Raw genomic sequence first — 144,179 nt, forward strand, 5'->3', positions numbered from 1 at the left:
GGATTTACCATTCAGATGCAGACTTGAGATTTAATTTACTCTCACTGTGTTCACAAAAATAGTTTTAGCTATACTATATATAAAAAGAGGGATTTTGATACTTTTTTTTGTTTGCAGCTCTAATTGTAACAATTTTAAAATGTATGTTTCTGTTTATTTGTTTTTCCTGGCCAACTTTCTTTTCTTGATCAATTTTCACAATGTTGTGATGTGATAAGGATGACTTCCTTGGGAATATATGTCAGTTAAAATTATTTGTTTCTAGTGGGATTCATCTGAGGCGTTTAGAGTAATATTTTTCCAGCTGAATGAAATATCCCAGAAAATAGTAATTTAGATATTTTTCTAGTTTCAACACAGAATTTCAAAATCATGTTCCATCACTTATTTTTCTTCCTTTAAATTTGCAGTAACACTTTTTTTTCCCCCTAAGATACATACTGAAAAACTTGTCATTGCTAGCAGTTTCTGTTGGTTTGTAGGTTGTTTTTTTGATTTTTTTTTTACTTGTATTCATTTCTAAATTGTATTGGATCATTTATTTACTCATAATGCAGTATCCTTTCAGAACTTTTTTAATTCACATAATAACTTTCCAACTTTTTCACAAGTACATGTTTTTTGTTTAAGTAAATGCCAGACAAACCTGTTACATTTCAAGGAATTTAAGTTGCATAATTCTGAAACAGATTTTCCAGGTTTGTTTTTTTTTTTCTTTTAATATCTTGGAGCCAGGCTCTTCTAGACGGAAGCAGCTGTGCTCTTGAATTTTGACCTAAAATGGTCAAGACATCACATGGGGACTGTATTATTTTGAGGTATACTTTTTATGATGCCAAAAATTCAAGTAGTAGTTGTAACATAGTGAACCTGCTATCTGAGGAGTAGTACAGCTTAGTGGGGATTGCTGTTTTGTTGACTTTTCGTCAAACCAGACTGTCAAATCTTGTGAATTGAATTCTCCCTTATGGAGGAATATGTCTACAGGAAAAATTCTACAGTGAATTTCTATACATAAATCTATAGAGAAAATAAGTTTATAGGCAAGAACTTTGAGTGACTTTGAGATTGTAATTTAGATACTAATACTAATTTCTACAGCATACATTTACTGAAATTTGCTTAAGAAAACAAAAAGTGACCTGTGTTCTTGAGGAAATATGAGATTCTGCATTGCTTCCTGAAAGACTGCTGCAGATCTTACAGATGCAGGTAAAATCAGAGTTACAGAATGGTTTCTTATTAGTGACAAGGAACGGACCCATAGTTTCTATTCCCAAAGGAATTATTAGGGACCTTAAGAACTCGGGAAAGAGCAAAACAACATGAGTGTTATGGGTTCCATTATATGCTTTGACAAGCTAATATTTGAGTCACACAATTCCTTTCTGCTATCTGGTGTAATAAAAGAAAATACCTCTTTCTTAAAAGTTAGATATAGAAAAAGAAGCTTGGTTCTGAAGAGCCAACATTTCATGCAGCCAGCAGCTCTGAAATTATACTTTGATTAGTTATGTTCCTATTATTAATCTACAAAGCAGGATCTTTTTTCGCTATATATATATGAAATAGACTGTACATTAGCAGTTACCTAAAAGAAAGGCAATTTCAGTTGCTGGTATTGTCAGCAAAGCTTGTAAACAGACACAAAGTAGCAGGTCAGAACAGGATGTCTGCAGCTCTGATGAGTTGAGTGAGATACAAGAATGCAACTGCCGGAGTTCCAATGTCCATGTTGGTAATAGCTATAATTATAAAGCTGCCATGGGCTATTTAATAGTTAAGATCTTGGATAGACATCTAATGTGGAAGGTTTTTTTGAAACAGGTGTGGGCTTCTCAACACCATGTTGGAGTACCACAGAAATGTAGAGGAAAGAAAGTCCCTGCATTCCTTGCACTAGATCCAAGGAAAAACTCTCAGCTCTTCTGGAAGACCAGTTTTGTTATTGATTTCAGCTGGAGCAGGATTTCAGTGCAGCAGAAAATAGCATAACTTAATCAAGTTTTGTAATGATTACAATACAGTGCATATGATGGCACTGCAATTTTTCCTGAAAAAAAAAAGCATGATGTTTAAAAACAACTTATTTCTTAACAACCGATTTTTATAGGATTAAGGCAGCTAAACAAACAATAATGTATTGAATCTAACCCACTATCTCCTACAACTATTTAATTTTGCAATATTTTTTAATCCAACATTGCTTTCCTTTGGATTCATAATAATTGGTTTGAGTTTATAGAATTGCAGTGGGAATCAAGGTGTTGTGGATGTGTTTGGATGGTTTTATAAAGCTAGGCAAAGGACAGGAATTAGAAATGAGAGACCCATGACAATTCATAAAGGAAAAGAAAACATGAATAAATGAGCTTTCTTACTTGAAAAATATTGGTTAGCTCTCCAAGTATCTGAGCTTTCTGACTCAACATGCTGTTGATTAAAACTTGAAAAAAAAGGAGAAAAAGACCCCTAAAACGCCCTTCAATTTCCCTGTAATGCCAAAGCCCTACCTAGCTTTGGACAACAAATGCTAATGAAAGGAAGTATGCAAACTTTTTTTGTATGAATTCAGCAGTCAATTTCACCAAACTTTTCATAGCAGTAAATCCTTTATTTACAAGAAAGGCTAAGGCTGATCTGACACTTCATATTCTATACTTCACAGACAAATTGGATTCCTGAAGAAGTTTTTTGAAAATCCCTTATGGCAAATACTATTATCACAGAGATATAAGAATAATAAATATAAGTGGTTTTCTAGTCTGCCCTATGAAGGAAAGCAGGTAGGCAGTTGTCTAATAGAGAACTATTCTGTCATTGAATGTTCAGAGCTGCTTCCCACTTTGTAATATCTGCAAACACTCATACAATTCCGTAAACCACTAAGCTAAAAATAACGTGCATGTGCACTACATGAAAATGTCTTATCATTTTTATTTTAATCATAGATGCATTAGATTCTTTTCCTAATCACTGTCAATAGTAATGGTACCAAGCATAAATACAGTAATGCTTTTTAAAAGAAACTGCATGTTACCACCAAGACAGCTGCGCTTATTAATCAGCTTCCCACCAACCCACCCCAGAAACACCCGATACAAGCAAGTTAAATTCCAATCAGACTCTCTGAAAACAGTCACTATAAATAATCCCTTCAAATTAATCCCTTTTTAAACTATAACACATGTCCCTGCTAAAAACATTTTGATGAGTGTACCAGTATTTCTCATTTCTCAACCTTTGACACTTTAATAGGCTTACTTTGCCATGAATAAATCACAGGACTTCTTTTTCAGAAAGGGTATTAAGCAAAAATAGAACTAATTATGCCAGTACAAAACTCTGAGCCCCAAGAAATGGCCAAACTAAGTGCTTTGGAGGGGTTGGATATGGATAATGTAAGTTTTTACTTCTGAACATACAATAACATCAGGAGTAATTTGATTAAGGGCATAATTTTATTTCAACTTCTTGAAAATGTCTGGAGTTATTTTAAAGACAATTAATTGTATATTTTAACAACTGAGTTTCCACTGTCTGCGGTGGAGCACATCTATGCTTCAAGTAAATGGAAAGGTGGGTAGCATAGGTACCTAAAACAGCCCAGCTGCTGCAGAATGACACCTGGTGTAGGCTGATTTATTTTGCTTCTCAGAATAATGACACATAATCACAGAAAAGTCACTTTCTTCAGTGCTGACTATGGAACTTTACTGCTGTGAGGAAAAAAAAAATATTCCCAGTGCCACACTGTTATGCTTTTTTTTATATCCTTATATCGCCCAGCTGCTTACTGTGAAGTACTACTCCACTGTAAATCAAACCAAAATATATAATCATCCTGCATAATTTAGCAACTTTGTTACTTATCCATGTCTTTTGTCTTGTTTTCGAGAGTTATTTATCTGACCTATCACATTTATGAAGCTTTTACTAATCTTTAAGACCATCCTCCCAAAATATTAGTTACAATGTTGGTCTAAGGCTGTATATTGAAATTCAGCTAGTCTCTGGGATAAATCGGCTTGTTTCTTTTGCACAAGCAAACTTTTGCTGGTGTCAAGTATGTAGGCTGTCTGTGCAGAAAAAGGCTCTGTTGCAACATCTGTTCTCTCATATTTCTTTCATTTTTTCACTGTTGTTTTATTTTCTGAGATTGAATCTGGAGAATTGTCAGGTATTATTCAAAAAGTGAAAAAAGTTGAGGGTTACATCTGTCCAGTTGTCAGTTCAAGGGGAGTACTTAAGCTTGGTCACAATATTCTTCCAGCAGTACACCTAGCCTTCTGAACTGGACTTAACCCAAACATGTATTACTAGTTTTTCTCATGCATAGAGTCCTTTCATTAAAAGTTTTTCTCAGTGATTTCTTTTGGTCTCCCAGCCAGTCCTTTTCATTGTGGATGTGAAATGTTGGAAGTAATGTGTATGAAATTACATCACATCATGAAAACAACAAAAGCAGCCAAATGTAACTTGCTGTTACATTTATTCTGAAATGCCTAATGAAAAAATAAAGGTCTTTTTAACTTTTTGATATTTTAATGACCTCTTGACTTGAAGTTCCAAAGAGAAGGAAAAATTTTACAGAACTACAAAGTAGTCTGCAGTAACTAAAAAAGGCACATTTCTTTTTCCTTATGAAAGTCAGAGGCTATTCTTTATCACTGTTTGTCAAAAAATGTTTTGAGAATGTGAGACTCTTTGGGTCACTTTTGGAATTTATGTGCTCCTATCCTGTGTTTTCCTCCCATTGCTTCCTGAGCTGTGCTCCAAGACTGTGAATTGCCAGTTTCTCCCAGTTTCAATATGTCTTGTGAGGATCATAACAAGGTTGTTTCCTCAGCACGATGGGATGAAGCTTTTCTAAAGGGTTTAAATTGTCTGTAATATTTATATTTGGATGAAGCTGCAACAGTAACTCATGAATAAATATTCTTATAGTTTGTTCTCATTTAAACTTAGCAGCAAAATAGTATCAAGATATTTTTCTCTGATGTCAGTACAGTAAAACAATACTGGATTACTGCAATTAATTCTAAAGCTTCTCACACAAATATAATTTCTCAGTGTTGCATGTCCCTGACTCAAGCTGTAAACCTTGGAACAATAATCTGTGAACTTCAGTTCATTATCACTTTACTGTAAGTAGCAGTTCAGTGAGAGTAAAACTGCTGGTAATTGTTGAAATGCCTGTGGACTTCAAAACATCATAGCACTCTGGGTAAGCTGCTGAACAATTTCATCAAGCAAGCAAGGGAAATAGAACTCCAACAGTAATTTTAAGGCTCCTTCCTTAGGGCTGTTTTATTATCCACAAAGTCATCACAGAACAGAAGCAAATGAACTGAGAAACACTAAGCAACATATTTTATGGAGGTATCCTTGAAACCACTCAGGAAAGACAGAATTCACTCTTCCTCTTCTTTCTACTTTGACCTAAATTCCACTTTCTTATATTCTCAGGCAGATGGGAATGTGTAACTCTCTTCAGGATGCTCTGTTACTGCTTTATGATATAGTAACATAGAAGATAAAAGCAGAGTGGATTGTTTAGAGCTAATCATGATCTCTGAAATTCAGAGCATAAAATAGAATGCAAGCCTGTTCCTTTCACGAAAGTGTACTGGTGGGACTGCAGGATCTTAAAGAAACTGGGAATAGAAACAGTCAGAGACAGATAAAAAATTATTTACCTTCATCTCTGCAGAATCATAGAATAGAATAGAATCATAGAATAGGTTGGAAAGGACCTTGAGATCATCTAGTTCTTATCCCCATGACATGGGCAGGGACACCTCACCCTAGACCATGTTGTCTAAGGCTCTGTCAGAGCTGACAGATCTTGAACACTGCCAGGGATGGAGCATTTACCACATCTTTGGGCCACTTCACTGTACCAGTGCCTCACCACCCTCACAGTAAAGAACTTCTTCCTTACATCTAACCTGAATTTCCTCTGTTGAAGTTTAAACCCATTTCCCCTTGTCCTATTGCTACAGTCACTGATGAAGAGTCCCTCCCCAGCATCTCTCTAAGCCCCCTTCAGTTGTTGGAAGGCTGCTATGAGGTCTCCATGCAGCCTTCTCTTCTCCAGGGTGAGCAGCCCCAACTTTCTTAGCCTGTCTTATACAGGAGGTGCTCCAGCCCCATGGTCATCACATTAATAGTGGTATTTTTTAAGTTTAGTTTGTGGTTTTGGTGCTTGGGTTGTTTTTGTGGTGTGGGTTTTTTTTTTTGTTTGTTTGTTTTTTTTTTTTGTTTGGTTGGTTTTGTGGGTTCTGTGTTTTTTTTGTGTTTTTTTTCTTGTTTTTGTTGAGTTTTTCTTTTGTTTTGTTTAGTTCTTTTTAAAATGAGCATATAAATTCAATTTGCCACAGGGGTCTGTGAAAAGGTCTGCAGAAAGTCATATCAGGTAGTCTTTCCTTATCCTTTGACTGCTGAGTGGTTTGAATATCAGCATGTGTCAAAATATAGCCTCGCAAGGCTTGAAAACTCAGCAATCTTGAGATAGAACACATCATCCCTGACTTGCAAATACTATTACTGGGTTTTCACCATTGTTATTTCTGTTATTATTGTTATTACTGTTCTTTCCCCTTCCTATAGTTTCTTATTTCCTCTACCTCCTGCTGAGAAGGTGATGGATTGTCTGCCTCTGAAGACAACAGCAATGCTACGCAAAACAATTTAGCCTCTGGGAGGCTGTCAGGGTTCTATCAGGTACTTCATATTCTACAGTCATGATATTCTGTTCCCAAGATGCTGTTTTCACAAATTTCTCCTATTATACATTTCAGAAATAATTGAACATTTGAAATACATTTATATAAGATCTGAGTTCAATCTCATTACTTGCTTATGGGAGAAAAATCTGGTCTGGTTGTCCTTGTGAGGAAAGGCGATTTTAACTTTGTCACTGCAAAACACTGACCCAGCTAAAAAATGAAGCAAAATTGCTAGTAACTGTAGTAACTCTGCCAAGTAACTACCGAAATTCACTTGATTGTGTTTTTTTCCACTTTAACCTTCTTAAATTAAAAACTAAGATTAAATGCACTGAAAGACATTGTGTTTCTTTGATTACTATTGCTAGTATCAAATGTCAGATGGTAGAAAGAACTGTTTCCAGGGTGACACACTTACGAGAGCTACCATCTGCAGCAAGTCTGGAAATCTTCCAAGGAAGTTATTGGGTTAGTTTTCCACTACCAGGAAGACAGTACTGAATACTACCACACCAACCAAAATTCTGTAACTGCCTGTAATAGAAGTCTAGATTAGAATGGTGTGCAGAATACAGACAAAATTCACCTTCTGCAATTAATTTATGACATGTAGGAAAAGATCAAAATTCATAACCCTAATGCACTGTAGGAAGGAGAGATAAAAAATACCATGGTGTTGCCAATATCCTGAGTTCTTGTAATGATAGGACATTTCCCAAATAAAACTCCTAGATGATCTCAAAAAGTGGAACAAGTGCTATGACACAGAGAATAAAAATGTATCATGACTTTTACCTGCTGGAAGTTAGAAATTAAATGAAATTTGATCATTATTAGTGCATGTTCCTGTATACTATTACAGGATCTGTCTAGTTGTATACTTGAGCCATTTTTTAACTTCTACTTCAATAAGGTTTTCTCAGCTTTCATTTCACTAGGCTAAACAAACCTGGTCTTTCTATGCTTCTTTATGAGTCAGCTAAATCATTTCCCTGGTTAACTTTGGGAACCATCACCCTCTGAAATAACTGTTTAATGAACACCTTGTATGTATTTTCCTATACTTACCAATAAATAATATGTAATTCATTGCATCCTTGGATAACACTGAGCTGCACAACACTGGTGACCAGTTGATCAAAACCAAAACACTCACAACCTGCAATGCAATATAAGTGATATTCCATTGTTAGGACTATTGCTGAAGTAGACAAGATTCAGTTTCAAGATCTGTACAGTCAGTTTCAAGATCTGTACAGCCTTATACAGTACATGAAATATCAATTCCTCTCTGCATCAGTTTTCCACCTAAAAGTAATGACAGGAATCCCTTCTGGTTATGGTTTCAGGATAATATAGAGGACATTTTTGAGACTCAGTCTCTAACATCCTTTGCACTGCAGAAACATGCAGCATTTGACTGGCTAACACAGTGCCCCATGGAAACCATTGTATGTGTGTTTCAGACTGTCATTCAGTTCTGTAGCCAAGGCTCTCTGGCCTTTTTTATTAAAAACTTAACTTTTCATACAGGAAGACAGTAGTCTTCCTGGCTGCTGTCTATCAAAAAAAAAAGTTTTGATGGAAAATATCTAGGACTGCAGCTGTCAATTCAAAACCTTTTTAAGATTCATCTTTCTTTTAGTCTTAATACCAAAATTAACTCAATTTCAGTAAAGCAGATCTTCTATGTAGCATACCACAGTTCAATTAATTTTGTGCAAGTTCATCAGCATTTTTACCAATTCCCATCATGAGAGAGAGAAAGTACTAATTAACTCTTTCTTGCCAGCCTCTAAATGGGAAGTTATAATTAATTTCTCTGAAATTTTCATTATTACCTAAGCTTTAGCGATCATGTCAATACCAGTATTATGTACAGGTATTTCAAGGTGAAGGGTGATGTATGCTTCAGATCAAGCCTTGTCATTCTAATCCTCTATTTGATAATATTTAATTAGTTAAATAATTATGTCAAACTAAGAAATCAACTTGGTCATTGTTTAGCCAGAAGAATAAATTCACATTTACTAATTTCACATTTTGTTTCTCAGAGGAATAAATGACAGCAAATGTTAAAGAAAAAGATATATTTGACAGCCTGCTAGTCTTTAATCTGTGCTTTTATTTTTCCCAAGTGAATTAGCATAAAATTACTTAAGCAAGTATATCTGTAAATTTCCTGATGTAGAAAGACAGTATATTGCATACCCTGCAATTTTGATTTATTAGGTGACTTACTAATGCAAAACTATTGATTTCATTTTGTCAATCATAGTGACTGCTCTCAAGGAATAACAAAGAATTTTGTTGTTACTACTCTGTTTCATGGAAACACGTGCTAAACTCATAGTCAAAGTTAAATTAGTTCTGTAGCATTTATTCAGTTAAAATGAAGCTTTAATCTCCTTTGTGAAGTTTAAAATAAACATTGATCATAAGGTTTTGAGGGAATTATTAGCTCAAGACCAGTGCATCCCTATGAGTTAGAAATCAAGCAAAGACGGCAGGAGATCCGAATGGATGATCAAGGAGCTTCTGGAAAAAAATCAGAGAGAAGACGGAAGTTAACAGAATGTGGAAAAGGGGACAGGCTACTTGGGAGAAATATCAGAACATTGTCAGAGTATGTGAGTGTGTGATAAGGAAGGCTAAAGTCCATTTGGAATTAAATCTGGCAAGCAATGTCAAAGACAACAAGAAGGGCTTTTTCAAGTGCATCCCTACCAAAAGGAAGGCTAGGGAAGATGTAGGCCCACTGCTGAATGAGGTAGGTGTCCTGGTGGTGAAGGATACAGTTGGGGAAGGCGGAGTTACTGAATGCCTTCTTTGTTTCAGTCTTTACTGCTAAAGGCCCTCAGGAATCCCAAACCCTAAAGGCAAGAGAGAAAGTCTGGAGAAAAGACTTTGCCTTGGTCAAGGAGGATTGGGTTAGAGATCAATTAGGCAAACTTGACATCCACAAAGCCACGGGTCCTGATGGGATACACTCATAAATGCTGAGGGAGCTGTTACTGCTAAACCACTCTCCATCATCTTTGAAAGGTCATGGAGAGAAGAAGAGGTGCCTGAGGAATGCAGGAGAGACAATGTCACTCCAGTCTTCAAAAGGGCAAGAAGAGGGACCCATGAAACTACAGGCCAGTCAGCCTCCTCTCCATCCCTGGAAAGGTGGCGGCACAGCTCATCCTGAATGTCGTTTCTAAGCATGTAGAAGAAAGTAAGTTTATCAGTAGTACTCCACATGGATTCACCAAGGGGAAAGCATGCTTGGCCAATTTGATAGACTTCTGTGGTGGAATGACTGTCTGAGTAGATGAGGGGAGAGCAGTGGAAGTTGTCTGCCTTGGCATTGGCAAGGCTTTTGACACTATCTGCTGTAACATCCTCTTAGTAAGCTGAGGAAGTGTAGGCTAGATGAGTGGACAATGAGTTGTATTGAGAACTGGCTGAATGGCAGGTCTCAGCGTGTTGTGATTAGCAGTGCAGATTCTAGTTCAGGCCTTCAGCTAGTGGTGTTCCCCAGGGGTCAGTACTGGGTCCAGTCATGTTCAATTTATTCACCAATGACCTGGATGAAGGCACAGAGAGTACCCTCAGCAGCAAGTTTGTTGATGGTACAAAACTGAGAGGAATAGCTGACACACCAGAAGGCTGTGCTGCCATGTAGTGAGACCTGGACAGTCTAGAGAGCTGGGTGGAGAGGAACATAATGAAGTTCAACAAAGGCACATGGAGGGTGCTGCACATAGTGGTGATTAACCCTGTGCACCAGTACATGTTAGGGGTTGACCTGCTGGAAAGCAGCTCTGTGGAGAAGAACCTGGGAGTCCTGGCAGCAATATGTCATTGTGGCCAGGAAAGCTAATGGTATTCTGGGATGCATTAGGAAGAGTGTGGTCAGCAGGTCAAGGGAAGTTATTCTCCCATGCTGAGGCTATAACTAGAGTACTGTGTCCAGTTCTGGGTTCCCCAGTTCAAGAAAGGCAAGAAACTACTGGAGACAACAATTAAGTTTTATCTCTTACTAAATTCTTCAGATATTAAATGATTCACAAGACACATAATTTATAAATGGCCTAATTTTAATATTTCAAATGTAAGTAGTTTAAATCTACAAAGTTAAGAGAAAGATCCTCTTTATAGTGATGTCATGTCATCTGCCTGCTAATCCCCATATTTTACAAAAGACTGCTCTTATCTCAAAAGGTATAATGGAGGTCATATACATTAAGCAATACTTCTTTATTTATTACAAATGTTGACATGAAAACTAGTAAGATTAATTTTCAGATTAGAGGGGCAAAAAGAAGTTAAAGCTGTGATTTCATTTCCTAACACTTATTAGCTGCTATTCATGTAACACTTACTAGTAATGAGAAATAATAACTTTTACAATAGTTATTTTAATGTATGTAAAATTTGTTAAGGTGAATTCAGATGCAGGACTGTCTATCCCTTATCTATGCTTAAAACAATATATTTTGTGATGAATGGAATACAGAGCTATAGCCTCCATCACCTCATGTGATTCTGAGTGCACACACAACAGTGTAGCCACAACAGTGACTACAGGCTATCACCTTCTGATCCCTTCTTCCTGTGGTAAATTTGCACATGACTTTAACTGTGCTCTGTCATAACCCATATATGATAATTTTTGTTAGCAAGTGGTTGTTTTTTTTTCTTTTTCTCTTTATCCTTAGAAAGTGATCTCTATTGTTCTATAAAAAAAAATGAACAAAAGGTCCTTTCCAACCCTAACTATTCTATGATTCTATAATGGCCATGATTCAGTTTAGAATATCTGATATTTCACAATTTAAACCCAATTGTTCATGGATAGATCTTGAGGTCTTTTGTGAAAAAAATCACATATTACTAGTTGAATTTCTACTAAGGCAATTTAAAACTCCCTGACATTAACTTTACACAAGAAAAAGGTATTTTTTAAACCACTGTTAACATTTACTTTCTTCATAGGTTTACTTTAAAAAAATCAAAATATGATATTATAGAAATATTTTTCTCTTTTGTCTTGTTTAGGTTATTTTCCTTACTATAGCGTGATAGAAAGAGAAGAAAAGATTACCGTTCATTTGCATTGTTTCTTGTAAAATAAAATTTAAAAGTAGTCTATATTTCATTTTTGATAGTGACATCATTTCACTGCAAAACCTAAACTGATGTAATAATAGCAGCAAGTTATTTCAAGAAGTAAATCATGACTCAGAAATACAAAATATCATGAGATCAAGGTCTCAGAAGGACCTAGGAAGCTCCTGGTTCATTTACCTAGAGGAAAAGTGATTCTCAGTGTCTCGTAGAAGTGCATGTCATAAATATAATTTATAGAGAGGAGAAAGATGTAGTAAAAGGAATGAATTGTTGATTTGTTGTTGCTTTGGTTGTTTTAGTTTGTTGTTTTTTTTCCTTTTAGCATCCCTGGTTGTCTACATAGATATAAAAGAGTTAAAAGGTTAGTCAGAAAAGACTCAAGATTTCACACCACTAATTTGAACGGTTGTCTAAAATATGCAGTTAAACAGTGACAATCTATATGTGAAATAAAAGGCCTGGAGTCACTTTGCTGAGAAGATTATGACATTTCTGCAATATTCACACTTTGTAGAGAATTTTTCTTCTACCCCTTTTGGTCCAGTATAGATTAACAGTATAGACCAGAGACTTCAGGACATATCTTGCATTTGAAAGGGGATTACTGTGGAACGCCAGCATGCTGGGCAGTGAGTTCTTCCATTGCTCATATTTCAGTTACCATTGCTTTCACATAAAAAAGGTATCTCAAAAGTCACAGCCCAGAGGATGGAAGAATGTGGTAGCACTGGTGAAATACAGTAGTGAAGCTGAAATGCTTTAAGGTAAGAGTTCTCATATAAATTTGGAGGATAAAACAAAACCTGACTTGGAATTTGGACTGTGACAGGATATTGTACAGAGATAAGTTGATTGATACTGTGTCAGAAGGGAATTTCAGTTGTCATTGGGGCAGTCCATGGAAATTATTCTTGATGGATAAGTACACTTTCTTGCATGCTTAATATCCCAGCCTAAGAATAACCCAGAAAAGTCTTGAGGTAGATGTGGATGTGGAGGAGAATTGAACGAATGTGAACCCCATGTGTTGAGATAAGAACAGTCTAACAATTAAGGTACCATACAAAACTACTACTACAACTACTACTAATAATAATGATAAGGGAAATAACAAGGGAGAGAATATAAAACTAAAAAGGGAAGGGGGAAAAAAACCCGTGGAATAAACCCAAATGATGCTCAATACAATTGCTCACCACTCACTGACTGATAGCCTGCCTGACTGAGGCAGCGATCTGGGCCTTCTGGGTGACTCCCCCAAGTTTATATACTGGGCATGACATGCTGTGGTATGGAATACCCCTTTGGCTAGTTTGGGTCAGGTGTCCTGTCTCTGCTTCCTCCCGGCTTCTTGCGCCCCTCCTCACCAGCACAGCATGAGAGACTAAGTCCCTGATTGGGGCAAGCATTACTTAGCAACAACTAAAACACTGGTGTGTTATCAGCATTGTTTTCAGACTAAAGCTGAAAACACAGCATTGCACCAGCTACTAGAAAGAAGCAAATAACTGTTACAGCTGATCCCAGGACAGTGCCACAGCCAAGGAAATTACTGGGGCTGAAAGAAAAGATGAAGAGAGAAAGGAGAAAATTAGAACAAGATATAAGCTCACTCACTGTTCTAAAAAGAAGAAGATCAAAGACTTGGAAAAATCCTGTGAAGAAAAAACAGTATCTGAAACAAACATCACAACACAGCTTTTCTCTTAGATTTTTTAAATTTCAGCATTTTTCTAATTTTAGGATTTTGCTTATGCTTTAACAGTATTGAAATGAATATCTAATGAAATCATGGTTTTAACTCAGTATTTTTAAGAAATTTTTACTCAAAATTTGGTAAGAATTCAGGGCCATCTTATAAAATGAGATTTCAGGATTTTCTTGAGGAAAAAAAATTCATTCTTTAGCCAACTCTTTTAAGAACATGAGATAATTAGTAGGCAAATATTTGCCACATCTTCTTTAAAAGATTAAAATTAAATCCATTTAGAAATAACTTAGCCATACAGTAAAATATCTGTAAGAAGGCTTCTTTAACCCTCCTCCCTCCTAAACATGCACTTAGAGAGAGAAAAGGCAAATTGTTACAGAAAATATTATACCTAGTTATAGGATAGAAATCACCAGATATGGATGAAAGATCATCAGGCTCAATCAAGAGGCCAGATTCAGAAATCTGTATTCTTGACACTTCATTTATCAATAGTTTTGGGGTGATTTTTTTTTTTTTTTTAGCTTTGTTTTGTTACTGTTTGGTTTTTTGGTTGGTTTTTATTTGTTTATGGGGTTGCGGTTTTGTTTTTTTGCTGTTGGTTGTGTTTTTTGTTTTTGTTTTTTTTTAAAGAAGAATCATATTTTTCATACTTCATACAGGTAAATGTATAGATTTTATTCAACATCTATAGTCCTCCTAAAAGGAACAGTATATCTTTGACTTCTAAGAAATATATTTCTATTAAAACTTTGTACTGACATTACTGCACGTGGACTTCAGTATAACAGAGAAAATAAACGTCCTATAATGTCATTAATTATTATGATTTATATTAATATTATTCCTCTCAATGGAATATATTTATATATTTTCTTCTACTGTATTTAGCTGCTAATTAGTGTTTCAAATAGCACAACCAAGCCTGAGTAATGTGAATAATAATTATTTAAAGAGTAAGAAGGTTCCTTTTTTTCACTAAAATATAACCTTGTATTTATGAGGTCAGGAACAAATATAGCTTGCCAACTTCCTAATCTTAAAATAAAAAAATACCAGAGGGTTTTAAAACATCATAAGATAATTGACCTTCAAAGATAATTGATAATTTATTCCAGTACACAAGTACTACCTTAAACAAGGAATAAGAATTATATGAAAACTCTCTTACTGGGTCTTTTTCACAGTGCACATGTTACTGCTGCACTTTTCTTCTTTTTTATGCCTCCAAGATTATTGTTTCTTCTGTACATAATAGAAGTTGACAGTAATGGGAAATGCATGTAAATTCTCTTGAGCTCTATCTGCAGAAGTGCAGTGGCTGCCTTATTTCTGGCTTTACCTGAAATTGGACAGAGGAGCTACTGTCGGCAAAATGTAGCAAGATAAAAATAGAATTTTAATTCAAAATGAAATACATAGAAATATGTCAATCAGTACTCAAAGACAAGGAGAATATCTCAGCTGCTACCTACTGTGTGTGCAGAGTCCACTGAAATGAACCAGAAAAAAGAAGGATCAACCCAACAATTAGTTGTAAGATTCTTACAAAAAAAAAACAACTGAACATGATTATGCCCCTGATTGCACATCCTGCTAGTGCCCAGTCTTTCAGTCACGTTACTGAACTTCTCCCTGTGGTCTGACCTTTCTGTCAGGACTCTGCTTCCACTGTTGATTTGGACATGCAGTAGATCTGGTGCCAGCTTTGCTGTTTCACAAGATCATCTGTGCTGTACCTACCTACAGCTAGTAGTCTGCTGGTCACCCAGCTGTATTTGTGAAGAGCCAGGAGCAGTCCCATGGGTGAACGAATTGATGTGATGATCTGCAAATTGGCCATTGCTTTAGGATAGGGAACAATAACACAAGTGAAAATTACAAATGAAAATATGAAGTTGCTCTTGTCTTAGCCATTTAAACACATCATATATGAACTATAATATATTATTACCATTGCAGTCATCTGAAAATAAATGTTACACTACTCTGGCTCATCTGCAAGAAACCTAAACTTTTCAGAGCACAAAATATACTGCTTTTTTGCTAAAAAGGATGCTAAAAGTAGTTTTAAGCATGTCTTTCAACAAGTTCATCAATTTATTTTGTATCTTTGGAGTAACATTTTCAAATGTTTTGTAATTTTGTTCTTCTCTGATAACTTATATAAAGGAAATAGTATTTTTTCTTCAATACAGTGCTTCAAATAAGTTCAAGCACCTGTCTTCAGAAGAGCACAATCAGAGCATTCCCATTTGAAAGAAGACTAGTAACTTTACCTTAATGACACTGGGGATACACACAGAACTAGAATATAAAGTACTTCAGTTGATTTTTCTTAAAACTCATGACATACTTCTGAATATTGTGCTTCATTCTTCCTTCCATTAAAATGGAAAAATGTATACCTTCATCACAACTATGTTGTGAGAGCGTTTGGTGAGCTACGTACAAATACATAACACTATAAATGATAAGTATCATTGCTATTATAAACATATGCCTAGATTTCTTTACAAAGCATTTGCTTTATTACACAGAAAATGAGTTATATTTTATCACAGATGTGATTTTAGCAAGAAGAACATACCTCATCTTCTCAACCTACATTTAGAAACCAATATTCTCCATTTAGTCATCTCCATGCTAATATACTTGGCTAATGTCTCTTCAAAAATCTGCAGATGAATATTTGACCATAATTTAGTTTAGGACTGATGTTAAGCTGCAAAATAGCAAGCCAAAATACTGAATCACAGGAAATTTCATCACATAAACAGTTACTGCTCAGATGGAGAGTGATCCTTTGTCAAAACCCAAAGCAGTCTACATATCTATTTAACCATAAACTTCAAAACAGACTTGCCAGACCTCTTGATAACAGATAAACCTTTCTCTACTCACTCTGTCATCTCAGCAAGTCTGGAAACAGACAGAGGCTCAATCATTTGATTCCAACTCTTTGAACAGAACTGAGAGTAGTACTTGACATAAGATAGTTCAAGAAATAATATATGATAACCTTTAGAGATATATGGCTGTGAGAAAATGATGAGGTGGGCTTTTCTGCACCTAAATTCAGAAGAAATAGCCTAGTTCCATAGCAGTGAATAGCCAGCATTTTAACCTTATTTAGATCAAGCTAAAAGATCACTATGTGGAGTAAACTTTTACAAACTAAAATAATTTTTATAATACAATGAAATAAGGGTCTGTACCTGAACCCCCTTCCTATACGAATGGATTTATATCTGTTCATATAGAGGACTTGTTTGGAGAGATTTCAAGCTTCATTTAAAGCATCATCCATGAATTTACACAAGAATTTCTGTTCTAATGGATTACTTCGCATTTGGTTTTGAACATCTACTCCATATCATTGTATGATATTAGTTTCCTTTTTCATATCTATATGGCATTGTTTTCTTTTTTATTCTGTGGATTCATTAGAGGTCTTAATGCCTTTTAGCTGATGAAGCTGTCTTGTCTGCCACCCACCCCGGAGAGCTACTGCCTGGTTTGGGATACTGCCCCCTGCAGCTGCTACCTCTTCTTCCAGTTTATACATCCAGGCTTGGTGTCCCCAAGGACACCTACTGGATCCCATATTCAAAGTAATGTTGTGTGGTGGGTTGATCCTGGCGGGATGCCAGGTGCCCACCAAAGTCAGTCTATCACTCCCCCTCCTCAACTGGCAGGAGAAGCAAAATATAATGAAAGGCTCATGGGTCAAGATAAGGACAGAAAGAGATCACTCCCTATTATTGTCACAGGCAAAACAGGCTTGACTTGGGGAAATTGGTTTAATTTATTGCAATCAAATCTGAGTAGGGTAATAAGAAAATACACCTAAATCTTAGAAACACCTTCCCCACGTACCTCACCTCTTCTGGGCTGAACTTCACTCCCATTTTCTCTACCTCCTCCCCCTCCAGCAACACAGAGAGATGTGAAATGGGCATTGTGGTCACTTCATCACACAGTTTCTGCCACTCCTTCCTCCTCAGGAATAAGAATCCTCACAGTCTTCCTTGCTCCAACATGGGGTCCCTCCCATGGGAGACAGTCCTCCATGAACTTCTCCAACATAATTTCTTCCTGCAGGCTGCATTCTTCACCAACTGCTCCAGAGTGGATCCCTTCCACAGGATGAAGTCCTTCAGGAGCAGACTGCTCCTGTGTGGGTCCCACGCAAGGTCACAAGTCCTGCCAGCAAACCAGCTCCAACATTGGCTTCCCTTTCCATAGGGCCATAGGTGCTGCCAGGAACCTGCTCCAGCACAAGCTTTGCATGGGGTCACAGGCTCCTTTAAGTATCCCACTGCTCCACCTTAGGGTTCTGCAGAGGCTGCAAGTGGATATCTGCTTCATCATGGACCTCCATGGACTGCAGGCGGACAGCCTGACTCACCAGAGTGCTCACTGTGGGCTGCAGATGAATCTCTGCTCTGGCACCCAGGTCACCCTCTCCCCCTCCTTCTTTGCTAACCTTTGTGTCTTCAGAGCTCTTCCATTCACATTCTCACTCCTCCCTCAAGCTGCAATTGCTCCTGAGCAATAACTTTTTCTCCTTCTTAAATATGTTACCCTAGAGGCACTACTACCATGACTGATGGGCTCAGCCTTAGCCAGCAGCAGGTCCATCTTGGAGCTGGCTGGCATTGGCTCTATCAAACACGGGGAAGATCCTAGCAGCTTCTTACAGAAGCCACCCCTTTAGCTCCCTCCACTACCAAAACTACCACACAAACCCAATACATGTTGTTTTCCTCTGTTGAAGACCTTGTGTCCAGTTTTCTTCAGCTCTGGTAGTTTCAGTTAAGATACGGGACTCAACATTATTTGGAAATAAAAATCAGATTTTTGGAAGAGTCACATTTTGATAAAATCTTCACCCTCTGTTTTGGGCTGGATGCTCTGTGCCTACCATTTATACCCCTCTTTCCCTGCTTCCTTGGCTCATTGCAGTAAGTTTTTATCTGAAAAAGCAGGTTGAAATGAGTGTGCATTTGCAAAAAGGAGTAATATCACACTGTTAGATAAACTCTAGTTTGATTGTGGGGGAAGTAAAATCAGTTTCATTGTATATACACAGTGTAATCAAAAGTTAAAACATTAGTCATCCTAAAATGTTTTATATATTTATTTGATTTGAAATATAAAGATTTGCCTGTGCAGACAAACCAGTGAAAATTAATGAATAAGAGCTAGAGCATAAATGTGCAGCATTCTCAATACTGACTGCCTGTCTGTCTGAAAAATTCTGCTACTTACTACAAGGGTTTTTTTATGAGGCCATTTACTCCACTTGTGAAGTATGACATAATAAACCATAGGTACAAACGACTGAGTGTTTGCAGATGAAGATAGTAAGTGGTGAGTGTGCTATAAATTTATACCCTAGATTGCTGCAAATGGTCTTCTGCATGTACCAAAATCCTTAGAGAGGCAGTATGATTGTCCACCATCATCCATAGTTTCAAAATCTGTTAAGGGCTGTCATTCAAGTATTATATATGCTAAGTTTAACTTATCTAGATACAAGGCAGAGAAAACGATGGCTTTGACAAAAAAAAAAAAAAAAAAAAGCATGATGCTTGACCTTTATAAGTGGAAACAAAAATATTTAATTGAATATTTCAATAAAAAAGTGGTGCTTTTTTTGTCCTGTCAAATCACTGGAGTTACAGAGCAGTTTCGGAAGGCCACACAATATGTGGATGAAACACAATTTCCTGAAATTTTCAAAATCTAAGTTTGTTTCAGTATTGCTGTAAACATCAGAGATGGGTGAGGTGTGTGTGTGTGATTTATTTATTTATATATTATTGGGGGGGGAGGTGTTGTTGGTGATGGCTTTCTGTTGGCTTTTTGGTTTTGGGTGGTTTTTTTTTAGTTATTTGGTTACATAATTTTACATTTGGTTCCAAAGGATCAGAAATATTTTAAAGATAGTCTGAATTACTTTAAATATAGGTAGAGAAATGCTTTAAGATAAAAACAGTCATTTGGTGAATCTGATTTTTTTCTTTGATTTTTCTTTTGTCCGTGCCTTATTCTGTGTCAGAGAGACAAATGTTTGTCCTTTACCAGCAGATAAAAGGGACAGAGACAAAACTGTTCCAGTTGTTCTATCTGTTCCAACTTTTGTATTTAGTGGTAGTCACAAAAATTATTTATATCCTATTTCCCAATTCAATTTCAGTCACAAAGTTGTGGTTCAACTGCATCATACATTGATTGCTCATTGCATTCTCCCTTCGCCACACAACAGGCTTTTGAATATATCCTGAAAATGTCTCTACACAGACAGATGAAACTAACTAAATCTTCACTAGCTACCTTCTATGTGCAGTGTAGGAGGCTGGACCCTGAGGCAGAGCCATGCACACAAAAAATTGGGAAACTTCTTGTAATATTGAATTCAATTCACCACCAACACTGTCTGTGCTGTGGGGAAAAGGGAAAGAAGAAGCAAAATAACAATCTTTCTGTCTACATATTGATTTTTTAATGTAATTCAGTATTAACAGTTGTCATAAATTGCAGGATTCTAACTTTAGAAAAAGTTTTCACTTTTTTTGCATTCAAACACTGAAAAACTTTACCAGTGTTTTCCACACAAGAACTTAAATTGCATCAACACTTCAAGTGTTTCATAATGAAGTTACAGAGCAGAACGGTCATGCATAGTCCTTCTGCTTTAACCTCATCCTAATTATTTTCTTTTTGTTAAACAATTAATGATTTTCCTTCTGTAGGTGTCTCAATATTATTTTATTATGACATTAGTTAGCTGGTGCACATAATAATCCATTTTTTTCTCCTATAGTGGGAACTGCTTACTTAACTCTTGGTTTTACTTTTTTCCCCTATATGCGGTTTTGTCAGCAAGTTTAAGCTTTTCAAAGTTGAATTGAATGCTCAGGTGATTTATGAAGATTACAAATACTGAAAGAAATTCCATCTGTGATATAACTCCTCCTAACAAGATTATAGTTCTTTTATCCACCTGACTAAACTGCTATATCTGCTTTAGTGCTAAAGTATGTATTTCTGAAGCTTATCTTGAACATGGTTCCCTGCATGAGGGAGAAACTGATCACTGAAATAACATTTTATATTATAATATGTTCCATCTGTGCAAAATATGCTTCTGTAGATCAACTGCTCTATGTGCAGGTGAATTTCCATTGAAGTGTGATAGTCTTCAGAGTCTCCCAGAAATGAAATCTTTTTTCACCCACTCTGTACTGCAAAGGCTGTATGGCAGACAGCATATAAAAAGGACTTGAATAAATAACTTAAAGCTACTGATCATTACCTGACTTGTTGTGTGAATAAAGTGTGTGGTCAGGCATTCATCTGGTATTGACAGGTTGAATTACAATGGCAGATCTTTAGGGAAAACAGTATTTCTTGATGCTAATTTGCTCACAAATAAACTCTTTTATGCATACCAGTAATCCTTTGCAACTCTCTGCTCTGAGAAACGTTTTTGCTGCCAAAATTATCACATTGTTGCTGTTTCCAAAAACTCCCTCTCCTTAAAAAAAAAAAAATAAAAAATAAATGAACAGAGAACAGGACGCTAACTGTGCTCACTGATCTGATCACTTCTAACTAGAAGTTTTCCTTCTGCTCATCTTGTGTTACATGATGAAATGGATGGGGAAACCCAAGTGCATGGATAAAGTCCTTGGAGGTCCAGAGGCAAGGACTTTCTGTAACTCATCAGTACAATTAATGTGATTTGCAACCTGCTTCTTGTTGGTTCTGCCATCACTTAAAAATGAGGGTCTTGGGAGCAGGTCGTGGGCTCAATGGGTATGGCAAATATAGTAGCCATTTGATTACAATCCTAGACTAAGGAGTAAGAATAGGGATAAGTAGGATTCAAATATCTCTCAAGTATGTAAATAAAATATAGCAGTAACAAGATACCTCCATTGGACTAACATGAACTTGCTTTGGTAGTGAAAGCAAGTTGGTATTCTGTGGCAATGACATCCTTTATGGAGCCCTTGATGTGCTGCTCTATCCAGTTTATGGCACTGTTTGCATAAATTAGCTTGGTTATCTGTGAGCTATGTGCAGGGTCAAAACTTTTTCTGGAGTGACTTTTCAGCAGTACAACACCTCAGTGTTGTATCAATCATTAAAATCTAACCTGCAGAAATAAAAGACAAAATATGTGAAATTATACGTAATTATATCACTGCCATTTACTTCCCCTAACTACTCTGTTTATCTTCATTCAAAACGTCAACAAGCTGAACTTAAAAGGAAAATAATTTGTGATATTTTACGTTACCAAAAAGATAAAGGACTGTAAAGTAATGCTAGGCAATAGGCTAAGAGGTGGTCATGCTCCTATATATTGTACTTGAGATAAAAAGCCAAAGGCTTTTGATCCATTCAAGGTGTTTCAATTTAACAAAACAAAACAAAAAAAACCAAAACCAACCCAACAACAAAACAGGAAAAATGATTAATTTGAGTAGCTTGTATAAAGGGTAGTACCGCTGAATACATATCACATTGAGAAAATTATTTTTATAAATCTTGATTATTGCTTAGGAAATAAAAGATGTATATTTTTGTTAAATCCATTTTTTTCTTGCTAGATATGTAACTCAGTAGCAAAGCAATACAATTGTATTGACCATCATAGTATAACAATAAATGTTAGTGCAATTTAGACTGAAGTAATTTTTATCATCAAGAAGAATTATTTCCTAAATTTTTAATTAAGGTAATTTGAGATCTAAGTGTGAATTAAAGTGGATGAAACAATTATAAATCATTAAGCATTACTTGGGCACTGTATCATCTTAACATAATCTAATAAATAGCTGTCTTTAAAAATAAACTCTATGAGAATTTATCTCCATAATTCTTAATAAAATTATTCTGATCTTCGTAAAATAGCTGTCACTTCATGTGATGCACTTCTGTACTTCCTTATTTAAGCACACAAGAACAAGATTTGTAGCCTAATCTTTCTGAGCTAAGAATTGAGATGTTTATCCGAACTGCGCATACCTTGTGAACTCCTGCCATTCCAATATGCTTTCCCGCAGCAGTTTTCTAAACTTTCTGCAGCTTATAGTGATAAAACTCTCAATACTCCGTTGAGATAACAAAGCTTCATGCACTACTTTTGATGCAGACTTCAGCTGTTCCCTGGGGTTTTGTGGGTTTATTTTAAAGAAAAAAGTTTGTGGAAATTAAAGTATGTGTGTTGGGTGTAGACATTATTGATATTATTAAACCCTGTTAGGAAATGGCCTTGGTAAAAGCATCATTTCCATGAAGGAAAGATTTGTGCATTTATCCGAAGTATTATAGTAGAATCAGTATCTTGTAGAATTGTTCCTGAATTTTCTTTAAAAGTCCTATTTTCTTCAGGTTAGAAAGCCTATTTGTTTGAAAGTAAATAAGCGTTTTGTTAAGAAAGAATTAAAAATTAGAAACAATCTATGCTTTCTTTTCCACCTAATGGGAATTTCAACAATTTACTATGAGATCTTCTGTATGAACTAATGTTCCCCAGAGCATATTCTGGGACTGGATGATCAGGGCACAAGGTGAATCACTGAATTTGGAACATGAGTAAGGAAGAGACATGTTTGTTTCTTCACTCAACACTTCCAAAATTCATGAACTTCCCCTCCTTCTTCTGTTTTGAATTTTGATCAGAAAGTTTTGAATTTTGTTCAAGTAGTTTCTGAATCAGTTGGGAGTCAGCAAAACATTAGCATTAATGAGTTCATTTCCACACAAATTGGTTCATTACCATGCTGACTTCCAGCGTTTTGTGACAGTCACGAACACAGTCCTTCTGCAAGGAATGCTCATTTGCTTGCCTCAGTCAAAATATGTGTGTGTGTGTAAATAAAAAAATAAAATAAATGGCAAACAGATATACCAGTTCATTGATGCAGTAAACCCTCTGTTTTTTTCATACTTAATGAACTCCAAGTACAGTATTTGTTTGTTTCATTTGTCAGAATGCACTTATTCTGCCTAGCAGCTGGTGAAAGCTAATACCCAGTATCTGACTCTGCAAATGACATAAAGGAGATCTAATTTCAATTTTGTAGCAAAATATCTGACCTTAATTATTATAATTTCATAAAAGTACACTCAAATGGAAATACATTATGGGAAAAATATTTTTGTAGTACTCAAATAGCCTTCCAAGAATTCTCTCATTATCTGATGCAGATTTGTTTTTTTACACAATGCCAAATAAATTTGTGCCACAGCTATCAGATTAATGATTCTGCTGATCATTCAGGTTTTCTCATAGCAAATACTGAATGTCAAGCTGTTGGTAATGTTTTTCAAGTGAGACTTTATGTTCATTTTGCTTCAGACCACTGATTTGGTCCTTAATCCATCTGTAACTCACTGTGATTATGCCCAGCAGGTTTATGAGCTATGTTACAATTCTACTCCTGCAGGCTTCTTTTGTCTTATAAAGCCTAATAGGATAAAATAGGTATGGTTTATTCTATCATCTTAATCAGAATCTTAATGCAGATGCAGGTTAGATAGCCTATGTTATTATATAATTTCTTCATGTCAGTTCTGAAATGGAGTAAATTCTTCCTGTGACCTGAGATTACAGTTGTCTCTTTACACCCTTTACCTTCACTATAGGTCAAGCCTGCGGGTATGAGTAGTTATTTTTTTCCCAGGGACAAAACTATCACAAGACTTCTGGCTAATAAGATTTGCATTAACTACCATCAGCTATGACCATGCCAATGCAACTTTGCATTAATAACTTGGAAAAATCTGTGTGTCCATAACACACATCACATGCTGATATAACATTCTTCAGCATTTCTGTCCTTCCAAAGTCTTCTATCTGTCACAAGGTAATAAATCTTTGTTCTTGAGTACTCATATCTCCAATATGCATTTTTCTCAGAGTGAAGGTCTGTGACCTCTGTTACACAGCATGTCAAACTGAATAAAACACAATAGTCTTTTCTGCTCCTTAAATCACTGATAACTATTTATCTGTCAGTTTTAGGCTCCAAATACAAGACGCAATGCTATACTCATTATTTGTTACCATATTTATTGCTGGTGAGCAGTAATGCCCCTCTTCCTGTAATGGGAGCCCCCAAAATGTGTATTTTCAGTCTGTTGCTGATTATTCTAAAAACTAATATATGTGCATGCATAAGTGAAAATAAACTAAATGTTTTTTTTTCAAATTCTGTCCTGTCACTTGAAAATAATGAACTCAAATTCCCAAGAAAAAATAATTCAATGTTAATTTTTTAAGTAGAGTTACAAGCTTAGGACTGGATATTTGGGTCAAGTGTTGCTGAAAAGATTTTGGAATATCTGTTTTTAAAAAATTGGCTGACATTGTGATATTGCCCAGTTCAGACTTTAAATACCTGCACTACTGCAATATGTGCTGTGAAAGGCTGTGTCATCAAACAATTAATTTCCTGTATGTTTCCACATATTCTGCTTCAGAAACCCATGAATTTTTCTACTTGGTTGAGTTGTTGAGGATTTTTTTTTTCTTTTCAGTAAAGATCCTGTGTGATTGGATATAAAGATTAGATTGGATATAAGGAAGAAATTCTTTACTGTTAGGGTGGTGAGGCACTGGAATGGGTTGCCCAGGGAAGTTGTGAATGCTCCATCCCTGGCGGTGTTCAAGACCAGGTTGGACAGAGCCTTGTGTGGCATGGTTTAGTATGAGGTGTCCCTGCCTGTGGCAGGGGGGTTGGAACTAGATGACCTTAAGGTCCTTTCCAACCCTAACTCTTCTATGTTTCTATGATTCTAAATTTTGGCTCTGATTTGTAATAACCGTTCTTATGTTTTTATGAACTGCTAAGGTTTTTTGTCCAAGGACATGTTTTTCTTTTTGTAATGGATAAACCTGAACAAAATTATATTTTTTTCTTTTGTCCTTTCAGTTCTTTCCCATTGCAGGCTGTTTTTCTCTGATACCTTAAAATTTTCCACTACTTCTGTAAATTTGGATGACATCCTTGAAGAAAGAGACAATGTCCCCCAATATTCTGGAACTAGAGCTCTCGATTTCATGAGCATGGGTGGTTTGGATGTGTTGACCTTTTCATCAACAAATGATTTTTCTATTTCATTGAGTTGAAGTGCAAGGTAGAATACATTTCTGATTAAAAGTAGAACCCACCACTTTCCTATAGCTGCTCTATAATGCATCCTTATGGTCTTTAGTAGGCATGGACTCTTGGACATTCACCTATAATTTGGGACTTGCATAGCTCAGCTAGAATCATGAAGTACATCTATTAAAAATGTTAGACCATGAAGAGATTTTCTACGATCTGACTGATATGCATTCCTGCAAAATTTGCATTCTTATCTCAGCATCTAACTCAGCAAACTTACAAAGGCATCCAGCTGTTTACTTCATTGATAGAGAACCTTACAACTTCCAGTAATTCTAGGGCTTGGTTCCATATCTAAACAGATATCAAATTTAAATTTGAATTTAATTTTTTTTTAATTTAAAATTTGAAACTCATGATCCTAATTTTTTAAGTTTTCTATGACAGTTTAAGGCTTATAGGTTGAGAAACACCTTTTTTCTATTCCAAAGATACCTACTCTTTGATGGAATCTGAGCTCCCATCCTTATTAAGAGTAAATCACATTAGCATATTATAATAATATCAGCCAGGAGGCATCCTTGTTTCTCTGGATTAATTAACGATTCAGAAGAATATTTTGTGAAATATGATTGTTATGTATGTTCTCTATGTACAAAATACATTATATGTTGAATAGACTGTAACAAGATACATCAGGTAAGCATGAATATCTGCACATACATAAATTGTTCCATTCTATATATAACTGATTGAGCATTATTGTAGTTATCCATTTATTAGTTTATTAGTGAATAAAGAAGATGAAATGTTATTCTTAATAATTGATTTAACATGTCCAAAGTACAAAATTATCAATTCTTCCTCTAAATGTGATTGTGTAATTTTTATAGTGAAGTTTTATGTTTGCAAAGATTTGCAGCTTGGAGGCAGGTGAAGTTTTATGTTTGCAAAGGTTTGTAATTTGGTGGCTAAGAACATTGTATTGATTTATTAGATAGAGATCTCTGAAGAATATTCTTCCAAAAATGTGACCTCAGATGATCATGTATGAAGTCATTCAGGAAAGATAATAGCAGTAACACAAAAATCAATCCTGGAGTTTTCTTTGGTCAGAAGAATCAATAATTTTAAATGAAACTCTTATTGTAAAAGGATGTTGAAAAATGTGAAAGATGTTACTAAAAATAAAATGGCTTTTATGTGGTAACAAACCATTATAAGTTACCTTTTTCCATTTTTGCCAGAAGCTCTTGTAAAAGTATATAACAAATGTCATTGTATAAATTTGTCAAATAATTAATATGACTGTCTCGTGAAAAAAAAAGGTGCTGTACAGTAGCTTAATTTAAACATAAAATTAGATTTTGCAATCAGTGATTATGTCTATATATAAGATTCTTCAAAATATCAGGAAACATTGTTTAATAAGTGCACTTCATGTAACAATAGTAGGGTCGGTCCAATCCTTATAGAGAGCTGATATTCTGTTTATACGCAAATTACAAAGCAGTGTATATCCATTTACAGCAGATCAAACATTACAGGGAAATCCATTTGGAATAGACTGCAGAAGTGCCAAGGCAGGAAACACTGATCAGCACACACTGTACAGTGGGATGTGCCTGCCATTCCACCCATTAATGTCGCACCATGGGATGCTATACTCAGAGGACGTTCCACACCAACCCTAGTCAGCAAAGAAGGTGCATTTTGTAGCATGCACTGCAGTCATGGCCTCTTCTGCAGGAGACAAGTTTAGTGCACTCTGCGGGATCCTTGTAGCAGCACTTACAATGTTACAGCCTGTAAGTGGGTAGTGTGTCCACTTGTTTTGAAATGCACACAGCTGAAATGAAAGCCGGCAAACTCTCTGGACAGACTTGCAATTTCAACATAGCCTAAACTGGAAAATGTTCAGACCTCAGTTGTACAAAGACTCTTACATATGCTCAGGCATATCATATACAGACAGATAAACTCCACCAAAATGGAAGACTAGATTCTATGTGGTTTATAGCATTTTTCGCTACACCTGGAACCACATATGCAACAATGTCAGTCTGTAGGATCCATTGAAAAATAAGTACCCCAAATATAAATATGGTGGTGAACTAACCTTCATGCTTGTAAAAGGAGTAAAAAAGCAGTTTTAAGGAAGACCCCCCCCCCCCCCCAACAAGCAAAACAACAAAACAAAATACTGGTGGTGCATTTTACTGTGCTACTGCTGCCTTTTCATCTCACCTATATTACATTTCTGAAGACACACTCCCCTGATTACTCTTTAACTAATTTTTGTGGATTGTGTAACCTGGGTCTTGCTTTTACAATTTATGATGGCTTGGCTTCAAGAACAAAGATTTGGGAAGGGCTTTACGCACGCTTACTAAAATTAGACTCAGTGCAAATATCCCATTTCCTGAAGACCTTCAAATGTATGGAATTAGAGAAATGTAGTGGAGAAATGAAGCTTCAATTGTGGTGTTAATGGACAGAGTTTTCTAAAGAATTCAGCCCCTGTATATTCAGAAAAACTATTTACTAAATTTTCTTCAGGAATTGTCATAGATAAGCATGGACATTTGAATTAAAATAAACCTGTACAGATTCTGAAACTTTGAGAAAAAAAAAATCTGACTCCTGACTTTTGTCAAACAGGAGTTCTCAGGTCTTGTACTTTGTTGCTTTGCAAGAAACAACAGGAGGTAAAATCAGCATGCACCACCCTTCAGAAATTCATAATACACATTGAGACAATTGAGCCCTGCAATGTCATAACACAAATTGAGCGAGCCAAAGAATCCCAAGTCTTGAAGAAAAAGTGCCATAACAAATAAGCTATTTTCCCCACAGGACGAAGCAGTAGTCAGAAAGTGGAAATAAGAATTTTACAAATGAAGAACACGAAAGCAGTGAAACAGTGGGAGACCAATTAATTTTAGAAGGCAACTGATGACATTTTAGGAATAATTAGAAAGAAAATTATGAGAAGGGCAGAATAAAATTGAAAAAGAGAAAAGAAAAAGAGCAAATAAATTAAAAGCAAACTCAAGCAGGAGAAAAAAATGCAGTGAAAACATGCTTTTAAATGGTGCTAAGGCCTTTTTCCTCCCAAATTGTGTAGGCTAAGGAGATAAAAAGCATTCATGCCACTATCAGCTTATGGATACTTGAAGTAGAAAAAACGAAAAAGCAAAGCCCCCACAGATAAGGCCATACATAATGCTTTCCAAGGAGAGTGAAGTACTGAGAAGAAACAAAAAATACTGAAGGAACTTTAATTAACTTTATAGCTTCATGGATGCATGAAGCATGCATAACCCATGAACTGTAAAACCACTCCAGCATTTGGAGTGACAGGAGCAAGCAGCGCAGGGGAAGTGTCTGTATATGTCTGTGTACATGCCTGGGGGGCAGAGATGCATATCAGAAAGTATCAGAGTTCTCACACCTCATCATGTTTGTTGTTTTTTTTCATGCAAAAGTCATTTTTTTCTCCCAACACCCACAAAGAGGTATCATCTGAGGATTTTGGATCTCAATTAACACCTTTACTTACAGATATTTTCTTCATAGGTCTGAAGTGCTGGTCTGTAGCCTATTCTAATAGCTATGGCAATGTGGCAATACCCAGGAGTCCCTCACTAAATGCACAAGCCCATCACAATTCTACTGAGGTACATTGAAGGATGATGATGGAAGTGCTCTGAGAGTGGGAGATGGTGTGGATGAGTCTTCACTCTCAGGCTTACTACAGCACTACCAACCTTTTTTTTTTTTTGTCAGTGGAAAGAAAGAAAAGGCTTCAGGAAGTTTCCAAGATTTTACTACATAGGTTTTCATTGATCTTTCCAATAGTGAACAAGCCACAGAATTATAACAATGATATAAAAAAATACAGAATAGAGATGTGTCTTATTCAAGGGTTAGGGTATGATGTTGATCTTTGCAGTCCTGTTGCAGCAGCCTTAATTTCATAGAATCATAGAATCATAGAATCACAGAATAGTTAGGGTTGGAAAGGACCTTAAGATCATCAAGTTGCAAACCCCCTGCCATGGGCAGGGACACCTCACACTAAGCCATATCATCCAAGGCCTCGTCCGACCTGGCCTTGAACACTGCCAGGGATGGAGCATTCATAACCTCCCTGGGCAACCCATTCCAGTGCCTCACCACCCTAACAGGGAAGAATTTCCTCCTTATATCCAATCTAAACTTCCCCTGTTTAAGTTTGAATTCATTACCCCTTGTCCTGTCACTACAGTCCCTAATGAAGAGTACCTCCCCAGCATCCATATAGGCTCCCTTCAGATACTGGAAGGCTGCTAGGAGGTCTCCACGCAGCCTTCTCTTCTCCAGGCTGAACAGACCCAACTTTCTCAGCCGATCTTCATATGGGAGGTGCTCCAGTCCCCTGATCATCACCGTGGCCCTTCTCTGGACTTGTTCCAACAGTTCCATGTCCTTTTTAGGTTGAGGACACCAGAACTGCACACAATACTCCAGGTGAGGTCTCACAAGAGCAGAGTAGAGGGGCAGGATCACCTCCTTCAACCTGCTAGTCACGCTGCTTTTGATGCAACCCAGGATACGGTTGGCTTTCTGACCTGCAAGCTCACACTGCCTGCTCACATTCTCACCAACCAACACCCCCAAGTCCTTCTCCACAGGGCTGCTCTGAATCTCTTCTTTGCCCAACCTGTAGCTCTGCCTGGGATAGCTCTGACCCAGGTGTAGGACCTTGCACTTGGCATGGTTAAACTTCATGAGGTTGGCATCAGCCCACCTCACAAGTGTGTCAAGGTCCCTCTGGATGGCATTCCTTCCCTCCAGGGTATCAACCGAACCACACAGCTTGGTGTCATCGGCAAACTTGCTGAGGGTGCACTCAATCCCACTGTCCATGTCAGCAACGAAGGTGTTAAACAAGACCGGTCCCAACACCGATCCCTGAGGGACGCCACTCATTACTGGTCTCCAGGCAGACATTGAGCCATTGACGACAACTCTTTGCTTGCAGCCATCCAGCCAGTTCTTTATCCACCGAGTGGTCCATCCATCAAATTGATGTCTCTCCAATTTAGAGACAAGGATGTCATGTGGGACAGTGTCGAACGCTTTACATAAGTCCAGGTAAATGACATCAACTGCTCTACCCCTGACCATCAGTTCTGCAGCCCTATCATAGAAGGCCACCAAATTGGTCAGGCAGGATTTCCCCTTAGGGAAGCCATGCTGGCTGTTGTTTTTCATATGCCTTAGCATGCCTTCCAGGAGAATCTGCTCCAAGATTTTGCCAGGCACAGAGGTGAGACTGACTGGTCTGTAATTCCCTGAGTCATCCATTTTCCCCTTCTTGAAAATGGGGGTTATATTTCCCTTTTTCCAGTAATTGGGAACTTCACCTGACTGCCATGATTTCTCAAATATGATGGCCAGTGGCTTCGCAACTTCATTTGCCAGCTCCTTCAGGACCCGTGGATGGATTTTATCAGGACCAATGGACATGTGCACATTCAGATTTTTAAGATGATCTCGAACCAGATCCTCTCCTACAGTGGGCCCAAGGTCTTCATTCTCACAGTCCCTGTGTCTGCCTTCCAAGACTTGGATGGTGCAGTCAGAGCCTTTGTCAGTGAAGACCGAGGCAAAGAAGTCATTCAGAACCACAGCCTTCTCCAAATCCCGTGTTGCCAGTTCTCCCAAGAGCTTCCTGAGGGAGCCTACATTCTCCCTAGTCTGTTTTTTATTTGCTATGTACCTGTAGTCAAAGCTTGTGTATGTTCATGTCATTTATTGCCCTAATTCATCCCCCTCTGTCTAGTCATATCCAAGTAGTTCTCTGATATTTTTTCCCATTTGGAAACATCACTTGTCCTGTTTCTTGCCCTATCACATACTGTGCATGTGTTGCCTTCTTATTGTCTTATTTCTTTGCCTGAGAAGAAGTGTCCTTTAGGCGTAGAACTGAATACTTTCTTACCAAATACATAATAAATTCTAATGAAGATATGGATGACAACGTTATGTGGAAGCAGGTCCAAACAGAGAACTTAAAGGAAATTCAATTACAAGTTCAGCCACAGTTCTTCGCTTGAATATCACAATGGAGATGACAGCATCTTTTGTGAATGTTTGTAAATGCTCCCTATCAACCAAGCCTCTTCCCCTCATCTTTCAGACCTGTGACTGACTTAAGAAGACTCTCTGATATTAGCAGAGAGGGTTATTTAGCTAGAGATAATTGATTTAATTTTCATAATGGAAGGTCTGTTCACAAGCCCTGGCAGCAGATAAAGTGTTTACACTCCATTCACAGAGAATGGGATTCAGAGATGCGGTGAGGAGGAAGAATAAATAACATTCTTCAGTCTAACTCACAGTGAAACAGAGAATGAAGGTGTTTGCTAAGGATCCAAGGTAGTCTTTATTTGTAACATATGAACAATTAAATCCCACCCTTTAGAGGATTCTTTCTGTGTAAAAAGTCAGGAAGAGAGTTCTGTTTGTTTTTTGTTTGTTTGTTTTATTTTGTTGTTGTCGTTTGGTTTTTTTTGCTTTTTTTTTTTTTTTTTGTATTGAGTTGTTTTGTTTTTGTTTTTTTACCCTGCCCACTTTTATTTATGCTTGGACAGATAATTTTCTTTTCTCACACATGAAATTTTGGCCACCTATGGAACTACTGGGTAGATGACACAAATGTATGATTGCTAGTTTTTTAGCTTTCTCTTGAAGCATCAAGCAGGGTTTTCAAACAGAAACCAAAATCTGGGCTTATATTAAGCATCTTGCCTCCACTGGAAGAGCATCAGACAACACTGGTATCACTCTCCTTCTTTCCATCCAGCTTTCTGTCTGTAGATGGCACTTTTTCTGTGAAGTCCACAGTGGTGAGTTTGGTCCATTAAAATGTTTTGGGAAGACAGATACACCAGTTGTTGTTCTTGTAAGACTCTAAGTTTGTGCAGACAAAGATGTGTAATGTGTATTAGAAGTAACTTCAGAGAATAAATGCAGTAATTTACAGCAAGAAGTGAGGGTTTGTTCAACCTTTCAATGAGCCAGAGGCAGGCTTAGCGGGCAAGCTCCCCCTGTGAGGTGAAATGGTTAAGCATGTGGTCTGCACAGTGATGATGGCAGGGGTCAAACATGGTTGGTCTTTCAGAGTACCTGGGGAATTGAGCCCTGCTGTCAAGGTGCAGACGAAGGAGGAGGATCATGTAGTTTTGCAGTGAGCCCTTGTCATGTGCCTCCCTAGAGAAACATTGTCTATTCCAAAGTGATGCATCTTGTTCCTGGGTGCATTTCCTGCTCTTCCTAAGGAAACAACACCAAGGTCATCAGGAGCCCAGCACATTACTAGGGAGCTCAGGAGACAGCTGGACGAGACAAGCAGAGAACAGTGTCCAACAAAGGATGACCTCTACCCAGCTGACCATGAAGAGGGGGCAGACTACAGCCATCCAAAGGTGAGAGCGGGATGATACTTGGGGTTGGAACTTTGTGTCTACATGCTCTGTTCCATGAAAGGACACCCAAAGAGAGCACAGGAATGCAACAGGACGGAGTGAAGATGGCCATGATCACTGTTAGGGCCTGCTAAACAAGGGTGGGACATCTGCAGGGATGAGTATGAGTTGGAAGATGCTGCAGTTCCCAGGGGATGTGACTTGGAGAAAGGGCCAGTCATTCCTTATCATAAAAGTTACTGCACAGAGTCCTGGTGAAAGCAACCACATGTATTAAAATTGCAGTATTTTAGTTATACCTAGATTACCTTTTTTCTTATACTCCCAAAGGATGGAGTCTGTTGTTTCTGTGGTCTCACCTTTCTTAGTCAATGATCTGAAGTCAAGCCAGGGTTCAACAATCACCCTAAGACTTTTTCACACTTTACTTTTTTCCTTACTCTGCTGTTTGTCCCTCTTTATCTAACAGAACTCCCAAAATGTGCCATTCAGATAATTTTGGACACCTTCCACATCCTGAACTTTCAAGTGCTCTGCAATGTATCAAAGGCTTCACAATTGTAGGAAAACTGAAAGTGCTCTGCCATACAGCATCTTCCAGCTCATACTCATGAGTCCAGAAGTAAAACACTGAATTCCAAGTCACTTGGTGCACACACTGAAATAAATTTTGCCACTCAATTAGCTGTTAAATATGACTGTAAATGAAATTAATCTATAGCTAAAAATGTAATTTAATAAAGTGAAATAAATTGAACCAAAATTAAGAGAGAATTAAAGAAAAGGCTTTTTCTTTTTCCTATTTCCTTCATTAAAATGAACCCTTTACCTTTCTACTGCAGTATTTTCAGACAACACTTTGTTCTGTCAAACCTGACTGGAATATGGACCTTTCTATTAACAGAATGTTTCTCTTTATGTTAATGGAGAGAAAAAAAAAATCAAAGATTTACCTGCAGGTTGAGGCAACAGATGACACAGCTATTAGATTTAAAGGACCTAACTCTGATTTGCTTGTGCAACAGCAACTTAGAAGATTATCAGAAGGTAGCTAATGATGGAGACTGTTCATTTTTTATGAACCTTTGTGTGACAGTTATTTCAAGACTTTTGCATCCCTTTTCTCTGTACCTTTTGGAAAAACAGCCTACTTTCTGGAGTCCCCAGTGTTTTTTAAGACAATCTAGGCAGTTTCTGAATTTCTCACTGTTCATATGAGGCAGTGTTTCCTGAAAGACCTCAGTCCTTATTGTTTTATGTTTGTGTTTGATAATTCACCCTCCTCATGCTTTGTATAAAGCTCCAGTTACCGCTGTTTTCCTGCATTACTGTGTTTCAGACTGGTGCTAAGAAATAGTTTGCAATCAGGGCTTTCAGACAGTGATATAAAAATTGCATGAGAGAAATCCCTTAGGAACAGTGACCCTCAGAAAGGGTTTGCCTCATCTGTTACCTAGAGTCAGTGCAGATTCTCTGTCCCCTTTTTCAGTTGCTGAATTTATAGTGACAGCTATGAATGCAAAGTCAGGCAGGCTATTCACAGCTGTGAAATGCTTTGACTACCTTGACTGAATGCCAGCTAAGGAAATATACGCTATAAAAGCAAATATTTCTCTGTTAGCAAAATCTCTGTATCCAAACAGGGTGTTATGAAGCTGATCTTTGTCAAAAGACTATTCCAGCAAGAGATTGAAAGGCAATTTCAATGTGGCAACCCTCTGGCCAACAAGTATCTCAGGGACATTCTGATTTGCCATGGATCTTCCAAATTCTCAGTTTTCTTCTTTTCTCCATAAAAGTGCTTGCAGCATGATCACATCCTACTTGATATCCTTAATGGAAGGGCATTATATAATTTTTTATCTCTTTTTCTAGAGAGCTAGATCTGCAGGGCTCAAATACATACGTATTTTGGACATCAAGTTCTGCACCTAATATTTTGTTCATGTTCAAACTGTACTTGTCTAACATACAGTTGTATCCAGGTATGCTAAACTAAAGTATTATTATTGTAAAATCATAAAAGAGTAAGCCAGAGGGGGAAGGAGGAGTCAGGGATCTCTTCAAGAAAAACTCATAGCAAAAAAATGATTTGGGACACTTTCTAATATAGTGGAGATTTTCAGTTTTCTTTAAGAATCTGTACTTATTTTAACCCACTTCTGTGTAAACTAACATTAGTTTTGAAATGGTACTGAAAGCAAGTAATTTCACTGTAAACATCTGAGACACAGAAAATCAGTGAGAAGACTTCTTTAGGAAGGGGGTCAGAATTTTTATCTTAGGATAAAAACAATTCCTGAGTTTTAGTGAAAATAAAAAAAAAGTGCAGGGTTTTGAAAGGTAAACAGGGAAAAGCCTTTCATTAGGAATGAAAAAATACTACTAAAATTATTAATCAGTCCATCACCGAAAATTGAAAATCTTACATTTATAATGAGACGAGATATAGCATTGTACATCTTTCTTAACTCTTGGGTGATATGATTTAGCGTAAGTTGTCCTTGCCCACGGTAGGGGGGTTGGAACTAGATGATCTTAAGGTCCTTTCCAACCCCAACGATTCTATGATTCTATGACATTAAGGCACTATTTCTCATCACTGATTTTCATTTGTGGGGGGTGGGTGGGGGGGGGAGAGGGGGAAGAAGAAATTTTTTTTAAATTTTTTAAATCCAGTTCAGATTTTCTTGGGTGGTCCCATTGCTGTGCCTTCTGAAGACAGAAGTTATTTCATATGCCAGTGATTCACCAAAATTGCAGAGATTTTTCTGTTATTGTAAGTGCATGAATATCAAAAAAGCTGTGCATGAACTATCCAAAAGCTTTCTGTCATGAAGTCAGACATAAGAATCTGCGTAGAAAAGTTGCAAAGAGTCATCTTCAAATTGTCGTGGTTTAAACCCAGTCAGGTAACATGTTCACTCACTCCCAGTGAGTGGTGCCGAGCTGACAACAATCGAGGTCCGTGTCCCCCCCCCCCCCCCGGGGTTCTCCCCCACTCCCGGAGGAACGGGGAGGAGGATCGAAAAAAAATGCAACTCCCACGGGTTGAGACAAGAACAGTCCAGCAACAAATCACCACCGCTACTATCAGTTAAAACAATGATAAGGGAAAATAACAAGGGAAGAGAATACGATACCACCAGCCAAGAAAACGAGTTCCACCCGGAAGCCCCTGTCCTTCCGGGTAACTCTCAGTCACCCCCCACCCCGGGCATGACTTGCTGTGGTATGGAATACCTCCCTGGCTAGCCCGGGTCAGGTGCCCCGTCTCTGCTTCCTCCCGGCTTCCCCTCCTCCCTGGCAGAGCATGAGCCTCACAGAGTCCTTGGTCAGGGTAAACATCACTTAGCAACAACTGAAAACATCGACTTCACCAACACTGTTCTCAGGCTGGAAGTCAAAACACAGCACTGTACCAGCTACCACAAAGGAAAAAAAAAAAACATGACTGCTACTGCTGAACCCAGGACATTATCCACCCCTTATTTCATACCATTCATGTCGTGCTCAGATCCCACATTTTCAATACACCATTGCTCTCCCACATATATACATCCATATACATACAGACCAAGAGGAAAAGATCATTTTCTTAGTGCATGGACCAATCCCTATAATGCTGCCGAGTCCATTTGGTCCATGATGTTCCAAGTTCATTCTCTGTTGGGATGATGGCTGGAGGGAAGTCAGGGCCAGTCGCTGGTGACCTGGAGACATCTAGTTGATGGGCTATAAAAGCATTACACAGCAGGCAACAGCATACAATTGAGTTCACTGGCTGTTTTCCCCTAAAATCAAATCCCCTTGAGGTATACATCGGACTTCCCCATCTTCCCGCATTACCCACCAAGTATATCCAGGTCCCTGAGCAAAAGCAATCCCACGAGTGGGTTTGCCTTTACCTGAAGCAGGAATTACCCAGACTGTCTTCCCCAGCAAATTCTTCATATGCACCACGGGAACTTTGTCCCCCTCTACAATATGTAAAAGTTCTGACTGGGCTGGGCCGGCCCTGTTGGCAGATCCTCTGGTGTTGACCAACCAGGTGGCCTTTGGTAAGTGTGTATCCCAATGCTTAAAAGTTCCCCCACCCATCGCTCTCAGTGTAGTTTTTAACAGCCCATTGTACCGTTCGATTTTCCCAGAGGCTGGTGCATGGTAGGGGATGTGATATACCCACTCAATGCCATGCTCTTTGGCCCAAATATCTATAAGGTTATTCCGGAAATGAGTCCCATTGTCTGACTCAGTTCTCTCTGGGGTGCCGTGTCGCCACAAAATCTGTTTCTCAAGGCCCAGGATGGTGTTCCGGGCAGTGGCATGGGGCACAGCGTATGTTTCCAGCCACCCGGTGGTTGCTTCCACCATGGTAAGCACATGGCGCTTGCCTTGGCGGGTTGGTGGCAGTGTGATATAGTCAATCTGCCAGGCCTCCCCATATTTATACTTCAACCATCGTCCTCCATACCAAAGAGGCTTTAACCGCTTGGCTTGTTTAATTGCAGCACGTTTCACACTCATGAATAACCTGGGCAATATTGTCCATTGTTAAGACCACCCCTCGGTCACGGGCCCATCTATATGTTGCATCTCTGCCCTGATGGCCTGAAGTGTCATGGGCCCACGGGGCCAAAAATAATTCACCTTTATGTTGCCAATCTAAGTCCATCTGAGCCACTTCAATCTTAGCCGCTTTATCCACTTGTTGGTTGTTCTGGTGAGTGAACTGAAGAGGGGAGCAAGGGCCAAGCGCAACCTTTGAAGAAGCAACTAGTATTTCATAATGCACAGTAGCATGTAACTAAAATATGTATCTTGGTTACACAACTATCATTTTTGGCTGAAATAAAATAAATTCTTTATTTTAGATTTGCTTCTACTTCAGGTTTCTCTGAAAACAGCACACAGCTACATCAATAACAAATCAAGGTGCAGTTAAAAATGTATGTGCTTTCTTCATATCTACAGACTGAATGCATCAGTAATTTTAAAAGTGCCCCCCAAATGTTTTTATTATCCCTGACTGTGAAGAAATTTTGCAGTAGATCTACTTATGGAAAGCTATTTACATTTATTGCTAGACTCAGACACACTAACAGAGTGAAGAAACTGCAGTGCTGAATTTCCAGCTCTATCTTTAATAATGCTCCAGTGCTCAGTTTTGTTAGGGACAGCTGTGAGTTTGGCAGAAGTAGCAAGGATGAAAACTTTATCTCACAAAAAGCCATGGCAAATATTCTGTAAATTTCACTGGTAAAAGACTTCACCTGTGGTTTTCAGTACACTGTGACTTGTGTTTTCAGTGGAAAGAAGTACCTATACCTCAGTGAAATTTTGTCCCAGCTGGGAAACTACCCTAATTGGACCATATGATGCCTAGCTTTTCTAAAGGACTGTGCTTGCAAACTGTGACATCACTTTGTTGGTTTTTATGACTCGCAAATTATAGTGGCTTGTATCCAGAAAGAGTTCCTGAAAGAGTTTTCTGAAATGCTAATAGGCACTACTCATCTCAGTGGGAAAACTGAAAGTGTTCTGCTCTGCGACCCCATGCACATGAACAGTAACTAAAGACATTAGGTTTGAGATTTTCAGTCACTGGCATCACAGAAATTAATTCTAAGGCAGTCACCTGCTAGAAACATTTGTGAATAGATTCCAGTTCTGCACTCGAGACTACTTAATGCAGTACATTAAATACATATTCAATGCTTACTTATATGAGAAAGCCAAACTCACAAAGCAGAATTCACAATGTAAAGCTTCTTTTTCTTTTTTCTTACTTCCAATAGCAATGGTGGTGAAAAACTGACATATTATGCAAAAATCGAGTAGAATAAAAAAGAAAGCTTCAGTGAAGAAGACAAAAAATGGATAACTGGATCAAAATACCATGCCTATTACAATCTATCAAAAATAAAAACATAGTGAGAATAGGAAATTCTTATTTAAAAGATCTGAAAAAATTGTCACGTTCTTGTTTGACTTGAAATGAGAATTCAAGCCAAACCATCATATTAAAATAAGTGCTTTTCAAGTGGAATCATTTTCATTGAGTAAATATATAATTTCATAAAAAAGGAAACTGTGCAGGCAAGACTGACACACAACGCTGACAAACACACAGTTTAAACAAATTGTATGAAAAATAGAGTGAACTGTAATTTTTAATAGTGATACATAGGGGAAAATGTTCAGAGGTAAACTGATTTTGATTGTTGATGTTTTTCTTTCCACTTCAATAGGAACTGCAGAATAATTTTCTCACTGAATTTATCTCAACTGTGTCAAATTTAAACAAATTCAGTCATTATCTTCCATATTTTCCCATATCCTATCCAGTAAATGTGACACAGTCTCCAAGTAATAACCAAACTGTCTGACCTCAAGTAATTTTGTTACTGTTTCCTATTCCATGAGCTACAGTAAGCATAATTAAAAAGAAGTATGAAATAACAATGAATTGCACTTACTTTGAGTGAAGGACTAGATAATAAGGAAAAACTGGGACGTTTCTTTGCCTCCAACTGTCTTCTATATGTTCTTTAAGCTGTGTAAGACAATCATCATTTCTCTTACTGGAAAGCACCATGAAATTATCTAAATCAATTGGATTCTCCCCCAGATCAGAAAAGATCCAAAGTGGAATGCTGAAATCATAAACACACTATGTATTTATTTAGTTTATGAGAATTTCAGAACTGGTTATCAGAAAATCAGTTTTGCTATCTAGTTGGTTAGTTGTGTAAAGAGACACATATTCACTCACAGCAGGAAAGGTAGATATTGTTCACAGTGTTCTTTTATTACTCCTTCTTCAAATGAAAAGGGATTTTATTGCTATTGTATATGTTTCCACACACACATATTATTATTATTAATAATTAATAATTATATTTCTCATGTGGGAAGAACTTTATAAATGTTACAAAATTTTGAAATCTTCCATTTTGAGAGAGGAAAAAGTTTCTTCCGTAATGCCTCTATATAAAGCACAGCTTTCGAAACTAGTTTTACATTGCCCCTAGTTTCAAATCAGTAGACTTCAGACTTTCATGTTTGTTCTGTGATTCTTATTCTGACATAGAAATTGATTTGTGTTTCATTTTAAGGGGTTCACAACTGTGCAACTACTGTTATGATGTGAGGGACAGAGCATGTTATGTCTGGCAGTGTTAACTAGGAAGCTTGTAATCAGTTCCTCTTTCTACACACACTCCATTATAGCACCTTTGCTAATTACTGATACTACTCTTTACACAGTAAGAAAATGAAAAACAGTCTGTGACATAATATCAACTCGGCTAATAAACAAAATGGAAATTATGTTAATAAGACCTGTCCGAAATTCCTGCTTTGTTGATAACATAAAGAAGATATTTCAAAGGCCAACATGGAACTTGTGCATACACTTTGTGTTGCCTAAGCCTTGCTTTGGGGTTTAATGGGATTCTTATAAAAGCATGGGCTGGAAAATGCTAATCAGAGGGATAGACTGAGGAAAGAAAAAAAAAAAAAAGAAGGGCAGTGAATGGAAAGATCTGATGAATGAGATGTGCCATCAAGAATTAATAAGAGCACAGTATCTAGAAAAGGGGAAATGAGTACAGTGAAAGTGACTTTCTAAAGAGAAAATATCATTAAAAAAAAAGGTATTGGCAGTTAAAATGAGAGTTTCTGCCTGTCATGACATCTGCACTATGCAACATACATTCCTATAATGTAAGGATTTGGTAATGAACAAACTATTTTTGTCAGTTTACCTGCAGACCTGTGAGTTGCTGATACAGACTATCTGAAATTGAGTTGTTGCAGATGGCTGCATGCAGAGAAAATACAGGTGACTTTGCACTGAGAAGTACACAGTCTAAATAGCACCCTCTCAATAAAGAAAACATGGTTACACTCTTCCAGCAAAATTTGCAAAAATATTGTTCAACCTTCAGCATTCCTTGTGGAGCTTTTTCTTTTCAGGATTATGTGCTACTAGAACAGACAGGTATGTGACATAATACAATCAAAGAGGCTGCAAAACTATACTTTCTTGATATCCTAATAAGAAATACTTGCTGCTTGTTGAGATACAAATTTGCATGTCCCCTTAGCATGTACTAAGCACAGATAGCTGACAGTTTTTTTGTCACCCAGGTATTTATCTTAATTTTTTTTTTCCCTAGGCTTTTTATTTACTCACTCAAGTGATTCAAAGAATCAGTTGAGGGTGGAGAAATTCAGGTAAAATCAGAATCATAGAATAGTTAGGGTTGGAAAGGACCTCAAGATCATCTGGTTCCAACCACCCTGCCATGGGCAGGGACACCTCACACTAAACCATGTCACCCAAGGCTTTGTCCAACCTGGCCTTGAACACCACCAGGGATGGAGCATTCACAACTTCCCTGGGCAACCCATTGCAGTGCCCCACCACCCTAACAGTAAAGAATTTCTTCCTTATATCCAGTCTAAACTTCCCCTGTTTAAGTCTGAACCTGTTACCCCTTGTCCTATCATTACAGTCCCTAATGAATAGTCCCTTCCCAGCATCCCTATAGCTCCCCTTCAGATACCGAAAGGCTGCTATCAGTCTAAAAAAAAAAAAATAATCAGTCTAACTTTGAACAAAGCAGACTCAGTTCTGTGAGACTCTGGACATAAAGAGATTGGGTAAATGCAGTAACAAATTTTACAAAAAAAACCAACTTCTTTCTCCAATACCATGCGGAGGATTGGACAGCAGCTGCGGCTAGAGCATTACATTTGCTTAAAATAATGTAAGTGACCTCTAGAGAGTTTACAACCACATTGCACACCCTTAGAAAGTAAAAATACAAACTCTTGTACTTTTTTTTAACACAGAATAATCTTTCTCCGTTGTTTGCCAATATTTTGAATCTGATTTATCTGTGAACTTTCAGTGAAAAAGAGGTCTCAACCCTTACTCCATATGCATATTCCTACTCCATCTTTGGCAGTTAATCTGGGATTTATGAAACGGTTGAGTGAACTGGCTTAGCAATAACAGCCAATGTTTCTTTCATTCCATGGGTTAGTTTTCCATTGCATGATTTGAAATGGCCTCCACTGAACCAACTTATTCTTCTGTCATATTCTTCAACAGAATGCAGAACAGAACAACGTCATGCTCCTGGAACAGCACAAGATCATTTCAGTGTCCCTCTACTGTTTGAACCAAACTGAATTGAATTAAATTAAAAGGACCCTCTCTCAGGACTAGGGGACCCTGTCCCATATGTTTATAAAAAAAAAAATAAATTGTTTCACATTCTTCCAAGTGCACTTTTAAGTCATTTTATTGTGCCATATACTTTTGCCTTTCTGGTAGTAGATGATGACCAGGCAGTGGCTGACTCCATGTCATACTGCCTTCCAGTTTCTGAATTTCTGAGACAGCATCTGCTATCTTCCACCATACCTTTTGGCGCATCTGGTAGGTGTGATCTCAGGTAGTCTCTCAGTACATTTCTTATACACCTGTTTTCAGGATTGCAGGCCAAAGTCCTCTCAAACTCAGTTAGCTTTCCATTGACCACACCAGAGTTTTGATAGACAAACTGCCACAGAATTTGCTCTGCAATGTGTTTTCTTTGTTTAATAGGTGTTCTGGGTACACCTGTATGAAATTCTAAGGTTCATCTTAGTTTGCTATAAAATCCCAATCCATAACACAAAACTGTTGACTATCACAGAAATCTTCTGCAATTTAACTTTCAACAGATCTTCTGCCCTTCATCTTTTTATTTATCTTCGGATTGAAAGAGCTAAAAATTTTGTTCTAGTGACTTTTTCCTATTCACATAGTTTTTCTGATGTCTTTCACTTTTGAAAAGAAAATCAACCCGATTCTAAATAGAAAAAGTTGAAGTAAAACAGAATGTTATTTTTCTTTTATTAATGTAAATTACTTTATTTTCTCAATTTGAAAATTAAACCCCAAACCATTTTCAGTTCCTTCTCTTTTTCTGAATTGATAGTAAACTGAGATTTCAATAACTCACACAACTTGAGGCTTAAGTAATTTCTTGTGAAGCTTTTATGTTCATTAGGAGACAGTAGTTCCCTACTGTACATAATCTCTCTCCTGTCATTTCTGTGAAAGAAAATCTCTCATCTTCAATCTTCCTACTACAGAATGCTAATCTGTCTATCATCAGCCCTACATACCACATGTTATACACTTGAAAATGCATTTCTGAGCTAGCTGCAGCTGTAGTTAAGACATATGCATTCCATCAGCAGGGGAAAGGCTTTCTTATCTAAATGCAGTCTTTTCAGTTGGAGCTTTTCTTGACCTATTTTACTTTGAGGGGTTTTTTTTTTCATTGTTAATATTAAAGTATAAAAGTTATATGTGTTTATTTCATTCTAGATAAATGACTTAAAAGTATAAATGAGTTTGAATGTTCACATACTTTGACAACTTACTGCTTTAAAAATACTAAAATGAACCAGCAGATGTTTGCAGAATTACAGTAATGTCATTCTGCAGCTTGGACATAAGTTAAGCAAAAGTACCCACTTGATAGCAGACTTCAGTTTACCCAATCCAATAAATCTCCTTAAGTGTTTTGGAGAAATAAAAATCTGAATAACTCCAAGTCAAGAGATTGGACATTAACAGAACAAGGGAGCTTGCAAACTATATGAGATGCAGGTGACAGACGACGCATGCAACATAAATCTGGGAACAAATCACAGAAAAAAGGATCACCAGACTTGTTTTCATTAAAGTCAAGAGACAGCAGAAGTACCTGAAAAACTGTTGGAAGAAGAAAGGATAGGACATCTGATTGTAGTTTATTCATAACTGAGGAAAAATGGAGTGAGCCATTTGGTCTTTTTTTTTTTATGCTTTTGTTTTGATAGATGGAGGAAAAAGACTCATTGTTTATATAAGCATTTTCATCAGTATCTTGACATCATGACCTCAACATTTTTATATTTTCCCCAGATATGTGAAGTCTGCAATTGATGCTTTCTATTACCATGCCATATATTTATTCAACCTAGAGAAATAAAAATTAATTTTTAGAGGCTTCCTACCTCTACTGGCCATTCCATGAAATCCATCTAACTATATTTCCTTGTCTGGTAGGTATTTTGAAGTGTTTCAGAGTTGCAGTGTGTTTTTAAAACAGCACTGTTTAGATGCTGTATTTCTCTTCCCTCCCTGCCATTCTCCCTGAAAAGAAAAAAATCAGAAAAAATCTAGAGTGGGCAGAATTCTCTCAAAAATTCAACCTGAACAGCCATAGTATTTCTACACAGCATAGATAAATTTTAGCTTCAAGGTAGATTGCTAATTTAAATGAAATCTTTTCCCTCAACTGTCATTCTGTAATTCATGTCTTTTTTTTTTTTGGCCTGTCCACATCTTTTACTTTTTATCAGAAGATACATATTTTTCTGAGAAAGTCACGTTTTTCAGATTTTGCTGACAAGCCAAGCCTCCAAACCTATTGTAAAGATTAGATAGAAGGCCATATTATTCTCTCTGCTTCAATAAAAAAAAGAATTTTAGTGAGATGGGTGAGGAAAAAAGCTTTTCTTTTTCTAATCACCTTAGCTATGGAACGTTTTTTAAGGCAACCAAGTGTCAATATAAGAAGCAAGGGCTGAGTTGTGTGGTTAATTTAAATTTTAAAATAGTCAGAAATCTCCATGACATAATCAGTGAATTTTGTTCATATGGAAAGGTCTGAACTGCTGCCCTCTTCCTTCCTCTGTCTCACAACTATATCTATCTACACCATTTCTCACTGCATAAATGGCTCTCTGAAATGATCTTTTCAAGGACTTTAAACCAAGTTCATTTCCTGTACAATATTCTCCTCAGTGGCAGTTCTTCAGTTGAAATGCAGGTTGTACTGGGTGCTCTGTGTTTGGCAAGCACCTTTGTGGCACGCAAAAGTGGTTTACTGCCTGAGATGATTGCTGTAATGTGTGCTTTGTTCAGTAAAGATTCAATTGTGATTGATCCCTGCTCAGTCTTAGAAATGAGGAAAGCTCGATCCCTTTATATCCACCTGAAGGCAGAACTGAGATGCATGTTAGAGAGCTGCTAAAGTTGCAGGAATATAAGGGAGCTCTTCCCAGTGCTCTCTTAGGAGAAGAAACTCTGTGAAGGACTGGTTCATTTTTCAAATCAGAGCTGGCAGAACACAGATAGATGGGTCTGCCACACCCCAGGAAGCTTAATCCAGTCATTTATCCATGGCATTTTATAAACCTTTGGATGTCAAATGACATGGTCTTACAAAAACGCAGATCTTCTGCTCGTCTCCTTGAACTCAATAGGATTTTTTCTACAGACTTCAACTAGGCCAAGATTACACCAGTGTTAATGTTTTGGTGTTACTTGAAGGGAAAAAAGTGGTGTTCTTAAGTTCTTTATGCTTTCTCCAGTTAGAAAAAGTAACATGCTGAAATGAATTGCAGCTCTTATAACATAAATGAGAAGCAAGCAAGAATGAACAACAGAAAAGAGAACTGCAGTTTTCAGTGTCCTTGTCTTTTCTAAGAAGCAAAATTCTCTTCATACAGTGCTGTCCTTGCTCACTGCAGATAGCGGTTGTTAGCTTTTGTAGTTGTGTATCTTAGAACTTTTTCATGGGGTATTCTATTTCACATACTTTGCTAGCAAAGCTAGAAATTTTATTCAAGTTTAGAACACCAGAGATAAATGGATTTTTAAATTAATTTATATATTAACAGTGTGAATATGAGTGGCATTTACAGATCTAATGTGTATAATACTTTGCTTTGGGTGGTAACCCATTATTTCTCTCTTCTAATTCTTTTGTCCTATTTTTCCATTGAAAATGATTGCTAGAGTCTGATAACTCAAAAGCAAAGAATTTTTCACTGTTCTTAGTATCCTGCAAAATACTTTGTCTTTGAAAAGCTTTATATTCTATGTTGTAAAGACTGTAATTCTTTTAAGTTTTCAGATGTGATTCATATTCCAGAATATCTTTATATGTTACCTTCTGCCTTTATCTTTTTTCTTTGCTTTTTGTTATCATGACTTTATAGTTATTAGAAACCTACAATCCCTTCTCATATTTTCTTGAAAATAATATCTATCTCAATAGCATAGTATAAATGTGTCTGTATACAGAAAACACCACCCATTTGTAATATAGCTATTAAAAGCATCATAAAAAGCCACTTTGAAGAATGAACTTTCTGCATTGTTTCTGAAGGATTTATTGGTAATTCTCTGGTATGTGGAATTGGGCTTCATATCCTGTAACTAGAAAACAGTATTTTAATATTAAGAGCAAAAAACTTACTTCAGAATCTGCAATTTGAACTTTCTTGCTGTATATACAGTATGCTACCCTCTCTTAGGTCCCAAAGTAATGTTCAGATTTCATACATGTAATGCCAGTATTTACTCTCAATTCTAAAATTATTTGACAAGTCTATACTGACCTTAATGGTTCTCTGGATACTGCTAACTGTAAAGCAATATTAAGTGACGTAAGGAGCCCTACAGGAACACCTTTTCTGCAAGCTAACTTCAGAGAATTGTGTATCTTGTTTGTGATCCTTCACACAGTCACTCACTTAGATTCTTTTCCTCTTTGCCAATCCTCTTTCCCAATGACTGAAGTGCAAACCAAATGGATGTTCAATGGCTGTGCTTCAGCACAACCAATGCAGAAATGAGTCTTAAAAGTGGTTTACTATTATTCAAAGGATCCATGAGCCCATACCAAGTAAATGGTTCATGCCTTGGTAATTATATGGAAAAGAATACATGGATGAAAATAGCGGATTTCATTAAACACCAAAGCAATTTCTTCTTTCCATTTTTTGAGTCCAACCCAGATTCTGAACAGGTAGGCTATGTTATATTTAATACACAGAAGTATTTTAATATTTTATATTCCATTTTGTAATACTAGTGAGGCCTTCTGTTGAGAGCTGCTTAAGTATAAATAAAGATACATTGTGACAGACTTCCTCTTCTCCCCTTTTAGAATAAAAGCAGTAAGCAAGGCTGGGGCAACTTAGAGGCAATTAAAGCTTACTTTTCAGATACAAATCTAGATGAATAAGAAACTTAGGTGTGGCCCTTAGGTTATGACAGTTTAACAGTACAGAACTATTGTACTTAAGGGTGGCTTATTAACAACACTCATTATTTGTCTTTTCTAACTTGACATCATGTATATGTAACTTTTTCTCTGTTGCATGGTTTTGACAATTCTTATGCTAATTATCCCATTATCTCAGATTCTGCTCTGAAGCAGTATTCACAGAAGGATTCAGAGATTTGTTTGTCAGGAACTCAACCAACTGAAGGAACTGGACCACATTGATCGCATGAACTTCAACACACATGAATACATAGACTTGTACCTCAGACAGAACAGCTCAGTGAGGTCTGAGGATCCAGATTGGAGGCAGCAGCTATGAGAAAGAGAATCTGAGAGTTTTGGTGGATGAATAGGACATGAATATACAATATTTCCTTGTGGCAGTGAATTTCAATCACACACTGGGCTGCAATAACAAGTAAATAGTCACATGGACAATTACTGTAATTTCTTCCCTTCATTTAGCACTCGTGAAGCTACACTTATTGTTTCTAGCTTTGCATGTATAGCAGGAAAAGAATGTTGAAAAACTGGAGCAGGCTCAGCAGAGTGTCACTATACCTCAGTATGGTCAGCAGGCGGTAGCATGTGACGTACAAGGAACTTCTATGGGAGCTATGTTTGTTTAGCCTGGAAAACAAAAGGCTATTAATATCCCATTATAGCTTTTCACTACCAAAAAGATGGCTGTAGAGGTGGAGCCAGACTCTCAGGTCCACAGAGCAAAAGGAAAAGAGGTCAAAATGCCAGAAGTTACAATGGAGGAAATTCCAACAGGACAATAGGAAAAAAATTTTTGCAATGAGAAGCCCTGGAAGAGAGTCCCAGCAAGTGTGTGGAACCATTATCCTTACAGATTTTCAGAATTCATCTGAACAAGGCCTTGAGCAACCACATCTAAGTTTGTACTTAGTGCTCTTTATGCAAGGGGTTCCACTATACAACAACCAGAGGTGTCTTCAACCTAAATTATACTGTGATCTTTACGAGGAGTTGGTGACCTGTGATGCCTACCTATAGACACTAAGATGTATTCCTTAATCACAAGACTTAGTATCATGCATGACTTTCAATGAAATTGTCTAATTTTTAGCCATGATATCCATAAAATCATGTGGAAAGAAGACTGGCTAATCAACTTGTAGGTTTGGGGACAACATCCATTTCCTATAGAAGTATTTTGTGTAGGGCAGAAAGTTGCAGGACGAGCCATGGTAGAATAAGGATGTACAGTTCAGAGATAGCAGTATAAATAGAGAAAACAAGAGTTTGTCAAGGTCTGACTGAATAAAACCCAGTGTCAGAAATATTTTGTTTGTGATCCCAGAGTAAAATTAAAATTCAAATAAGGTCAAGTACAGTAATCAATTGGTTAGTTTATTATAAAAAAAATAAATGTTATAAAAAAGGTAGCAATAAGACAGATCAGGAAAAAGGTAGAAATTAAGCAAGAGTTCAGAGTGCAAAGAGAGATAGTCACCACCACGGATCCAGGGCGTCCCAAGGGTCTGTAGTCATCTTCTTTGGTGGTGGGTGTCTCTCAGGGTCCATAGTCACCATCGGACATGAGTGGCCACAACAGTAATTACCTTTTTCCCCTTTTAGTATGTGCTGAGGTGAGTACCTCTGTTCTTAATGTCAGGTACTGCATGTTCCTGGTGGATCACTTGCATCCAGTTTTGCTGGTCTTGCAGCCAGCTCTTCAACTGCATGTCTGTCAGCAATCCTTGAGATAATGGACAACAATTCCTCACACCAATCCTTGAGATAGTGCACAGAAAGGTCTTATCTCAGCTCCTTCCACCCATCTCTCAGACAGTGGATGGTGAAGTCCTGTTTCAGGTCCTCACACCCATCTTGGAGAGAGTGGACCTCAGCTTTCCCAGCAGTCTTTGAGACAATGGATGGCAGAGTCTGATTTCTGTTCAGTCTCTCACTGAGGTGGAATAAGGATGGTATGGAAAGTGACCTGTGAACTACTGAACATCTGAATATCCTCAGAAATTAATTAATAGAAGCCCAGCACAGATATGTAGGCTTGGTGTTCCAGTTGGACACATCTACAGAGGAAGATAAATTTAGTCAGGAGGACTTGTAAGTGATTGAGATTTTATGAACATAAATAATTAGAGAGTAGAAGACAAAGATGTTCCTGGGAATGCTGAGGGTCTGAATTTCTCTGTCTGATTGTATTGAAAAGTAAAAAAAAAAAAAAATATCAATCAGGTTTGGAATGAAATGACATTCTTTAAATAAACATTTGTGAAGATACATCTAAAATAAATTTTCATTTGATACTGCGAAAGTGTTAGTTTGGGAAGTCATATGAAGTAAGAAAAAGCACTAATGTAAAAAGAACAGACATGGTTCCGTGTGATTACAAGCCTGACTAACACAATTAAAGATATAAACTGTTGTTTTATTAGAATATAAAACAAATACCATTACCCATTTGATCTCTGGTAGCTCTAAAGTCAATCTCTACAGTATTTGTTTCATGCATGTATGATCTGCCATGATACTGGAAGGCACTATAACACTGAATCATCAGCAAATAGCACTTAAGAGCCAGTTAATTACTAAAATACTACTTCAGCTACTTGAAGATATCATGTGAAACAAACTTTTTAGTGTTTCTTCAGTACTTAAAAATTTGCAAAGAGTACTTGTTGTGGTTTAACCCTGGTAGGTAGCTAAGCACCACATAACTGCTCACTCACTCACTATCAGCGAGACAGGGGAGAGAATCAGAAGGGTAAAAGCAAAAAAACTCATGTGTTGAGATAAAGACAGTAACCCTACCTCCTCACCACCACCATCACCTAAAAAAACCAAAAAAAAACAAAAACCCCAAACCATAGAAAAACCCAACACCAAACCCAAGAAGAACAGGTGATGAAAAAAACCCAAAACGGTTGCTCATCACCAGCTGACCAATGTACAGTCAGACCCAGCAAACTTAGCTCCCCAGCTTTACATGCTGAGCACTACATCATATGGTATGAAGTACCCCTTTGGTCAGTTGGGTCAGCTATCCCAGCTGTGTGCCCTCCAAACTTCTTGTGCACCCTCAGCCTATTCACTGGTAAGCCAGAGTGAGAAATAGAAAAGGGCTTAAGCCATGATAACTGTGTATGCACTGTTCAGTAATAACTAAACCACCAGTATGTTATCAACACTGTCTTCACCATAAAACACAACACCATATAAGGTACTAAGAATAAAATTAACTCTAACCCAGCCAAAACCAGTAATTAACTCATAAAAGCTTTAGAACAAAAAGTGTTTCTCGCAATAATAAGCAGATCGTGCATGATATAGTGAGAAAAAATCAGAGGCATAGCCATCTCAAAGTGCTGACTGCTTCATGGTCCAAGCAAATCTTGAATTAACAATTGCTCAGTTGAGTTGGGTACTTTATTTTTTCTGCTACTGCGATAATAAGAAATGATGTTTTCTATTCTCCTAAACATAACGGTTATTTTTCTTCAGAGCCTTGGGTGACATGGTTTATTGGGAGGTGTCCCTGCCCACTGCAGGGGGGGTTGGAACTAGATGATCTTAAGGTCCTTTCCAACCCTAACTATTCTATGATTTTATGATTCTATGAACTTGTCATTTTGTTCCAAGGTGTGCTGCATGCTAGTGCCTTCAGATAACATGTGAAGCAGGAGTATCAAAGGATGACAGCTTATCTATACTATAATGGTTATTTCTATTTTAAAGTTTTTACTTCAACTATACTCCTACCATTTCTTCTTTCTGTGCTTTGTGCAAGCTGAACTTCAGCACTAACTTTGATAGTTCATGTAGTTAAGTAGTGAACAGCTGATTGTAATGTAGGTCAAGGTTTATTAACTTCACTTGTTTTTTGACTTTAATCCCTTTACCAATTTTAATTACCAGAGGTGGTTATTAGCTACTTCATTAAAAAAAAAAAAAAAAAAAAAAGACACAAACCTCTGCAGAGAATGAAAAGTCTTATATTTAAACAGCAGGGTTACAGATCAAGGAACTCCAAGTCCGTTGTCAGCTCCACCACAGTATTATGCTAATGTGAAGTAGTTAACAAAACAAAATACACTGTATATACAAGCTTAGTGCCACATGTTCTTTCTGGAAGGAATGGTTGACTTACAGTAGCAAACCTTTTCTTCTGCCCTTTTATCTTGCATAGGGATTTTACTAAGGCAGTGAATTCTATCCTCAGCAGTAGTGAATACTACCAGCTGTGCAGATAACTCCTGACTTCAGAAGGGCTGAACTATCCATCATTCTTAATGCTTATTGGTGCATAGTATATATTTCTGCTCCCTAGCTACTGACTCTGATCTAATGCTTTCATCTGCTCCTATTTCATCCCATGCACATATCCTAAATAGTAGCTCTGCATAGTTCCAGTACCTGCCCACTCATTTTTGGTCTGGTTGGTCTCTAGGAAGTTTTAATAGATCTTGTTTGTGAAAGAACTGTGCCTCTGGGTCCTACTGACAGCATCACATAACCAAGTTCTCTTTTGTATAGCTGGTTGCAAGCTGTTTGGGAATTTTAGATGAATTCTGTGTTGGCTATAGACTTCTTCAGGAAAGGGACTTTTCTATGTGTTCAGCATCAAGTAAAAAATTAAACAGTAAATTTAGCTGTTTCCTCAGGTTGCCACGGTATTATAAAACCATGTTCACACAAATTTACTTCAAATCCACAATTTTATGCAATTTATAGTAGTGATGAGTCTGCTAGATGTACAAAATTCAGCAGATTGTAAGTAAGAGAACTTACACTATTGAACCAAAATACATTTAACAAGCCAACTTCCTTAGCATTTAAAAACAAACCAAGTGACAAAGTATAAATTGGTTGATCAGTTTCAATTAGCAAATTGCCACCAGGTGTCTTCAGCTAATCATCAGGAAAGAGTAGTTTTGCGCCTTCCTTTTTCTGTAAGTTAAAAAAAAAGAGAAAGTTCAAGTTTCTGTTCATAGTGTAAGAAAATTCAAACAATATAGTAGATTTGGTTTTGACTGTAATAGAAACTCTGCTTAAAAATATCCTGTTTAAAATATAGTATGGAAGGAAGGTCTGGCCTTCATGAAGTGAGTGAGCTGTAGTCAGGAACCAACAATCAGAAGTTTACTGCCAAAGATATTTGGGAAAGGCATCGTGCAGGTTTGCCCTAGGGCTTAACTTTCAATTTGGAGTATTATGTGGTGAATCTGACAGTCAATCTGTCATTTAAGAGTTCAGTGCATGGTGGATAAGATTCTGAACAAAGAATGAGAATTTTTAAGAGTGAATCAAAAAGGTTTTCTTGACGGTAGCAGTACTTAAGAAAACATGCAATAGAGTGGCTTTTGTTTTGTAGGTATATCTTCTAGCACTGAGCTGTTTTTTTTTTCCTGGTGTTCTGCTAGGCTGTGAAGAGAATTTTTAATTTGTATTTATTTATTTATTTTTTATTTGATGGTTCAGGGCTGAGAAAAAAAAAAAAATCTGATTTTCTCAGCATGAACTCTGTTTGAAGCTGAGGAGAAATCTGAAGTCAATAGTTATGAACTTCTAACTGCTGTTGTAGTTCTAAGACAATGCAAGAAATTTCATGGGTTTGTGCTTTTAGTTGTATACTTGGACAAAGAACTAAATTTGCTGATGTCTGTGGCTCTAAAACTGATGCAAATACTCAGCCTTACTAATTGACTACTTCTAGGTCTTCATAGAGAAGTTCTGTCTAGTGCAAGCTATATTTAAACTGCTCTTTTTTTGTATATTCATGTGCCCTGGTATCTAAAGTGATTCCCAACTGGCTGTAGCTGTTACACTATCAGTGTATTTGGAAACACATGATTTTAAACAGGAATCTAAAAATTATTCTTTACTAAATGGCTCTGTGGGCCTGAACAAATAGCTTGGTTCTTGATCTAGAAAACGACTTCTGCAACTGCATACTTGTTGTTTGGTCTCATGGAGGCTAAAGTCATAGTGCTTGATTGGATGAGTTTGGATATATTTGTTAGCACTTGAACTCTGTTATTTGTGACCTAACTGCCAACCATAAGGCCAATATGCTGAAGCCAGCCATAAAACCAATATCCTGCCACAGCAGGGTAGCTCCCACAGTTTGGTGCTCAATCCAGTATATAGCAGTTTGTCTTTAATACTGAGAGATGCATCCCTAAGGGAACTTGGTTTTAGGAAAATATGAATTTATGGATTATTTATTGGAGTTATGTTTTAAATCCAGCTGGTAACTAAATACCAAGCACTTCTTGCTCAACTCTCCCCTTTCCCCCACCCCAGGTGGGAAGGGGAGGAGAATCAAAAGAATGCAAACCTTGCTGGTTGAGATAAGAACAGGTTAATAACTAAAATAAAATGTAATGCTAATAGAAAGAATACCAACCATAACAATAATAATAATACTAGGAAACAACCAGGGAAGAAATGAAAGCTTGGAAAACAGTTATGCACAACACAGTTGCTCACCACCCACTGATCAATACCCTGCCCAACCAAGTAGCTATCAGTCCCTTCTGGCCAATTCCCCCCAATTTATATACTGGGCATGATGTGCTGTGGTATGGAATATCCCTTTGGCTAGTTTGGGTCAGGTGTCCTGTCTACTTCCTCACAGCTTCTTGTGCCCCTCCTCACTCGCAGAGCATGAGAGACCAAAAAGTCCTTGATTGGAGTGAGTGCTACTTAGCAACAACTAAAACATCAGTGTGCTATCAGCATTGCTCTTGGACTGAAGCCAAAACCCAGCACTGCACCAGGACTAGGAAGAAGAAATGTTACAGCTGAAACCAAGACAATTGGAAAATAAGGGAATTTCTTAAGCACTTTGACTAAGCTTCCTGCCATATCCACATATACTTGATGAAAAATTATTTAAATCAAAGACTAATTTTTACTAGACTGTGTGATAATAAACAAAATAATGCACCTTTTAAAAAACATAGTTGTGTGAATGTTCCTGGCATTGTAAATATATGGTCAATCTAGCTGGAGAACTGAGAGGGTTGGTAGAGGTGGATGAGTAGTTATCATTAGCCACAGCTGGTATTTCTTCTCTGCTTTGCCTACTCAACATGTAAAACATCATATGTCCACCTGAAACAGAAAAGACATTGGCAGTATTGGAGGATTAAGCTGTGTGGGAGATAGCCACTTTGAAGGGGTTACTGTTGTTTTTTTTAAAGCCATATTTTACTTTATTTTTTTAATCACAAGTTTAACTTCAGTTCATATTGTGATATATTTTACTCTTTAGTAAAAACTTAACTTCAGTCATTCTTGTTACACATCCTTTTAACACATTCTGATTTTCTACAAGCTCATTTTCCCTTTGCTGCTCTTCAGCAAGTTGGTTTAATTCATCTTCTTTTAACTCTAGGTGAATCCAAGTTCTTAAGTATCTGTCTCTAATTAATCAAACAGAACAGTTTGTGCAAAAATTAACACTTGAGCTTTTTTTTTCAGAGCTTTAAAACCTTTGAATTCATTGCTTTCAAACACCATTTTTTATATTATTAATTCTCAAATCCCATGCCACAAGAATGTATTCAAGGGCACCTTGCATGCTGAAGCTCTTGCAAAAATCCATGCATTGATGATTTGTGTGATTTGTCAATCACTTTAAATAAACACATCAAAGTTTGCTGTAAATAAATAATCCTAAATTTGCCAATTATTCCTTGGTCTAGCAGTTGCAAAAGTGAGGTAGTGTTTGGCAAAAAAACAACAAATAGAACATTTGGATGCAAAGTGCAAAGATGAGATAGATGTCTTGGTACATTAACTAGAACCAGTAAGGCTTTAAACATCAGTTTATTCACACAGCGACACTGCCCAGTATTGTAGCTAAAGCAGTCCATTAAGCAGTCTTTGTAACTTGGAAATTAAGCCAGGCTTTTGTGTCAGCTGCTACTGAACATGTAGGTGGTAAGCTTAAGCCCTTACCCACCCTTCAATCTTATAAATGGTAAACTAATACAGGACTATACTCAAAGTTACCAGCAGCATTGCTGCACAATGTTCAAGGCTGTGAAGACCATCCAGTTTTCATTTTGAAGTTTATATTTCTCAGTGACAACGGTTCTTCATGGTACATGTGTCCAAAAGTCCTGTTGCACTCATATTGAATATCTGTTGTCATCTGCAGCCTCTAACTCTATCTTTCAGATAAGATAAAGCCTTGAGACTGACACTTTCTGGCTGTGCTGTAAAAGCTGCTATGAAAAGACAGTCTCTCCTAATCACCCTTTTCATCCTTTACTGACTTGAAGATTCTTGTTTGTTGAAGTGCTATTATATTATTAATGTAGTTAAAACTAAACTTTCAATGCTTCTGCAAAATCAAAGTAGAACTTACTAGCACATGGTTCTACCTTCCATTTGCTATCCATGGTGAAGGTTTTGCTTTTTTTTCTTGAACAGCAAAAATCTCTTCCTGTCGTTGGTTGCATTCATAGATAAATCACTGTTTTGCACTGAAATCTTTCTCAGTGATTCCATACTTACTGCATTGATCTTATGCTAGATTCAGTCACATTATGACAAATGCAGGATCTAATGATGTTTCACTGTTCACAAGACCCTGCAGCATTATTAACTTTCTTTCTAATAATGGTTATGGCTTTTGTTAGTATTATCTGTTGGGGTTGACATACACTTCTCTTTTAATCATATATCTAGGGAGTTTTGAGTACTTTACACTGAGGTACTCCAAATCAATCCCTATCTCCTAGAATATGTGACACCAACTTGAACTCCAAGTTTGTATTTTACCTGATGAACATGTCTGTTTCTGTGTTATTGTGATGCTTTACTTTTTTACTCTCACTCTTTCTTTCTTTGTAATATTTTTCCCAAACAGCTCCTGTATTAATCTTTGTCAATACTTGAATTTGTTTTTTGTTTGGTTTGTTTGGTTTGGGCTTTGTTTGTTTGGTTGGTTTTTTCCCCCTGTGTATTAAAGGTATTTCTCAAGTGGTAAATTAGCAACCAGAACTGTTTTTTGGAAGGAACTTATGTATTTACGCAGGTTTAGGCCTAGTTGGTTTAGTCCAGAAGTCAAGTGGAATGAATTACAGAATCATACACTGCAGCAGCTGAATTTACACTTACGCAGTTCTGTGGTATCACTGCCCTAGGGAAAGGTGGTTTGGAAGGTGTTGGAAGACGCTTTAAACATCAAAATTACTTCAGTTTGCTGAGTCTGCATTAGCAAAATGTTGTGAGAGGTAAATTGAAAATTGAAAACTGAAGATCTTTCAGGTGGGTAAGGGCAGGAAAGGAGGTGTCAGTTGTTAATGTTACCTATGACTTAATCTATGCTTTAAGTAATAGTGGTGATCTGGTTTTGTCTCCTGATCTGTGAGGGATGGTACAAGAGTGATTCCTCTCTTATTTCTCTGTTATCATAACTGAAAGGTCACAACTGGAGTTGTACTTTCATATTTGTGCTATTTCCTACCAATATTTATGGATGTTGGATGCATGCTTCTTATTGTTCTTTAAATCTTTACCTGGTACTCAAGGTTACTTTCTTCTGGGGATCAATATCACCCTTTCATGGTTTTGCTTATGTTGGGGCTGGGGTGGACAGAGGGTGGCTTCTATTGCCTTCCTTGCTTTACATATTTTTGTGCATCCTACAATGTTATTATTACACATAAATATACATAGAGTGCAAAATTCAGCTTCATATAACTTATCTGGTTGCTCACAGTGTGTCTAAAAGTGTCACTCCTTTATGCAAGAGATTACTGGAGTGCTGGAGTCACTTTGGTGTGTACAAGTTAAGAAGACATTACCTGAAGAGCCAGATGTGTCACATCTGATGAGGGCTTAACCTTAGCAATTTTTTTCATAAATGAGTAGAATGAAAAAAAAAAAAGAATAATTCCTAGAAAATATAGCATAATCGCCAACCTAGCGACATGTGAGTCCTTTTGTTGCTCTGGCTTTTAGCATCCTTGTGCTTGTTTCTTATCTTTAAATAAAGATGATCATGATAATCTTGGTGTAAGCCACGTTGCAAAGAGAATAAATGTGTTGTGCAAAATGAGTAAACCCATCTGGGGCACTAAGATACTGTTGAGGGCTGTGTGGGAACTGAGGATAAGAGACCTGAATCCTAAAACTACAGTTTTCTATTAAAATACAATCTTCAACCTCTCTTACTCAAGGAATTCCCCCTGCCCAGGAGGGAAAATATGATTTTGGGGGGGGGGGGGGGAATAAAATGCTCAATATTATCAGTTTCAATAGGACACATTAAAATCTCACACTTGATCTTTGTGTCAAAGTTTGGAAAATACTGAGAGGTTTCTTGGTGAGCTATGTGTTATGAATTATAGGGTTTTTACCTCACTTTGAGTACCAATTTGCTAATGACTGTACAAACATTTCAGCCAGTGTTTGTATGATGTCTGTGATCCTGTTTCTTGATAGCAATCACAGTAAAAAGGAAACCTTACAGAGTTGTGAAATTCACATTATACTTGTAGTATGATATCCATGTGCATGGCTTTTGTTGACTGGTGTCACTAAAGGGACTTCAGTGTTTAAAGAAATGTGTCTAATAAGGTCACAGTCTGGCAGAAACAGTAGAGGAAGGGACCAGGCATGTTATAGAATCCTAGAAAGGTTTGGTTTGGAAGGAACCTTCAAACAGAGTTTAAAGTCAGAGTGTCCTGGGTTCAGCGACACTTGGTCAGAGTTACAACTAGGTCAATGAAAATTTTCTGATTTTTGCTTCATTCTATCTTTTTGATTGCTTCCTAAATAAGGATTTCATTCTGCTGACAACTTCATTCCGAAGACAATAAAATTGTTGGTGTTTGTCTCCAAAACTGAAAACAAAAATCCTTAATTTCTAATATTTAAAATTAAGAAACCCGACAACTTTGCGCTGTGGGGTCTAATCTCTGGTGGATTCTTAATAACTTGAAAGACCATTTTAAAGGTGCTGATGTCCAAAGACACTTAAATAATCCCTCTTCAAAATAAACTGCTTTCATAATAACATACTTAATTCCATTTAACTAAATCGAAAGAGGCACAAGTTTCCTAACTGCAAATTCAATGTAACTTTACGTCACAGGACTGCATTTCATATCCATTCATTTTTATCTGGCAGTATACTATGGGTTTACATAATTATAATCTTTCCTGACACTGTTTTCACGAATTCTTCTTTCAAAAAATTGCTTTCTATCTGAACAAAAGAAATAGTTTCTGATCATTATTCTCAAAGCAGATAATGCTCCAGACTAGCTAAATTCACCTGGAATTCATAAAAAAAAAAAAAAAAAAATTGGCAGAAATATCCTTTTAATAGTGATTTCAGTACAGTCTGGATATATAGGTTATGACTTGATTTTTGAAGGTTTTTTTTGAGTTGCATGAAATCCTCCAAAATATGCAGATATCACCCAGAGAATAAAGGGGCTTTTGTTAGCTAAATTCTTCAAGTTCACTGCAGATGGAGGGAGGATGGGTTTACAAACTTTTAACAAACCCTTGGATGAACTTTATTACTTTTTCAAGTGACAGTCCTTAGGAAACTGTTAAACTGGTTTAAGACCATTGAAATATTAAGTTCCATGGTTTTGTCTAGTTTGACTTCAACATACCTTTAGTAACATATCTGTACTTGAGTCAATCCTGATGAGTATAGCTGCAATGAGATCTGACAAGATACTGTATACCTTTGTCTGTTTTATATTATCATTTGACTTTTATCTGCCTCTTTTCCCCACAGAAATTATGTCCAAGCCTCTAGGGGTCTTTCAATGTCTATTTTCTTTCCCCAGCTTCTGGATTTTGGAACTGCTTAGTCTATATAAATTTTATAAAATCTTCTTGGATTGAATTATTCAGAATACAGATTGGTGATGTTTTCTTGTGTACTGAAGTTCGCATTTCAGTCCTCATCAAAGGTAGCCAGAGGTAGAGCCAAGAAAAACGGAACATCTCTTGTGCTTCTGAGAACTTAAAATAATGAACATTCCAAGATATCCTGACTTTAAAGTAGAGCCTCTTGTACTTTGATTTCAGCTGTAATGAAACTAGAAAGGTAAAGTAGAGCCTCTTGTACTTTGATTTCAGCTGTAATGAAACTAGAAAGGTAACTGCATACGTACAATGTAGTAAAAAGGCTAACTTTTATTGCTGATGTAAAGGGGAAAGACATCCACTCTCTGTTGCATATATAGCTTGCATGAAGTGTATAAAATGAATTCCAAGATAATTTTCACATTTTACTGTTCTCAGCAAACCATTACATAGAAAGCATTTTTAACAACCTCTCCATGTGCTTATGAAGGGGCATGTCTTGCTGTGAAGATTAGCTGAAATATTAATAGAAACATTTTCACTGAAGATACTACTAGTTATTATTTTTTATTTATTAAAAACATGGAACTACAAAAGATTTTTTTTTTCTTGGTTTTGGGGAAGTGAAGGAATAATCCATCCCTCAAAAGAAATAAATGAAAAGGTGCTTTTAATGAAAAAATGATAAATAAGAACAGCTTTGTACCCTAAAATGTTAATTAAAAAAAAAATCCTCTTTCTTTCAGTCACTATTCTCCTAAGAATTAGTCTTCTGAACAATTTCAAAATTCCCTAATGCAAGCAATATCATGACATTATAAACAAAGCAAAATAAAACAACAAAAACCCACAAAAACTCCACAAAAAAAAAACAAAAGCAACCAAACAAAAAAACCCAAACCTGAAAATATTCCTTCCAACTTCCTTCTTCCTATCTCATTGTTTACACTTGTTCACCAACAGAACATTCCTTTATATACTCTATGCACACACCCATTAAAAAACTGCAGCCTCTTGCCTTTACAAAGTAAAGCTTCTTCCCAGAAGAGCCCCAACTAGGGCACAGAGGGCAGGGAAGTACAACAGTGCAACCAGAAGATGCAGAAAGGCCTTAGTCTGCTCTGAACAAGGATCACCAGAAAACATACACGCTGAAGGAGCTCAATTAGCACTGCCGTCAGTCAGAATAGGACACTTACTCACACAGCAGCTGCTCAGGTCCACTACAAACCACTCTTTCTAGGACCAGTTAAAGAAATTAGATTTCCAGCAGACCTCCTGATGCATTTGCATATGGAAATGATCCTCAGGGACATGCTCCAGAAATTGCTTCAGGCAGCACCTTCATCCTCTATCCTCATACAAGATATGCCATGCAAAGTAACCAGAATTTTTGGTTATGTAGGGACTCTCCCTACCCTTATTCAATAACACTGTGGGATTAAAAGAATAAAAGCTTCCACCTGATCAAATCAGTAGTTTTATTTCCACCTGGTAAAAATAATGATTGCCTATCAGCAAAGCCCAACATGAATGGGACAGACAGACATGAATGCCATTAAATATAGGAAAAAATAAACTATATGCAACAAGAAGAGGTATATTTATATAATGAAGAAAATCTTTATATTCTGTGTCATTTCTTGCCTGTGTGAAACTTCACTGGAACTCCAATATATTCAATATATCTATCTCCTACATTACTTTGGCTGGTTTTTGCAATCATAAGTGTTATATACTGTTCAACAGCAAAGATAGGTGAAGACCCCCAGTTGTAGGAGATGGGCTTGTACTGGGCTGCATATGTAGTTTAGATAAAATCTTTTGATTCATGAGCAGCATAAAGACTGCAAGTTATTCAGAAGGAGAGGGAGTGCAAGAACTAACAGTGCCCCTTGTTCATGTTTAATGGACATAAAGGAAAACCAGGAAATGGGATGTCTGAGTGAACTTCGAGTATTTTGTGTAAAGCAGGACATGCTTTCTAAGACAGGCTTGAGAGGATAAGGCAGTGCATGTAAAACTTCAGGTCAAACTTGTGGAGGTGTGATCACTTAGTAGGATGGTCAGGATAATGCTTTGGAGTGATCTGCAGTGTGCAGTTTGGAGGTGGGCAGTTGTCATGAGAGAATTTCAAAATACTGGTTTTCAGGAGCAGAAGCTTTGGACACTCTTTCCTTAGCATTTCAGGTTGGTGGCTAGGATTAAAATGGGGAGAAGGAAAAAAAAGTGTTCATCACTGTCCTCAATCCTAGTTAATACAAAAGCAAGAATGCTTAACTATTTTCTGCTTACAAAACTGTATCTATCTCCTACGTTACGTTCAAATACTGGTTATCACTGTCTCTTTAAAACAAACAAACCAAACATTTTGCAGGCTGATGCAAATTACTGCATTATGATATACTTGTTTTCATTATTTTTTTTCAAGACTTTCTATTAAAGTTGGTTCTAGCTAATAGTCTCTCTTCCTCAGAATAGTTTTTTCCTCTGGTGTTTTTTACCTCTGGAGGGGGGCTGGTGGAATTCACATTACTGGCAGGGGATATAAAAATACTCCTTTTTCTAGGCAGAAATAGGTGAAAAAGCAGGCTGATTTAGAGATGCTGAGACATTTTGTGACTACTTGAATACATACAGAATAGTCTAAAGACTGAATACAGGCTACTCAGCTTAAGTCTAAAGTGTCAATGGTAACCATGGTAAGGTACAAACTGGTCAGACCTCTAGGGAACAGGTTCGTACTGCTTGGGGCTTTGATGGATGGTTTGTTTTAGTAAAATAACCTTTATAGAGAACTTGTGGTTATCTGGCCAAATTTTCATTATCTTTAAAAGCAGGAAGTGAACACAACTCTATCAGTCTGTACAGTGAGGCTTAGATCAGTGTGCAGATTCATTGTTTTAAAAGTTTGTATTAGTTGAGAAAAGACAATAAGAATCTTCAGTTCTTTTTAATAAGCAGAAATGTCACAGACACAACTTCATGGCAGAATGCACTCCATTGCAGATCATACTGAGATATTTGGATAAACTGCTAGGTTGCTAAAACTGGGGGTAATTTGGTTTTATATCAGACTGGAGGAAAAAATACTATAAAAAAAAAACTCAAAAACACCAAAACAAACCACCTTGCTGCCTTCCAAAAATGTATTGACATATACTTGTCATCTCAATCATTCTTCTGTGAAATAGTTGATGACAAGCAATTTTAGAACAATAGACTCATTAGCAAAAAACATATTAAGTGATTATAATTGCAGATACAGAGATTAGACTTCATGCATGTTTAACTCAAAATGTAAGGATTAAAAATTCTAATTAGAGATTAGGGAATACTCATGCAGTAATATCAGATTAGCTAAGAAATTTATTCAAATCAGATCAACATACAAGGAAAAGACAAATGGAATACACAAGGGGGGGGGGAGGGGGACACAAACAAAAAACCTGTTCTTTGCCATAAAATGAGTAAGCAATCCAAACAGGTTCATTTCAAACTTCATTAGACATCTATAATCCATTGGATTACTTTAAATTATATTTGTACTTTGAAGGGCTTCTTGGTAACCATATACAACTTTTCTAAAGGCGATTTATATTTGCAGGAAATTATTTTACATTTAAATATTCTTAAAGTGTGCTAGCACTCAAGCATTCTATATATAAGCACACTTTCTAACAGTTTGTTAGCTAAAAACTCCTTATATACAGATTTTTATTTTTTTTTCAAGAATACTCCCCTTAGGAAACTGCCTAAGGTGAAAAAGCACCTGCAGGTGAAAATAGTGCTTATGTAGAGAATACTCTCTTTGAGTTTAGATAGCCACAAGAACATGGGTGAGGTATTCATCACTTTCTCCTCAGGAAAGAGGTATATGAAATCACCTATATTTTATTGTATCAATCATTAGCCTAGTAATTTGGTTTGAAACCTGCTAAGTGGTTTTGTGCTTTTGTTTCTTTAAAACAACAGGAACTTTCCTATTGCTTGTGATGCAAGAAGAAACAGTCCCTTAAGACCTGCAACTTTACTTTTACACAAACACAATTAATATGTTATGCAAACATACGTTATGCCAGCAAAGAGCTGTGCAGGTCACCGTATCTAAGTGTGGAAGTATCTACTTGTCTCCTCCTTTGTGCTGAACCTGTTTTGAAGTTTTTTGAGTAGACACCTGGGTCTTCACACGTGTCCCTCAGATGCTTAGCAGCCCAATCTTTCTTGCTATGTTCTTGCATACTTCTACTATGACTTTTGTTGCAGATACCAGAAACTGTACATCACAGAGGAATTCAAAAGGCCATGCTGTGTTATGAAAAGCGCTAATAAGAAGACATATTGCATTATTTTAGCTCTCTTTTATCTGTAGCATGACCAAATTTTTATCTACATGTTAAGCTTGCTGGAAGGTAACCTTCTGAAACTGCAAATGGGTCTAAATATAAGAAAATTAAGGATAATGTATTCAGAAAGTGCCCTAAACATATTTAATGCTGCCCATAATCTTAGATCAGAATTGGCTAAAGACAGCTTCAAGCCTGATTGTACAAAGGACAAAATAACACTTTGTAAACACTGAAGGCTCAAGGTAACTCAGGTGCCTGTCTTACCCTTCATAAATAGACTGTTGTGACGTAGAGTGTCAAATGGTTCTGATGAGGTAGAAGAATTGGTTTTTAATGGTTATTTACTACAATATGTAGTATTGCTTATCAGAGTTCATCTAGCATCATCTAATTCACCTATGAACACAGGCTGTTGGCTGGAACCTTAAACACTTGAAGTCTTTGCTATGAAAACCAGTAAACTTTTTGCTTTTTCAATCCTGTTCCCAAGGGAGGGAAAAGATTAATCTACATCTTCGTCATGTACATCTACATCATTCATATTCTGACCTTAGATTCTGCTGTCAGAATTTCAAATGCCTGGCGGCAGGAGTGTGGTGTGTGGAACACTACTCTGACAACAAAGCAGTCACTAAATCAAAACTATTTGTTTTGGGAGTTTCAGTTTGTTTTTTTTTGTTTTGGTAGTTGGTTTGTTGTTTTTTTTTGTTTTTTTTTTCCCACTCCTGCAGTGTCACACTGAAGGATTAAAGTATTATACCTGCTTGTAGCTCAGCAGCATATTATTATAATTAGTATAGCTCTGTTAAAGCAAGATTTAATATACAAGCACAAAATATGTTAAGAACTATCACTGTTGTAAATAGTTATAACTGTATTTTGAAAATACTTTTTTTTCATGCAAGTTCAAGGTAGTTTAATTAGAGTTCAAATGTAGAATACAAGTAATGTTTGAAACACTTGGTAATTGAGTGTGATTCATTTTCTCAGTAGTGCTTTCTTAACAGGAAGGAGACTGGGATTTATGCTGTGTAAGATCTATTGTGAATACTGATGTCTGATTAGCATAATCATTCACTCAGTCACCATTGTTCCAAGCAAGTTCAGTAGAAAATGCTCCTTAATGTCAGCAGAGTGAATAAGAATACTTTGTTAAGAATATATGCAGGATAGGAAGCGGTCAGGCCAAGCATTTCTTCCTTCAGCTACTATTAAATTAAAATTCTGTTCTTGAACAGTCCATCCTTGTGTTAACTTTGCATTTCCTGGTGTTCTCCTACTGTGTGTAGCTCATGTGTAAGAAACATGAAGTGAGTTGTTGCAATGCAAAGTAAGGTTCTTATTCACCAGCGGTTCTGTGTCAGATACAAACACCTAATGGGAAGAACCTAATTGAATTACTCAAGCTCATGCATATTTCTGCACATTCTAACAATATTTGTAACAGTTTCTAGAGACCAAGTCTCTACACTGCAAAATGAATTCACTTGGATAGCTTGCAAACTAGCAAAAGTTTCAGTCACAGATTTCTAAAGGCTAAACCAGCCTGGAGAGACTGTGGTTACTCCCAGGTATAGGCTTGGTCTCGCTCAGAAGGTGATCTGCCTCCTCTATGAAGTTTTCTATCATCTCGGATGACAGTCATTATAAGTACTTCACAATAAAATGATATGAGTGCAAATGCTTTTGGGTTTTCCTGGATTAGAAGAAAAATAAAAATTTTTAACAGGTATCTAAAAGTCAGTGTAATTTTTCATGTGCTTTATGAGATTCTCTTTTCATTAAAAGTAGAGATGGCTTTGAATTCAGGATCCCAGCATCTGGAAATCAGTTACAGTTAAAAATACAAAAATCTGGGCTGGAGGTCAACAAATTAAAGTGACAATAGCCTACTGTCTTTATCTCTCCCTCGGATTTCACAGGTAACCCATGTATGTCTGTCCTGGGTTCAGCAGTAGCAGTCATGTTTTTTCCTTTGTGTTAGCTGGTGCAGTGCTGTGTTTTGACTTCTAGTTTTGAGAACAGCGTTGGTGAAGCCGATGTTTTCGGTTGTTGCTAAGTGATGTTTACCCTGACCAAGGACTCTGTGAGGCTCATGCTCTGCCGGGGAGGAGGGGAAGCTGTGAGGAAGCAGAGACGGGGCGCCTGACCCGGGCTGGCCGGGGAGGTATTCCATACCACAGCACGTCATGCCCGGGGTGGGGGGTAACTGGGAGTTACCCGGAAGGACAGGAGCTTCCGGGTGGAACTCGTTTTCTTGGCCGGTGGTATCGTATTCTCTTCCCTTGTTATTTTCCCTTATCATTGTTTTAGCTGATAGTAGCGGTGGTGATTTGTTGCTGGACTGTTCTTGTCTCAACCCGTAGGAGTTGCACTCTCTCGATCCTCCTCCCCGTTCCTCCGGGAGCGGGGAAGGGGAGAGCCCCGGTGCAGGGAGGGGGGGGGGAGACGAACACGGACCTTGATTGTTGTCAGCTTGGCACCACTCACTGGGAGTGAGTGAACAAGTTACCTGACTGGGTTTAAACCACGACAGTTCTTTTTGGCGCCCAACGTGGGGCACGAGGGGTTGAGATAAGAACAGATCTGACTGGATTGATAGTCACTCGTCACAATGCTGATTTATTGGCTCTCAAGGTTTTTCCTCTTGATCTCACAGTTTCAGTATACCATATCTTACGTCCATCCGGTATTGGCTGTATTAGTGTTTTTCAAGTGTGGGGCTTGGGCTAAGGTTTTTATCCCATTGTACTTTATGGTAATGACTTGTAATACAATAGAATCATTGATCATGAAACTGATCTGGCTTATGTTCCCAGTGTGGTCACCACCTTTATACTTTGGGAGGTATATGATGGAGGTGCTTAGCAATTACACATCTTTTTTCTCCTTCTCAGGTGCTCAACCTGTGAAGGAGACATCCTTTTACCCTCCTAGTCGTCCCCCCAGACCATTTACATTTGAGAGTTTCGAATTTTTTAAATGGCCTTTTAATGCTCTTGAGACTTGTTTGCTGATGGTGATGGGAATCACCATGCTAACACGCATACAGAGTGTGTTTTGCCCACTACTGATTTCAAGAGTTAAGCAGATTCAGGTTTGGGTCTTGTCTGGGGTCAAACGACGATGTAGGAGGACCGAGAGATTTTCCCAGAGGCTGGACAGCCATGAGTGGCAGGGTGTGTGGGATAGTATGGGCAAGTATCTAGGTCAGTGGGCCCCCCCAGTATTTTGGAATTTCACTACCGAACAACTGCAAAATCCAGAAGAATTAGTAAAACACTTAAATGAGGTGTGTGGTCATTCTGGCCATACCAGAGATGGACAAATCACGGCAACGTGCTGGGGCTTGGCCTATGCTTACAGGGCCTTGTTCAACACTATCCAGCACCTTCAAAAGGAAAAGAATGTCGGCGGATTTGAGGGCAAAGCGACAGTCGCTACTCAAACTTTGGCTACAATGAACTGCGCAGCTACCCCAGTGGCAAGTACAGCAGCTGCTCAAACTTCAACTGCAACAGACAGCGCGGTTACCCCAGCTCCAAGCACGGTAGCTACACCACCCCCAGCAACAAGTACAGTCGCTACTCAAACCACAGTGATAATCACTGCAGCCAAACCAGAGGACCAATTCGTACCAATATCGGTTGCCCCTGTACGCAAGAGAACAAGCAAAAAGGAGGCAAAAAGGGTGAAGCGAGATGAAGAACCAATGAATTCACCACCCGGTCCAGAATCTGATCAGGAGTCATCATCACATGACGAAGAAGAAGAAGAAGAGGTAACTTCTCGACCTCGGACCTCAACCGAGCTGCGGAATATGCGAAAAGATTTTACCCGTCAACCAGGGGAGCACATCATCACCTGGTTACTCCGATGCTGGGACAATGGGGCCGATGGTCACGAACTAGAAGGTACAGAAGCCAAGCAGCTGGGATCACTTGCTAGAGAAGGGGGAATTGACAAAGCAATTGCAAGAGAGAAAAAGTCCCTCAGCCTTTGGAGGAGGCTCTTGGCAGCTGTGAAAGAAAGGTTTCCGTACAAGGACGATGTTACGAGTCGTTCGGCCAAGTGGACTACTATAGACAAAGGCATCCAGTCTCTGAGGGAATCGGCCATCGTAGAGATGATCTATCACATCAAGCCGAATAACGGGGATACACCTATAGATCCAGATGAAGTTGAATGTACACGACCCATGTGGCGAAAACTTACACGGAATGCACCGTCATCATATGCCCATTCATTGGCAACAGTGACCTGGAATGACATAGTACCACTAACAGTGGATGAAATGGTTCATAAACTCCGAGAGTTCGAAGACAATCTCACTCCTTCCATCATCTCAGCTGTGAAAAAACTGTCCCAGGACCTCGACAAATTGAGGGACGATGTATCTGATTTATCCAGCTCCTCACGTGTACCAACACGCGTCTCAGCTATTAACAAAAGACGTCCTATTGTTCAAGAGAGGACATACAGAAGGTATACGCCACGGGGTACCCTATGGTTTTACCTGCTGGATCACGGAGAAGACATGACAAAGTGGGATGGAAAACCTACTTCAGCTTTGGAGGAACGGGTGAGTGAACTGAAGAGGGGAGCAAGGGCCAAGACTGATCGTCCCATGAGAGCTACGGCTTCAGTTTCTGGTGAGCAGTTTCCCAGATGGAGTGGAAGAGCTGATTTTACTCCAGCTCCTGTGATAACGAAGAATAATCCCTTTCAACACGACTTAAGTGTCCAATGCTGTGACGACCATTAGAGGGGCCCTGCCTCCAGCCAGGTGGAGGTAGGGGACAATCGGATTTACTGGACTGTGTGGATCAGATGGCCTGGCACATCAGTCCCACAGAAGTATAAGGCTCTAGTAGATACCGGTGCACAGTGTACCCTGATGCCATCAAGCTGTCAAGGGGTGGAACCCATCTATATTTCTGGAGTAACAGGAGGATCCCAAGAGTTGACTGTGCTGGAGGCTGAAATCAGCCTGACTGGGAGGGAGTGGCAAAAGCACCCTATTGTGACTGGTCCAGAGGCTCCATGCATCCTCGGCATAGACTACCTCAAGAGAGGGTACTTCAAAGACCCAAAAGGGTACCGGTGGGCTTTTGGTATTGCTGCTTTGGAGACTGAGGAAATTGAGCAGCTGTCCACCTTGCCTGGTCTCTCAGAAGATCCCTCTGCTGTGGGGTTGCTGAAAGTTGAAGAACAACAAGTGCCAATTGCGACCACAACAGTGCACCGGCGGCAATATCGCACCAACCGAGACTCCCTGATTCCCATCCATCAGCTGATCCGTAGACTGGAGTGTCAGGGGGTGATCAGCAGGACCCGCTCACCCTTCAATAGCCCCATATGGCCAGTGCGAAAGTCTAATGGAGAATGGAGACTAACAGTAGACTATCGTGGCCTGAATGAAGTCACACCACCATTGAGTGCTGCCGTACCGGACATGCTAGAACTTCAGTATGAGCTAGAGTCAAAAGCAGCCAAGTGGTATGCCACGATTGATATTGCCAATGCATTTTTCTCCATTCCTTTGGCAGCAGAGTGCAGGCCACAGTTTGCTTTTACTTGGAGGGGTGTCCAGTTCACTTGGAACCGACTGCCCCAGGGGTGGAAACACAGCCCTACCATTTGCCATGGACTGATCCAGACTGCACTGGAACAGGGGCAAGCTCCAGAACACCTGCAATACATTGATGACATTATTGTGTGGGGCGATACAGCGGAAGAAGTCTTTGAGAAAGGGAGGAAAATAATCCAAATCCTGCTGAAAGCCGGTTTTGCCATAAAACGGAGTAAGGTCAAGGGACCTGCACAGGAGATACAATTTTTGGGAATAAAATGGCAAGATGGACGTAGACAGATCCCCACAGATGTGATCAACAAGATAACAGCAATGTCTCCACCAACTAATAAGAAAGAAACGCAAGCTTTCTTGGGTGCAGTGGGGTTCTGGAGAATGCACATCCCAAATTACAGTTCGATTGTAAGCCCTCTCTATCATGTGACCCGGAAGAAGAATGATTTTAAATGGGGCCCTGAGCAGCAACAAGCCTTTGAGCAAATTAAACGCGAGATAGTTCATGCAGTAGCCCTTGGACCAGTCCGGACTGGACCAGATGTAAAAAATGTGCTGTACACTGCAGCTGGGGAGAACGGTCCTACCTGGAGCCTCTGGCAGAAAGCTCCAGGGGAGACTCGAGGTCGACCCCTCGGCTTTTGGAGTCGGGGATACAAAGGATCTGAGGCCAGCTATACCCCAACTGAGAAAGAGATACTGGCAGCCTATGAAGGGGTTCGAGCTGCTTCGGAAGTGATTGGCACTGAAGCACAGCTCCTCCTGGCACCCCGGCTGCCCGTGCTGGGCTGGATGTTCAAAGGCAGGGTCTCCTCTACACATCATGCAACTGATGCTACATGGAGTAAATGGGCTGCACTAATTACACAACGAACTCGAATAGGAAATCCCAGTCGTCCAGGCATTCTAGAAGTCATCATGGACTGGCCAGAGGGCAAAGATTTCGGAATGTCACCAGAGGAGGAGGTGGTGCGTGCTGAAGAGGCCCCACCATATAATAAACTGTCAGAAAGTGAAAAGCAGTATGCCTTGTTTACTGATGGCTCTTGCCGTATTGTGGGAAAGCATCGGAGATGGAAGGCAGCTGTATGGAGTCCTGGACGACAAGTTGCAGAAACTGCTGAAGGAGAGGGTGAATCGAGTCAATTTGCCGAGGTGAAAGCCATCCAGCTGGCCCTGGACATTGCTGAACGAGAAAAGTGGCCAGTACTTTATCTCTATACTGACTCATGGATGGTGGCAAATGCCCTGTGGGGGTGGTTGAAGCAATGGAAGCAGAGCAACTGGCAACGCAGAGGTAAACCCATCTGGGCTGCTGCACTGTGGAAAGATATTGCTGCCCGGGTGCAGAACCTGGTGGTGAAGGTACGTCATGTAGATGCCCATGTACCCAAGAGTCGGGCCACTGAGGAACACCAGAACAACCAACAAGTGGATAAAGCGGCTAAGATTGAAGTGGCTCAGATGGACTTAGATTGGCAACATAAAGGTGAATTATTTTTGGCCCGGTGGGCCCATGACACTTCAGGCCATCAAGGCAGAGATGCAACATATAGATGGGCCCGTGACCGAGGGGTGGACTTAACAATGGACACTATTGCCCAGGTTATTCATGAGTGTGAAACATGTGCTGCAATTAAACAAGCCAAGCGGTTAAAGCCTCTTTGGTATGGAGGACGATGGTTGAAGTATAAATATGGGGAGGCCTGGCAGATTGACTATATCACACTGCCACCAACCCGCCAAGGCAAGCGCCATGTGCTTACCATGGTGGAAGCAACCACCGGGTGGCTGGAAACATACGCTGTGCCCCATGCCACTGCCCGGAACACCATCCTGGGCCTTGAGAAACAGATTTTGTGGCGACACGGCACCCCAGAGAGAATTGAGTCAGACAATGGGACTCATTTCCGGAATAACCTTATAGATATTTGGGCCAAAGAGCATGGCATTGAGTGGGTATATCACATCCCCTACCATGCACCAGCCTCTGGGAAAATCGAACGGTACAATGGGCTGTTAAAAACTACACTGAGAGCGATGGGTGGGGGAACTTTCAAGCATTGGGATACACATTTACCAAAGGCCACCTGGTTGGTCAACACCAGAGGATCTGCCAACAGGGCCGGCCCAGCCCAGTCAGAACTTTTACATATTGTAGAGGGGGACAAAGTTCCCGTGGTGCATATGAAGAATTTGCTGGGGAAGACAGTCTGGGTTATTCCTGCTTCAGGTAAAGGCAAACCCACTCGTGGGATTGCTTTTGCTCAGGGACCTGGATATACTTGGTGGGTAATGCGGGAAGATGGGGAAGTCCGATGTATACCTCAAGGGGATTTGATTTTAGGGGAAAACAGCCAGTGAACTCAATTGTATGCTGTTGCCTGCTGTGTAATGCTTTTATAGCCCATCAACTAGATGTCTCCAGGTCACCAGCGACTGGCCCTGACTTCCCTCCAGCCATCATCCCAACAGAGAATGAACTTGGAACATCATGGACCGAATGGACTCGGCAGCATTATAGGGATTGGTCCATGCACTAAGAAAATGATTTTTTTCCTCTTGGTCTGTATGTATATGGATGTATATATGTGGGAGAGCGATGGTGTATTGAAAATGTGGGATCTGAGCACGACGTGAATGGTATGGAATAAGGGGTGGATAATGTCCTGGGTTCAGCAGTAGCAGTCATGTTTTTTCCTTTGTGTTAGCTGGTGCAGTGCTGTGTTTTGACTTCTAGTTTTGAGAACAGCGTTGGTGAAGCCGATGTTTTCGGTTGTTGCTAAGTGATGTTTACCCTGACCAAGGACTCTGTGAGGCTCATGCTCTGCCGGGGAGGAGGGGAAGCTGTGAGGAAGCAGAGACGGGGCGCCTGACCCGGGCTGGCCGGGGAGGTATTCCATACCACAGCACGTCATGCCCGGGGTGGGGGGTAACTGGGAGTTACCCGGAAGGACAGGAGCTTCCGGGTGGAACTCGTTTTCTTGGCCGGTGGTATCGTATTCTCTTCCCTTGTTATTTTCCCTTATCATTGTTTTAGCTGATAGTAGCGGTGGTGATTTGTTGCTGGACTGTTCTTGTCTCAACCCGTAGGAGTTGCACTCTCTCGATCCTCCTCCCCGTTCCTCCGGGAGCGGGGAAGGGGAGAGCCCCGGTGCAGGGAGGGGGGGGGAGACGAACACGGACCTTGATTGTTGTCAGCTTGGCACCACTCACTGGGAGTGAGTGAACAAGTTACCTGACTAGGTTTAAACCACGACAATGTCTCTGTCTGTACACAGCTTGATGCTTTGTAACTTTGGTGTCCTGACTTTCTGCAGTGAAGGTGTTAGATGATTGCTTTTTTTTTCTTTTGTGGCTTCAATAGGCTTGAGCGCATGGTTCTGTGATGCCTTGGCAGCGATGGACAATGTGCTGGCTCTTCCCTTCAGAGGGTGGGAATGTTGTAAATATACAACTGAATGTGAAAGCCCCTTTGAAGTTCAGAGCAGTAGTTAAACAATAGAAGTTATAGGAACATTTCTTTTTTTTCTTTTTTTTTTTTTTTTTACCTATCTAAGGCAGTCAATCAAGCATTACAGAAATTACTGAGGTGATACTGCCTTCCTGGAACCCAAAACAGAACGCTACCTCTGTGAGGTAAGGGATAGAAATGCAATTCTTAAGTTTAGAGTTTTGGTAGGGAAATTGTGTTTGTGTTTTGTTTATTTGTTTTTATTCTTCAGATTTGTATTAAGGAACTATTTGATGCTTGTGTAAATTCAAAATTGTCAGGATCCCTACCACCCTTCTAATGGCTGCTGTTAGGGCATTGGTCTGGCAAATATTTTGTAACTTTGGGGGCTGTGGGCCGAGGATTATTGAAGTGAAAATTTATGCTTTGACTAATTGCAAAATTGCCTCTGGACTTCCTAACAGTTTTCAGTGTCTCTTTCTCCATTGACTTTTTTACCAGTTCTTTATAGAATACCTGTATAGACCTCTCTATTATAAACTCCCCAAAAGAGACTGAAGGGTTTTCAAGATTAACAAAATTCAGCTTAAAAGTACTATAATACTTTGTAAATGAGGGCAACTCAGCTATTTGGTCAGAGAGAACAGATATTCAGAAGTCAAATAATCTTTTTCATCCACTCACTGTGCCTTTACAGGTGAGTCACTAATTTCAGGCTTGGTTTCCGGCTATGCATTAACTTCTTGATCTGCAGTTAAGTGAAGAATTTCCTTTTTAGTCCCTAGAAAATTATCAGTTGCCTCTGAGATAATAGCTGTTTATTTTCTAAGTGTTTCTATCTTGCTAGCTCCTTGTAAGTAACATACCCTGCCACCTAAATATCTCTCCCTGTGGATACTCATTAGTCCCCCAAGAACAGTCCTTCCTTCTTCCCAAGGGCTCCATTGGACTCATCTCTCATTGTAAAAGGAATGCAATACAAGCTGAGGTAAAATAAACCAGGCAGTACCTGTAGCACCAACCCAAATGTTACCAGTCAGTAATTTTGTTGTGTCAGGGGTGTCTATTTGCAGCATAGGTTTAATATATTCCGGTTCCTGTTGTCCCAGTGGGCAAAAGGTAGCTACAGATATTTACTGAAAGTTCTTAATGTCAAATACTTGCCACTCACCTTAGCAGCTGCACTATCCTTTAACAGAGTGGAAGGAGAGGAATGAGTTAACATGGCAGGTGTACAAGGATTAAGATGTAAACTGCATTTTTTATTACATACAAGTTCAGTCATCTGGGTAGGTTATGTGAATGATTGTTAGAACCTGTGATCATCAAGGCTGAATCTGGTTTGGTACTTCTTCTTACAGTAAAATGAAGCTTGATTTAAGCTAAATTGTTATTTTTAGGATAATAAAAGTTACCTTTTCTCAAACTGTCTTAATACTACATGACTTGTAAGAAAATGCTATTCACAGCTGATTATTTTCTAGACCTGAACAAAACCACCTTATTGTCTTTAAAGTGAAAAAAAGGCTGAATTTTTTATAAAGAACAATTTATTAGATTGACTTATACTATATATATGATCTCAGTAAACTGCTTTCATCTTCTATTTATTATTTTTACAGGACACAAGGAGTATTATATTAAAGTTACATAGTCAGTGCACTTAAAATTTTCCAGCACCAGCACGAGCAGCTTCAGATCTTGTTTTCTTGAAGTGTGGGTGACCATGTATGAAATGACATTTCCTGGGTCTGTGCTCTTCAGTAAGAATTTTTGGAAATTATATTAATTGCTATTCTGCTGAAAGAGTGCATAAAAACAGAATTACAGAATTCCTTGAAGTACAGTTTAAGCTTCCATTGTAAGGTTTAGCGGAGTTACATAATGTCAATTGTTGCACAGCCTTATCTTGTGACAAATTGGTAAATCTAAACCAAGACTTCTTGCAGAGGTGAAGATTGGTTCTATAAGTAAAGACTGTAATATTAGGGTAAAATAATCTTTGGCTTTTGTTATGTAAAGCTTTACAAAAGAAGAAAAGTGTCTTTGCCTTAGAAGTCTCAAGTTAGATTTCTTCAGTGTTTTGCAGTAACTTTTACAGCCTTCATTCATGCTGCTAATCCTGTAGTATGTTTACCAAGTTAACACTTTGAAACAGAAACAAGAAAAATAACACAGATTGCCTGGATTGTAATGGGGAATGATCTCTATAAAGAGATTACTGACAGAAAGGAATACGTGAGCTACAGGACAGGGGAGGCTGTTTGAGGCACACACTTGGGTATATTAAAGTATGCTGTGTTTTGACACTAAACATAGCCAAGAGCAGAAGCATAAAGATCCTAGCAAAATATTTAATATCTTCAGCTATTCTAAATAGAATTTGATACTTGAAAAAACCTTCTGAAAAATGTTTGTGGTTTAAACTGAGAGGCACCTGAACACCACACAGCTATTCATTCAGTCCTCCTCCCCCCACCAGTAGGATGGGGAAGAGAATAGGAAAAATGGCAAAACTCATGAGTTGAGAACAATACAGAAAAGTAGGGGAAAATAATAACAAAAGAATACACAAAACAAGTGATGCACAACACAATTACTCATGATCTGCTGACTGATGCCCAGCCAATCTCTGAGCAGCAGGCTGTTTACCTTTGCCAGCTCCCTCCAGATTTATTGTTCAGCATGATGTGGAATATTCCTTTGGTCAGCTGTGTCCCCTCCCAGCTTCTTGTGTATTCCCAGGCTCCTTGCTGGCAGAGCTTTATGAGAAGCTGAAAAGTCATAGAATCATAGAATAGTTAGGGTTGGAAAGGACCTTAAGATCAAGTTCCAACCCCCCTGCCATGGGCAGGGACACCTCTCAGTAAACCATGCCATCCAAGGCTTTGTCCAACCTGGCCTTGAACACTGCCAGGGATGGAGCATTCACAACTTCCCTGGGCAATCTATTCCAGTGCCTCACCCCCCTTCTTCCTTATATCCAACCTAAACTTCCCCTGTTTAAGTTTGAACCTGTTACCCCTTGTCCTGTCACTACAGTCCCTAATGAATAGTCCATCCCCAGCATTCCTATAGGGCCCCTTCAGATACTGGAAGGCTGCTAGGAGGTCTCCACGCAGCCTTCTCTTCTCCAGGCTGACCAGACCCAACTTTCTTAGCCTGTCTTCCTACGGGAGGTGCTCCAGTCCCCTGATCATCCTCGTGGCCCTCCTCTGGACTTGTTCCAACAGTTCCATGTCCTTTTTATGTTGAGGACACCAGAACTGCACACAATACTCCAGGTGAGGTCTCACAAGAGCAGAGTAGAGGGGCAGGATCACCTCCTTCAACCTGCTGGTCACACTCCTTTTGATGCAGCCCAGGACACAGTTGGCTTTCTGGGCTGCAAGAGCACACTGCCTGCTCATGTTCATTTTCTCATCAACCAACACCCCCAAGTCTTTCTCTGCAGGGCTGCTCTGAATCTCTTCTTTGCCCAACCTGTAGCTGTGCCTGGGATTGCTGCGACCCAGGTGTAAGATCTTGTACTTGGCATGGTTAAACTTCATCAGTTAGTAAGAGCTGTGAAAATATGGGAAATGCAAATGGAATTCCCAATGTTGAAGGAAAAAGTGGAGTGTTTGACTTAAGCTAACTTACATTAATAAAGACTCAGGAGGCTCTATTACTGATGCTGTGTTAACATTATGTCAAAGCAGAAATGGGAATAATTAACTGACCTTTTTTGCCCTTTACCTGCTACTTCGAGAATCCTATTTTCACTGGACATTTGCAGTGATTATGCTTAACTAAAATACTGGCCTGTTACAGGAACAAGCTGGTCTTCAATTCTTGTACAAATTTATTTCTTTGGTGCTGTTATAGGCTTAAACATGTATTAATATAAAAATGGACTCTGTCCTGTGAAACTGATTCCAAATTTATGGTTTCATATTAGTAGGAGAGCTGGTTGGTAGAACTGTAACGAAGGAAAAATGTTGAGATGAAGCACTTCTAATAAATGACAAATGGATGTTCAAGCTACCTTAACAAATGAAACAACCTTGAATTGGTTATAAATAAGGCACACTGTTCTGTTGCTTTTGTGAGACATGATGTCTTTTCTGTAGAATCATAGAGTGGTTTGGGGTTGGAAGGGTCCTTAATTCCACCTAGTTCCAACCCTCCCACCTTTGAGCACCTTCCCCTAGGCTACATTGTTCAAAGCCCTGTCCAACCTGGCCTTGAACATTGCCAAGGATGGGGCGTCCATAACTTCCCCACGCAACCTGTTCCAGCGTTTTACAACTCTCATAGTAAAGAAGCTCTTCCTTAATGCCTAATCTAAACCTACTCTCTGTCAGATTAAAGCCATTCCTTCTTGTCCTGTTTCTATGTGCCCTTGTAAAAAGTTCCTCTCTAGATTTCTTGTAGGCCCCATTTAGGTACTGGAAGGCTGCTATAAGGTCTCCCCTGAGCCTTCTCTTCTCAAGGCTGAACAAGCCCAGCTTACTCGGCCTGTTTTGATAGGAGAGGTGCTGCAACTCTCTGATCGCCTTTGTGGCCCTCCTGGACTTGCTCCAGCAAGATCATGTCCCTCTTACATTGGAGGCCCCAGAGCTGAATACAGTACTGCAGGTGCGGTCTCACGGGAGTGGAGTACAGGGGCAGAATCACCTACTTCAGCCTGCTGGTCATGCTTCTTTTGAAGCAGCCCGGCATACAGCTGGCTTTCTGGGCTGTAAGTGCACTGCCAGGTCATGTTGAGCTTCTCATCCACCAACACCCTCCTCCTCTGAAAACAGTCTCCACCCAGCCTGTATTTGTCCTTGGCTTGTACTTCTTTTTTTTTGTGTGTGTGTTTGTACCTTTTCCCTGCCCCACTGTGCGGTCTGCTACATTAATTAACAAGAAATTAAATTTTCCCCAGGTCAAGTCTGCTTTGCTGGTGATGGTAATTGGTGAGAGATGTCCTTGTCTTTTCTTAATCCACAAGTTTTCTTCCATCTTATTCTCCCCTTCAGAAGTCCTGTGGAGGAGGGAGAGAGAAGGTAGGTGGGTGTAGAATATTTGTCAATTTTACTTTCCATCCAGATTCATTGAACTTAAAATTGACTGAAGGACTGGAAACAAAGAACCATATAGTGACTAAATGTGGGGACCAATTTAAATTGCAATCTGAGAGTTCATTATTCCTTTCAGTAAAGATCTAAACAACCACATGCAAAATGTAGCTTTATAATAACCCTGAGTCTAAATGGCAGTGCAAATAAATCTTCAGGTGATGGTAAATCGGAAAAAAAGGACAAGCTATTGATTATTTTGTTGCTTGTGAGAGGGTGAAATTTGCAGTAACTGAAAATGCTTAAATTTTATAGGTGAGTACTCCAAAATGCTTCAAAAAAAAAAAAATTGGAAAGACAGCAGCTATGCTCTGCCTGTAACATCTGGATTCCCTTTTCTTCATTGAACTGTTATAAAGGAATTCTGAAAATTCCTTGTTGACCTCAGAATGTATACATTATTACGGCCTATAAAGCAGCTGTAATTGAGGCACAGCTGTTGGGGGGTTCTAAATTGTTGGGAACATGCAAAATCATTAGTGGCACAAGTATGGTTCAGCTGTTTAAGTCTTTGGATGCCTTTCTGTATGATTTGTTTTTTAGAATGAAACATACACTCTCTAGTTAAGCAATAAAACATCTTGAATTAGATATTCTAACATCTTAGGGTGATAGTAAATGTAATAATTACCAGTATACAGCTTAGTACAGGCTCTGGTACTAATAAGGACACTAGATAATCAGCTGCAGGTAGATTAAAACCTTGACTGGCTGGTAAATTAATAATTTTTTGCTTGATCAGATAAAGAAGTGAGCTGTAAAAGCAGAATATGTTGAAGTTTAACTTAAAAAATAAATACATGAACTGCAATAATAGGCTTGAAGTTTTCATGTGCAGGAAGTCTCATATTGCATGAAATTTCAGCATTTGCTTGGTTTAGTATTCATTTAGCAAAAGTAGCACCAAATCTTTCAAATAAAATGAAGATGTTGGACTGTGTGTGAGGTATAATACCACTGCCTCCAGCTTCAGCAGAGATTTCACCAGGCTAGCAGTCAGCTGTGCAATGATCAAACTTCTGGAAAAGACCACACTTGTGGGATAGGCAAAAAGTCCTCTCCTATTTTCTATGACTCAAGGCTGTAATAGGCAACAGTGACTAATCAAGAGGAAGCTGAAGAAGAGGGAGCTGAGAGCAACTCCACCCCTTTATTTTTTCTAGGGAACCAAAGGAATTATGATGTTTTTTATTTCTCCAGAGATGAGACTGGAGTATGCATTGCCTGGCCTGACTTCCAACACAGTCATGGAAAGAAGCAAAAATAACTCCTAGTAGCAAAGGTGAGGGCTGGTAGGTCAGAATTAGTAGGAAGAAGTGTTGTGAAGTTTTATTGAAGGTTAATTTGATGCTGGAAGGAAGAATTACACTCTTTCTGTACTGTTGCTTCTCTCCCAGGAGCAGTAGCTTACCTCTTGCTGACAGTAAATATGCTTCCTCTAGAGGAAGCATGCAAGAGAAGAATGGCTACTTTAGCCATACTCTCTACAAACAGCCCATACCATATGGGCCCCATGCCATATAGGCAGCTTCTATTCATTGTGGGTTTTCAAGGGAGCACTGCAGATCAGTCCCTGTTACACTGTGGTTAGTTACAGTAAGAAGAGGAGTTACTGATAACGCACCCCTGCCAAAGGGAGTGGGAGGAAGAAGGTGACTGAGGGAGAAAAGAGAGGTAAACATGAGGAAATATCCACTCCAGCTGCAACACCTGCAATTGTCCTCTCCATTAGGGCTATGGAGACTGGAAAGGCAGTTTCAGGATCAATCACCTGTAGGAAAGTTGATTTTATTTTTTAAATCTTTTTAACCAGAAGATGATTATTTTTTTTTTTTATGTAGTGATATTTCTTACAGTTTTTAGAAAATGTTTCAACTGTTGACATGGAAGTAGCTTAAAATAATTTATCTGATTAGTTTCTCCCTTATACACTTTGACAGCAGATATAACAATGTCCTAATTCATGCTTCCTACTTACTTACTAAGAGGCTTCAAACTCAGCATGCAATGAACCCTACTGATCTGAAACACTGAAAGGGGAAATTATTATTGGTGTTTGAAATATCTGTTTAAATAGTGATCTTATTCACCAGGGATACTTTGTTTTTAGTTTCCTAATTAATATTGCCTTGGTCCTTTTACAACTTCTATTTTTGAATCAGGCCTGAAAATAGTTTTGTGCAAATATGAATGGCTTCTAAGTAAAACGGGGTACTAAAATACTTCTTTGTAGTATCATAGAATCATAGAATAGTTAGGGTTGGAAAGGACCTTAAGATCATCAAGTTCCAACCCCCCTGCTATGGGCAGGGACACCTCCCATTAAACCCTGTCACCCAAGGCTCTGTCCAACCTGGCCTTGAACACCACCAGGGATGAGCATTCTTGAAAAAGTATGTATTTAATTTGCAGGGGGTTTATATGTAACTAGCATATTTCCTTCAGCATAGTTGTCATAGGGTCGTTAGAGGATTTGAAAAGCAGAAGATAACTAAAAAAAAAATAAAAACGTTTACAACTAGCTTACATTGATATAAAAGATCCCTTTATCATGGAAAGATTTGTTCTACATCTTAAAGGGCCACCTCAGTCAGTTGTTGGGCCCTGCCATTCCTGGCAATTCTTCAAAATACAACAAAATCTCTGATGGGGCTACATCAGAGCTCTACATACACAGCTCTACTTCAGCATAGAACATTTTTAATAGTACTATATTAAGAGAGTTCAATGAGAGTGAGTATGGATTAGAAGTATCTTGATTCAGCTAGTACCTGAAAGGAGGCTGCAGTGAGGTGGGTGTCTTTCTGTTCTCCCAAGTGATGAAGTGAAATGGCATCAAGGTTTGCAAGAAAAGGTTTAGATAGGAAATTAGGAAAAATTTCTTCACCAAAAAGTTTATCAAGCATTGGAACAGGCTGTCTAATTAAGTGGTTTAGTCATCAACCCTGGAGGTATTTAAGACTTGTAATTGTGGTGCTTGGGGGCATAGTTTAGTGGTGAACTAGTTAGTGATAGGTTTAAGCTTGGACTCGATATCAAAGGTCTTTTCCAACCCAAATAATTCTATTCTATTCAAATATTTGTATTATTCTCACAAACTTATACTTCAACATTAACTGGAATTGTCATGACAGCAAAATCACTCTACTTGGTAGACTCTGATACTGTTATTCATCCATGCAAGATGATTTATACTAATGGAAAAGATACATATGTATCTGATGGTAATTACTGCATGTAAATACTAACATGATCAGGTGATACAAGAACAAAACTTATTTAATTTTTTTTTATGAAATAAACAAGCAAACTCCTTTTTGGAAGGCTAATGAATATTTTTACTGGGATTGACCTTTTATAGCTCTCACTATCATAATAAGAGAAAATATCTTGCATTTTATAATAATAGGTTATGATACATCACTCTGGATACAGGTACATCTTCTGCTCTGGGACTTTATACCTACTGTTTACCAACTAACCCATTTAAGTTAGAGAACGACATTTGTAGCAGATAATGGAATGTGTCCAGGAATACTAGCCTCCAAGGTATCTGAAGCTAAAACATTGAGTATGAAATATTGGCTGTATTCAACAGAAAATACAGTACTCTGTTGTTGAAATGCAGATTATTTTGCCTTTTCTAGGGTTTGGGATTTTAAGTATTTTTATATCATTTTCATATTAAGTATCCTTACACCTGGATGTGACAAATACAGTATGGCCTTTGCCTTGTAAGTAACTATTTTGCATAAAAGTGTTTTCTGCTTTTCTGCTTTTATTCTAAACTTAAGCTAGAACATTCAGATAAAGAACAGAACATGACATTTTTCTTTTGATTTGACTTCTTTTGGTTAATCTTGGATTTGGGTCATTTAAGGTGGTAAAATAATTCAATAATAAGGATCAAGAGAATACAGCTTGCTGAAGTCTTGTATGTGGGGTTCAAACATCTTGTAAACTGTTCTCTCATGTTCCTCTAAGTAGGTGCTTCTGTAAGAAATTCATTTTCAGCCCCTTTAAATAACAACAACTTAAAGTAATAAATCTGTGGGATTTCCTAGCAGGAATCGTTGTGAATTATCAGTAGTCTTGTAAGCCTGAATTCCAGAATAGTACTGCATATTCTTTGTAGGAGCTTAACTGTCTTCTCATTGATACAAAATGGCAGAAAGACTAGATTCAGAGGTCACAGGAAGGATATTTGCAGAAATGTTTCTCTTACATTTCAAATACCTTTTTTTCCTTTTTCCGAGCCTTTCCCTCATTATAATAGGATAATTTGTGATATGCATCTGGTAGTTTTTTTCTTTTCTTGAGAAGTCATTATAATGCTTCCATTTCTAACCTTCATTTATGTTCCATTGTGTCCTACTGAAATGATTTCCTATTGCACACATTCCCCAGTTCAGATACTTTTATTATTGTGCCCTTTTCAATTCACTAAGGACACCTTTACAATCTGACAGAAACATAATTCTTCAAAAGAGAGGTGACCTAAATCTTAAGGAGAAATGTAGTATCATTTCCCAAGAAGATTTCTATTTCATTCCGTGATCCTGCAAGATCATTCTTAAGTATCACTGATATGAAATTGTTATGAAATGAATTTCCCATGAAAGTGACCTCTTGCCCAGGAGAGATTAAACTTTTGCTTTATATGTATCATCCCTTCCAAGTGAGAATTATGTCACAGTGCGCTGGGAAACAATATTGGGACATATTATTTTACATTACACTGGGTTGGAAAAAGAACACTAAGACATACTTTAAAATGGATTAAATAATTTCTGCTTCGGTTAGTATTTATGAACGTATCTAAAATTATACAAGAAACGCTTGGAAATCATTTGACATACAAATATTCCACATTGCTAAAACTGCAATACCAATGCAGACAACAAAAAAATAATAATAAACATAGTTTTGTTTCTTTAGTTGTTTGTTATAATGAAGTTCAGTGCTGTGATCATGGGATCTTATTTTTCCTGGGCATTTCTTTTTTGGTTCACAGAACGAAGTCTTTTCTCAAAGTGGTCTATGTTCAAGTATAACCCTCAACTGCTTTCTGAACACCACTTGCCACTTGCACCCTGTTTGAAAATTGAGTTGAATTTTTTTAGAGTTTTCTGTGATCACCATGTCTGCTTCCAAACTAACTTGTTAGCAATACCATTCCAAAGTCCAAGTCTTGGTATCCCTATGGCATAGATTAGGATACAAGAGGAAATTTAGGTTGGAAACACACCGTAGGCATCTTTGTAGCCATTTTGTTTCAGTCATTTTTCTACCTTGGTTGTTTGGGTTTTTTTTTCAGTATTATGGTGATTACATAGGTTCAGAACACTGCTTTCCCTTGAACTTGACTGAAACAGGGAATGTTTAAAGACTAATGTATAAAAGTGCTGAAGATCAGATCTCATACCAAGAAGAGGCAATACACAAAACAGACTGTTCTTGCTGCCCTCTGAACAGTCACTGAGAACAATTTCTGAGCTGGGTAGTCTCAGACACTTGCTTTTTGCCTGTGGGAATAGGGGTTTATTATGAGTGGGTTAAGTTACTTAACCTACCTTGCATCCGAGTGATCTACTGGAGTATTTTCTTCTTTCAGGAATGAACTGGTTCTTGTGCACTAAGTAAAAGTTCTCTTCTGGGTTCATTTTCCTTGTTCCCTATCAAACTCCATTCAAAGGTTTTCTCTTCTTGCTTTATTGCCTGCTCCTGTTTTAGCCTGACCCTGTAATAGCAGAAGTCAACTGATAGTGGAAAATATTTATGTACACAATGATTGTGGGAGGTCTGCCATGCTTTTCCTCTTCTGCTAGAAGATTTTAAGCCAAAATAAGGTTGCTAAAATTGGTCCTGTTCTTCAGGCAGAATGTGTAAGTTTCTTATGCACCTATGCTTCTTCCTAATTCTTCCTTCCCCTAATGGCTCTGCTGTAGTCATTTAATGATCCAAGTGAAATATTTTATCAGTGTTGCAATGGGGTATCAAAGTGTGTGTAAGAGCACAGGAATTAAGGCAACCCTACAGACAAAAAGAGACTTTCATTGGCTAAAGCTTTAGGAAAATTTTTATTAGGTCTTAATTTACCTGATATAGGAGAAGGCAATGGTCTTAAACTGGTGGAGTGAAAAGTTAAAAAATTATAATAGAAGACAAGTCACTGTCACAGTTGTACCAGATACTCTTTATTTAGAAAGCCATAAAATGAAAGCCCCTGTGTACTCAAATGCAAATTTACAAAAATTGAAGAGTGGAACATAAAAAAGATATTTAGTTATAAATTAAAAATGTTAAATTAATACCACACAGGTGGTCCATGCATATTTTTATTTAAAGTAAAAATTCAGTTACCATGCTCTTTCAGTATTGCTTTGCTTTCTTGAACCTAAGCTTTCTCAGAAATGGAAGTTCACTCCTGACCAGTGATGGAGGTGGAAAAGCTCCTTTTGCATGAATGATACTTGGAAATCCTACACTCACGAAGTATTTACTCCAATAGATGTTTTGGCTGTCCCTATTATGTTTTCATTCTGTTTTGCATAACCACTGCAATTGCATCACAGCTATGTGTATAGGATGTTGAAGCAGGTTTGCTAGTGATAGCTAATGTTATACTGATATTTATCTTTGGGGGAGAAGTGATTATTTGAGACAAGCTCCAATGTATGAATGGTTTGTATGTAAGCATTATCATTTTGGTTGCTGTTAGACACCTGTCCTGATTCTGCTGTTGTAATAACTGATGTAGATATGACAACCTAAAACAATATTAGGGGTTTTAAACAAGGTGGTGCTTGAGTTGGAATTAGGCAATTTGAAGAATTTTTTATCAAGGATAATTTGGAGATTATAAAACATAATTATGGAAGTGCTTGTTTTGATACTCCTCACTTGGAGAGGTTACTTATTTCAAATTACTTTGTGCTAGTATTGCTGAATTCAGTTCTGTGTGTACTGGAACTATGTGATTTGAAGGCAGATCACAGTATTGTACTGCTTTTTCTCTCCAAGTGCAGGATTCTGCTTCAGTAAAACTAGAAAGAAAAGTTGGTTATGTTAGAAAAATATTTTTCTTCTTGTTGTATTAATTTAATGCTCTAATCACTTTTGGATAGTTTGACATGAATATTTTAAGCTAAAAAGATCCACTAGAAACAAGTGGAATTCAACAAAATTTGGAGATAGATTATGTATACCTGAAACTAGTTGGGTTTCCTCCTACTTGCTTTTACTTATTCCTCTTCTGTTTGCTAAGATCAGTAGTGGTAATGACACTGCTTTTATATCCACTATGAGGAAAAATTTTGTACTGATCACCAAGATGTGAGACTATTGATTTACCAGTTTAGGTTGTTTCTCAAGAAAAAAATCCTCACATGGTAAGAAACTGAGTGAAAGATATAGGTAAATTAAGTTTAGATTTATAAAATTGTTTGATTAATGTTGTCTTAATTTTCTTACTAAATATATGCAAAACATGCACATTTTCTTACCAAGTAAAGTTCCATATAGACTAAAGGTGCCATGCATTTGATTGAAGTGTTAGATGCAGACATTATTAGAGTATAATTTGGTGCATTCATAGTATTCCAAAATGTTTGTGGATTGTGAAGAAATTGGAACAGCTATGTAATTACATTCATTCAAATTAAGTGGTCCATGCTTTCTGAATGCTTTACATGTAGCTCTAATATAACAGAATTCAGAACTATACAGTACAGGACACTGTTGTGGTTTAAGCCCAGACGGTAACTCAGAACCACAGAGCCACTCCCTCAATCCCTGCCCCTGCTCCCAGAGGGATGGAGAGGAGAATCGAAAGAATGTAACTCCCACAGGTTGAGATAAGAACAGTCCAGTAACTAAGGTATAACACAAACCACTACTGCTATCACCAATAATAATAATAATGATAAGAGAAATAACAAGGGGAGAATGCAACCGCTCCCTCGCCAACTGATACCCAGCTCAACCTAAGCAGCGATTTAGGCCTTCTGGGTAAATCCCTCCAGTTTATATACTGGTCATGATGTGCTGTGGTGTGGAATACCCCTTTGGTTAGTTTGGGTCAGGTGTCCTGTCTCTGCTTCCTCCCTGCTTCCTCTCCTCCCTGGCAGAGCAGAAAGTCCTTGGTCAGAGTAAACATTACTGAGCAACAACTAAAAACATCAGTGTTATCAGTGTTGTTCCCAGGCTAAAAGTCAAAAACACACTACTACACCTGCTGCTAAGGAGAAAAATGCTGAACCCAGGACAGTATCCACCCCTTATTCCATACCATTTACATCATGCTCAGATCCCACATTTTTCAATATACCATAGATTTTGTCTCATATGTATATATATATGCATATATATGTGTGTTGTTCCCAGGACAGACACAAAGAGTGCTATTTTTTTTATTGTATTCTTTAGAAGTAAACCAGAATTGCTCTTCTCTGATGTGCTCCCTGTTCCATTAGCGGCATTCTTGATGCAGTTGCTGAAGTAGAATTTAAGCCAGATGAAATTAATTAACTGTATAGATATATATGACATCTGAGGAAAAAAAATTCTCCTCGCTCATGTTTTGGGCAAACTTCAGGACTGTTAAAATGACCATGGAAAGAGGTGAACAAGAAATGGAATTGAATCCTGACACTTATTTTTATGTTGAGCAGCTGTGTAAGAGTCTGCATCTGCCAGTGCATGTTTTGCTGAAGGAGGGTTTTTTAAAAACCAAACCAAACCAAACCCTAAAGAAACAAGCAAAAAAACCCTAGCTCCTCTTACACATGTTTTCTTTTTCTGGCTAAAACCTCAATAATTTTACATATTTTTGACTCTGCCTTTAAACATTGCTTTACTCTCTATGGTTAGTTAAGTAAAGATGTTAAAAAGAACTGTTGATACCTTTTCACCAAGTTAGCTGGATCCCCTTACCCTGGACTCTTTCCAATTAGTCAACATTTTCTGTGTACTTTGACCCCAGTACTAAGCACTTTTATAGACATAAATTCATAAACATTGAACAGAGCAGATTCATGTCTGTTCTCTTGCTGTCCTTTATATGGCTAGTGTTTGGCTGCTATTAGGATGAGTTAGAGTTGCATTTGGCTAGCTGTTTTTTACTGATTACTACTCCTCAGCAGAGGACTTTGGTTTTGTTCATTAAATTCTTGTTCACACATATTTCCAGTGTGAGTTTCACCTTTGCTCTCAAGCTGATCAGTTGCTTCCCCTATTTTGGTGTCACCTGCAAACCCGAAGAGGGTGTAATGAGGTAATTCATTCTGACATCTGGGTTGTAGATGGCATTGATGAAGAGTACTGGTCCCTTGTTAGGGCAAGCATTGAAGCTTGAGGAACACCACTCAGCTGACTGCTAGACAGACACTGAAATGGCTCTCTGAATCTTATGATGGTTCTCTGAACCTTATGATCTCTGTTTTCTCTGCACCTTGTAGTCTGCCTCTGCAATCCATATCTCCTCAGTTTGGCTAAAAGAATACTGTAAGAGATAATATTGAAATATTTTTTTCAAGTCAAAATAAGCAATACAAAGTAAATACCTGCCTTTCACTTATCCAGTTGCTTGTCTTATAAGGCAATAAGGTGAGTCAGATACAGGATTTGTTCACAGTAAATCTGTGTGGCTGCTTCCATGTCCTTCATGTGCCTAGAAATGGCTTTGAGGCTGTCTGTAATCTTCTTGGGGATGGAGGTGTGGCTAAGTGATCATACATTCCAACATTCTTCAGGAGTCTGGGGTCTTTCTTGTTCTGTTAGTTCCCCTGTCTTTCCTCAAGATCCTAAATTCTTCCATATGCATTTCACAACAGCATAGGTTGTCAGTGGCTGTCACAACATCCCTTACCAGTTCTTTGCATGTAGTAGAGTAGAGCACCTTCTTAGTTGGCTTACACCTACTTTCTTGGGGTGGGGGTGAGGGGAAATGCAAAACTTCCGGATTGCTTCTGCTGCACAGTATTGGTTTCTTAGTAGACATCAGAGTGATTAAAGTCCCCTGTGAGAGCCAAGACATGTGACTGGAACATCTTCCAACTGTCTGAATAATGCTTTGCCTAACTACTTTTTGGGCAGCTGCCAGAGCCTTTCATTAACAACCGCTCCCTGTTTGACTTCTCACAGACCCTGTTTCAGATTTATCATGCCACAGGAGAACTCCACATATTTTTGTTTCCTTATGTAGAATGCAATAATTTGTCTTCCCCTTTTTTTCAGAAAATTATGTATCTATCTGTCTCACAACTCCATTAATGAAAACTACCCTATTTTGCCCTTTTCATTTGCTGTCCCAATTTTGTCAGGTATTATATCTTATCCTTGACATCAGTCTGCTCTTTGAAGGTGATTGTGTATTTGTAGAAGCCAAAGCCCTTTGCCAGCTGCAAAGCCATGTGTTGACTGACAGAATATATCTGGTTCTGCTGTAGCCTTTGATTTCATTAAGACTCTCCCACAGACCCCTGTCCTCTTCACCTGAGTCCTTAGTTGTATAACTGCCCTTGACCCTAGCCTTCCTGAGCAGAACTGTTCATGACTATGTGGTTGTAACAGTGGGCAACAGGAAGCAGCAACTTCATAGCTAGCTGAGTTCCAGCAGTCTCTGCAAGGTTGAGGATCCAGGCCCTAGACAAGCACTAAACCTCCTTGAAACAGAAAGTGTGATACGAAGATCAGCTTGTGTGCAAGGCTGCACCTCTTTCTGCATACTGACAAATGCTTACAGCCATTTTTTTTAATATGTACACATTCTTATCAAGCTAAGCCAATTATTTCACTGACCCTAGTGAAAATGAGCCCATTTAGAAGATATAATTTTCCTTGCCATGCCTCCCCAAATAGAAAATGTATTTTCTCCCACGATTCTCCTTAAGGAACTGAATGATGCCTTTCACATGACTGGAGACTTCTCTGACTAGAAATAACTTTATGAAAACCGTTTTTGAGGAAAGATGAGTTGCTTCTTACTGTTTACACTGTTTATATGCCAGTCTTGCAGACAAAATGACATCTTCGGTATTTCAGAGATTGTTGTTGCAATCCAGGACTCCTAAAATGTAATGGCTGTTCTTCTTTGGAATCTTTTTACTTCATTGCAGCTTGTAAAACAGTATAAAAAGCATACTTAATTTCCTGCCACTTCATTAAAAGTGCAGCTTGGCCTAGAATTTTGAATTAAGAGGTAATTGAGTTTCAGGCATAATAAGTATGAAGGGCCAGTTTTTGTGATTCATATTGGCCCAGACTTCTGTTTGATGTTAGTGGAAGCTTTACAAGATAAAGGACTGAAATTTTAGACCTTGTGCTACTTAGCCATCTGCATTTGAACATTTTGCTGTAAGTAAGTGGTCTTTCAATCTGTTTAGGTAGCAGAATAACTGGACTGAACTTGTCTGCCTATGGAGCTTTGAATTCTCTGCATTTAGGAAAATGTCTGGTTCTTTTAGCAGGTGAAGTAAAGACTTGGTTTCCTATAATTAGGAATCAACCTCAGAGTTTTAGCTCTTGATGCTAAGTAAGTGGCTTAAAAGGCAAGAAAGTAGGAAGTCTTTAAAACTAAACTTTTAATGGGAAAGACTAGAATATTCAGACACTCTGTCCCCATTCTGCTGTCACTGAGGCTGAATTAGGAAAGGGAATCCTTCTGGGAATCGATTAAAAATCAGAAAACTAGTTATGAAAATAATTATTTCAAGAATACTGTTTAGTCACCTTTTTTTTTTTTTTTAATTAGGAAAGATGAGGAATAACTATGCTATGCTCTGAAACTCTTTAAACAGCTCTACAAAACCACCCTGGTAGTCTTCAAACACTGACTTATATTCCAGCTACATAACATTTCCACTACAACTTTGAAAGAAAACTACTCTTGTAAAATCTTTTTCTGTTTTTATACTCAGCTACCTCTGTCAGCTGAACCAAATACGCTGTAGATAAGCTAGATCATTTCTGCAGTCATGGTACAAGAATGTCTCCCGCACTGTTCACTTACAAATATTGTGAGAAAGAATTATCTATAAAAAGAAACCTGAAATCCACAGATTTTCAAATGGAAAGTGAGCGTCAGGACTGATACCTATGCAAAAGCTAACTCTTGTATGAGTCCTGTTAGCTACAGAAGTTGAAGGATGAGCTGGTTGCTCAGGAGATTTCCAGGAATTTGTTTTTTCTACCCAAAGAATCAACCATCTTCTTATAGTGTGCAATGGCTATGTGTTTTTTAATTCTAGGTGATTAAGGACTTCAGACCATCAAGATGTTTACTTAATATCTGCAATGTTTTTCTTCTAGTTGACTTAGCTTTTCCCAGAAATATGGCAAGCTTGATCCTGTCTGTTAGAACACTGTTGTCTGTTTAAAACTCTCTTCTAGAAACTGTAGATCATTCTTGCAGTCAGTCACAAAAAGTGAGATCTGAAAGACCTGATACCCACTAGTGTGCAGGTAATAATTGGCCTTTAGTGAATAGTTGTCAATCTAAATACTAAAAACTTCATTAACTTTTATAGGCTAGGTAGTTTGTAGAGCTTATTCTTTACCCTGAAAAACTACAGATTACTTCATATGTGATTCTTCCGTTAATTTGGGGGGGGGATAACATCTGTGTTCTGTTTGTATATGAATCTTTCATATTATATATGCAAAGTTAAAACTTGATTGGATACGGGGTTTATAGAAATCTTCACTGTCAAGAAGTCCATTATATACAGTATAGCTAGTGGGACCATATATTTCATGAGATAGTCTTCAGATGCTATATGTCAGTTCTGGGATATTAAATATTTTTTTTAAATTACTATTTTTAAAGTAATCATCATGAAAGTTAGAAGTAAGTAGGTGTCTGTGTTCTGTGTATGGTTGGAAGTAATTTGCAGGTAGCCAGGAAGCGGGCTAAAAATGTGCCTTTAGCAGTAAAAAATGCCTTTATATGACAGTTTATTAAGTTGGAGTGATTCCAGAAGGTTATAATAGCATCTTTCTTAGATGAGGAAGTTTTGATACCTCATTTGAGAGGTTTGGTTATTTTGATATTAAGTTATTGCCAACCTGTGGAATTCTGATAAAATACATCTAAGGGACTCTTTGTTAAAGAATGCAGCAATAGGACAGAGGGAAATGGGTTTAAATTTAAACAGGAAAAGTTCAGGTTATTTATAAGGAAGACCTTCTTTACTGTGAGGTTAGTGAAGCACTGGAATAGGTTTCCCAAGGAAGTTGTGAATGCTCCATCCCTGCCAGAGTTCAAGACCAGGTTGGACAGAGCCTTGGGTAACATGATCCCTTGGGTGTGATGCGTCCCTACCCATGGCAGGGGTATTGGAACTAGATGATCTGAAAGTCTTTTCCAACCCTAAGCATTCTATGTGACCATAATATTAACAAACAGAAATTACTTAGATATGAGTGAATTGATTATTCAGCGGTGAAAGACACTTAACGTGCTGTAAAATATATGAATATGTAAGATAGATGACATAAGATATGAAGTACATTTAAGAAATAGGGGGGGTTGACATTTTTCCATAGAGTGATACTCCTCCATACTTTTCTGCTGTTCTAAGGAGTTTTGTGTAAGATTTGTTATAGAGAATGCTGTCTTGGTTTTGGACATTTTTGTTATAATGTCTCTTAGTCTATGACTTGACATTAATTGTTAATAATTTTACAGTGTCACACATACTGAAAGTAACTGTAATGGAGTACTTAAGCCTTATTTAATAAGGCTTGTAGGGAAAGAACAGCAGACAAACCATAGGAATTCTATTTGCTAATCTATCTGATGCATGTACCTCTTGGATACTAACAACTTGGTTAAATATACTACCAGGCCTGGGAATTCAGTCCTTCCTACAAGATCTATGCTTTGATCTTAAGCTTTGAGTGTGAGTTTAAGATGATTTAAGATCCAAACATGACTTTTAGTGCTAAAAAGTTTGTGAAAATCAAAGATTAAAGTGGACTGAATAGCTCCTGAATTTTGAAAAATTGCCTTCTGTTAGTTATTCTGGATTTTTTTATTTTAGCAGAATGAGCAGTAGAACTCCAGTCTTAATATAGAAAGGTGGAGATCCAGGAACCAAGAACAACAGCAGTACAGTGATTAAGGAGGAGAGAACTGTCTTGTTTTCTGGCAAATGTTTTCTAGATTGCACACACTCAGGAAAGCAGTAGAGTCATCGTTTCACAGAATAAAAGCTTCTATTAAAACTTGCGTTTTTCTGTTGAAAACAGTGGAGGTGATGTGGCTTAATAAAGGACTAAAGTGTCTAGATGTGTTATAACTGGAGACAGGATGTCTGATTGGAATGACCAACAAGGAAGCAGACAAAGAGAAGAAACCATTGAATCCCACTGCACCAATCATAACTGACAGGGGAAAAGCTCATTTAGGTCTGCTGAGAAGTCTTTGTGTTTCTTAGGAATGGAAGGAAAATTTTTCTAGTTTGAATGCTAGAAAAAAAATGTTTATTCAGGAAGTATGTTGTAAAGTTAAGATGAATGATCTGATGTATAATTTCTCTTAAGACTCTAAACAAACAAAAAAAATAAATCACAACCTAAGAATTTTCCATTTATACTGAATGAAGACAATTCTTGTGGTACTCTTAATCGTGCTAATACCTGAATGATGAATTGTCATAGAACTTGCATAAACTTCAATATAAGAATATACTGAATTATCAAAGCAAAGTCCAAAATATGTCTCCAAAGGGCAGTTAGTCTTTATCTGTATTAAAGTAGATAACATGTTTTTCTCCTTCCTGTCTGAAGGTGAAAAAGGAACTAAGAATGTTTCCAAAACTATATCCAAGACTTAATCTTCCTTGACCTGCTCCCTCATATTTTTTTATTCAGCTTTAGGCAGAGGAGGAAGAGGGCTTGAACTCTCACATTATAGCACTTGTGTGTGTGTGTTTTGGGGGGTTGTTTTTTGTTTTTAAAGAAGAGAAAAGCTGAAGAATCACTGAGGAAACCTGTTTGAAATTGAAATTGAAATTGCTAATGAGAAGTGATCATCTTAGGCACATGAGCCTAAGGGGATTGTGGGACTGTGAGAGACTTAATATGAGAGAGTAAAAGAAGCTGGAGAAAGGAAGAAATCTAGGGGAAGTGGGGGAAGAAGCATGGGAAAATGGAGAGACAGGAGGAAGTAAGATAGGAAGGAAAAGAAGTTCAGTATAAATATCTGGTCAATAAGTCTATCTGGCTAAGTACTGCATTTGATCACCAGAGTCTGTCATATCTGCATGTTAAGTGTTATTCCTGTTTTCCACAGTGAGAGAACTGTCTATTCTTTTTATCTGTGCATTGAGGTCTATATGCCAGTAACCGTAAAGAGTATGAAAGTTTCCTATGTATGTGTACTTCAGTAGGTAATTTCAAGCCAACTTAGCTGCTGACTAGGATAAGAGGTCTTGGCAGAGAGGTACTGGAGAGGCAGTAGGTTTGAGGTCCAGACAGTGGAGAGACGAGCAGAATAAGACTCAGCTATGTAGCTGGCCAGGTGGTCCTTTCAGTTTCTGGGGCAGACTGTCTGACAGTCAGCTTCTGAGAAATCCATGTGTCTGGGCCAACTATGGCAGGGTAAGGGAGGTGTGTAAGTATAAAGAGGAAGTCTGAGTAGCAGCAAGAGGAGTGTGTCTGCAAACCCTGAGGGCTTCTACATCCAGGTGTTAGCAAGTGGAGAGATCAGAGGATCTGGGGTTAGCTACTGAATAAATCTGTTTTCTAAGGCCATCTGCATATATATATTTATACACGTATTTTATATATATATATGTAGAGAGAGGGTTATCTAGCAACATCCATCCTGATCCGTAGAGGAGAAGCATGGTCAAGAATCTGTGCTATTTGGTTTTTTGTGCTGTTTTCAACTCATGCTGACCTGTGGTTGGTTTTGTGCATGAACATGCCTGCTGGGTGGGATGTATATTGAGCTACAGATACTGATGTTACTTCTACAATCTTCCCACTCATAAAATAGACAGTAATGACAATTAATAGTAGTAAAGAGTAACTGGAAATATAGGAGGAAAAAAATGCACAAACGACTATAGGTTACCACAGCTATTAAATGTAGGTGAATTAAACAGGTGAATACGTGTATATTGAATGGCAGAAAGCCTCCTGATAATGGCTTGTGTTCAGAGGTAGTGACGCAACACTCTCCACTGTACAAGGGCTTCAGCTCAGTTATAATGTTCACAAAAAATACAGGAGCCTTGCATAGCTGGTCTGTAGTCAATTTAGAAAAGGGAGTTTATCAGTGTAAAACTTTATCTTCCAGATAAATTAATTTGGCCAGATAGATCCTGTGTGAGGTCAGTGATTTATATTTTTTTTTTTATTTCTTTCTTTAGTTGCAACTTTTACTTTCCAAAATCTTATGTATTTATCCTGACTTACGCGAGAACAGAATAAGTCTTATGTTCTAGCTTCTCTCAAGTACTAGAGCACATATGGATGCATTGTGCCATGGCAAGGGTGAAAGCAGAATTATAAATCTGTTTCCAAACTATTTCTGTGCCTCAAACTTGTGTTCATAATTACTGAAACTGATGTTGATACTCCTGTAGCATGAAACTGAATAAATAGATGCATTATCTTCAGACATCTAAAAAAAATATAAAATTAACCTAACTTTTTGTAGTTTTTCTGCCTTATAGTTTTAATTATATCTTCACTCTGTGTCGAATGAACTCCAATCCAGGGAAGGTACCCATACTGTGAAGTAAAATTTTGGTTTGATGAATGTTCCTGCTAACAGACAACAACAGAAGTTAATAGCTGAAGGAACTGCTCAAGCCAGCCAACTGAAGTTAATGCTTCACATGAACTTCGTCTTCTTTTTGTGTGAACGGAGCTCACACAAAAGACAATTGGGTTGCATCAACAGTGAGCAGACTAGAAAGAGAAAACAGGTTTTTATTTCCCTATTCTGTAATCTTTAAAGTTTCTGACTTACTGTTTGTGTATTGTTGAGCAGGATCTTGGAAGAACAAGGAAATGAATGGCCACAGCCACCATTTGTATTCAAACAAACAGAAAATACTTTTTTTTAAGTGTTCTGAACTGTACCCACACTCCTGCACAAAAAGCAATGCAAAAATGCTTTCTGATTTGCTACAGATAACAGATGGTGTGAAAGAAGTCTGTTATACATAATATTCAGCTTCCAAATCTCTTCTTATAAAAGGATTGAATAAATATCCAGTGCAGATGATATTTTATGAAACAGATAATCTCCCTAAAATAGAATTTTTTAGAGCTTTCTATTTCCTATAAGTATATATATGTAAACAAAGTAAGAAAAAAATATTTCAGCTCTATTTTACGAAGCGGGAGTATGTGAGCTACTTTTTTAAGCATTTTTAATTTTTTCTTTAAGTTAAGTAGAAAACATGATGACGATTTAGATGCAACATTAGAATCTTTGAGTTCCGTGTTGTTCCTTTCATTACCGACCACTTTTTTTTTTTTTTTTTTACTGTATCTCATAGAACACTGTTTATGGTTTGGTGGGATCTTTTGGTTTCAGGGGGTTTTGTTTGTTTGTTTGTTTTTTTGTTGTTGTTGGCTTTGCTAGAGTCTTACTATCTTAAATATTTTTTAATGGGGGTTAAGAAGCTTGTTAGGATGACCAGATTTCTTCAACTGTAGAACAATGGTGCTGGCATAGTTTATGCCATATGATGTTCAGGTTTAATTTGATTTTGGTTTGTTTAGGGGTTTTCTGTGTCTTCAGTTTGGGTTTTGTTGGGGTTTTTTGGGTGTTGGGATTTTTTTTCTCAAATATGAGAATAATTTTGGTACAGATTGTTGATAGCAATTAGCCACCTCATTCTCTTTTGTTTTAGTGGTTCACAACTGTCATTCTGATTGCTGTTATCCATGTCTAAACTGTGGTGAGAATAGTAGACCTATACATTCCCAGCAAAATTGTTGAGAGTTTAAACACTCAGCAGTTATCTAGTGTGTCACCCTCCATTGCTTCCACAATATCTGTCTCTTGAATGATAAGTAAGAGGTTTCCTCAACTATTGTAATCAAAACTTCCAGGTTGTGGTTTTGTTGGGTTTGGGTGGTTTGTTGTGTTTTGTTTGTTTGGGGGTTGGTTGGTTTGGTGGGTTTTGGTGGGTTTTGTTTGTTTGGTTGTTGTTTGGTTTTATGTTTGTTTGCTTGTTGTTGTTTTGTTTTGTTTTCCTTGGCAGACGGACTTTGCTTAAGCTACGAATTTAGGATCAGGATTATGTGGTGGGGTTTGATAGGGGTTTTTTTTTCAGCTGTCTATATGGTTGAGTTTTGTAAAAGCAAAGCTGTCTTGCAGCTAGCATTTTAGTCTTGTAGGTACACAAGGAAAAAGTATTTTTGTGTCAGTGAGCTGAAAGAATTGTGCTGGACAAGAAGCAGGAATACTCATTTGTTTTTAAATGAGGAATTGTTTGGTGAAATTTGGCAACTGCTCTTTAATAATTATTTCACATCCACAGGTAATCTGAAAGTCCATTGAAGGATCAAATGTCTAAAAACTAAGATCCCTCTTGTCCAGAATTTAATTGTAACATTTTAAAAATAAGAAAATCTTAAATACAGTGCTTTCTCACACCTTGATGGAATATTTGTCACTGATATAAGCTTGTTTATTAAATCTACCTCGTCAATCCCTGTGTGTCATTGGCAGTCCCAACTAGGCATATTTGGCATTAAGGAAATAAACAAATGCTTAGAGCTAATAATAGCACTGCCGAAATCTGATCCTGCTTAACTGAGGATGTCAAATGTGAGCACAGCTGGTTGCTGTAGATAGTACAATATACACTCCAAAAAGCTACTGAAGCAAAAGGTCTTATAAGCTTTTTACAGTTAGTCTTGCATATTGTACAGAGAATAACTGCAGGATGTGATTAGTGAAAAGGAGCTACATATTCTTAAAAGAGCAATCATTTTTCCCACACGAGTCAGAAAGCTGTATCACAGCAAGTAATGCATTATCGGTTTTTCAAAATGCTTGCAGTGAAATTATCTTAATGTTCGTATTCCATGTGTTTTTTTATGCTTCTTGCCATGGTGTGAGCGTTCAAATGTACTCACCTGTGAGCTGGATGACAAAACACATCTTTTTAATTCTGGACTAAATTATAATGCTCTTGAGGTTAAAATCACATCTTTGTGCCTAGAGAAGCCACATTTTAGACTGTCCCTTTAATTGAAGCCTTCTATAATTTCTTACAGAAAGTTTCTGCTTTAGCTAGATAAAGATAGTTGTCAGGTAGGCTCTACTGCTCCCTGTTTGTCCCTTGAGTGTCCTCCCTTACAGTTTCACAGAGTTCTATACCCTTTATTTTCCTTTTCCAGATTTAAAAGCCAGGTTTTTGTATTTCCAATGAGCTTCATTTCTACTTCCACTGGAGCGAGTGGAACTTCTCATTAAGTAACATAGCTCTTCCCTAATGAAGGAAATTAGAATTTGAATCTGTGAGAGGAAAAGCAAAAGTAGTTCTCTCAAATATGGTAAGTTCTTGTGTGTGCGTTGGGTGTGTTTGGTTGGTTGGTTTATGATATTTTTTGGGTGGTTTTGTTTGGTTTCTGAGTTTGCTTTTTTTTTTGGTTTATGGTTTTTGCTAGTTGTGTTTTTTTTTCTTAGAAAATTACAGTGAAGCTTTTCTTTATGTAAAAGGGAATGCAAATTATTAGGAAAACTGAGGTTTCTTTTTTTTTCTTTTTTTTTTCTTTAATATAGTCTGTCATGGTTTAACCCCAGACAGTAAGTAAATACGCTGCAGCTGTTCGCTCACCCCCACTTTCTCCCCTCCCCAGGTGGGATGGGGAGGAGAATAAAAGGAATGTAACACCCTGTGGATTCAGATAAGAACAGTTTAATAACTGAAATAAAATACCAGATAATAATAATATTAACAACAATAATAATGAGGGAAATATAAAACTAAAAGGGAAAAGGAAAAAAAAAAAACAACAAATGATCAACATCAATGATACACAGTACAATTACTCACCACCTGCTGACTGATACCCAGCGCAACCAGAACAACAATCAGTCCCTTCCAGGTAACTAGCTTCAGATTATACACTGAGCATGACTTGCTGTGATGTGAAACACCCCTTTGGCTAGTTTGGGTCAGGTGTCCTGTCCTCTCCCTCCTGGCTTCTTGTACCCCTCCCACTGACAGGGCATGAGACTGAAAAGTCCTTGATCAGGGTAAGCGTTACTTAGCAACAACTAAACTACTGGTGTGTTATCAGCATTCTTAGACTAAAGCCAAAACACAGCACTGTACCAGCTACTAGGAAGAACATTAACTCTGCCCCAGCTGAAACCAGGACAAGTCTGAGTCACTTTTTAATATTTTATCAATTAAACCTACGTTGAGGGAGAGAGAGCTGAGAAGTAGGTATTTGCTAACTACTTTTGAAGGATGGAGTCGGGAGGATGTACAAAGCTATTTAAATTATCCAAACTTCTAAATAAGTTGTGACTAATAAATCACTCATAACTTCTTGATCAATAACGGGAGAGGAGGGAGAACGCCTTTGCTTTTCATGTAATATTATACATTTCATCTGCATAGATATTGATAAAATAAAGTGGAAATAATAAAAGCACAGAAAAGCTCCAAGTAATCAAAGTATGCTGCTGTCATTTTTTATTAAGATCACAACCTTCAAAGTACCAGTAAAATCTGTAAAACCAGCAGAACAATTCTTAAGTCTTCATCATTTAGTGAGATTTTTTAGTATTAAGAAAAAAATGTTTATAGATGGATTTAAGAAAAGTATGCATTTAAAAAAAAAACGACATTATTCATGTGGACAAGTGTGAGAGAGCAAGGAAATGTGCAGTGTCCTATTAATAGAGCATATACATTCATTCAGGCAACATATAAAGGAAAAATAATTTTTAGAGCCTTTATTCACAATTGTGGTAAAGCCAAGCCTTTTGAAAGACTGGTAAGGCCAGATTAGATTGTGCAGGAACCTGTGAGATGTTGACTAATTAGAATAATGCAACCCTCAGTTTTACTCCTCAAGGTCTTGGAATTTTCCTTTTAGCCTGCCATCACTTGCTCTAGTTCTTTGCTCTTCATGTTTTCTAGAGAAATAAAAACCTGCCCATGTAGTAAGTCTCCAGAAATGCGATGTCGCATGGTTTTGGTTTTTGGTTTATGTTGGTTTGTTTTTGTTTTTTTTTTTTAAGTTCAGCAAGACTGCTGTACGTGTGAACGAGTGCAGTATTTTTATAAAAAGAGAAAATATGTGACTGTAATTTGAAGTCTTGGGACTTGCCATGGCTTCATACATGTGGTGCTTTGAGATTTGTCCCACTGAGGTTCTAAATGGGATTCTTCAGTAGGAAAGGTCCTTCCGAGAATGGGTTATCTGACAGTGGAGGGCTGACAACTAAGCAGCAGGTAAACAGGTAAGACCTCACCTAGTCACTTGCTCTCTCCCTCTCAGCAGGATTCAGGAGAAAATTGAAAAGACAAAGACAAGAAAATCCAGGGGTTGAAATAAAGTTTAATAGGTGGCATAAAGCTGTGTACATAAGCAAAGACAAATGCTGTAACCATATATGTTTCCATATTTTCCTCCTTTCTCTGAGCTCTTATTGCTGAGCACAATGTCATGTTTATGGAAGTCACATGGTATTGCCCAGTGTGGGTCAACTGTCCTGGTTGTGTTCCCTGACAGCTTCTTCATTGCTTCCAGCCTATCTGCTGGGGAGAAATAGTGGGCAGGGGTAGAGGGACCCTAGGCACTGTGCACACACTGCTCAGGAGTAGAAAAAACACTGGTGTGTTATCAGTGCTGGGCTTATCACAAATCCAAACCACACTAACATACAGGCTGCTATGAAGAATATGAACTTCCAGACAGATCTGGTATGCTGTCCTGAGATCAGAATGATCTGCCACTGCTAAGTCATTCCTCATTTCTTGCTCAGCTGATGCAGCACTTAGCAGTGATTCCTGAAGTCTATATTTTTCTGGGAAGTTGAAGGATTCCTGCCTTTAAAATCTGAGACAAGAGATTCCAAAGTTGAGCATGCTGTTTAGTTAGGTTAGCTAGTTGAGCTACCTACCTATGTAGTTAGGTAGATAGAATCATAGAAAGATTTGTGTTGGAAGACATCTTTAAAGGTCACCTAGTCCAACTCTTCTGCAATGGACAGGAACATCTTCAACTAGATCAGGTTGCTCAGAACCCTGTCCAACTTGACCTTGAATGTTTCCAAGGATGGGGTATCTACAGCCTCTCTGGGCAACTTGTTCCAGTGTTTCATCCGTAACCGAAAGTGATGTATTTGTTTTAGCTTTTTTTTTTTTCGTTTGCTTGCTTTTATTATGTTTTTTTTTACTATTTTTTATAAGTGGAATGATTTTACCACATCTATATAGGAAATTATATAAAAAAATATTTTTAAGTACTACTAATATATTTTGAGTTTGTCTTCTGAATAATTTGATCTCTTAATGCTGAAGAAAGAATTACTGATGAATACACATGACTTCCTCTTTTGAAATTCATTCTTTTCTCCTTTATCATCTAACTTTCATCTTAGCTGAATCACTGAGTCAGTTCTAATGGTAGACTTCTTCCAAATATGAAAGGAATTACTCATACAGTTCCTCCTATTCCTTTTTGTTTTGAGGATGAGAATGCTGTGGACCAAAATTGTTTGGAAAAAATATTCCCCAAAACCTACAAGCACAAGCTCCTACATGAATTTTCCATTGCATTACTGCTGACATCACTTCATGACTTAATCTGAGTAAATACACTGTTGAAGTCCAGTTCAATCTTGTTTCTAAATACTATACTACACTATAAAGCAACACTAGTTAATTCAGTAACAACAATTATTTTAATTGATGTCATATTTATGGTTTTGATTTTATGACTTACAGTTGTCTGTAGAACAATTTGAGTTTGTCACAAGTTAGATAAATTTCAAAGAGAATCTTTGTATCATTTTAAGTGAGCTTTACCTATGTTTTCCAGGTTGAAGAGGAATTTTGAATCTTTTTTTTTATTTTGAACGTTCTGTCTAGGCTCATTCAAAGCACATAAATACATATGTAAATGTGAATGATCATACCGTATTTAAGCATGTATTGAGACAGAAACTTCACCTAGATTCTGCAAACTTCAGCAGTATCTAAGAAGTAGGGGCTTCTCTGATATGTCATTGGTGACAGTATTGGGTATCAAATCAAATTTTCTGCCTGTTTGTTTCCTTTGTTAACTTTGTGTCACTGCTGCTTTGTATGTACAGTAACTATTTTGGATCAATGTTTTCATATTTGATAAAGAGGAAATGTGTTTTTATTAAGTGGACTTAATAATATACTCTTCCAGCAGGTGCATCAAGCTATTGCATAGTCGCCCTGAAGCTTTCCACTGGGTGTTGAGGAGACCTGGTAGCTCAGAAAGCTGCTCTGAGTAGCTGAGAGCTGCTGGCCCATGAAGACTGAGGCAACAAAGGCTCTGATCACTCACCTTCACCTTGTTGTGTCATTCACTGGGCTACCCACCTTGCTCTGATGCAGGACTGTGCTTTCTGTGGTCTTCTTGGTGACTCACATGCTTAAGGAACCCCTTTTTGTTGCCAGATGTGTGCTGTTTGCAATTTTCAAGTTGAGCCAACCTGTGGCAGCTGCTCCAAAGGAACAAAGGACCGGACAAGAGGAAACGGCCTCAAGCTGTGCCAGGGGAGGTTTAGACTGGAGGTTAGGACCAGTTCCTTTCTCAAAGGATGGTCAGGCATTGGAACAGGCAGTGGTGGAGTCACTGTCCCTGGAAGTGTTCACAAATCATGTAAACGAGGCCCTCAGTGACATGTGTTAGTGGTGGCTTTGGCAGTGCTGGGGAACAGTTGGACTTGTTGACCTTAAGGTCTTTTCCAAGCCACTTGATATTATTCTATGATCTGTGAAGACTGACCAGCTCCTTGGGACATCTTTGTCCTTTGGGACAGACCTGAACAGCATCCATCCTTCCAGTATCTGAGCAGGCTGGAGCACATTTTCCCAAACCTCAGTGTCTGCCTCCTGCTGCTGCCATTCCTTACAGCTCTCTGGGTCTTTAACCTGCACCAATTTCTGGTCCCTGCAGCACTTCCTACCTGCCAAGTGGATGCAGAACAGAACATGTGGGTAGCAGTGTTTAACTGGAGCCACGTCCTTGTTGACTCCAGTCAGTGAGTTAGTCACTATAGGCATCAGTTATTCTGTGCTTTTGATTTATTGGACAATATGTTTGTAAATAGCCCAAATTGTCATTGTAAAAACATGCGACAGAAACAGTTTGTGTGTGTATAAGTTCTAACACTTCATTATTTTAGACAAAGGAGAAATCTTGATAATTTCATTTCTCTTGATAGTTTCATCTGCTTTCGTTCAGAAACATGTCATTTCTACAGTTCTGGACTCTATTTTTTTTATTATTATTATTTTACTTTTGCAGTCTTACACATTTTTTTACAAAATGAGTTTTCCTAAAATTGTTTTTTTTTGTAGAAGGAGTTAGAGTAGGTGTGGGTGTTTGTTTTATTTTTAAACTTAAATGAAAAAGAATGCTCTTGCATTAAGGGAAAATAAAAATCATAAAACTAGGCATGGTTAGAAGATTCAATTATCTGCGTAAGGGAAGTCCAGACCTTAAAAGTGTTAGATAAGCGTAACCCATGTAGTTTATGTAGGATTACATGTGCCATTCTTCCAGTTGTCTTGCCTAACATTTGATAGCATTCTGAAATTAAAATTCCTAGTGCCTTTACAAAGAGAGAAAATAGGAGCTAGAGAAAGCTAAAATCATGTTCAATAATAGCTATGCTGTTCATTGTGTGACACACCCTGAAGCTAAAAAAGGAAGAGTTGAACATATTTAGCAAAATAAAAACTCAGACTAAAAATATCATGAAACTGGCTTGCACTATGTCCTAGTGACACAGTACAGTTAAGACATATTTTTGATGATACAATCTTCAATATATTCTCTTTAAGGCATTTTAACCTTTCAGTGCTTTCTATGAGAATTCCATCAACTGAGACTCAAACTGCTTCCTGCTTCTCCTTGGTTTAGTCCTTATATATATAATAAGATACTGAAACATATGAAATGCAGCATTACTTTTCTGATACCAAGCTTGCATTTATTTTTTTATCCTTGGCAATTTCTGTGTTATTGATTTTTTTTTTATTATTTTTAGTGTGATGTTTGGACATTTTCTTTATTTCCTTTTCAGAAAATGTGTAAAATGCATGGTTTCTTTGTGAGAAGAGAACTTTGTAGCAAACAAGAGGTCAGATTGGTGATAACAAACATTCTCTAACGGCAGTATTGTAGTGTGGTCACCCTTGACTTGGGAGAGTTATAAACTAGGCCACATTTCTAGCTAGTGTCAGTCTCAAACCATGTTTTATCTTGTTCCTATATTACCAACTGTGGATTGTCAGGTACAAATCATAATACTTTACCTCCATAATGAGTAAGTAAGTGTAATGGTTCTGTATGGTATCACCCTTGCAATACCATTGTTTTTATGATGAGTTAATGCTGCTTCTGTTTCCTTTCATTGTTCATTCCTGCAGTACCTTGTAACTCTATTGTGCCTCTGGGGAAGATGAAGACGCTGTCTTCTTCCTGAAGCAGAGGGCTTGACACATAAGTGTGTGACTTTAAGACCAAACAGAGTGTCAGGAACTTAATTCTATTTAGAACTGAAGTCCAGCATTTTATCTAACAGCTCTAAGGAGCAGTCCTGCTGAATAACACCAGATACATATCTAACATAGATCTCCTTCCCCCTGCCCAACAGGAATACAATTTAAAAAGACTTTGAAGCAGATCTACCTACAACTGCAGTGGACTTCCAAATGAGACTGAAAAACTTTTAATTCAGCCATTTTTATTCATATAGAACCTGGAATATTTCTTTTTGCTTGTTTGTTTGCTACCGAAATCTCAAACTGGAGAAGACAAACTTTAAAAACAAATTTTCTAAAATGCAAGCCTATCTCTGCTACCATGCAGCCTGGTACTTTGTTAGTTCTCCTTCCATTCTATGATATTGCCTTCTTCATCTGAGTCTTTGCTGTGTGTTGTGTGCACCTTGCTGCAGTCCCATAGTCTGAGTAGACTTACTCTCCTAGCTCCTTGTTGTCGATCGTCAGCAGATGTTATACCAGCATTTAGCTATAGGAAGTGGCATATCTTGTACCCATCAGCTAATGCATTTGGAAAGTCATGGTTTTGATGGAAAAAAAATAAATTAACTGCTGAATTTTTATAAACAGTCATTTTATAATATTTTGACTCATGGTCAAAATTCAAATGTGTTTAGGTCTATGAAAACAGCAGCTGAGGAAAAATAACCAGCAAGATTCACTTTCTATTTGAATAAAGTGGCCAGGTTTGAATCTCTGTGTAGTTCAGGCTGGTCGCAGGAAAGGTGCATGTTACAGTGCTCTCCTCTAGTATCCTGTATTTAGCTGCCCTTTTGGAGATTGAAGATAGTACAGCGCCATGCAGGATTAACCTGTTTTTCCTTATAAAAGCAGAATGTTTTAAAAGGGACGTTAGTTACATTTTTTCTGAACAGTAACCCATTTCCCTTTTTTGTTAATGGTACCAGCAAATCTGGAGGAATTGAGACTAACAAAGAATTCAGGTAGCCAAACTGTAGTTGAAAGAAAGTATGCATGTGTCCTCTAAATCTCATTCTAACCCTAATTTAAGATCCTGCCAAACCTTACATTTTTGGGTGAGGCATGATCTACATGGGGGAAAAAAAATGACCAACAAAAAAAAAAAAAAGAAACAAAAATGACCTCAGTAAATTGACATTTTCTGTAGGGTCAAAGGAAACTATTTAATAAATTGGCAGATATGCTGAGCATCATTACCTAAACTTTTTGCGTGTGCAAGGAATCAGGAGGGATGATCCAAAATTCATAAAACACCTTTCAGTAATAGCAAGGCTGAGGCACAGAGCTAGTTTTAAAAGCTATTTGGATCCATAGTGAAAACCATAAAATCAAAATTATTATTTCTTATTATGGTATGGAAACTTCTGTGCAGGCACAAAGAAGGTGAACACCATAAGAAACATAGACTTTTGTATGGGTGAAGAAATTTCTGTGAACTTCTGCAAAAGCACTAAATCACTGGTAAGATCTGAGGTTCCAGGCTTGCTGAAAGTGGATTCCAAAGGTGAGGAATGATCACATACCACCTGAGTGATTTTGGTGAAAACTGAACAAGAGTTTGGCAGGGCAACACTGTGCAGGAATTAATAGCTTCAACTGAATCTGCCTTGGGGTTTTCGTTACAGTTGTAGCAAGATAAACTGCAAGGATATGCTTTCAAAATAAGGCTACTTTTCAAATCATGTCTACGACTGTGACTTAATTACTGACGGTGATAATGTCTAGCCTTCACTGATTTCTTACCTTCTGTTTTAATTCTGAAAGAAAAAATTAAAAAATAAAATAAAATTAGAGTCCAATTCATCTCACTTATCCAACTGATCTGTACTCTCAGTGTTTGAAAATTTAGTCATCCTCCCTTTCTTGACCTCAAGAAATCTAACCGGCTTTAAGAAGAGGTAACACTTGTTTAAGAAAATATAAAAAGCTTTATTGAAAAGTAAAAACTTGGTCAGTTCACAAAAGGGCAGTTAAAGTGAAAAAAAGTTAAAGTGATAATTCTATTCTTTTTTTTTTTCATATATCTATCTATATTGCATCTAGTAATCTAGCTTTAAATGGTCAGAGTAGAATGTCATTAAAAAAAAAATCAGACTTTTTCATGAATTGGGAAAAATGAGATTATAACAGTGTTTGCTGCTGCTGTAGTACAAGTTGCTTGGCATTTTCATAATAACGTGGGTACAGAAGTTTATAACTGGTTATATTAGAACTTCTTTCAGTCAAAACTTGAAATAGGTCAGATTTAAACTCCCTGCAGAATATTTGTGATGAGATTTTTATTTTTTTTTCTCATATACACATTTGGAACATGAATCAATATCACGTGTAACTATATCTCATCCCTATTTCACACTTAATGGCTTTTAGAACAGATTTTATAAGAGAAGCTCTGTAGGAACAACTAGTTGGAAATGTCTGTGTGTATTTTTTTTTTTTTTTTTTTTGGCTGTCCTTGCAAGAAATCTCTTCATATTCAAAACCATAGCTGATTCATGGAAAGCTATTTCTCCTGGTGAGGATCTCCACAATATTTTTGATACTCTGAAACTCTTCTGGGCTGCTAGTATCTTGGTTTTAATAAAGTCTTACAAGGAGTCCATTGGTTCCCTCTTCCTTAGATTTCAGTGGATGAATTCATATACCTTTATATGTGTGGGAATGGATTAACAATTACAAACATTCTCAGTAGATATTAGGATAATGGACCTTGTCTGCAACCAGGCAGGATCTACTCCAACTTATACTGCTTGCTGGCAGATTAGTTCCTCCTGAGTCTGTGATTTAAGTAAGTTATGATTTCATTTGGATAGATTGAAATTTAGTTCTTCTTGTGAGTTTCAGTTTCATGTAAAGATTCCAAGGGCATACTTAATAGATATTCAGTAATTTGGCAGTCCTGCACTTGATGTAGCTGGACCTCAGCCCAAACTAATAAATTCCATTTACTGCATAAGGTAACCTCACTGTGCTTTAATGGAGACAGAATTTACTAATCTATTAATGGATATTTACTTTTGGAGAAGACAACAGATGTCATATTTTTATAGAATAATGGAGGCCATGCTCAGCAACAGTAGTTCTTTGCAAGCCCTTGCAATCTAGACATTGCTGTCTTTTGGGGGTTTGAATTTCATTCTGCTTTTCCTAATTGTCGTGGTTTAAACCCAGTCAGGTAACTCATTCACTCACTTCCCCCCTTCTTGCCCTCCCCCTATTCCCAGAGGGATGGAGAGGAGAATCGAAAAGAATGCAACTCCCACGGGTTGAGATAAGAACAGTTTAGTAACTAAGGTATAACACAAATCACTACTGCTACCACCAATAATAACAATGATAAAGGAAATAACAAGGGAAAAGAATACAACACCTCAGCACCAGCTGACCGATAACTTGCCCCCCAAGCCCGACCAAGCACCGACCCATACCTCCTCCAACCCGGCAGTCTCCCAGCCCTTCCAGCTAACTCCCAGTTACATCCTGGGCATGACGTGCTGTGGTATGGAATACCTCTTTGGCTAGCTTGGGTCAGGTGTCCTGTCTCTGCTTCCTCCCTCCTGGCTTCCCCTCCTCCCTGGCAGAGCATGAAGCTCACAAAGTCCTTGGCCAAACCAAAACATCGCTATCAGCTCTGTTCCCAGGCCGAAAGTCAAAACACTGCACTGCACCAGCTACCAAGAAGGGGAAAAATGACTGCTACTGCTGAACCCAGGACACTAATTCAGCAACTTCTAGTTGTGGTTTTTCCTGTCTAATAAACTTAATTTAATTTTAGGAAGCAAATGCACTGATTGTTTTTTTTCTGTGTCAGACCACATACTTGTGATTTTGGCAATGATAGTAATCAAAAAGTAATGAAACTTTCACTTGTATTAAGTTGTTTTGGCAATATAAGGGGTTCTTCAAACATATTTGTTGTCTTCAGGCTTCAGCCTATCGTTAGCATACTGGAGTCTGACTTTACCAAAAAATCACAAAGCTTTTCATTTGTGGCTTATTGCTGTGATCAGATTGCTAATTCTGTAACAGAGCAGCAACCTGTAGAACTCCTTAGGCCAGAAGGGTAGTACCCTGCCAACTGTTTGTCTTTGAAGGCAGCTCTCTGTATTTCATTTTTATGCTTCTCTGTACTTGACTAACAAAGTTTTTTCAACCTCTCAGCAGTTATGAAGCAATCCACTGTAATTTACATGCATCAAGAGTATGAGTAACTGTTGTTAGGAGGTTCACAGAACTTCGGCAGTGGTGAAGGAGTTTGAAAGAGTGAAAGAAATCCTGTTTGTTATCTCACAGGTTGGCTGTGTTCGAAGGTCTTGGAGGTTGATTGCAGTTGAAGGCACATGTGCATGTGCACGTACTGGTAAGACAAGCAGGCAAAAGACTAGGCTCTGGCCTTGAGGGTTAGGTAAATGAATGGACTGTGGGAACCTATTGGGTGTGGTGTGAGACTGCATAACACTGCGAGAAGCTGACATAGCTACTGCTATGAGGAATCACATGATTTCAGTTACATAGGGAATGTCTGAGATTTGGAGATGGTTGTAGGGGAGTATTATGAGACCTTGTGGGAGCACTGTCCTGCAAGAACAGCAGTAACTAGCTTTACCAGTATTGCTATGAAGGACAAGGTGACCTAGGGAATAGTGTCAGAAATATCACATCTGAGTATGGGTGAAGGCAAACTGGGACTGATGCAGGGGGAAGTAGTTAAGGGCAGGTTGGTTGTCTAGGAAGACACCAAGGCAGAGAAAGGGAAAGATAGGGGGTGGCAGGGAGTGGATGTACAAGCATGAGAAAATGGAAAGAAGATATAACATGTCAGTAACGTGTAAGAGGCTGCCAGTCAGTACATTTGGCTGACAAAGACCCCAGGACCTGGTCACTTCAGTCTATTCTACCTTCTTAATAAACCATGTTCTTAACTGTTTTTCTATGTAAGGTGTTCTGTACATGTGATGAAAGGTCTAAATACAGCAAGTGAAGGGACTGCAATTGTGTGTTGTATAAAGGTTTAACACTGGAGAATTGGCTGCGAGTCATAGGATGGGCAGGTCTACAGCCAGCAACCAATTCAAATTTCCCTAATGAATTGCAATTCTGTGTGCGTATGTATGTGTAACATGCTAGCAGATGTCAAATTGGACTCAGGATGATCTGCATCTGGAAAGACTGAAGGTCTGAAGGATGAATACGGAGTCTGTGCTGGTATTTGAGACTGTTGTGGGTTAACCCTGGTAGGCAGCTGAGCCTCATGCAGGCACTTCCGCACTGCCCTGAAGTGGGATGGGGAAGAGAATTGAAAGGTTAAAACTGCGAAAACTTATGGGCTGTGATAAAGACAGTTTAATACTGAAATCAAAATAAGGAGTTCATTCACTATTCCTCATTGGCAGGCAGATGTTTAGCCATATCCAGGGAAGCAGAGCTCCGTCATAAGTAACATTTGCAGGAAGATTAATGTCATAACTCAGTGTTGTCCCTCATCTTCCTTCCCTACAGCTTTATATGCTGATCATGCCATCATGGAGTATCTCTTTAGTTGGTTGGGGTCAGCTGTCTCAGCTGTGTTCCCTCTGAGGCTCTTCTGCACCCTTAGCCTACACCTGGTGGGACAGTTTGAAAAACAGAAAAGACCTGGATGCCGGTAAGTATTATTCAGCAGTAAATAAAACTTCCCTATGTTGTCAACATTGGTTTGGTCACAAATCCAAAACATAACACTATACAAACTACTATGAAAAAAACTAACTATCCCAGTGAAAACCAGTACAGATGCACCACAAATGTAGCTACACTCGTGAATCATTGCGGGGGGGGGGGGGAGAGGGAATCTCTGGGGGAGTGTTTGTATTTTTCCACAGATGGACTTCAACCTTGTTGTGGTTCAAATCCAGCCAGACAGCTCGTTCACTCACTCCCCCCCCTTCTTGCCCTCCCCCTACTCCCAGAGGGACGGAGAGGAGAATTGAAAAGAATATAACTCCCACAGGTTAAGATAAGAACAGTTTAGTAACTAAGGTATAACACAAATCACTACTGCTACCACCAGTGATAATAATGATAAAGGAAATAACAAGGGAAGAGAATACAACACCTCACCACCTGCTGACTGATAACTCGCCCCACCCTGCCCGACCAAGCACCGACCGATACCTCATCCAACCCCGCAGTGTCTAACCCTTCCAGGTAACTCTCAGTTACATCCTGGGCATGAGGTGCTGTGGTATGGAATACCTCTTTGGTCAGTTTGTGTCAGGTGTCCTGTGTCTGCTTCCTCCCAGCTTCCCCTCCTTCCTGGCAGAGCATGAGGCTCAGGAAGTCCTTGGTCAGACTAAAGCATCAGTGTTATCAGCTCTGCTCCCAGGCCAAAAGTCACATCAGCGCTGCACCAGCTACCAAGAAGGAGAAAAAAATGACTGCTACTGCTGAACCCAGGACAAACCTTAACAGCTGAAAAGGAAACAAGACTTGATGGTTTTGATTGAAGTATATATTGTTGATGTTTAAGCAGGTGTGGTAAAAGTACTGTCTGTGTTGCTGTCTATGTCAGAACTTTTGAGTGTGTTAGAACTCTTTGTTTGAGTGTCTCTTTGAAATAAGTCCTGCTTCTGGCAAGGAACAAGGGCAGCCACAGAGGGAAAGGAGAGACCTCCCAGGCCTGAGATTTTGTCATATGGGGTGAAGGAATAGTCTGGGTCCTGACATCCACTGGATTCAGATTCTTTTTCTGCAACACCCTCAAGTGACACTACTTTTTTTTTTCTTTTTCACATTCAATGTTCTGAAATAGGAATTCAGTATTTAGGAGAAACAATACTACTGCTGTTAGTTGTGCTTCTGCTGGAGGATGGCATAACATCGCCCAGAGGAACAAATTGTTCAACCTATTCTGCTCAGTACGCTAAAGCAATATTAGCATCAGTGGTTTACAGAGTGGGAAGAAACCTCTTTCTGAGCTTGAATTTCACTGCATGCCTACTTTCAACAGACCTTTAATCTAAAGAAGCCTTTTTTGTTGATCCTGTGAACAGGTGATCCAGTCTTCCTTAAGTATTTACTATCTTTCAGATAAACTTTCTGCTATCACTTTGACAACAGCTAGTGAAAATCTGGAAGTATTATCCCATATTATAAAAGAAAGCCATTACTTGCCTTACCAGATTTAGTAGTTGTGTATGAAACAAATTTAGCTTATCCAAACAAAGCCTGCTGTACAAAATAAGGAACTGTAAAAGTTAAATTCAGACCTGCCAAATTCAGAACAATGAAAAGTAGTTTAGAAAACATTCCAGAAGCTTTAGATAAGGTGCAATCACTGCTGAAAGTCTTGCAGGAATAGAAAATCCATCAGTTAACAACTCCAGATTGTTTTATAGGGTGGCTTTCACTTCTAGAAAAGGGCCATTCAACTGACCTGCAATAAAATCATTTTCACACATTAAAATTTTGTTCTTGCTCTCTTTCTAAGCATGCGAACAAACATTTCTTCCTGCCTCAGCTACACCAAGGAAATGGTACTTGAGTCACAAGCTTGTCCTTGGTTTGGTAATACCTATATAAATCGCAGTACTGGTCATGTAACAGTGCAGATAGCGTAAGCATTCCCATCTTAGTATCTTAGAAAGCTCCATTAGAAAAGTAACTGATGAAAGCTCCATTAGAAAAGTAACTAATGAACCAAGCTAGGTAAGCAGAAAACAAAACTTCTTTACAAGTACAAAGGATATGATTGCTAATATGAAAGAATTCTTACTGGAGGAAAGAAAGAAGTCTAGGGAAATAGCTTTTCCAAATACCTGCAGAGGTTTGCCTTGGTTATTCCTTACAGTTTGTCTGATTTCAAGATAGGCTTCTAAATAGCTTATAAACTGAGCTCTAGAGCTTTCTTTCCCTTATGCTGATGTGCCTCAGGGGCTTATACAAATGGTGATGTTTCATAGTACAAGATGGAATATGCTTTCAGAAATCAATTAATTCAAGATATCAAACAGTGTTTGGCTAATTCAAGATATCAAAGAGTGTTTCTCTCTTACTCTTTTGACTCTTTTCTACCAAGTGTGGTCTTTATGGGTTGATGTTATAGAATTATGTATGGAATTTTGCTACTGTGGATTTTGGACTCATGTTATTTTCTGATCTTTTCAGCATACATCTGTACTGTGTTGAAGCACTGTTGCCTCTGGAAATAAGATATGCCTTTTTGGGAGGTGGGTTAAGCAGACAAATGTCAAAATAATTTAGAATTAACATGTTAGCAATATAACTCAAAAGATCTGAGTGTATGTAATAGACTTTAGATTTTAAAGATTTTAAAGAGAAATAATATTTTGTTTCTCTTTTAAAAGTAGACTTGAAATAACTGTTATTTGTTAAAATGTCATCTTAATAGCCAGAGATGTTACTAACAAATCATTTTTTTGCTGTCCTTAGCATCTTCAGAAAATCTATCTAAACATCTATGTAATTATTTATGCTACTAATGATTTTCATTTTCACTCTGTTCTTTACAATTTGGCTTAATCACGTTAACTTATGTAATGGTATTTTAATGCTCAATTTTTTTTGAGGATTAGAGGTCATACCCTTAGCTCATCATGTACTTAAGAACTGGTTTGTATTTAATGAAAACAAAACCTCCTTCATTTGTTGTTCCTATGGTGGAGACCTTTTTTAAGAAATCTGTTACAGGTTAGATAGTAACCTCCTTAATCTGTACTGAAGGGGTGTGTAACATTCATAAAAGCAATATCTGAAATATTGCAAATATCCAGAATCATTGCTTATTCTATAATCTCATAACAGCAACAAAAAACACCATCCAGAACATATATTTAGTATATGTATAAAATAATACTTTCAGTCTATGTCTGAATAGTATAAAATAATGGTTTCCTCATAGTTGACATTTATGTTCAAAAACACATTCCAGTGATATTCTGAGGTAGCACTGTAATTTATTTGCCCTCGAAATTATTTTCACAGTGCAATTTGAAAAGCTTCAATCCAGACTTTGATTTATTTAAATTCTGAGAGACCTACAGCTAAATGAAGTAAAATAAAAAACTGAGTCTTTGCCAAAAAATAATGACAGATAAAAAAGCAAGAATGAGTTGAGAGATTAACATTGGAAAACATTCCTGCCTTCAGCCATGTTCCTGTAGTTTGAGTTTATAGGCTTTGAATGCAAGCATGAGCAGCTCAGAAATCAAAGTTCTCAGAGAAATGTTTTGTTTTGTTTAATTAGTGGTGTGTGAAGAACTTGTTATTTTTGTCATATTTCGGCTGAAAATAGCCCTTAAATGGATATCCTACATCTGTGTACTTACAATCAGAAAGCTAGTCTCATTGAGTTGATCAACTTAAGAATGGCTTCATGAAGGAGGAGAATTGCATGAAGGAGATAGAAAACAGGAAATTAGAAAGGGTGGCAAATTGAGGAAGATGGAAAACTGGGGGAAAAAAATTGAAGAGACCATAGCTAATTGCCTTTAGCAAAACAGTTCTGTTAAGCAGCAAGCTTATATTGGTTTATGTTTGTTAAAAAAAATGTGTTTTGGTTTGCTCTACTGCTGGGTTTGAAAGTTTTCTAGGTTAGAGAAATTTCTGGAGCTCTTCTTTCTAACTTTATTAGTGCTGTTTTCTTCCAGAAACCTCCCTGCTTCGATTTGTCTAGCTACAAATGTGAATATGTCTCTATTGAGCTTTTGGGTTGAATTAATTTAAGCTAAGATTTCTTTTTAATGTACTTCTTCAGTGAGGTTTTAACTGAAGGTTATAGCTAAATTAACTTCCGTTGAATGACTTTGTTCAACTAACTTTCTACTTCAATGAGTTATTGGCAAGATTGCCTGTGCAGCACCCCAAATGCTTCTCTAGGGCTCTGTCAGAGTGGATTCCCTGTTAGGAACTTGACCATAACCTCTTTGTAACAGCACAGAAAGCTAAAAGACTCTTAATGGCAAAACTAGTTATCTATTTTAATGGTGATATAAGCTACTATAACTATTATAGTCCTTTAGGGAACTAATATTATCATTAGAGAAAGACATGAATATTGATGTAGGCTGAGAGGGGAGCAGTGGGGAAGCACTCGTGGGAGGAATAAATATCTGAATAGCAAAATTATGGAAAAAGACTGCTTAAAAAAATAAATGAAACAGCTTTTAATAAGAAAGTGCCATGTTCCCAAAATGAATATATTTTTATGGAGTTATGCGGATAGATATGCACATATACATATATATGGATGTATGTACATATATATGCAAATATATTATGCGTATATAAATATGCAGAAAACATGTTTTCTAATAGTGTCAAAGCAATATTAATATTTTATCTGTGTGTACTGTGCAATGGTAACTATTTAATATCATTCTACATTAAGCCATGAGTTGTATATTGCACAACGACAATGTTTTCAAGCTATCAAAATATGTCAGTAACATATATCAATTTTAAAACTTTGCAGTGGAGCTTTTCATGGAATCATATGGAGAAAGTCATTCTTCTGCATTTTTAGGTTGATTTGAAGCAGACAAATTTTCAAATGTCAGAGGTCTTCTGCTAAATGAGCTTGTGTTTTCCAACCACACTTAAATGAGTTTTGAGTGCTCTGATATTATTGTCTGTGTTTGTTCTGATTATTTATTCCGAGATGATTTAGAGAGGTCAGGTGCATGACTATATTCTTTTCAGAAAGACATCTGGAAGTATCTCTGGAAGAAGTGACTTGCAATTGAACCAGGGACTGGAAGAAAATGAAATTTTTGCCATTAGTAATAACTACTTCTTTATGTCTTGTTGATTAATATTTTGTTTGTTTTATCCTATTGAAATCTTGTGGCTTGTGGTTTTTTTCTGTTTTTTAAAAAAAAAGAAAATTTAACTGGCGGATATGGTTTTAAAAGATGGAACATTTGCCACAATACAAACAAGTTGAGTATTTTAGCATGTTAATGACTGAATTATTTTCTGTGCATTAAAAAAGGGTTACAAAGAGGAATGAAACTTTGTACCCACTATGAGTGATCTCTCCCTGTCCTTATCTTGATCCATGAACCTTTTGTTTATTTTTTTCTCTCCCCTGTCCAGCTGAGGAGGGGGTGATAGAGGGGCTTTAGTGAGCACCTGGTGTCAACTGTTGTGTTTTGCTTTTTGGTTTGGGCTTTTTTTTTTTCGGGGGGGGGTAGGGTGGTGGTGGTGTTTGTGTTTTTGTTTTTTTTTCTTCCAGCTCTATGATCTGGAGCTCGCATAGTTTTATAGTAGGTGAATGCTTTACTGATGTTATCTTTAACTTTGAGCAAGCTATGTGGTTTTGTTTGGCAGTCTGGAAACTCTGCATCTGTTTTGGGGTTTTATTATTCTTTCTGCTGGCGATGTGAGAAGAAGAATCCAGACCAAATTATAAAAAATGGGTAAGTAATAGGAGACCGCATATGTATTTCTTTTCCCAGCCTGCAAGGCTTTCTCACAGAATTACCTTGTGTACCTGGAAGGCACGTAGGATTGTACTGAAGAATCACAATACTGTGAATTGAAGAAGTGCTTGTTGTTTCCACGACTGTTATAACTTCAAGTTTCACTGTTCCTGAGACTACTTTCATCCCTCTTTCCCTGATACAGGGCACTTGTGTGGGCATGTTCAGAGTCTACTAAGGCCAGTAGCATCTGGTCTTTGGTTTCACTGTTAGAGGTATTGATAAGGTGCTAAAGTAACAACCTGTCCCATCTGCCTATCTATAGTGGAAGATGTTTAGGTTATGTCAAGATCATCATTTTCCCTCCCTAACTCATCTGCTAAGCATGCAAATCTCAACTGTATAACATTATGAAGAAGAGCTCTCTGAATTAAAATCTCCTTATGAGGGTGAAAGGCTGAGAGAATATGGTGCCATTTTGCTAACTCCAGGGGGCTTTACATGAATATGTGGAAAAACTTTGAAAACAAAACACTGTATTAGCAATGACTGAATTTAACTAGCACTGTTTTATCAATTGTTCATTTTTATTTCAATGGCTGGTTATAATATTTTTTTTCCTATTAAAGTTAAGGAACAACAGCAGTAAAAATTCATATGCAAAACTTTAAAAAAATACCCAAATATCTGTAATACTATGTGCATGTTAATTTGTTTATATCTGCAGAAAGACTTATCATAGACTTATCATAGAATAAGATTTTTTTCATATGCAGCTGTTGATTCAGTTTTTTTAATGTTGTTGTCTAGTTGTCAATTTTTTTGTTTGAGCTGCAGTGAAAAGCTTGCAGAAACCCCAAAGAAACAAAACCCCCAAACAAACAAAACCCCAAGCAAACAAAAGTTGGCTTGCATATAGTGGAGTTATCACATGAACTTGCTTTAAACTTTATTTGACAGTGTTTCATTCTTGACATTAAATTTGTTTTTCCAGCAGAAATTTCTGTTACCCAAGGAAGATAATAGAAGTCCCTATTACACTGTAACCAATCATTTGTTGGGGAGCATGGCCTCTGGTCTCCCTATAGGTTTGACGGTTGAGCACCTCTTTCTTGACCCTGTCTCCTTATCAACATTTAATCTCAGATATCCAAAAGGCCATGCCAGCTAAATAGTAGAGTGGTCTGGGGACAAAAGAAGCTGTTGTGCTTGAGTCTTCCTGAGAAAGTGAGGCATGTATGTTCATTTTTTGGCTCTGCTGATTTTCTGTGTGAAGTAGGGAATAGATGTTCTGTCTGTCTTACCTTTCAATCAAAAAAAAAAAAAGAGAAAAAAAGTTCTGTGCCTTTTTGCTACTCTGTAAATTAATATTTATGAAGTGCCTAAAGTGCTATGCTGAGAAAGGGAGGTTTCTGAGGTAGTTCTAACAAATGACTGCAGCAAGTGAATGTAGGGTTTGTTGCTGGCTTCTTTTTTTTTTCTCTTGGAATGAAATTCAATGTTTAAACCAAAAACCATACTCTTGAGAATGTGAATTATCACGTAGCTTCAAAAATTCGTATACTTTGGAACCGCAGCAGTTCTGACCCTGAGCTGAAGTGCTTGTAAATTCTTTTATTTCAGAGAAGGTAGATATTTAAACCAAGTAAATTTCAGAAATTTGACACTTCTCTGTGTACATTTCCTGAAAGGCTTTAACTGAAGTTTTTGAAGTGGGCTTGATAGGTCAGGGACACTACAAAAACCAATGGCAGTCTTAAAACTTTCAGGGCAGAGAAAGCAGCATACTTCTTTGCTCTACTTTCATGAGCTAAAAATGTTGAAGTTTCAGTTTGTATTTAGAAAGGCTTTACTATGTTTTATACAATGACTGATTTTATACATTAATTTAATGTAAAATATATCAGATGCCAGACTTCTCACAGTGATGCATTGCAGGAAAAAAATTACAATGGGCACAAGTTGATAAAAAAGATTTAGATTGTCTGTAAAGACATTTTCACCCTGAGCATGAGTAGGAGAGTCTGTGCAGACTCTATTCTTTAAACTTAACAAGATCAGACTGGAGAAAGCCCTGAACAAACTGGTCTGATCTCAAAGTTGATCCTGCTTTGACTTGGGGGTTGGACTATGGAACTCCTGAGGCCCTCGAGCCTGAATCTGTTATCCATTAAATTCTATCGCATTAAGTTCTCTATCATTTAATCTTTTTTGTTTTGGAATAGGTGGAATGTGAAGAATTTGAGGTTGGAGGATGGTTTGTTTTATTTTGCTGGTGTCTTTTGTTTGTTTGTTTTTACTACCTTGCAAGGAGAAAGGTCCTGTTTCAGCGGGGCACAGTTAACATTACACTGACTTCTTTGACCTATATCCTCTGATATTTCTAAAAGCAATAGCACAGCTTCCTTGAGGCTTTTGTATTATTATATGTTCAGATTTTCACAAGCATTGTTCCTTGTGATTAAAGCCTGTAGTGAGACTTCTGGGTGTTGCTTCACTAAGATAGGCTGCAGGCATAGGAGTGCCAAAACTTTTCATAGAGACACTGATAAATCCTGAGTAAATGAACAGGGAAAAGAGCCTATTTTTAACAAGCATGTGTATGGAATAGTTTCTGTGTTCCTACATACATCCACTTTCCCCCTTCTTCCAATTCTCTTCCCCAGTGCAGAAAGAGCTTAGAATTCACAAAGGACTTAATCTTGTGCTATGAGCTGCTATTGGTTTAGACTGAATTCTGCAGCCTGAGACTGGAAACAGAACAGTACAATGAGCTTTAGACTGTATCTCTCCATTTTATAGCAGCCCAGATATCCCTGCCTGGCTGATTGCAACACCCATGCTACTCTGCAAAACAACATCAAGCTATTCCAGAAAGCATAATTGACTTGCCTTATATTTGCTGACATTAAAAAAAAAAAGCATTGTATGATGGAAGAAGTGGTTAAGGAAAAACATCAGTCATGCACACTGCTAAGTGAGAATGTGTTTTTATGCGAAAGGATAGCATAGACCCAAGTTTTCCTCTCTGCAGCTCCTGGGAGCTTGCGTTAAACATGTATGGCTGAGGATAGATTGGATCTGTGTGACTGCAAAGCAAGTTTAAATGGTTCTAAGGAGACAGAGCTCATGTTCAAAACATGATGTGGTAATAGCTGGATTATTTTTCTCCCTGTTCTCCCTTTCTAAGGCTAACTTTTGCACAATTGGTATGTATTTTTCATCAAAATTGTCAGACCAAGATAAAGCCTAGGCTTCTCTAAAGTCTATTTCTTGTCTGGTGAGGAAACAGGGAAGTGAAACTTTACCTATTGGCTGAAATAAAGTACAAATACAGCTCTGACAATTCCTAACAGGGTGCTTGTTTCCTAATCACAGACAGTTCTGAATCTAGGAATGAACCAGGGCTCAGTTCAAGCTGCTGCCTGCCTATATGCTCTTTAAAGATATTGTAAATCAATTTTAGCTCCCTGTGCAGTGCAACTATGTCTACACATATGGTCTCACACTGATCTGATTATTATGCAAGTCATATGTGATTTTGGCACTATTAACAGAGTTCCTGTGGATTTTAGAGTAGCTCAGAAAACTCTGAATCTTACAGCTTCATGTTAGTGCTGTAATTGCTTTTGTTGAATTGTGTGTTACAGGCAGCTCAGGCAAGCAAACCCTCTTTCATTATTCCTTAAGCAAGGATTTGCAGTCTTTGAGGAGAGAAGAAATTAATTAATTGTTATTCTTAGCTACCTTTCTTTCAACAGTGGTGTTTTTGTATGAGTAATTGACAATTTTATTCTGAAGTAACAATGTGGAATTTTCAACCAAAAATTGTAGAGACTGGAAACTGAAGTGTGCAAATAGCTCTTCTTCCACAAGTTTCAACCATCTGGTTGCTTTAAAGAAAACAGGAAAAGAAGTGCCTTAGGGGGTGAGAAATTAAAATAAAAATATTTTAGAAAGAAAAACATCAACACTTTAAAATTCAGCTTTTATCTTTTCCTCAGTGTTAAGACATCTGGACTTGTAAGGCCTTTATTTTCTGCTTGCATCTGAACTGAATGTTATCTGTATAGTATACAGTAAATAACATAGTGTGGCACAGGCAATTTACAGCAATGACTTTATCCTCTGTGCAGTCGGCAGGTTTTATTCATTTTCTGCCTCTTCCACAACTTGCTGCAGTGATTCTGCAAAATCGTTACAGTTATAACACAAAACAAGAAAAAACATTTTTATTTTTTTTTAATCTCTATTCATTGGGTACTAATTTCATTTCACTGCAACATTAAAACCTATACTGACAACAGAGGAATTCATTCTTCGTTTAGCAAAATGCTGAAAGTACATTAGTATTTGATGTCTGCACCACACTGTTTTCTGTATTTTTTGTCTTGCAGTTTATATCTCTGAAAGCATTTTTTTTTTTTTGCCTCTTAACAATAGAAGACAAATAATGAATAATCTGATTGGGTTTTGATATTTTCTTTTAAACAATATGTGCACATGAGTAGCTTTTATTAGTATATACCAGCATTTGTGAAACTTAATGCTTAAAACCGTTGGTCTAATACAATTAGTGCACACAAAAATCAGCCAGTATACTAAGGTGTTGTAAAACACAAGCTAGATGGATTTGCAGTACCTGAAGACCATAGATAGCTTTCACATGTAGAAAATGGATTTCTGTGTGAAGGGTAGTATATCTCTGTCAATTTCCTACTCATTCTGAGTAAACTAAAACCAAAATATCCTCCTGTTGTGGCGCTAATGAATTAATCTGAAATTTCTTTATTTCCTATCAGTCTACTAGCACATTTCATATTGACAGAACTTTATCAGGTTTCAGTTAAGTATGTGGTTTGACAGCACCATTTTCAGCATATGCATTTGTATTTAAGCATGTACTGGCAAAGCAGCCTGACTTATGCTAAATACTTGCCAATTAAATCAATTTCTGTATAGTTCCACACATCCAAAATATCTCAATGTAGGAAATGTAAAACAGAAGCTATCTATATAAACTGTTAGTTTCATTTATAAGGAGCCATAGATAAACTTATGATTATGTAATATGTATAATAATTGGTCATAAGCAGCCATTTCATATTCTAAATAAAGATGCCTTTAGTGTTTTCTTCTATTACTAGTTTTCTGTTTTCTACAATGAAGGAAGAAAACCAGGACATAAAGAACAGCATATTATTTCAAGATGTTGCATAGAGGAAAGCATTTTTTTTCAGTGGTGATAAATGTGTCTGAAAGTAAGCTAGAATAGTAAGCAAAGAAACAGTTATTCACCGGGTATATGTATTTCTTCCATCTGGTGCATTATTTTCCAAGCTCTCTTCATTTGGCTTTCAAATGTTAGTTAACAGATTGTCTAAAATTTTTGTATTTTCTTTGCAGACATTCATAATGCATATGATTTTCAATATTCTCTGTAACATTTAGTTGGTGATTTTTATTTCAGTTTGCTCATCCTGATTTTCCAAAACAATGAATTTTTTAAATAACTTATTTCTTTTCAAGATCAGGACGTGATGGAATAGAACTTACGTCAGGAACTAGTCAAAAAAACCCTGATCTGTGCAGACTGAGGTTGAAATAAAAGTAGAACAGATAAGTCTTAGGAAAAGTTCTGTTATCTGACACGGGCACTTTGCACAATACACAGATAAACTATGCAAGCTAGAACATAATGATAGGATCCAAGAATAAATTAGTTTTGAAGAACTTTTCGTGATCCAAACTCATTCTTTTTTAAGCAAAACTGGCTAAGAACTTGGATATAAGTTAAATAGTGGCGAGTCCAGTCAGGTTTTTGAGTGTCACTTAGAAAGGTAATTCCACAATGCCTCTGGACAACTAACCAATAGTTTGACTGCTCCTTCAGTGGAGTTGGTTTTTGTTTTGTTTTTCTCCTCAGATGAAATTGGAATTTCTCTTGCTGTAATTTATGGTGGTTGTTGGTTTTGGTATTTTTTTTTTCTCCTCCTCCTGCTCTTTACCCCTTTGGAAGCCTAAGCTTTGTCTTCTCTGTAATCCTTTTCTGCCTTTCTGCACCCCCCAACCCCACACTCATTAGTGGTAGAAGTCTGCAGCTGTTTTTCCCCTTCAGCTTCTGTGTTTGAAGCTAAAAAAACCAAGTTGCCTTAGCCTGTCCTTCTGTCTGGTACTCCAACCTCCAGTCACCTTGATGTGTCTTCTGAGCTCTCTGCTTTTAGCTGTCATGGCTCTTGAAAGGGCAAAAAGGGGCATTTGCTACTAAAACCCTAAATAACTTAAAAGTACCACTGCCAGTGACTGTATGCCTATTGTCTGGCAAATGAAGCCTTTTATCACTGCCTATTGTCTGGCAAATGAAACCTTTTATCACTGCAAGGCACACTTCTCAGCTTCTTTACCACAACCCCCAAGTCTTTTTTCTGTAGTATGAAGTGTTGCAAAGCTTATTCTCTCCCACATGCAGGGAGAGAATAACCCTTACATTGGCACCTGGAAGTTTGTAAGATTTCTCTTGGTCCATTTTCTCAGTGTATCCACATCCTTCTGCAGAGCTGTTCTCCCCTCCAGTCTGCCGACTGCTCCCCTAATTTGAAAATATCTACAAACCTAGTGAGGGTTTTTCCCTTTGGCTGGGTCACTGAAACAGGAATTAAACTGCATATGCTCAAGTATTGACCCAAATGCAAGTTCGACTGAGTCGCTGGCTGTTGGTCCAGCAAGCCTTTCCTATGCTGTGTAGCCCTGAGTCTGTATTTCCATGACATGGCTATGAGGCTGCTCTGGAACACTTCTTTGAAAGCCTTGTTAAAGTTTAGGTAAGCAACAGTCACTGCTCTCTTCCACACTACTAGAATTATTAAGAAAAAGCATCTTTGTATCTTCTTGTGAATTACTTGTTTTGTGTAATTATGAATTCTTTGAACTTTATTCAAGTTGTTCACAACTATGCTTAGGCAACCTAAGTTGTATCTGATTGCTAATTAATCAAGTCAAATTGTTAAATTGTGAAATAGCTAACTGCTGTAAATTGATACAGGCTAATACAATCCAGAAAATCATTGGATTAAAAAGGTGGCTGGATTGTGGTACATAATATATATATACTTTTTATCATAATACCCAAATGAAAATTCTGTGGGTGTCTGAACTGAAGGAAATGGAATCAAGGCCCTAAATACTGCACTGACAGTTAGTATGTGATTCGGCTTACTGCGTTCTATCAGAAATACTTGTATGTGCAGTCTGGCAAATACTTGTATGTGCAGTCTGGCATATGAAAACATTTTTGGCATATGAAAATATCCAAACTTTTTTTTCTTTTACCTTAGCTCTCAGGCATGCAAGACAGGATTATTTTTTTTTTTAAGTATGGGAAATAACACTTTGTATGAAGTATTTCTTATGCCAAACACAGATGACCCTTAATATTCCTTTAGAGGAAGGAAAGATTGCTGTTCCTGTATTTTATTTCTTTAAAGTTTTCCTTTCAAACACAATTATTACACATGATACTTACCATTTCAGATCATAAAGCAACCAAAGATATATAAACTTTGGATAAATGTTTCAAAATTTGTATAATTATATAATAGTGTATATATTTGTATAATATATAATAGTGACATTTTATGTATGGTGACAATGCAGTATTCAAGAATGTGATCTTTATAATAATTGAATATATATATACACCACATTAATGTGATCTTTAACACTGTGCAGTGATATGTATAATATATGGATGAGTGTCAAGTTCATCTTTTCTCTAAAAACCTTTATTTCCTGTGACTGTATTAAACCAGCAGGTCTTTATTTGCATGTTATTTCTGAGCCCTTTCTGTATGTTTATAATTCAGCAGTATTGATGTTTTCTATTTCTGGCATTTTATTCTACTGCTCACCACTCCCTCTTACTTAAGAGCACTCTACACCATGAACCCCACTCCTGCTGATGCAGCTCTGAAGTACCTGAATGTGCACCACAGTTCCATCTCTAATGCAGTACTTTGTGTATTAACTAAATTATGTATATTACATTCTTCATCTGAAAAGAAGTAAAAGAACTCAGATTTCAGTAAGCAAGCCAGTACTGTAGATATTCCAGTTTTTGTCAGAACTTCAGATGTGGAAGCTTATCTAAAATGCAGAAGAAATTTTGAATATGTAAGTGATCAGGAGTCTGCTTACTTGCACAGTCCCTAGTACTTCTAAACTTTCTGGAAATTCCTTGTTTAGGTTTTAAGGAAGAGGTATTCTTGTTTCCCTGTGGGATTTATTCCACTTGCTAGGAATTCTTCAGCTTTCTATTAACATGTACACGCATACCTTGTTTTCTTGTTCCACAGCTTTCTGTGCTGCTACTCTCTCAATGCCCTAACAGCAGGGGAGTGCTGAAGAAAACATTTTACGATCATATTAGGATTATTTTACAGAACAAAGGGTACTCTTTATTGCTGGTGACCACCGATTTCTGCAGTGCTTTATTTTTGTATTATGGCAATGCTTTATAGCAATCATCAAGACTAGTGGTGGTGTGCTACCAGTAGGCAGTGGGAAGCACATTTGTGAGATACTAAATATTTGGTTTAGCCTCACATAGGAAAATTGGAATTGGCTTTTGCTCAGTGTTTATTCCTTTTCCCTTCACCTTGAAAATTATCTACCTTTTGTAGTAGTAGTGCCAGAAAAGTAGTCTTTCGAAGATGATAGCAGCCTCAAAGCAACACTGTTTCTTAATGCTCATGAGTCAGATGCTGTCCTACAATCTTGATATTTACCATCTGATCAAGTGATTGTCTTCTCTGTCTTGATTTTGTTTTGTGAGTAATAATTCACTCCATCACTGAGACTGTCACTGAGTACCGTAACAAGAATACTGAGAGTAACATCTCACCTGCAAAAGCTAAGACAAGAGGGAATTCAGTAATAAAGCTTGTTTGTGTTCTTCCTCCATCACTTGATCTCCTACCTCGATTAGCAGCAAAGGGTTTTCCTTCTTCTTGCTTTGTTTACGGAGTTGTCATAGGAACCTTTCTTGTTTGCAATCACATTCCACACCTAGTTTGCTCCCACTGATCTTTACTTTCCTGCTGTTGATCAGGTTTGTTCGATACTGCTGTGTAATTAAACAGTGTTTGCATGATGTAAGATTTTCTTTCTCTACAATTGGATTTATTCTTCCGTGTTCCCACAGCATAGATTAGTGCTTATACCTGGGAAGAGGATGGTTTATCATATGTTGTAACCTTTTACAGACAGAGGCTAGGCTCCCTTCTGTAATTTTATTTCATAAAAAGATTTCAATGCTGAACTCTTCTACTAGTTTTGGGGAAAAAAAAAAAGAAGAAAAAAGAAAAAAAAAAAAAAAAAGACATGATAAGAATCAGGATTAAAAGTATAAGAGCAAGCAGAAAAATGTGCCAGTTTGGTTCAGAACTAGAGATCAGGACTGAAGACAAGAAAATCTCTCTCATATTGGAGTAATAGTTGTACTGCTGAATGGCAAAATCTACTTAAGACTACTTCCAATATGTTGCAGTCTGCAGTTCCCAGACCTGTAGACTCATTCACTGACAGAAATCCAGCATGTAATATGTTTCCATATGGTAATTTCGATCTCTTATTTTTTTATTTAAGAATGTGAGCTAGTGAGGTGATACAGAAATACATGCAGCTTTGTAGTGTACTTGATGGCCTAAACAGTTCAAAAGCTTGTAATCTCAAAACACTTTCACACACTTTTTAGACAAGTACTGCAAGAAGCTAAAACCATAGGCAATGGCAAGTTTCAAGCATACTGAGTAGAAAAATGAACATCATGAATTCTCTCTGGATGTAAGTTCTGACCATTTTAATCTCAATTCTGCTTCATTTTTTCCTAGTGCAAGCATTTCATTCCAGTTACTTTCATAAAAAAGAGGATCTGACCATGTGACCAGGTGTTTGGTTTTTTTTTACTTTTATTGGGTTTTTTGTTTGGTTTTGGTTTATTTTTTTCCAAATATCCTTTTGGTTACTGCAAGAGTCACCTCTTGCTCTTTTTGTCAATATCTTTGTCATTACAGAGAACAGATGTCAAATGGTTTTATTTTGGTTTTATGTGAACTAGCTTAACTTGGTAGTCACTGAAAACCTTTATTTTTTTAAATTCTAAAATATAGCGAAGGCATGATAGTTTCATAGAACTCAAAAGGCAACATTTCTGCTTTTGCCTTTTTTATACTTTTATCTCCCATACTATAATTCTTTCACTCTACTGTCTTGTTTCTGGTGTAGTTTTACCCTTATTAATACAGGTATAACTTCAGCAAATTTAATAGTCTAAAACTTCTTTATCTGTCATTCTAAATTTGAAAACAAATGATATTTGGGTAGATTGCATAAGCACACAGTTTACTGGAAGAGATGTCATATACCAATGTCTTATCTTTATTCATTTGGTAGAATTCCGAAAGGTTGTCACTGCAATGTGTGATGTAACTAATGTGTCCCTATGGAGGTAGTGTCAGCTATTTATTATTACGCTTCCTATTTCTGCTAATGATATTGACCTGCTATTAAAGTTAAACTGAATAAGGTAGAAACAGTTATATCAACAGCAAGATTCAATCTAACAAAGTTAATAGAATTTTCTGCAGATTTTACAGAACTCAGCATCCTAAATTTTTCTGAATGGTGGTTTGGGGAAAGGCATTAAAGCAAAATAGTATGTAGTTTCATCAGAGTTTCTAGAAAAACTGCCTTCTCCCATACTGTAAAAGGATGTTTGTGGTGCTGTACAAAGAACATACTTGTGCTCTTATAGAGCAAATTATGTGTCTGCCCTATCAAATTTGAATTTCATGTTTTTTTCAGTGAGGTGCTGTTCAAGGTGATTAAGGATGCATAATCTTTCTCAGTACGATGTATAAACTCATTCTGCTTCCACTTCCTGCCTCCCTTTTTATGCTTATATGCCAGCAGTGGAACATTAACCTCCCTTTTAATTCTAAAATATTAACGTGTAGCTCTGTGCAGTAAAGAAAACCAAATCATATGCTCAGAAATTGAGACACTGGTCTACAAGTGGGTCAGAAAGACTTCCCAGCTGCAAACAAGGACACACAACAGAAGAATCTTGAAGGTGCCTTGTCACTTTTTATGAAGCACCAGTAGCTGCTGTAGCTGGAAATAGGATCAATTGGTAGCAATCAGATACATTCAGAAGGTTTCAAACTAAAATATAATCACTGCCTAATCATATCAGAGAAAAACAATTGTAGTCTTCCCCTCTTTTTCCTCTGCAATGAGAGGCTGATTTACTAATCATCTAATCAAGTGCAGGACATGGTGTTTGAAATGCCAATAAGACATTTGTATTTCTGAAGACGTGGTGAGATTTAGGAATACACTGTGGGTAGTGTCAAAACTGACTTGCACATTAAGTAAAAAAAAAAAAAAGTATAATCTTTGGAAAGTTCTGCATCTGAATGGGATTTCTGAGACCTTCTAAGACATTGTCCTGGGTTCAGCAGTAGCAGTCATTTTTTTTTTTCCTTCTTAGTAGCTGGTGCAGTGCTGTGGTTTTGACTTTTGGCCTGGGAACAGCGCTGATAACACCAATGTTTTTAGTTGCTGCTTAGTAACACTTAGTCTGACCAAGGACTTCCTGAGCCTCATGCTCTGCCAGGTTGGAGGGGAAGCTGGGAAGAAGCAGAGACAGGACACCTGACCCAAACTAGCCAAAGAGGTATTCCATACACAGCGCATCATACGGAGGATGTAAACTGAGAGTTACCTGGAAGGGCTAGTTCACTGCAGGGTTGGGCTGGGTATCAGTCGGCGGGTGGTGAGGTGTTGTATTCTCTTCCCTTGTTATTTCCTTTATCATTATTATTATTGGTGGTAGCAGCAGTGATTTGTGTTATACCTTTGTTACTAGAATGTTCTTATCTCAACCCGTGGGAGTTACATTCTTTCAATTCTCCTCCCCATCCCTCCAGGAGGTGGGGGGAAGGGGGGGAGTAAGGGGGGGGGGGGGAGTGAGTGAGTGAGACTGCATGGCTGACTGAGTTTAAACCACGACAGACACAGAATACAAAAATAAACAAAAAAAAGTCTTCCATGGGTACAAGGGAAATGCAATCTAAGACCTAAATATATGTACAGAAATTAGATCCATGGTCTTCTGCAGGTCTGTAGTAAGTGATCAAGATGCTAGTGGAAAGTGACTGGCATTTGTAAAAGTACAGTAAACCTGATTTTTTTCTTTTCTTTTTGGTTTTGTTTTTTTTTTTTTCCTCTCTTCAAACCTTGATTCTCTTGGTTTAGATTTTTCTTCAAATATTCTTTCTAAAGATTTAAACTAAAAATAATTTCCAGTAGTGTAACTGGTTAGAGTTAAAAGGTTTCTGAAGGTATTTTGTAGTCCTTTCATGTGCATTATAGAACCACTATGTTCAGAACTCCACACGCTTTAATGTATCCAAGCATCAGCATTTTTTCCACTTTAGCTTTGAAAATTTAGCCATGTTAAAGATTGGTGCTGAAAAATTTCTCACTGACCTCTGTGATAACTGGTATACAGCAGGATGCTGTCTTTCAAAAAATACCCAGAAATCTTCTTTTTTTTAAAATATTGGAAGTTTATATGCCATTTCAAAAGAGACACACACAAATATTTAATAACTATAACTTCTATAACTTTAATTTTTCTTTAAAATGTAAGAAGCTTTTAACTGCATGATCACATACTAGGTTTTAATAGCCTTTTTTCAGTGTGTAGGCTGGGCAGTTTTAAATTAGTAAACATGAAGTATCCTTATTGCTTAAGTAATGGCCACAGATATCTTCACACATTCCAATATGATTGGAATTCCAATATGATAACAAAGTTATTCCCTTTCATCCATAGATTCCGACTCCCCCTTTAACTCATTAATCTAAGACTGAAGGTTTAGTTTAGTCTTCACAACAGTCCTGTGAAGTAAGGCAGGTCTTGTTTCTCTGTTCAGCCTTTTCAAAGCAAGGACAACAAATATATTTTAAATTTAGATTTAGACATGAGGTTGGAGGCAAAATATTTTTTTCTCTCTAACTACCTAGCATTGTATAGAATGTTTCTTTTAAGCATAGTTCAAATTTTAAAAATTCAGTTTTGAACTTTGAAAACACAGATAATTAAGAATCCTAGTGGTGTCTAAACAGTAATGGTTGTAAGAGTTTGAATGTAAGCACAAATTGCTATAGTTAAAGGTCTGATGTTATAGGAAGCCAGCTACTTTGAAGTTGTCTTTCTATAGTGAATGTGATATATAATGATATTTCAGGAATACTTTTGTGAAATAGTGATAACACTGTCATAGGCATGTTGTTCCCAGAAACTGACAACTGTGTTAGACAAATTTATAAAAAAAACAAGCATAAAATAATATTTACTGTATCTACTTATTATTTTTTGCATAAATTTTGTACTTTTTTATAGTTAATATTTCAGTTCTGCTTTAAATAGTAAAAATTTAAATATAAAAGTTATCATTATTTGAACTGCGTATTTTTGTGAACTTATGCCAAATGAATGGGTAGGAAGTGTTTGGGGTTTATTTGGTTTGAGTTTTGGGGTTTTTTGTTTTTTTTTAGTTGATAAAAATATTACTGTGAATGGGAGAAGGAAGGAACTCTCCAAAGCTATGGAAATGTAACTGTCTGGCTTAATATGCATTTCACAAACATTGCTATTTCTACCTTTTTACCTGAAATTATGGATGCCTTGCATTGTGCAGTATTGTTATTGTTTTGTGGGTTTGTTTTTTTTTTTTTGTTTGTATGTGTTGGTTGGTTGGTTTCAGTTTTTTGGTTGCTTTTTTTTCCTCCAACTAGCCCCAGAAATGTCATTTGTAACATTTTGATGGTGTGAACACATGCTAGCTAGCAGGAAACTGTGGTGTGAATTGCTGGTCCTTTGAAAATCTGGCAGCTCATTCTCTTACCTAATAATATTAGTAAGTTGTTCTGACAGCCAGATATGGACTGCACTGGATGTGCCAAGAAAGAGGAGAAATACACCCTCCACTGGAGGCTCTGGAGAGGTGAAAGAATTAGAAGAATTGAAGATAGTCTTTTCATGTTTAGACTGTGAATTCTATTAGTGAATAATAATAGAAGTGATAATGGCCACTTACTGCCTGGACAGCCACCTCATTTACATCAATATTGCTTTGCTGGCTGCAGTGTCCCATTCACATAAATGTGTAAATGGAAACTCTTAAGAATAACAGTTTAACTGGCAGTCCCGATGTAGATAGGTTATGAATATTTTCCTCCTCTTATTTTAGATTGGTATAGAATGTCACCAAAAATGTTTTTTGCTGTTACAGATATTTGAATGAGGTCATTAAAAAAAAAAAATATCTGTCTTGTGATCAGCTGCAGAGGGTAATGCAACTGTAATGATAACCCTTCTTGAAAATAACTATTTGCCATCTAGCTCTTGCTGTGCTAGCTAGCTCCTCTCTGCACTACTGAGAGTGTTCTAGGAGTCAATTTAACAGTTTGTATACTTTTCTGCTGGTGTTAACATACGGTTAATAGGTTTATTGAAATTCACTATGAAGATTTGCATACTGAAAACAATTTTTAATACAAGCAGAGATTATTGCTTAGTAGCATCCTTGGAGTGAGGTCAGGGTGACTCCCCCTGCCTTCAGCTATTTAAAGGGGCAAGAGTGCTGAAAGGAACACCCAGACTATTAATGGGATGGATTACTGTGTAGTCTATGTGAGACTTAATCCTGTCTGTCCTGCAAATCAGCTGGACCTAGAGAGAGGAGGTTTTGCATTACTCCCTACACTTAATTCACCTGGTAGCATATCAAAATCTATCCTGGGTTCAGCAGTAGCAGTCATGTTTCTCCTCCTTGGTAGCTGGTGCAGTGCAGTGTTTTGACTTTCGGCTCGGGAACAGAGCTGATAGTAATGTTTTGGTTTGGCCAAGGACTTTGTGAGCCTCATGCTCTGCCAGGGAGGAGGGGAAGCCAGGAGGAAGCAGAGACAGGACACCTGGCCCAAACTAACCAAAGAGGTATTCCATACCACAGCACGTCATGCCCAGGATGTAACTGGGAGTTAGCCGGAAGGGCTGGGAGACTGCAGGGTTGGAGGAGGTATCGGTCGGTGCTCGGTTGGGCTGAGGGGGGGGCGAGTTATCGGTCGGCTGGTGCTGAGGTGTTGTATTCTCTTCCCTTGTTATTTCCTTTATCATTATTATCACTGGTGGTAGCAGTAGTGATCTGTGTTATACCTTAGTTACTAAACTGTTCTTATCTCAACCCGTGGGAGTTGCATTTTTTTTCGATTCTCCTCTCTGTCCCTCCGGGAGCAGGGGGAGGGCAAGAAAGGGGGGGAAGTGAGCGAACGAATTACCTGACTGGGTTTAAACCACGACAGCTGGGGAAATGAACTAAGTTTAACATCTCCTGAATCAGGGAACCAAACTGTCGCATTCTGGGTGAGATAGCTACCTATGGTCAACAATCAGGGATTAGAGGAAAAGTTCAGGCTGTATATAGACTCTATGGGAGTAATTGTATTTCAGCCAGATGGTTGGACTTTCCTAGTCACAGGTAGTTCATTGTAATGGTTTCCATTTATTCATAATTAAGTAAAAAGTTTATTTTACTGAACTGGGAAGAGTACCAAGGGCAATTCTGCCTGCTTTCTACCTGCCCATCATGTAAAAGTATATAGAGTTTTCCCTGGACTAGCTTCTTCTGACTATGACGAAAATCTAAGGAGTTACTTCATAATTCTTTTACTTCCCTTTTCTGTCCAGAGGTTTGGTTCTAACTTCTTTTCATGTACATTGGTGGCAACTCTCTAGGAAGACTTCCACTGAGGACACTACACTGTGTTTGCTGGAGCTGGAAACTCTTCCAACCATGTTTATGTTTTATAAAACATAACTCTAAAATGGATTGGCTTCCTGGTGATATAAATCAGCATAAAATCAATTTAAATTAATAGAACTTGTTGATCATTAATAATTGATCTGGTCCAGTGGGTAAAGTTTTCAGAAAGTGTTTTCTTTTTTTGTAACCTTGCTCTGGCAGTTGACAAGGAGCTTGTGTGTGTGTGTGTGTTCGTATGTGTGTGTGTATGAATCTATGTACATATTTACTGGTAGGTGAGTGAGGAAAATAGTAGATTGATATCTGTGAATAGACTCTCTGTATTGCATGAGACTCTGCTGTCACAGCAGTTGTCCAGATGAAATCCTATAAGTTCCAGATTTATAAGTATGTAAATACATGCTTTGATGTCTTCAGTATTTATTTTGCAGAATGTTGAAGTTGTGTGTGTAGTATGGATGGTTAGATTTGTGACTTCTGAATTTAAGTGGCAGAAGATTGTTCGTGAGGAAAATTCTAATTACAAGTGAAAGAGGCTATTTTTATAAGCATTAAATATTAGTGGGGGAGGAAAAAAGGGAGAAACCCTTGTTTGGTATGTGTTTCCTGTTTTAGATCTGTTTATGGCTTTTTGATCTTACAGTGCTCCCACATCATCTGCATCATATTTGTATTGCAAAATTTTGTCTTAGGCATCTATGTAATTTTGGAGTCCCATCTCTTGTGTAAATCCATTATTAGAAATGGATTGAAGAAACAGTGGTTTTCAGAGCATTAAGAAGTTTTTTGGTGTTATTTCAGATTAATGAAGTATATACAACTTCAGCACGTTTTCCAGTAGCCATATGAAGGATACCTCCTTCCCAAGCAAATGCTTGGGACATTACAAACTTACAAAATTAGTACAATTCTATCATTCACTATTCTATCATTCACCATTTTTCTTAAAGGACAAAAGAATTGAACCCTTTTCTAAAACCAACATACTTTCCTATCTTCTAAGTGGTATTTGCTAATTATATAAATATACAAATATACATTATATACAAATAATTTTTTTGTTTTATAAAATGAATTGTTATTTTTAATAGCATATCCTGAGATGAGAGGGGAAGTTTAGTGGATTTTATTTGGAGGGTTATTTTTTTGTTTGGTTTGTTGTTTGGTTTTTTTTTCTCCCTCACAAATCCCTGAAATGCTGACAAGGCACAGTAGTTCCAGAGACAGTTCCTTTGTTCATAACATTCACACATAATGTTAGCTGCCACATTCTTTTTCAAAGTTTTGAATGAAGGGGATAATTTCTGCTGTTTAAATTTCAGGGAACAAGAACTGGATCAATATGACACTGAAAACTGACATTGATACAGCAAACAGACTGCTAACACTTGGCAGATCTGATACTAGCATGCCTATATAAGTTTCATCTGGCATTTCTTTTGTCAGTGTGAAGTCTGCTTAAATGCACAATTTCATGGCTGGACAGTTACCGTCCTTGGCAGAAATTATTTTCAATGGTGGTGAAAAAAATTATTGGTTTACCAGCTGATGCTCAGAGGTTATAACTCTTGACAGAATATACATATTCCATCAGATTCTTAAATTTTCAATCCAGTATCTGTGTTTCCTTATAGAGGTTAAATAATGCTACTGGATCAACAGGTAGCTAATTGTGCTTCTGAGATAATTAATTACATGAGAGTGAATTGCAAAGTTTCTTTTACTTCTTTTTTCCTTGAGTGAACAGCCAAGATTTTTTTTTCCCCTATGTATATAATGTATATATAAGAAAACTCACTAATGGTTCTTAAATAGCTAATAAAGATGAAAAATTGAGATCCATTGTAGTATTTCATCCTTGTGTCCATTGACCTAATATGATATTAGTGTCTGCTAATAGCCTTACTGGCTCCATGAGAAGTTCCTGTGGCTACCATCTGGGATTTTGCTGTCTTTTAATCTAAGCTTTTATTCGTGTGAATGCGGCAGAGGATCATGAGTCCTCCTGTTAGGTGTTTGTTTTAGACAACTTTTCCTTGCCACTGAAAGTAGTTTATGGAAAATCTTAAGTTTGTTCTGAAAAATTCTGTAAAAAGAATTTTTTACGTTTTACTATCAAGATGTAGTAGACATGGTCTTCATCAAACTCATTAGTGATGATACTGATCTAAGATGTTATCTGTTAACTGTATTGAAGATAGGTTTCCATTTTAGTGTTGTCATGTGTCAGACTTGCTGTTGGAGAGGAAAGGATACAAGGAATGGAGGACATAAAAAGAGAAACCTTGTATAATACAGAAGATCTTCTTCTCCCTCCCTCTGTAATGCTCCTCCCCTTTCCCCCCCTCCCCAGCAGATAGCTGCTGAATTGGTCTGAAGGGAAAAGAGCTCTCTCAGAAATTAGGGAAAACTGTCACAGATGTTGAATCGCCATAATCTGCTTGGCTCGGGCATTGACAAAATTGCAGATTTTATGCTGTGTTAACAACGATACAAAACCTGGGGAAAGACCCACTGACTCTGGAATTTTAAGTCTTTCCCTAAAGACTTGCAGTTGGATTTGGATTCAGGCAGCTCTAGAGAATCACAGAACTTTGTTATATCCTATTATTAATGTGTTCTTTATGCATTCTATTATGAGCTGCTTTTGGTTCTGATTTTTATTCTTTATATTAGCTTTGGGAAGGTGTCCTGGGTTTAGCAGTAGCAGTCAATTTTTCTCCTTCTTGGTAGCTGGTGCAGCGCTGTGTTTTGACTTTCAGCCTGGGAACAGTGCTGATGATACCAATGTTGTCGGTTGTTGCTAAGTGATGTTTACCCTGACCAAGGACTTTGTGAGTTTCATGCTCTGCCAGGGAGGACGAGGGAAGCCGGGAGGAAGCAGAGACAGGACACCTGACCCAAGCTAGCCAAAGAGGTATTCCATACCACAGCACGTCATGCCCAGAGCGGTAACTGGGAGTTACCCAGAAGGACACAGGATCTTCTGGGTCGGACTCGTTTCTCAGCGTGTGGTATCATATCCTCTTCCCTTGTTATTTTCTCTTATCGTTGTCATTGGTGGTAGCGGTGGTGATTTGTGTTGTACATGGTTGCTGGACTGTTCTTGTCTCAACTCGTGTGAGTTGCACTCTTTCAATCCTCCTCCCCATCCCTCCAGGAGCGGGGAAGGGGAGAGCCCCCAGGGGGGCGTGCCTCGATTGCTTCCAGCCTGGCACCACTCCCTGATTGCACAGTGATTTTTTATTTTTTTATTTTTTTTTAGTAAGAGTAAGACTCAGTTCTTCACCAGCCCCAGTCATTTTCTCCTGATGATGTTATGATCACAGCAGAAAGGATGGCAGGGCACCTGTCCCAACTGTTTGAAAGACCAGTACCTCATATGTTCCAGTAGAGTGCTAGCAGCCGAGTTAACACTATCATTTCACCTTCTATCCTTAGCTGTTGCAATTCCCTTCTGCTGCTACTTTGGATCTTCTCCGTTGTAATTTTCAAATTAGTTGTTTTTTCTTTGGTGTAGCTTATTGTGCCACTCCTGCAATTGACAAGAAGGGGAAAAAGTAAAGGTTTGGAGGTTAAATATGATATAACGTAGTTGTTTTTTTTTCCCCAGGTGAAAGTAAGTTAAATTTCCTTTATTTAACTTTCACTAGAAAATGTTACATGATTGTGTCTTAAACTAGAAGTTGCAAGAAGCAATGGAGGTTATTAAGAAACAGGATAGGTGGACCACTCGGTGGATAAAGAACTGGCTGGATGGCCTCACGCAAAGAGTTGGGGTCAATGGCTCAATGTCTGGCTGGAGACCAGTAACGAGTGGCGTCCCTCAGGGATTGGTGTTGAGACCGGTCTTGTTCAACATCTTTGTCCGTGACATGGACAGTGGGATTGAGTGCGCCCTCAGCAAGCTTGCCGATGACACCAAGCTGTGTGGTTCGATTGGTAAGCTGGAGGGAAGGAATGCCATCCAGAGGGACCTTGACACGCTTCTGAGGTGGGCTGATGCCAAGTTTAACCATGCCAAGTGCAAGGTCCTACACCTGGGTCAGAGCTATCCCAGGCACAGCTACAGGTTGGGCAGAGAAGAGATTCAGAGCAGCCCTGCAGAGAAGGACTTGGGGGTGCTGGTCAATGAGAAAATGAACATGAGCCGGCAGTGTGCACTTGCAGCCCAGAAGGCAAAACATATCCTGGGCTGCATCAAAAGCAGCGTGACCAGCAGGTTGGAGGAGGTGATCCTGCCCCTCTACTCTGCTCTTGTGAGACCTCACCTGGAGTATTGTGTGCAGTTCTGGTGTCTTCAACATAAAAAGGACATGGAACTGTTGGAACAAGTCCAGAGGAGGGCCACGGTGATGATCAGGGGACTGGAGCACCTCCCATATGAAGACAGCCTGAGAAAGTTGGGTCTGTTCAGCCTGGAGAAGAGAAGGCTGCGTGGAGACCTCATAGCAGCCTTCCAGTATCTGAAGGAGGCCTATAGGGATGCTGGAGAGGGACTCTTCGTTAGGGACTGTAGTGACAGGACAAGGGGTAACAGGTTAAAACTTAAACAGGGGAAGTTTAGGTTGGATATAAGGAGGAAATTCTTTCCTGTTAGGGTGGTGAGGCACTGGAATAGGTTGCCCAGGGATGTTGTGAATGCTCCACCCCTGGCGGTGTTCAAGGCCGGGTTGGACGAAGCCTTGGGTGAGATGGTTTAGTGTGAGGTGTCCCTGCCCACGTCCGGGGGGGTTGGAACTAGATGATCTTAAGGTCCTTTCCAACCCTAACTATTTTATGATTCTACGCTTCTATAAATATTTGACTAATGCAGCTACTTACTCTGAACTAAAAAATATCAACCAAAGTGAAAACATTAGTGTTTCTCCAGGATTAGAAGTGTGAGTAATTTTCTTAAATGTTTTCATTAATGACCCTTACATTAATAACAGGGAAACATTTTCAGCATCAAAATGAAGTTGGAGGACACAAAAAACAGGCTGATATATTACAGAGAAAATGTTTTGCTATTAAATTCTAGATGTCTGTCATTAGATTTTTGTTTTCTTTTCTTTACTCTTATTCCTGTTGTCATTCAGGTTTTTTTCCTTCAGAGTTCCTAGAAATGAGGGACTACAAGAAGGTCTTAGAATACTGGTGCAGTGATTAACTGCCATTGTGGTGCATCTGCAAAAAGGGAAAAATGCATTCCCTTTGGTGTCTTGACATATTAGAAGAGCTATAGCACTCTTTTTTTTCTTGAAAAAAAAAAAAAAGTAACAACTGATGTTATTAAGTTCTTGACAAAACAAATTTTAAAACATTATGTTAAAGGAGAAAGAGGAAAACCAAAATCAAGCTGAATCAGCTTCAAGTGCAAAATACAGTCAGAAGAGTAGTGAACCAGCAAATTACCTTGGACTGAAAATTCTTGACTTATTTAATAAACTAAATGCTAAGAAGAGATGTGAGTGAAAGGCATGAGTATATCAGGCATAAATACTGGGAATAAAACAACTAGTAACTATTTAGCTGAAGAGCCATGCTGACACTCAATAAGCAGGTAATGGTTGCCCTGAATAAATGTAATTCAGAAATGGGAACATTGCTAGTTTTTTGAGCAAAGAAATTCTAGAATAGTCCCCTACCCAATGTGATTGTCGGGAGGGAAGCCGTAAGTTTGGTTTTTTTTTCCATCATTTTTTTTTAACCCAGGTTGGATTAGATTATGAAAGGGATTTATATGGACCAGTGTGTTCCATAGCAAGAGACTCTGCTTAGGAGCATGAGAGGTCTTTTCCAACTTCGAGATCTCATGATGGTGGTCTTGCTCTTAGTTTCACTATTGTGAGTAGACCAAAGAACGACTGTATAGGAAGTTTCAGGCAGAATACAGAAAGACATATTAATTGGAATGTTTAAGCGTCTGGGAACGCTGGGAACAGCAATAACATTTCAGACAATATTAATTGGAATTTTTATGTGTCTTAAATACCTGGGAACAGACAATAACAGTTCAAGTCTTACAGATTGACAATTTCAGAAATACACAAGCTAATTCTGCAAAGAGAATTTAACTTCTTCAATTACTTATGTTGCTTTTGAAAATGTTTTCATCATGACATTCCTGCTCTGTACAGCAGCAGTGGTTAATGATGGGCTACAGTATGCTTTAAGTTATAAACTGCAAAAAAGTTAAAATGTTTCAAACATTCCAAGTTTCATTGCTAACAACTCTATGTGTGCTCCCTAATTGTTCATGTGCTGCTAGCTACTTATCCCTGTTGGTCGGTATTGTGATTTCAGACTAACAGCTCCCTTTTTATCAAAGGAGGAGATTGTGATGCTTTTGATTAAAGAGAAACATTAGAGAATGTCCCGGATTTTGTCTGAAGTCACAGGACAGAGGTTGTATGTGTCTCGATACTGAAAGGGACAGAAATAAGTGTTGCTTGTGTATTTCATTGGTACTTTTCTCCTAAGGGACTCAAGGAACCACCTAAAAATAGAAATGAAGCCTCCAGAGCCACTTGTGAGACTCTTCTCCAGGACTTTATTGACCACTGTGCCCCTCACTGCTTCTCCTGTGTGTGTCACTTTGGTGCTTCTTTCTTCTTTGTCATTATTTTGTTATTCCCTTTGCCCATCTTTACAGACAGCACTGGATGGGCTGAAATTGAAAGCATCCTCAGACTTCCTTTATTTTATACTAATTATTGGTAATGCTGCAGGCTGTAGTCCCAGGCTAAAATTCTGTTTCCAGCTCTCTAAGGAGTTTCATGTAACATGTTTTAAAAAAATTCCCACAAGTTCTCCAAATGTGCTGTCTTCCCCACTAAGTACAACATAGTATGTAATACTGTTATTATAATGTTTTTTATCTTAAAAAATTTCTATTGCTACTTTCTGGGAAAAAAATAATGTTTCTGGATAAGTGCTAGATACTTATGACTAGCTCACTGTTTCTTGTGGCCTTCTCTGTACTATCTATCCTAGGATCCTAGGTGTTTTCTGAAGCCCTGAATCATTAAAGCGCTTAAGTAAAAACACTTGACCCATGTACTGGGGGAAAGGGTGTTTGTGTTCTGGATTTTTTCCCCTGTATGCATGATGAAGTATGTATTTAACTTTAAATGGATGTCTAATTCCATTTAGCTCAGTTAAACTCATGTTCAGGGTTAAACATCTACTTGTTTGTCTTTCTAGAATAGGGTACAAGGTGGTATTTAAAGTGTTAACACATAATGCTACTTCCAACTGTACAATCTGTCATTTAAATGCTAAAATACAGTGCAAGACCTGCAGAAGTGCATATGGGAGCATCATGAATAGCAAATGAATCTATTTTGATCCTTGATGGATGTTTCAATGAATAACAAATGAGTTCACAGTGATTGGACACAGAAAGTGTTAGTGATGTTTTTTTTTCCCCTGGCATAATAAAGGAATAATCTTAAAGTGATGGTATGAGACAGTCTGTGTTTAGTTTCCTCCATACTGCTGTTGGGCTATTGACTTTTCTTTAACTGTGCTTCATGCTATTAAAAAAAAAAAAAAATCCTCCATGTTCTATAATGCTCTTCTTTCATTAAGGTTTTTTTTTCTGATATGAAGAAATTAACAGGTATACATTAAATATGCATGCATTATACTACTTTCCAAAGCACTCAAATCCATCAAACTTTATCAGATCTTAAGTTATATGTTCAGACCTTTCTTTTGAAGAAGTAGGGAGTAATGCTTTTACTATTGATCCCCTGCATAAAGCAAAATGTTTTTTAGTTTTCAGAAAGAGAGAGAGGGTAAAGAGCATAATTTTGTTCTTGGATCTCAAAGTGTTTCATTACTATAGCAGAAATATAGCTTGGAGTAGTGTCTGGATATCCCACTGTCTGGCAGTCAGGTATTTAAGTAAAGCGTAGAAGTCTGTGATGGATAATGTAGTGATTCTTATCAGAAAGTGCAGTGTTAACTTTTTTGTTCTCTCCTTATTGCCAAATTAATTAGTTGGCTAACTAGTGCATGTGCTTGCTGACTGATTTGCTCATACAAATCTTTCCTTACAGACTTCGCTAGTTGCATATGGAAAATTGTTAGCATATGAGTTTAAACGGTTGATGCTTTATATCCTCACAGTGATTCAAGCTTAATACATTATCTTTGAACACAGTTCTAGTGTTAGTTTCAAATGATTCTATCATTGTTTGCTCTAAGGGACAACTTTTGTAGTCAAAGTTTTCACAGAAATATATTGGTCATTTTGCTGTCCAGGTGCAAAATCCAGCTGCAGCAGCTTCCTTTCATTGCCAAGCAACCAAGAAGGAAATATCTGCTAGTTATGAATATGTTCTGAATTGATAATTGCAACAAAATAATGCTATGCCTGTTCAGCTGAGAAGTAAGTCAGAAGGCTAAAGGCTGTTGCATGTCACTCATATTCACTGCTGATTTATTGCTGCCTGTAAATTCAGGTTACCCATTTTGCCTCAGTAAGACACAATACATAAAATCATTAAAAGGATATAAATTTAAATGTTAGCAGGTGTAACAAAAGCATATGAATATATCTGTACACTCTTTTTATGAGATCATGAATTGCCATGCACAAAATGACCTTTTTCTAAAATTAGATAGCAAATGTAGTACAATGTGTGTTGCATATACATTAAACACTCCTGACCTTTCCAGAGGAGTCAGTTCTGCCTTATTAGATCTATTGAATTTTGCTTTTGCAAATACAAGGACTGATTAGTCTCCTGTTATCTTTATAGCAAGTTAGCTGTATTTCCACTGTACTCAAAATAATCAACATGCTGGAGGGAAAAGATGCCATCCAGAGGCTCCATAAGGAGCTTGACCAGCAGGTCGAGGGAGGACATTCTTCCCCTCTACCCTGCTCTTGTTAGACTCCACCCTGAGTACTACATTCATTTCTGAGGCTCCCAGTATAGGAAGGACATGGACCTGCTGGAGCAAGTCCAGAGGAGGTCCATGAAGATTATTAGAGGGCTGGAGCACCTTTCCTATGAAAACAGGCTGATAGAATTGGGCTTGTTCAGCCTAGAGAAGAGAAGGCTCAAGGGAGCCCTCATAGCAGCCTTTCAGTACAAGGGTACCTACAAGAAATCTGGACAGGGACTTTTTACGAGGGCATCTAGTAATAGTACAATGGGGAATGACTTTAAACTGAAAAAGTATAGATTTAGATTAGATATAAGGAAGAAATTATTTACTGTGAGGGTGATGAAGCAATGGAAGAGGTTCCCCTGAGAAGCTGTGGCTGCCCCATCCCTGGAAATGTTCAAGGCCAAGCTGGGTGGGGCTTTGAGCAAACTGATCTAGTGGAAGGTGTTTCTGCCCATGGCAGGCAGCTGGAATTAGATGATCTTTAAGGTCCCTTCCAACCCAAACCATTCTATGATTCTAAAATTGGTCTGAAACTATTGAGTATAAGAACAGATAGCATCAGGATGCATATACTGAACCTTTAGACTTTTCTTCTATTATGAGAAGACAGATTATGTAATTCCAGGATTCTGAGACTCCCTCATTCTCCCACATATTCTGAACCCATAGCCTGACCATGCTATACTGCACAAATGTAGCATATGCTGTGTAGCTGGGGTTTTGTATGTTTCTCCTTTGTACAGAGGGTATGTACAGACTCAATGTAGCTTTGATAACAGTCTCAGGGTATAATTTATGTACCTTTATTCTATGCAGATAAGAAAGTTTACTCACAGTTTATACTTACAAGTAAGTTTAATTTACCTTTTCTGTTTTGGACTCTGAGTTGTCTTCAGCAGGAGGAAAAAGGATGTGAGAGAAAAACCACCAAGTCACTTGAAGAAGTGCTTGTGTGAAATGCCTTTAAGCTTGGTGAGTTTTGGCCACTCACTTTACTTCAAGTTGTCCTGGGTTCAGCAGTAGCAGTCATTTTTTTCCTTCTTAGTAGCTGGTGCAGTGCTGTATTTTTGATTTTCAGCCTGGGAACAGCGCTGATAACAGCAATGTTTTTAGTTACTGCTCAAATGTGTAGTCTGACCAAGGACTTTGTGAGTCTCATGCTCTGCCAAGTAGGAGGGGAAGCTGGGAAGAAGCAGACAGGACACCTGACCCAAACTAGCCAAAGAGGTATTCCATACTACAGCACATCATGCCCACTATATCATGTGGGGGCAGTTACCTGGAAGGGCGAGATCGCTGCTCGGTCAGGCTGGGTATCAGTTGGCGGGTGGTTGTATACTCTTCCCTTGTCATTTCCCTTGTCATTATTATTATTGGTGGTAGCAGCAGTGGTTTTGTGTTTAACCTTAGCTACTGCACTGTTCTTATCTCAACCTATGGGAGTTACATTCTTTCGATTCTCCTTCCCATCCCTCCAGGAGCTGGGGGAAGAAGGGAGGGGAGAAGTGAGAGAAAGGCTGTGGGGTTCTGAGTTATGGCTGGGCTTAAACCACAACACAAGTGCTTCTGCTTCCTTCTGTGTTTAATCACCAGGACTGGCTATATTGCTGCTGTTGTGCTAATATACAGGTTTCATATTTCCTGCTTGGAATCCAGAATTTGTATAGGAGAGGTGTTCCATTTTAACATAGATCAATGTCAAGAGACTTTATTATGACACAGTCTTACATAAACAAAATCAATAAAGATAGGAACTTGTTTCTGGTTGGTAACACCTTATTAAGTGGTTGTCTATATGTCATTATAAATGTTTTCTATACTTTCAGTAAGCCTATGTGAAATATGAGAGCATTTGTTCCGCTAAGGTGATCAGATCAAGAATGATTCTAGTGGCCAGAGAGCCATAAAGAAGAGGGAAAGCTATAAGCAAAGTGCAGACACACAAAAATGTGGATGGCATTTTCTCCATTAGCCATTGTCTCAGACAAAAAATCTCCAGCCACTAATTGACAAATCATTAAGAAACTCCGGGTGTAATCTTGGAGAGGGCCAACCTGGCCCTTGTAAATGGTAAATTACATTGATAGTAGGCAAGAGAGCCCAGAATCAGAGTCATTAGAGAGGCAGAGGGCCCCTGCTGGTGTCTGAGACATCTGCAAATGTGAGTATGCCTGTAAATCTAGAGAGTGAGGGCATGTGTTTTCTATAATGAACTTCAGTCTCAATAGTCAGAGAGGAGGAAGAAGATTTGGCTGTCTGTACTTTTATGTGAGTTCTGGTGATGTAATATGTGGGTATTGTTAAAATGCAGTGCCTTGTGCAGCCATCTGTGCTAGTGTCTTCTGTGTATATGTGTCCAGGATACACGAGCAGCCTTGCTCCTGACTGAACTGTGCAAGGCAGAAAGCATCAGCTGCATTGTTTTGCCTAGGAAAGAGAGACCTCTGGATGCTCCTGGCTAGGCCCTGGCAGAGGCATGTGCACACCACGTGCCTGAAATCACTCTGGTAAATTCTGCACCAGGTTACTCACATGCATTCAAGTTCCTGTCACCATGTACATCTTAATTGAAAATATTTACATTCTTGTGGATGATGTTATATTATAATGACAGGAAAACTGAAATATTTGATGAGTGAAATGAAGAAAAGTAAAAGATAATGAGATACAGTAAAACACAGTTGCATTGATATTTCTGCGGAAAAGACAAAATTATCTAATTTAAGTTGGTGATTGACACATTTGATAAAATAAGCACTGCTGCTACATCCTAATGCATGCAAGATAAGGAATAGCCAGATGCTCCAGAAATTCAAGATCTTGTAAATTTATTTTAGTGCTTCTGTGTTTATAGGACAGGTTTTGTGTACAGCATTGAATAGAAGAATAGTATTCATGTAATTTAACTGGCAGCTGAATGATTATTTATTTAACCATTCTGAACAGCTTCCAAGGTTTTAGAGAAAGAATTGTATATTTATGAAGGATTATATAAATGTACAATCTGTTGATACTCAGTTAATTAATACCTTGGAGATGTGGCCTTAACATCTGATAAGTTAAATTCATGATATTAGGTTCTGTAGTATGAAAGCGAACATACTGTACTACATCAGCCTCTGCCAATGGATAATTATCAATAGTGTAGATATTTGATGTAGCTATTCAACAAATGCAGCCTTTGTGCATGTTCAGGAGTTCTCTATTTCTTGCATGGATGCACATCTATCTCTATGCAGATGTACATGTGATTTTAGCTAATAGTTCTTTCTATATAGCTGCTGAAGTTTGGTTTGGGCATTTGAAAATCATTACGTGTTTTTCAGTTAATGATTTCATCTATTTTATTCCAGTTGCCTAAGTCTGTGTAACTGATTTAAATGGCCAGTATGAAACTTACCATAATTTTTCAGTTAATATGTAACTCAAAACTAGGTTTGGATAAATATTTGGATGTTTAAGCTTAAAATTCATTAATCTGAGCATTCATTTCGGTCGGTTTCTAATACTCAAATATTAGAAGCAATTCAGAGTCAGGAACCATGGTCAAGTGAAAAACAGCTTTTCAGATTAAATGTATGTTTGCAAATGCTTTTCTGCTGTCCGCTGCTTGTTGAGGAGTGCTGCTTTAACCCAGTTTACTCCTCCCATTATCACATAGCTGCAGTGTTGCTTTCTCACTCCAGGTGAATTATTTATATTGAATTCATTTCACTTTTTTTTTCTGAAAAAATACTGCCAGGCAAAAAATTTTGCAGCTCAGAGCAGCAAAGGCCTGCATCGAGTCTGCTGTTGTTTTCTTCACAAGTCCCTAGTGTCTAGCACGGGGATAGAAGTTGGATAAACACTAGTTTTAAGACACTGGGGGGAGGGGGGGGGGAGTTTCTCTGTAGTTTAGCAGTCTGGTGCTTCCACACTGCTCCTAGCTTCCTATAGGACCCACAGGCATTTCGTATCAAGCCCACACAGTCCTTCAAGTTAGAGCAACTTTCTGTTCACAACAAGCCTCTGGGATGAATGCATGAAAGTACCTACCCAGATATCTCTGGACAAGATAGCACACAACTTTGTAAGTATGTGAAATGAGCTTTGTTTAAATACACCTTCAAGGTTATGTTATTTGCCTTGTAGTGGGCTTACTGTGGCCAGCAGCCAAACCCCCACAGCCTCTTGCTACCTCTCCTCTCCTGTGGGATGGGGAGAAAATGGAAGCATAGCAAGAAGTCTTATGAACTGAGGTAAAGACAGTGTAATGGTGAAGCAAAAGCTGCACACACAAACAAAGCAAAGGAGGAATTCACTTGCTGCTTCCCACCAGCAGGCAGATGTCCAGCCACTGACTGGGAAGCAAGGCTTCAGCATTCATAAAGCTTTCTTGGGAAATCAAACACCACAACCATGAATATCTTCCCTTCTTCCTCTTTTTCTTGAGCTTTCATTGATGTACATGATGTCATATGACATGGGATATGTCATATCCCATGACACCTGGGTCGGAGCAATCCCAGGCACAGCTACAGGTTGGGCAGAGAAGAGATTCAGAGCAGCCCTGCGGAGAAGGACTTCAGGGTGCTGGTCGATGAGAAAATGAACATGAGCTG

This window comes from Pezoporus flaviventris, unplaced genomic scaffold (genome assembly GCF_033815535.1).
Source record: "Pezoporus flaviventris isolate CSIRO_AGI_PZ_B2104156 unplaced genomic scaffold, CSIRO_AGI_Pfla_v1 ptg000007l, whole genome shotgun sequence".
Classification (NCBI taxonomy): Eukaryota; Metazoa; Chordata; class Aves; order Psittaciformes; family Psittacidae; genus Pezoporus; species Pezoporus flaviventris.